Source organism: Zophobas morio, unplaced genomic scaffold (assembly GCF_036711695.1).
Source record: "Zophobas morio isolate AGI-343-1 ecotype UQ-CSIRO unplaced genomic scaffold, CSIRO_AGI_Zmor_V1 ptg000024l, whole genome shotgun sequence".
Taxonomy (NCBI): domain Eukaryota; kingdom Metazoa; phylum Arthropoda; class Insecta; order Coleoptera; family Tenebrionidae; genus Zophobas; species Zophobas morio.
In genome coordinates, this window is record NW_026972129.1 from 5,480,013 (window position 1) to 5,624,191 (window position 144,179).

The following is a 144,179-nucleotide window of genomic DNA, read 5'->3' on the forward strand; positions in this document are numbered from 1 at the left end:
CACAGCAAAAATATATTTTTTTCTCAATTAAAACATAATTTGTTCTATCTCTTTGGTGGTGTTTATATTCGACGTATCGAGTATTGTTTCCTACATTTTTGTAATAGATATTTATTTTATTAGGAGTTTAAGTGATACTTTTTGTGTCGAGTATGGACGATTAAACGCCGAGCGATAGCGAGGCGAATTAAGTCCATACGAGTCACATAAAGTCACTTAAACTCCGAATGAAATACAATATTTTATTTTCAAACGATTAATTTTCTTTTGAAATGATTATTTCCTATCTTCTTGCTTCATTAAGGAATTGCCTTGATTTCACTTACCATGGTTACTATGGTTGACAACCACTATGATTTTCACATATTTATACTCCGGCGGAGTATAAATGTTTTATTTATACGCCGGCGGAGTATAAGTAGTACTTATACGCCGCTCAAACATGGTGTCATGGAAATGACACTTAAACCCCGGTAAGAGCGTCATATAAGTGTCAGTTATATGACGTTTGAAAATAAAATATTTTATGACAATTCAAAAAAGTTGTCATTTAGTTTTTTTAATGAAGAAACATTGGTTGCATACTTTCGAAGCATTGGTGTGTGTTTTTTAAACCTGAACATAGCCGCATAGCCCATATTACTTTCATATGCTCAGAGTTAAAAAAAATATATATATCCCGGTATATATTAAAACAAATTTCAAAGTATTTAGTGCGTATGGGGATGTTAGCAAGCTCTTAATCTTTTTGTATGTAACTACCTAGGAGTACTGGGAGACAACTTACTCCGATCCTTTTGCTGGTTAGGTAGACACAATTCGACCTTGCCGAAATCTTCTAAGTGCTTAGGGCATCAACAGGTGTTAATCCGGTCCTGAATAAGGAGAATACGAGAAGTGCAATAACAATTACTTATTTGCGTTACTGAATTTGAGGCTAGTAAATTTGTTCCATTTCGTTTTTACTTTAATTTCAAAATAGAAATTGAACTAAAACTAATTAGTTTTGAAAGAGAAAAAGATGTTACTTTGTAGTTTCAGTTCATAAACAGAGGGCAAATGTATTTGTGGTTTTATAAAAGTCGAGGATCTGGGATTCTATGCTCTTTAAATATTAACCAGGATTCTTCAGAGAATTTGTTTTGTGATGTTTTAGAGAGCACGGTATTGCTAATCCAAAACTGACTTGCCACCAATTTATAGCCGTTTGAAAGAAATAGCATTAACTCTCCTATTAGAAAATTTAAGTAAAAGCAGATCCTAGAGTTGTAGTTAAAATGAAGTGACAAATTTAGCTCCTATTGGTAGAGATTTGACATTTTGCAACATAATTCTAAACATGAGAGACACCGACGCATTAGTTTACGTTTCAGGTTACATTTTAAGAAACAATCTATAGTATAGGTTATTAACGACATTTAAGTGCCTATTTTTTGGAGTTTTATTAACTCCTTTGTTTTCTTATTGTAGACCACGTATATGACGCGCGCCGGAATAGGATGTCGAGTTCGACATCGAGACCGACACCGACACCGGTCTGAACTAAGTCTGAACATAGGCATGTAACGCCACGCTATATTTTTATTCAATATTATTATAATAATTAGATAATTCTATATGATAAATAAATAAAAAAAGTATATTTTATAATAAACAACAATTAACAATACATGGATATTTACTTTAACTACCGGAATCATCATCATCATTAATCATTATTTTGTCAAAAAATACAAATGCAACATATTTTTGGTTTTTATTATTTTTTAAGAGAAAATTAATGACTTCGCCGCGTATACGTGAATTGCAGATGTACTAGACAAGTATTTGGAATTAGAAATATTACCAAAGAAGTTGCGCAGTTTTTAAAGTTACCAATTGCAGAAAATTACACTGGATACTGTTTCCGGCGTTCATCAGCCACTCTGCTAGTTAAAGCGGGGAGTGATTTATTAACCTTCAAACGGCACTGAGATTGGCAGTCAAACAGTGTTGCAGAGGGATACGTTGACGATTCACTTCAAAATAAAATTAAAATCGCCAAGATAATTGTTCTCTAATAGCTGAATATTTACCCGGATATTTTCCGGCTATCTATTCACTAACAATACTATCCATTTCTAATGCTAAAATTTATTTAGGCTAGGATCACACATTCGGTTTTCGCCGGATGCGACGAAACCGGACGACTTGGATCATCTATTGCGTTTTTGGCGGATGGCATGAAACTAGAGCGGTTTGGCGGGAATAGGTTAGGGTAGATGCATCAGATTATGCCTGAGATTTAGAATCGCACAGTCACTGGTACACGACTTTTCATTTTCCCGTACGTATAAATTTATTTTTTAGAACAATCGTCAACGCAAACTTCCGGCCTTAATGTTGGCAGAGCAAGGTATGCACGTTTATGGATTACTTCGCGATGTCCGACCTCTGGTTATTACAAAATAAATGCGTCCGCCGCAACGACAAAAACGCAATGTGTGATCGTTTACATTTAATCAGACATGTTGTCTCAGTTCTCTTTCCTTCCGGCGATCCGGCCAAACTGAGGGGCTAAATCCTACTACGTTTCGCTGCGTATGTGTGAACGTCCAGAATGAGATATCTTCGTCCGACAAAACAATTCCAGTTTTGCTGCATCCGGCGAAAACGAAGTATGTGATGATTCAAACAGAAGTTAAAAATCTCTAATTAGGAAGCCACATAAAAATTATTAAAAAATGAGAGTTTTTTAGTTGAAAAATTATTTAACTTTTTTTGTTAATTTTACTTTTTTTTTTTAATTTGGTTGTATATAATATTTTTATTTTTGTTTGTTTTGTTTTATAACATTTAAATTTGATGACATCATTAAATAGAACTGTACCTTTGGTTGTGTAATATGCAGTGGCGGCTCGTCAGATGAGGCAAGTGAGGCGGCGCCTCACAGCATATATCTTAAGAACAGATTGACTTAATTTATAATTAAAAAAGAGCTTTCAATGCATTTTTAGTTACAAAAATATGTTGAAATGGCAAATCTGTACATGATTTTTTATTTTTTACGCTTCCTGCTGACATTTTCCGTTGAATATCGTACGATTTATGCCCTATTTCTTTAACTGAAGCGGCCAGAACGTCGGTTCACTTGAACCAGCGAAGCCCAATCACAGACACGGATTTCCATGGCTCAGCTCCTATATTCCTATACATGCGTTCGCTCGGAACTGAGGCGATACCTTCGGTGCTTCTCGGCCAATTTCGGCGTACTCATTAAACCATTTTTCCATTTATTTTACAGAACGGTAGGGTTGCGGGGTGCGTTGGTAATTAGCATGAACGTGAATAAAAACCCACGTGTTGGTGTTTTGTGTTATTGTCTCTTTCATAGGTACAGATGAGTGAAAAATGAATCCCGAGTACGATATTGTCATGTTGCTTCTTGAAACGCCGTTTTCACGGCGAACCGAGCTAGAACGTCGGCGAATTTTGCTAAATATCGGGCAGTCAAAACCGTTAATTCATTTAACTTCCATTGATAAGCGACAGAATCGTCAGTTCTCCAAGTCTTTTAAATCAACTTGGTACCTATGAAACATATAAATGGCTCTGCCGTAATATTTACACAACATCCCGGGATATGACGATTTAAAGAATTTCATCCGAAGTGCAAAGTTACATGAAAGTTCCAAAGTACACATTAAAAATTTCATGGGCTTAAAACGTTTAGAAAAGAACACAACAACTATTCCCGAATCCCTCCAAGAAAGTGCTACTTTCAACAAAATTTTGACTTGTAAAAACATTGTTGATTCAATGTGTTATGGGTGTTATTATTATTATTAGGACCTACCACTGACCCGGGAATGACCGGTATTCAGGCAAGACTTCTATCATTACTAACTAGTAAGACCAAGTAATATTACTATTATTGTCAAATTTCTATCATCGCCTCACCACATCAGACAGTCACGAGCCGCCACTGGTAATATGTTCACGCGTTCATGTAGTATAAATATTTGAACTCTATTTTCGTATTTATTTCGCTGTTTTATAATGTTGTGCGAGAATTTGTACTTATTGCTTTTACTTACAGTTTTTTCAGTTCTGTTTTTATTGAATTTTGTATCGACCTAATTGCCCTATCCGATTTTTCTTTCCTAATTTTTATGTAGGGTAGCTATGACGAATACCCAGGAAGGATGCTTCCTCAACCGTCTAATCTTTTAAATGAAAGAGGTTTTACTGGATTTCATTCCACCAAGTATTCAGTTCTCAGCTATGAATGGATTGCTCAAAGTAACACCAGATGATAAATCTATTCCCTAGTCACTGGATCTTTTGAAATAATTATTTGTAATGAAGCAAACGATTGTTTCACAATTAGGACTGATAAGTACACTGATTCCTTTTTTTCTATTTTAGATATTTAGAGCACTGCTGAAACTAGCCTACTTTGTATTTAAATTCAAATAAGAAAGAGCGCCCCGCCGACGATGGTGAAGAAGTGTAAGCTGGGAGGTGGAGATATCGTTTGGAAGAGCAAATCTCGTCAAAGGAACCGGAAAACCGTGAATGCTGAGAGCAGAGGACCAGCTGTAAGCAGTGGCTCGTCCAGAACGATTCCTGGAGGAACCCCGTGAACTTCCTGGATGATTTCATGTCCAAATCTTTCGACCCCCGCCGAGGTTCCCGCATGGTGTACTTCTTCTTGAAACGATTCAACGTTGTGCGCTCCTTGATGCCGCCGCAGTGTGAAAAGGACAGTGTGTCCAATCTAATGCGACTTTTTTCAGATGAAGTTTAGATGGGATAGGGCGCGTTCCCTAAAGGAGAGAGAACGTTCAAGAAGGCTCACGAGTTCTTGTCCCACCTGGAGTCCCGAAAGGTTCGCCACAGAACCCGGGCGAAGCGTGCCCCAATATCCCCGGAGTATGAACGTTGTGTTACTCGAGATCCCAAATTTTCTGCCCCCACAGTTTCGCATCTGGTGACGTTCTTCAGGAGGGTTTGTTGGAGAGGCAAACACGTCCACCCACCGCCATCAAGCCCTCAAATTTTCCATTTATTAATTGGGAATCGAGGAGTTGTAGTAGCACCCTCTCGTCCTTTAAAGGACAACGTATTTTGTGCTGAACGGAAAATGAATGAATCTAAACGCTAATTGTACATTTTGGTCAGAATCAATCCGTAGAATGTGTGGGAGATACAAATTGTATTGATTTTGCTTCACTTTCCATTACATTGTTGGTTGCCTACGTAAAAATTTAATTTTATTTCGTGTAATTTACTCCAACTCTTGCAATAGTAAACGTGATTAACCCAAACATCCCGCCAAAATTTGACATGTGAACAAAATTTTAAAAACCACAGAAAAATTCAAAAATTTGACCTTGAACTGTAATTGTCAGCAAAAGTCGAACCCTATATACGTAGTATTTTTTATTATGACAGAATGCGTTCAAATGTGAAGTGGTGAATCCCTAGGTTGGAAAAAGCGTCTCCAAATAAAACATAAAATATGGAAGACACAAAAATCGTTTATTTCTCCATCCCGACAAAAAAAAAAAGCTGGAACCAAGTGTATGTTGCGCAGGTTGAAGATCCCTTAATTCTCAGCCATAAAAAACTGCCTAATTTTTAAAATCAAAACAATTGTTCCAAATCTATGCCAATACAGGGTTAGTCACGAGAGAATTACTTCTGAAAATTATTTTTACGCAACCCAAAATACGAATACCATGTACCATTTGATACTAACTGAATTTAAAATGAAATGCTTAATCCATGATTGCTTTGAGTTTGGCAATCTCATTTTGGCAATTGTGGAAAATGAGGTTACGCGAGTGTCTATGGTGGTACCGCAGCCAGTCGGAAATCTCCTCCGGCGCCGCTAATAAATTTGTCAGTGTGTCTCTTGATCTTTTGCAACCGATTAATCACGAGAAAATTATTTCTAAAAATTCCTTTTAAGGCATTTTATTCAAAGGTTACAACACAAACTCAAACAAGTAAGTAAATAATTTAACTACTAATCTGTTGAAAATGTTGGGCGTTTTGGGGGGATGCTACGGCTTTTTTGTAAATGGATGGCCGAAGAAGTCCAGAGGTTGCAGATTTGCACTTCGAAGAGGCTCTAGGTGACGTAGAGATGGCGAATTAACACATACACATTAGCGGCGAACAACATTGGAAGAGCACTTACGGCTTCAGTATGGCCCAGATTGATCTGACTGTATGTCGTCGATCCAATGGGGCTCTAGAGGCGAGTCAACGATGAAAAAAAAATGTTAAAAATTAATTAACGTCAAAGTGACACTGTCAAAGTCAAAGCAATCATGGATTAGGCATTTCATTTTAAATTTAGATAATATCAAGTGGTACAGGATATTAGTATTTTGGGTTGCGTAAAAATAATTTTCAGAAGTAATTCTCTCGTGACTAACCCGGTATTTGAATATTACAAAAAAAAAGAAAAGAAAGAGAAATCTGAATTAAGGTAACTGCATCACTGAGGGCCTACCTCCATCTTCGCAAATAAGACAACCGTGTAGACTTCCAGTCTTCTAGTCCTCTAATCTGGTACCTAAATTCTATATTATAGTATTATAGTAAAGTACTACGAAAGATAATTGCAAACGCCGTCAATTACTTTATGAGGGGTCTTTAGTACTTTGGACCGCAACCTGCAATAACACCATTACGAACCCTTCGCAACAGAGGTACGACTTCAGCCGGGGCCGGACTTCAAATTTTGGAGCGTTGATACAGGGCATTACACGAATGAGTACGAGCCTGCAGTTATTAAAAATGCACCCTAAAATACAAATTCAAAACTTATTTGGATGCCTCTTTTAAATTTCAAATAGCGCTAAACATAGTTATCCGGGCGTTAGAAATGTGTCACTGGTTGTCAGCATTTGAAATGTATTCAAATAACGATAAAACGGACCTGATTCTTATTTATGGGGAATGTACGAACAACAGCTAGAATGTATGCGGAACATTATCCGTAGAAAAGAGCACCTACTAACAAAATCTTTAAAAAACTGGAAATGTCGTTACGGGAGAGTTGGCCACCAATTAAAAAACGAAGGCGGAGTACAGCTACCGGCCCCGAAAATGAGATTGCTGTCTTAGGAATGGTGGAAAATGACTCTCACGTGAGTCGAAAAACAGTGGCCGCTGCAGTAAGTGTTAGTGTAGCCTCTATCAACAGGATTTTGAAAGTCAATAAATTCATCCCTACCATCTGACCGTAGTGCAAGAATCATGCAAGATTAAAGCCGGCAGATTAACAAAAGTCAAAATTGCCCACTATGTTTATTTTTGAAAAAAGAATTTATAAAACTTAAAAAAATATCCATGTAAGCTTGGATGGTGTATTTTGGGTTGCATTTCCAATTTAGTTGGGCTCGCACTCATTCGTGTAATACCCTGAATGAATCATGGTAGAGTTAATTTTTATTGGAATTTTTCTAGGAAATATGTATTTGCAAAGATTTAAAAAGTTCTAAGAACCACACTTGCATGTGTCCTTAAATTTTAAGATTAAATTCCTTGAAAGCGGTCCGTTTAACAATCTACCTGTTCACGTATTGAAACAAATACGGTCCTAGAAAGGTAAGGGTGGCGATAATTTTGATTGACAGTTTTATGCTGGGTCCACTTTCCGAAGTGGTCGGAAATTTTACAGCTGCGATTCCCGTAATTGAAGTCATTTGCAAATATCTTTCGTCGTGCTTGCAATAGTGGGAAATACAAGTGGGAGATTTTTAAAGCCCACCATAGAATTACCATAAAAGTATGAACTTCTATTTATGAATAAACACCTGCACAGGAGCGTGCTGAAGATGAGCTAAGCGAAACGCTGGCCCTACTTTCAATACCGCTTCGCTTGACTCATCCTCATCTCGCTCTTCTACATGAGTAGTAGAGTAATAAACATGATTTGTCAGAAGTTCATACTTTTATGGTAGTCTTACGGCGGCTTTAAAAGTTAGGTTTGGCACTTTTGCTTGTTAGAGTTAGAATATTCTGAATTTTGGCGATAGCAAATAGAAGCAGAGCATTATAATCACAAGGAAGAAAACAAACAAAATTAAATTATGCCACACTTTATCAAAAATCTTAAGCAACAAACAATTTACATGAGAGGTGTTAAAACAGGTGTTATTTCAAGTGATTCATTATATCAAATCGCATTCACAGATTACCTCGTGGATCGAACCCCGACATCACATACCAACAAAAAAAAAAAAAAGTAATAATAAACGTATTTCCAAATACGATAAGATCAAAATTAGTTATAATTTGATAAACAAAAGAATGAATGAGTATGAATCCTAAATTAGTGAATTTAGCACGTGGTTTATGAACAATTTTATGATTGTTAAAATGTGTTAGAACCAGGAACAGTTAAAAATCTTTACTCAAACTGCGAATTTACAACCAATAAACCACGTGTTAACGATATCGCAAAAAATTTACACATTTTCAATTAGAAAAACAATAACTAATTACGCTTGCGGGAAAACTGTCGCTACGATTACTTTTCATTTAAAGAAAGCGTATTTTTGAAACTACAAAATCAAACTACACTTTAGGTCGCAATCACAAAGTCAAACTTCCACTAATGTTCAAAACAGTTTCCCCAAGAAAGAACAAGCCATCATTATGAACGTCGTTGCAGACTTAAAACTAAGAGATTACTTGCTAGCATTAGGTCACATTGTGGACCCCAAAAATATTATTTTTGCGTCACGAATATCTAACGGGAGAATTTGTGTCTATCTGGCAACTGTGGAGTTAGTAGACAAAATCGTTTCAGAACACGCAACTATCACTGTTAATAATGTGAATATAGATATCCGTCGTTTAATTACTCCCGCCAAAAGAATCATAATCTCCAACGTGTACCCATCAATTCCACACGAAGTAATTGAAAATGTTATTCAAACCATGGGTTTTAAAATCGTGTCCCCAATAAATTTCCTTAGGACGGGTATCCCCGACGCAGAATTTCGACATGTTTTAAGCTTCCGACGTCAAGTGTATATCCTACCTGATCCAGCCCTAGAATTAACATCCTCGGTAGTCGTAAAATATGATGAAACCGATTATAGAATTTTTTTGGATTTTGATGACCTTACTTGTTTTCTATGTAAACAATCTGGTCATACAGCAAGTCAGTGCAAGAACATACCAAGCCCTATTTCAGAAGAAGACCAACCAAGCCAGAATTCTTCCTTGGAGGGAATTTTAGACCCTAAGGTACAGTCCAAAAAACGACCAACTGACTCTGAAACTTCTGACCCCTCAACGTCCATAACAGCGCAGATCCATACAGACGAATTACAAGCAACAAAATTTAAAAGACCTGAAGAGCGAGCAAAAAGAAAGAAAGCGTCCCAAGAAAAAAGATCAGACTCCTTGCAACGCTATGACTCAACGGATAGTATACTTCCTAGTACTGTTTCCGAAAGACTGGAATGTGTAAAATCCCTGTTCGACAATGATAATAACCACTATGTGCTCAATTTCATTCAATTCTGCGACTTTATGACCAATGTCTCTGGAAATTCTGACCCACTATCAGTTTCAAAGGATTATACGGATGACATTAGGGGCCTTCTTAATATGCTATATGACCTATACCCCACCCTTGACAATCGAAGTATGAAAAATCGTTTTACTCGGATCCAGAAAAGGCTTAAAAATCAACTGGGCCTTTCTGCAGAGTCATTTAAAACGGACGACGATTCTGATTCGTCGTCCCAACAAAGTTTATTTTAAAATTCATCCTGCAATGGAACCTCAATGGGCTATATGCCCGACTACCGTATCTGCAAGTTTTAACTACTCAAACTCGACCTTCTATTATTTGCCTCCAGGAAACTAATCTAAAAGATAATAAGCGCTACGACATGAACAATTATGCCACTTATCATAAAAACAGAACAACGTCTATTATAGCTAGCGGAGGAGTCGCCACATACGTTGAAACCAGCTTCCCGTCCTACGAAATCCAGCTGACTACAGAAATAGAAGCAGTGGCGGTGGTGGTACACATGAAACAAAAATTTACAATATGCAATGTCTACATTCCTTCTTCGAAGTTACTTACTAGTCAAGAACTCTGCGATCTCTATCAACAACTCCCTCAGCCGTGTCTCATAGTTGGGGATTTTAATGCGCACAATACCTTGTGGGGGTCCAGCAGTACTACTCGAAGTGGAACTGAAGTTGAAAAATTCATTGACTTATGTAACTTATGTCTCCTTAATAACGGACAGCCTACAAGAGTGAACTTGGCATCTGGCAGTATGTCAGCCATCGACTTAAGTTTATGTGACCCTCAGTTACTTGCCTTTTTCACATGGTCACCTTTTCCCGACCTGCATGACAGTGATCATTTCCCTATTCGTATAGATAACGACTTAGAGCAGCAAATGTCACACACCTCCTCTGCCAGATCGATGTGGAATCTACCACAAGCAGATTGGAGTAAGTACATGGATGATACAACTAATGCACTGGATTCGTTTCAGCCAAGTAGTGATATCAACACTACTATCCACCAGTTCAATGCGATTTTGCTTGATGCGGTCTCTAAATCTATAGGGAAGATTACATCCAGTGGGCCCCATAAACAGGTAGCTTGGTGGAACCCTGAATGTAAAGAGGCGATAAAAAAAAGTAAGAGAGCATACAATCAACGGAAAAGACGCCCAACAGTTGAACATTTAGTCGAGTTTAAGAAATATAGAGCTAAGGCGAGATATTGTATGAAGCAGAGCAAAAAATCATCTTGGAATACCTTCGTATCTACGCTAACTCCTAGGACGCCGCCAAAAACTTTGTGGAATAAGATCAATAGACTTAAAGGAATCGCCTCGTACCAAACACCGCAAGCGTTATTACACCACAATACGCTCACCAGAGATGAACAAGAACTGGTCGAACTATTCGCCGAAAAATTTGAAATGTCTTCTCAAGATTCAAATTACGACCCGAGATTTTGCCAACTGAAAAAACAAATTGAATCGCAGCCACTCTTACTAGACGATCTAGAAACTCATCCTATTAACGCTCCGCTCTCACTCCTAGAACTAGATGAAGCATTAGCTACCACTCGAAATTCCTCTCCAGGCCCTGATGATATCCCTATCGTCTTCCTCAAATATCTTTCTCCACTTGGAAAGCAAATTATCTTGAAAATCTTCAATCAAGTCTGGCAAACTCGCCAGTTTCCGCACATCTGGTCTCAAGCGATTATATTACCTTTCGTAAAACCGCAAAAGCCCAAAAGTGATGTCAACTCCTACCGGCCCATATCATTGACTAGTAGCACTTGTAAATTGCTTGAAAAAATTGTGAATCGTCGCCTCCGTTGGTATCTCGAAAAAGAGGGACTCCTACATCCATGCCAGAGCGGTTTTCGACAATACCGATTCACAATGGACAGCATCGCTCATCTAGAGTCTGAAATATCCACAGAATTCACAAACAAGCAGAAAGTGTTGGCAATTTTCTTCGACATCGAGAAAGCGTACGACATGACCTGGAGGGATAACATCCTTAGAAGCCTGGTCAACCTTGGATTTACGGGCAATATTGCTCACTATGTCAATAACTTCCTTCAAGACCGCAGTTTCACTGTTCGCAATAACAACACCGTCTCTTCTGTCAAGATGCTTCAAAATGGAATACCACAAGGCTCTGTTATCAGTGTCACGCTTTTCCTGTTAACCATCAATAATATCTTTCAAAAAATTTCTCCACCAATTAAAGCCCACCTCTTCGCCGATGATCTAGTGATATTCACTAAAGGGAAAGACCTAGCGTCGATGCGTAACCTTCTGCAGAGCTCCCTACAAGATCTAGAAGACTGGTCAGCAACGACAGGCCTCAGATTTTCCACCACTAAATCCAAGTGTATGTTGTTCACTAAACGACAAGTTCAAGAAAAACCAACTCTAAAACTGGGAAATGTCAACTTAGAGTATCTAGAAGAAAATAAATTTTTGACCAACATTTGACTTGGAAGCCACACCTTAATTTTCTCAAACGAACCTGTTCCAAACTGCTTGACCTCTTAAAGATCTTAGCCCATCACAGCTGGGGAGCTGACACTTCTCCAAGTTTACAAAATGATAATAAGATCAAGGATCGACTATGGTGCAGTTGTGTACTCCACCTGCAAAAAATCGTACCTTGGCCCTATTTGTACGATTCAGAACACTGCTCTTAGACTTGCGTTCGGCGCATTTCGAACGTCACCGGTTTCTAGCTTACATTGCTTAGCAAATGAATTCCCTCTCATTGATCGTTTCCATTATCTTCGCCTCAGTTATGTGGTCCACATCGCTAGAAACCCGAACAATCCTCTTAGACGACCAATCTTGGAATCACCAATTGACCCAGCCCTTCAAAATCCTTTCAACAAAAGACTACGTAGTGATCTTCAACAGCTCGACCTACCCAGCTTTCCTCAGACACTTTCTCAAACCTTTACTTCGAATCCTCCATGGGTCAATTCTCCACTGCCAGTCAATATCTCTATGTCTATCTACAAAACAGACACCACACCACCTTCCGTCATTCAGGCAGAGTATCGAGCTTTAACATCACAATTCCCGGACCACACACATCTCTTCACGGACGCATCTAAATCATCACAGGGAGTCGGCGCTGCGGTGAAGACCCCAACCGACGTCCTCCAATTTTCACTTCCAACTTACAGCAGCGTGTTGACTGGGGAATTATACAATATCCTGGAAGCCCTTAACCACATCGTCAACCTCCCAGGATTCCACTTCGTGCTCTTCACGGACTCCATGAGCGCACTGCAAGCCTTCAAGGCGTTGTTTCCAGTCAATCCACTCGTAGTTCGTATCCAAGAACAGTTTCAACAACTTCGACTTCAGAGCAAAGAAATTCTCTTCTGCTATATACCATCTCATATGGGCATAACAGGCAATGAAATGGCAGACACCCTAGCTAAGGAAGCGATACTTTCAGTCAATTCGAAACCTCTTATAGCTGTCCCATCTACGGATATTAAGAGTCTCTTTCGAACTCGCATTGTAGCATCCTGGCAACGCAAATGGGACACGCATCCCTCCCATCTACGCAAAATCCAGCCCAACGTCACAACACGGTTGCCTCTACCTAGTACTCGCCAGGGCCAAGTCTTAATCTCCCGACTCCGGCTTGGGCATTCCAGATTGGCTCATGCTTATCTGTTCTCACTCGATAAGGTCCCACCTCAGTGTACGAAGTGCAAGTCAGTACCAGCAGTGGAACATATTCTACTCCACTGTACCACATTTCAACAGAACCGCATCCGCTGGTCACTGCTACCATCACTTACCGAAGTTCTTGGTGATCTCCCAGCTGTAGAAAAGCTTTTGCAGTTCCTCACAGCAGCCGGCCTTCTGCAGTTAATCTAAGGATTGCACATTGTATTATACATCTTTTATTGTACCGCCTTGTCACTAATAACCCTTCGTGGTTGATGTGACAATAAACATTTACATAAAAAAAAAAAAAATTATCTAAAATTCTAAAACCAAAATCAGTCTACTTTCCTTGCATTGCCACCAACACCTCACCAACTAACTACCAACACATTCCGCTACCAAAACTGAACACATGGTTGCCAAGTTTGTTGTTGTTTAACGATTTTCTTTATTTATTTTTCAAATTCAAATTATTTAAATGCAATTTGCCACCGCTGATTTTTTTTCAGCGGGAAATTTTAATACAAAGTGCGCCACCATAATGCTATTTAAATTTTATAAAATAACGTACTCCAGCACTTGTGGTTTATGAATCCGTGTTCAGTTTTTACCACAGATATCCAGATTAAAAAAAATCAAAATTATATAACACTTTATATTTTAACTTTGAAATTGCAAAATCGAATGCTGCACAATCTTACAACTATTTTAAGGTTGTTGTAAGTATGGTAAATTGTTAATTAAAATTTGCCCATTTATGACTCCCCGCAAAAATTACGCCGGTCATATACGTGATATACCTAATTTTGATGTTCTTCATATGTTCAGTGAGTTATTTTTGCCACCCTCGGAATGTTAATGAAATAATCACACATCCAGTCTGGAAAATTAAACAAACAATGCTAATATGATCAAATTTGTGGCTTCGACTTCGTAAATTACAAAGATTTTCTTTTATCATTCATTGTACCATAGCCACTTTGAGCAAATTCAATAATTTTTAAATAGTTGTTTTTACGTTTTTTATGCTTTTACCTATACTTTAATTTACATAAAAATATATGTTTAGTAAAGTTTTGTTGGTAGCTACACATGACAATCGAGATGTTTTAGATAACACATAATATCGATTATTTCTTCCACGCAGTTACAGAACACACCTTTTATCATATTCAAACTTATTGTACACTGTAATCTAGGTGGGTATGTTTGGATCAATGCACACACCGAATTAATTTACTAAATACTTTTTGCACTTGTGACTCAATGCGTAACAAGACTTGTTTAAATTGGATACGTTATAATTCCTCTACACAGTTTCAACAGTGATATTGCAATAATTGGGGTCACCAACTTACTTTCTGTTCAGATAACACAGAACAAGTTATTTCATAGTGGATCAAGATGTTTTTTGAGTTGTACTGGCAATATTTTGTTACTGGGTTAGTTTTATATGGCGTAGCGCGAATAATTTACGCCTATATTGGAAAAAAAGGAACCGTTTCTTATGGTAAACAAAAGAAGGATGATGAGTTCAAAACTCCCGATCAAAGTAAGTATTTTTTTAAATTATTTGCATTTTAATTTATTTTTTTCAAAAAAAAAACACCTGAACATAAGTGAAGCATGTATGCAATAATATGTTTTCCGCATTAGTTTATCTGAAAAAATATAAAAAAAAAATCATTCTAAAATCTTGACACCATTTTAAGTATGTTATCACGTCACGAGTTTTAACCTTTATAAAAAATAACATTTAGCAATTAAGCTGACAACAAAAAAAACCTTCCCAAATTTTTGGTTTGGTTAAAAATTTGTGAGTACGATTAATTTTTCTTTTATAGAAATATTGAAGCATTTAAATATTTTGTTACTTGAGTTGGAAACATTTATACACGTTTTAAAAATACGTCAAAACGGACAAGAAGTACAAAACTAATAACTAATAACTTAATTTTATGTGTTTAAACTCTTTTACTTATAGTTTTATACTAAACTAATAATATTCTCGACTGGTAAATTATTAGCATTTTGTTTTATTCCAAATTACTTTAAAAAGTAGGCTGGCAGTAAAGATGATTTTCTATGCTTGGATGCATGATACGTGAACATTAGAAAATCCACAAAAATATAAAATTAGATTCCACATTCCAGCTTGGAAATATTTTTTTTTCGAAAAAGGCCTTAATTTTCAGTCCAGCGTCACATATTTTTTATCTTGTATAATACCTGCCACAGTTTTGTGTAATGTTACTAACTGTATATTATGTTAGATGCAATCAAGCATAGGTCCTAGTTTTGCTGTTTCATACTACTGTTGTGTTATTATTACTAATAATAGAAAAAAATTAGTTATTATTCAATATAGACAAAAATAGATTTAAACACTAGAATGAAAATGCAAACGACACCGTTATAATATTTTATGTACAAACAAATAAAGTTTCTTTTTTTACTAGTAGCGTAGAAATCCACCATTATCATGCTTGTCTGTGAGTAGTGAATTCGTTTTTTTCTACCAAAGTCAATAATGATAATTAAATTTGACCAAGGTTAATAATGGAAGTGAAGTTATTATGGACCAAGGTCTATAATAAAAATTGAGGTTATCTAATGCCTTAGCAAACGAAAATTGGTCATTATTACCAGATTTTTTAAATTATTTTCACGAGAAATGTAAAAGTGCTAACTGCCATAACAGCATCTCGGCAGGGGTACATAGTTCACTGTTTAACATATTTCCTAAATAAAATAACATCAATTAATTGACAATTCGAAATTAAAAACCTCATTAGTTCATTCAAACCAACTTTTCAAACGTCCAAAAATAATGACGGAAAACATCAAAACCTAGTTAGGTGATGTCAATGTTGTTATGTTACTTTTAATAAATTGAAATTTTTTTAAATCTGTGTTTTGTAGTGCGCTACTAGTGAAAAAAATAGTATGTACGCTATGGTAGTGAAGAGCATTATAGACCTGACGTTTATAAGTATATATATATATATATAAGTATACAACTTATAACCCTCGACCCTTCGCGTCTCGGGCTCTAATCTGAGTTCGGTATATAATGATTGTCTTGGCGTATGATATACTATTATTAACTTATTGATTTTGATTCACTACTTAAATTGAAATTTTCAGATTAGAAAAATCGTTCTTTCTCGTGTATTTATACACTGTTAATAATCATCATAAATTTGTAAGGTGAGCCTAGTTACAAAGTATGCATGAAATTCTACACATTTTTTTGTTAATGTAAATAAATTTTTGTTTTTAGACCGCTGCATGTATCTACTTGACTGATTAACTAATTGTGTAAGAGTAAGTCAAAAAGTAAAACCAACATAGTATAAATGTAGATACATTTACCCTAAAACCTCTATTGCAGGGGTGGTATCCACAAGTAGTTTATTGGGATACAAGTCAAAATAGATGATCGGACGATTTTCCAAAAATAATTTTCTAACATTCTTAAATAAATATTTTTTAAAAAACTTGAACCTAGTATTTTTAGATTTTATTAAATACTAACAACCCGGCCCGGCTTCGCACGGGTGGTATTAAGCATCTATGTATGTCCTGATCATTTGTCTGACGTAATGAAGTTGTATATATGTATTATTTAACTTATTTCAATATTACCTGAAACTATATATTACAAACACTGTTTATTCAATCCTATCTACTGAAATAAGTCAATTAATTTCTAAATCTTTCATCTCTCAGAAAGCATGGTTTTTTCTGACTGACTCGACAATTCTTACCATAATTCGGCCAATTTATACAAAACCTTGATAAATTATACACCTAAGCCATCGTCGTGAATCACTGTATCTATTGGTGAAAACCGCATGCAAATCCGTGAAGTAAAATCGAAATCATTTCTACTACATGCGAAAAATACATTTTTGACTAGTACATATTATCTCTTTGCGCTTCTGTGTTACAACAATTTTATTATTGTTTGTTTTTTTTATGTCACCAGCAGATTTGTTACCAGCTTTACAGTTTTGTTTTCTTTACTTGACAAAATACTTGGTTCACTCGAGTAGGATTATACCTGTTTTGTGTCTTGTACAACCCGTACATATTTTAGTTAATTTTCCTTCTTGATAAATTGTACATACTGTTATGATGTTATTGTAGTTGCTGAAGTTGCAAATGAAGTATCCGATGAATCAGACGAAGACATTACACCTGCCCTTCCTAGTAACTTACCACATATTCCGTTAAACTACAAGAAATTTCCTGCTGACGAAACACTACGTAGAGCTAAGGAATTTTATGAACTCATGAATCAACGTCGCACTGTTCGCAGTTTTAGTTCCGAAGCTGTTCCCATGGACGTGATTAAAAATATCATTAAAACAGCTGGAACTGCTCCAAGCGGTGCACATACGGAACCATGGACTTATGCTGTTGTTACTTCACTTGAAATGAAACAAAAAATTAGAGAAATAATCGAGGAAGAAGAAGAAATTAACTATAAAAAAAGAATGGGAAAAGTGTGGACAACAGATCTTAAACCATTTAAAACAAACTGGGTCAAAGAATATTTGACAGAAGCTCCATGTTTAATTTTGGTTTTTAAACAAATGTATAGCTTCAGAGCAGATCAAAAGAAAAAACTTCATTACTACAACGAGCAAAGTGTTTCAATTGCGACTGGTATCTTACTAACGGCCGTCCATGTAAGTATTACCAAAATTAGTTCATTATCTGTATATTTAATTTATTTATCACAGTATGCAGGTTTGGTTTCGTTGACATCAACTCCACTTAACTGTGGTCCAGCAATTCGTACTCTCTTGGGCAGACCTTCTTCTGAAAAGCTGACTTTATTACTTCCTGTGGGTTACCCTTCAAAAGACTGTCTAGTTCCAGATCTAGAAAGAAAACCACTTGAAGAAATAATGGTAGAATTTTAAACCTAACTTGTTTTTATCGTACACTGAGTTATATTAGTGTTAAAATTAAATTTTCATTAATAGTGCAATATGGATAATTATGTTGTATTTAACCACGACTTCTACATGTACAGTGCTAACAAGGTGACGTGCTCAATTTATAAAACCAAAGCTGACTAAAGATATATAATAACAGCCTTCTTTGACTAATTAAATAATGATTGTTCAAATTAAAAAATATCCTCGTATGCCGTAATTGTGATTTATAAAAATTTAAGCACTTTCCGAATAAGCAACTACTTTTTCTAATAATCAATACTCAAACCAGTTTTTTTACGGGAACCATAACAAAAAATATGCATCGGTTTTTATTATGTGCCCTCAAACGGACTCATTTAAGTCGGACTTAATCCAAAAAATAGTTATTTTTCGGACTAGTACCTAAAACACAGTTTTTGCAGACTAATCGTTGCTGTTTTTGGGAGCTTAACTAAAAAATATTTGTAACACATATTAAACATACGTAAAAGACTTTCTCTAGACTTGGCTACGCACCGTTCGTAAACAGCAACGATTCGTCCACAAAAACTGTATTTTAGGTACTTGTAACAAATGTTTTTTTTTGGCCTCGTTTCAGAAGTACTTGAAATTGTTTTCTATTAGGCTATGGTGAGCTCATGTTAGTTAGTCAGTGGCGGATGCGACCATTTGGAAAGCCGGGCGCCGGTAATCGTGGTGCCCGAATCTCATTTTGTCGTTTTAAATTAAGTAAAATTAGTAAAAAAACGTCATTCAGCGATCCAAATTTTCCCCACTGGGGTTAGTAGGTACCATCTGTCGCTGTAGGTATATAGTAGAGGGGTTTTGTTGGGTTGAAAAATGCCATATCCTCAAGGGTTCATGTTACACCAATTTCAACTTGGTACACTTCGTACATCCACTATACCAAATGTATATAGCAGCCAAAATTTTTTTGCAAATATTTTTGTAAGTTTAAAAAATTACATGTACTCGTATATGTATATTTGGCCTGTTATTAAATAGAGGTATAAAAATAGGAGAAAAAAAAAGTAATATGCTATAATTTTAATATTTCCAATATTGCAACCCAGTTGAAAGGCTATAAGACTTTAAAAAACTCATTTTTTTTCGAAGTATATAATCATACACTCTCTGTTAGCTTGTAGTAATTTTTAAATACATTCTGTTATTATTGTTTCTGCAATTCTTCACTGATGATGATACTGTGTAGTTGTGTACATTATTTGTTTTTTATACATTTATGTAAATGGGTATATTACGTTTCTTAGGAAATTGTAAAAAATATTTGGTAACTCGAATCGCTTTCAATTTGGACATGAGAGCCTGAAATGTCGGGCAAGTGTGTCTTATGTAAGTGTATGTATGTAAGTTTTTATAGGATATTTAAAGTCCTGCATATTAATTTCGCATATAATTACTAATTACAACTATGTACAATCTTAGTACTGTTTCATTTATAGAATAGGAGATTCACGTAAACCGAACAAAAAATTAACACCTACATATTTAGTGTATGCAGATAGATCTGTAGGGTTACGGATTCTGAGAGTCCGGAGGATCACCATGTAAGAGGTTCTTGACAACTTTTACTGAGCAAGGTGAGAGATGTGTTAACGTACCTAAATAGTTTTCTGCAAAATCTAAACAAGTGTGACTGTTTTTGTTAAAAATTAGATTCATTTTTTAAGGCGGTTGCAAAAACAATAATAAAGTTTAGACATAACAAAAAGAAATATGAACGAAGTTCTTTTCCAGACCTAAACATACCCAGACGAATAGGCAACCGTATTAGTTCTTTCTGCAATCTGGAGCTAATCTTCGTATCGTTATTCTTCCTGTTTTTGTGTACATATGTTGTAAGATCATCTATACATATTGTTACGAAATAACACTAGACGCCGTCCCGGTACGACGCCTATGGCTTTTCTAGTATGTATGGCGCGATGACTCATCATGGGTGACAGCGGAGCTTGAATAAAGAAAAGCCTGGAAGTCGGGGGAGTTGTCTCGATGGTGGACTCCACAACAACCTCGAAAGCCACGTTCCGGGTCTTTCCAGAAGCCTACGGCTGGTTAAATAGAGACCACTGACGGGTGTAGTCTAGTCCAGTCAATGAGAGAATTATTTTAGAGTCTAAGTTGAGTCGCAATACATAATCGTGGTATTGTCAGCCGTATAAATTTGTATTACCGAAAAATAAATTGTTCAGTTTTAACAAATAGACGTCGAAGCAAACACAAATGAAATGGTAGAAATTAAAGATTAAATGAAGGATATGAGATAAAATTTTGAAATTATGAAAAATATTGTCTAACGAAATATAGTTTCAATCGACAAAAAAGTAAAAGAAGTCGAGAAATCAGTGCAGGAACATATAGAAGATAGAATAGAAAACAAAATGAAGAAAAAAAAAAGATAATAAAAAATGCAGCATCCACTGGTTCATGTAATGTGACGTCGGGTCCCAGAACAATTCAACTAGACACTTTGGTTAGCGTATAAGAAACACTTTGAAGCAGCAGTGACAGCAATTTCTTGGGAAGAAGAACTGAAGGCTTACCGCCTTGGTGATAGCTCTGCGAGGTGCAGCGCTAGAGATATCTACTTCAAACCTTGTCTGATAAAGATATAAGCAAATATATTGCATTAAGCAATTTGGGGATGAATATCTAAAACAAGGACACACAGAAAGTTGGAAAATCTCTACAAGAATTTGCAACAGATGTCAAAAGGATGGTACGTTTAGCATACGCGTACGCACCACCGATTCAAGAGAGGTTTGCAACAGAAACTTTTATCAACGATATTCGGGACGTTGAAGTTAAGAAGATGTTACAAGTATATATTTAGGTGCCAGACACAGTAGCGGCTCGTGGTCTTTTTGTTAGGTGAGGCAACATTTTCGTTTCAAAATCGGCAGGTATTAATTAACATGTTGGCAATTACTTTTGTTAAAAGACAGATTGTTTATTCGTTTTTATGACAACAATACAAATCACTCTGAGTCAGTAACATATCTCTATATGGGTACACTTCTCGAAGAAAAAACATTAAATTGCTTGACACAAACCAACGAGAAGGTGTAAAGACTACAGAATTTGCTTTATTAACATTAAATATTAATTCATATGATCTAGGGCTGATTTAATCATCATTTAATTTAATCAATTCATTAATAAATTTCTGCTTAAATCTGGATGAGAGGTTCTAAATCTTTGACATACAATTGTTCGTCGTAAGAAAACCGTGCTTAAATATTTAAACTTTATAAGAAACTCTGGAGATTATAGATTCTTATGTTGCTATCAGCATTGTAAAACTCACATTTTCATTGTCCAGACTGTTTTCAATTTCAAGTTAACTTAAAAGTTTTAATACATAACCTTGGCAATGCACATGCAGTCAATACCTTTCCTCGCGTCTAATTAATGCACAACTAACTCAATGCATTCAGCATACCTGTTCAGCATTGTGCAGTTTCACCGTGAGATTAAAAAATTCGATCTGATTGGCTTAAGGACGGTAGGCGTTGCGTTGGTGCCTCCGCTGGCGCTTTGATAAAGCACTGATGACTATTGTCTTTCTCAAAAACATATTAGCACCACTGACTAATCATACTGAAGATATCCGTCTATCTGAGGCATGCCTCCGTCTGAAGCTGGCCTACACGGCGATGATCAGCGCTTATTCCTGTCGAAAGCGCGTACTTCAAAATATGTTACCAATACGCGTTTTAATGAATCACAGTGTTCCATAAAAGTTATTTGCTATATCTGTAAAATATATTTGAAGTTAACAGATATTAAAACAAAAACTAATGGTCAATTTTTCCAGGGGAGGCACTGCCTCCCCTGCCTCCCCTGACGAGCCGCCACTGGCCAGACATCAGCTGATGCTCTGATACGCGGTTTAGAAGTTGAAGCTGCTTTCAGTACCACAGCAACATGCGACAAAATCAGCGTAGCAGAACCAGAGAATGAAGAAACCAACAAAATAGAAAAGTTATCGGAAAAAAATGTTAGGGAAACGGCCTGTTTCGAAAACGGGTAAATGATGTGTCTCCAGGGATATCTCAAACGTAACTATCGTGCTCGATCACCAGTTCCAAGAAAAAGCACACAACAGAGATCTCACCGAGATATCAAAAGACCCAGTACCCTGGGAAATATGTTCCCTTGTGAGAATAAAGCCGCCAACGAAGTGAAAATAAGAAATTTAATCAGAAGTAGTAGTTCAACTACTTATACCGAGAAAATTAATGGAACTCCGGTAGTAATCACCACCGGTATTGGTGCTGAAATATCGATTGTACCTATAGGGTACGTGAGAGCTGAAGATACAGAAACTATACCCGAAACGATCAGACTGGAAATTGTAGCTGTATAGTCGTGTCGTGCCCAAATAGTTTTGACCGCGGCCGAGCTTTTGGACACTAACAAAATTATTTATTTGGGTGTAGGCCCATTTCCTTGGAAATGGAAGAGCTAAACTGCATGTAGGGGAAGAAGTAATAATTAAACATTTCTAACAGTTTGAGACATATATTAAACGAAAGAATTATAAGCATATCAAAATAATAATCGAGTAAATGTGTAAATAATGAACGGAAAAATAAAACATGAAAATAAATTTACACACATAACACGAAAAAAACAACATGCAAAACTATCTTCTAAAGCGCTACGCAATTGTATTCCACTAATAAAACTCTTACTAAAATCTATGAACATAACCCACGATTTTAATTAAATTTAATCCTAGAAAAATCAGCATGCAAAACTTAAAATTAATTCGGTAAACCCCTAAATAAGAGCGATACCTTCTAAACAATATTAATATTACGAGCGTGATAAACAAACTTAGAAAACTACTAACTATGAAATCGAGTATTTACTTAATTATTTGATAAACTGCGTTTGGGCATTTATCTGTTAATTAAATCATTAAAATAGCTAAAATAATAATAAAACCAATAATTCAGTGGATTCGGAGAAATCTCCACTGATATAATAAGAACAACTAAAATTAACGAATTAAAATTATGCACTTAAATCTACGACAACTTATGAATATAAACATGTAAAAAGAGAGATAAATGAGTTTTTACATTCATTGATTAGCTAAATACGCCGAGCGCAACACTCACGATATAAATTGACGGTTACAGGATAGTTAAATACATGCAAAAATGAACAGTCATAGTCTATAAGTGCAGCTAAATATTGGGAAATTAGTACCATAAATGCGCTAAAATACAGTGAGACGATTAGATTAAAATAAAATGCGAGGTTTCTAAATACTATGGCTAAATAATCAGAGAACGAAATCATATTGAAACGGTAAAAATTCAACATAAAATAATCGACTGCAAGAAAATTAAATTAAAAAGGTTTCAATTCGGGAACTTCCCAAAGACGCACATAAAATATTCATGTCGCAAGCAAAAGAGTTAAATCGGCAAATTAAGGAAACATTAGAATAATTATCATAAAAACGAACGGTAATTTATCGAAAAATCGTCCCCAACAATCAAGAACCAACGCAAAGTCAAAGGTGCCACCTGCAAACGGGAACATGTGGTAGCACTAAAGATTACTTTCTGTGCCGGCGCTAACTGTTCACACCCAACGTAACGACGAAAACGCATAAATTAAACGCTACACATGTACGATTCGAACTCGAGAACACATGACGAAAAAATGGAAAGCAAGATAAATCAAGAATGACTAAAAGGTAGACTTACAAAGCCGCAGCATTGAGAATTTTTCTGTCTTCCTCTCGGGCTCAGCAAATTCTTCTAAGTTCGGATTTCTTCAAAATTCAGCAAAAAATAGTAAAAATGTCGACACAGGTTTCGGCAGCGTCTTCGACAGCAACTCAGAACTTCAACTCAAACTGAATCTCTGTCCTGCTGGAAATTCACCCTTATATACTTATATCCTTCGTTTTGGACAGGAATAGACCCGTGCTTTTGTGTGGTACTATTTCTATGGTCATGAAAATGTGAAGATGCGTCGACCAATCGGTAAGTCCGCTTCCTTATATGGTAAAAATATGGGAAGCTGGTGAAATCCCAGTTCCGGGGATGAAGTGGGGATCATTCTAGCGAGGGCTAAGATGAGTGTGCGTGCACAGATGCACTGCTGGGTTGATGACGTAATAAGTTTGAAGCGACGGCGTTCTTTGATGTTTTTTTTATGCGTCTGCGTTTCGTTTGCAGGTGTTTTAGTTTGGATCACGGTTGTAGAATAGATAGGTTTGTACACTAATGGCTTGGGATGGCGACGCTTCTTTTCGATCCCTATATCCATGGAAAGGACACATACAGCTAGCGCCTCTACCTTGTCGAGCGGAAATCGTTCTAGTTATTTTGGGGATTTTCGTTAACATTGCTTTATGAACAATACAATAGTATATTATTAACTAAGGTTGTGAAGACAGACATTCTAGACCGAGCGCAAATTAGAACCTGAGACGCGCAGCGTCGAGGGCTCTAAAGCGCGAGGTCTAGAATTGGCTTCACAAACGTGGTTAATATACTATTTTTTCCACTAGTAGCCCATTTGAGGTTTGCGAATTTTCAAAATGTTTTTTCTGAAGTGCATCAATAAAAACGTGTACTCACGTCATTTTAGTAAGCTTTGGAATTTTATTATTTTTTGACAATCCAGAAATGGTCCAGAACTTTTGTTTTAATTTCCTCCATATTTCCCGTTTTTAATAAATTTTTGTGTGAAAAATGTTGTAAAGTGAACCATCATGTACCCCTCCTCATTCCGTCGTACTTACGCGACCGCGACAAATTTGGCTGAAAAAGGTATGGACCTTTTATCGTTAAAGCGACACGGGGAATGGAAATCCTCCAGCATAGCAGAAGGATACAACGACGGCTCGATCTTCAATAAAAAAAAAATCGCCGAAATCGTCCAAAGCTCATCTACGGCAAATCAAGTCAAACCAAATCGGAACCATGATTCAGTTTCAGTCCCGTAAACTTCATTTTCACTCCCATCAACTTCATCAACTTAGTTTCACCAATTTATCCTCAATTTATAATCAATTCAGGGTTTGGAAATCATTCCAGGGCATAATTTAAAAGCAAATTTTCCAAAATGATCGTTTTCAGGTTATGTCTCAGTTTTTCTGACAGTTGTGGACAGTTGTCACATTAGGTGGCCAACTTCACGTTTACATTATTGACCAAGGTTCACAATTTTCCAAATTACAGACCTCTAGACAAGTCGACAATTAGCCATTGTAATGCTACTAGTGGAAAAAATTTGTAAATGACATTTGATCGGAGTCGATAAGTACGATTTCTTTTATTAATTACATCCACGATTACATCGGTTATAGACAGATGCCTATAGAGTTCTGTCCCTCAAGGCCAACTAAATTCATACTGCTTAAACGCTGTATAAGGCCTCGTCACTCGCGCTTTTTAAAGTTCCTATCAAACGTACCGAAAGTGGAGCAACCTTGTGGGATTTTAAACAACTTTGATATGCCACCAAACACCAAGTGTCACTGTCACTGTGATGTGACCAAGTGTCACTGCCAGAAGTGGTTGATGTCAGTGTTAAATAGAAACTCAAAACAAGCAAGAAATAATACCATAATAAGAATAAACCATTTATTAAAGCTTCAATAGTTTCCTGCTTTGGGGTTTGTTGTCTATTATTTTTCTTTTTAAAGAATCTGTTTTTTCTAGACATATATTCGACAAGACCGGTTTTGCTACTGTTAGTATAATGATCACGCTGAGGTCTTGTTGGTGTTCAACGCAAGGTAGTAATGGATTTTTTAGTAATTTTGGTTGTAAGAGCTTAATCAGGTGGTCACATGTTTTGTTAAAACTTAAGTGTGGTAAAATTTCTTGGATGACATCGGCTATTTGCTTTACAAGTCCCACAAATAGTTCACTTGGGTGTATTAAGCCACCATGGTCTTGAAGGGTTATTAATTTTAGCAGAGGTCCAGGTATTGTACTTGATACTAATGGTGCAATACAATTATCACATCGAATTTTTTGTTGCAGCTTAAGAATTACATATCCAGCTAAGAAAGCTATGGATGCAGAGTAGAGGTTACTTTCAGGTACTTGATTCCGTTTTAAACTATCAATTTTGTAACGTAAATCTGCAGGCAGAAGTAGTTCTTCAAGTTGGTCCTCTGCTGTTTGATTTCTCTGATGAGACAGTTGATTCAAAGATACATACTTGCGGTGTTAGCAAATAAAGATGATTTTAAAATGCCACTTCGTAGAATTTGCCGTAAAGCATATTCTGCAGCACGAGCATCAGTGGTGTCATTTGAGCCTCCTTTTAGGCGAATATGGGAAAATGTTGCTTCAACTGCGTCCGAGCTAAATGATCTAGTTAATACATAATAAAATCCAGATTGTTTAAGAAGAAACTGAATGCACAAAAATGTGCTTTTTGCTGTGAAACACAAAGCATGTGCCGTTTCGTCGCTTAAGCCTGAATAACCAGTCCTGCTTGAAGTAGACTAAATATCCTTGACTTAATGTTGGAAAGTCACATTCAACCAGTGAAGGCGTTCGTCCGAAACGTTCACATATGGTGCAACAGTGCTATCGAGGGCATGAATGTAGTGCCTGCGAGTTGAAACATTGTGCACTTGAAAGAAATGATACATGTTTTCCATGTATAAGATAGTCCCATCAGCATCAATAAAATTATCATATCCATCTTCTTTTAATAATTTAAGCGCTGAAGTAACTGGCGGTGAAAAAACCTGTACAGCTCGCAACACATTCATCTTCTCCAGATTGGTTGGAAATAGGTGTTTTTTGGTAAGGTACCTGACAGGTTTCACAGGCCATTCCTTTTGTAGGCCATATAAGGATTTCAAATAGGACGAAGAAATGATGCCAGCTGAGGAGTTCATATTATGGTGCAAAAAAAGGTTTCTTGCATTTTTCATCGCATGACAAAAATCAAAAGAAAGAAATAAAGGCATTGGTGGAAGAAATGGATGCTCAATGTAATATCTGAGTGTTCCTCCACATAAATTTCTGAACAGTCCTACATTAGAGGGATGATTGTCCGTAACAATGCGTAAAACTAGAAATCCACAGTCTGTCAGAAGTTTGAGAACTTGCAAAGTTAATGAATGGAAATCTGCAGCTTGTAATGTGGAATGAAAAAAATACCCAGCTGGAATAACAAATCGTGCTGATAAGCCATTAATTACAAAACATGCCATTTTGTTTGCAATTTTTGGTTAACTACCGATAGAATTTGAATTACTATCCAGTCCATAAATGTGGTTTTCTGCTCTACTATAAATCATCTTCTCTTTTATTGACATGTCGTCAATAATCAAGGAACACAATCTTTGTGCAGGGTGTTTTAAATTTTGTAGTTCTGCATACAAGCGTTCTTTTATTAAATTGTTTGTTCCATTCAAAATGCCAAGAGAACCTTAACAATAACAATATAAATACAGAACGAGAACAAACGACCAAGAAACCCAAAACACACAAAAGTAGCAAAAGATTGATTCGATATGACAATTGTTACAGCGTGGAACCGGTGATAGTAATTATCACAAATAATTATAATGATCTTGACGAACATGATTCTTGTTTTCATTTCAAATACAGTATCGTAATTTGAGAATAGATGACACCACTTTCGGGATTCCATGGCTTGCTATCCTGGAACCCAATTTTCAGTGGAGTGACGAGGCCTTATACAGCGCTAAGCGATATGAATCTAGTTGGCCTTGGTGTCCCTAAAACGTCAAAAACCAGGCGACGCGATCGGCAATTGGCGTCGCTGACCAGGGATATGCAAATGCATGCTAGTGTATCAACCTATCTATTCTACAACCGTGGTTTGGATACAATTTCAGATGAAAGTAATTGTGATTGGCGATGTTTATGGCGTATTATTCTGTACAAGCTGTTTGCAACATCTGGCAAGCGCAATGTTATTTGCAATTTGCGAATACGCGAATTTTGTTTCTGCATTCGGGGAGTGGGGGTTGAGTTTTTTATCTATTTGAATGGTACTATATGCCGATTAGGACATGCGTGTTAATTAACTAAGATTTGCAAGTTTTCGAATTATGTTTTGGGGATTTGTTATTCGTCTTTTTAGTTACAATTTTCTCATGAACGAATTTAGTGACAGCTCGTCACAGTCGGCACTGGTCATGGGCGAACCATATCGGTAGAAATCTACATTTTTTGTCAGCTGAGAATAAGACACCGGGTTCTTGTGGTCAGCGTGGAAGATTACTTCATTTGGGAATGGATTTGATTAGTCGCCAGGTCGCCATGGAATGACAGTTGACCCAGTGAAGGAACTCCTACGCCTTGGAAATGAAGAGTTCAAGTTGAAGCAGCGTTATATTGAAGTGAAGCCTGTAAGATTGATCACTTGTCAGAACTACAAACACTGTAACGAGGTTGATCAGTGCAAAAAACGGTTCAGCCGCAGGAAGAAAGCAGTCGTAGAAGATGATGAATGGACAGATCGGTTTAGAAAAGACCAGAAGGAGCACGTGAATATTGGGCCGTTCCTCAGATGGAAAGAAGATGGAAAGGAACGGTCTGGCTGGTTGGAAATATCACACGAGTCACCTTCTTTCAAGGCGTTATGGGCTCAATGGAGTGTGTTCAGTGTTAGCTACAACTTCGAGAAAACGATGAGTTGAACAAAAGTCTCAAAGTAAAATAAACAATTCAAAAGGTGAAAAAGGTAGCCCAGATACCCCAACGTTTCTCAAGCTTCTTCATTTGTAACCTGTTTTTCTTTCCAGGACTTCGAAGAAAATACTAGCGATATAAAAATATTTATTTAATATACAACTTATGCTATTATTATTATTATTATTATTATTAATAATAGTATAGTGAATAATAATAATACAGCTTATACAACCATAAGCAGCTGAAGCATAGAATCTAGGTATAAACGGTGGACGGCGGTTGTGGGGCGGAACGCCGTGATACAGCCAAGTGACGCTAAGTTGAGTCAGTAATCCTCCAGTTAATGCCTGGAGGCAGAACGGAATATCCCCCGGTTAATGCCTGGAGACGGAGCGGAATATCCCCCGGTTATTGCCTGGGGGATGTTCGGTCGGAATGGGAATCCTCCGTTTGATGCCTGGAGGCGGAGTGGAATATCCCCCGGCTGACGCCTCGGGGATGTCGGGAAGTCTTCCGTTTAATGCCAAGGTGCACTCTACTATTCTGCGGAAATCGTACCGAATTTGTAGCCAGCCTTATCGTTACGTCACGCGACGTCAGTGGCCAGCTGTTGGAAGAGGGGCGACCGAACTTGTGCGTCGGATGCACGGGATCACCCTTTGTTCGGCGGTGGATGGGAACACATCGTTAAAGATTGCGTCGGGGAAATGTTTTTTTAAGTCCCTTAAAATGGTCATTCACTTCATTTGATAGAAATGTTTGTTCCGTTAAGAATTTTTTCAATTTTGGAACAGACGGTAATCTGATGGAGGTAGGTCAAGCGAATAGGGTTGATGGGAAAGAATTTAAAACTTTATAAATCTACCAATTTTTGATTGACAATATGACTTCAATGCACAAAACACTTTTTTTGCCTTTCCAGGACGTTTTTCACCTTCAACTTTGTTAAGTGGGTTCCACAGTACTCCCCAGTAACAATTTTTACCTATTAGAGAAAATCTACCAGAATTATTTCCTTTGCACTTAAAAAACTGACGCTATGACCTTTTCGGTGGACGGTAAGGTCTTCGCCTTTTTGGAGTTGGTTTACCTCGTGTTGTTTACTGGTTTGACCACTGTTTTATTACTGGGTGTAGGGATCAATCCAAGTTTCAACTATGTGCCACCACTACTTTTTATCTTGCTTACCTATTGGTTCTGTCGCCGGGGCTGATGGCTAGATTTATGCTCAGCTGATGGGTCCCAGGTTTCTACCCGCCTTCCGTTCCTACTACCCCCGAAACCAACTGGAATGGACTTCCAGGTTGACAAAAACCCCATATAAAATTCAAGTTCGCTATTAAGTTAATTAAGGTATATGATGAATAAAAAATAGATATATATGTACTTAAATGATATTATATAGTTGATGATGCGGAAGTGTGCTTGTAGTGGTGTAAACCTACCGAAAACTTCTAAACTACCTAATAAATGAAAATAGGGACCCAAGAGGCGAACGAACGAACCCAAGAATGGAAAAAACTGGCGAGAAAATGGGCGCAAGAATGGAAAAAATGGACGCAAGAGTGAAGGCAAACAAGAATGAAATAGAAGAAATCAAAGAAGAAATGAAGGACGTAAAAACAAATTTGGAAAATATTGTAGGTGGAAATATGGTTTCAATGGAGCATGAGTTAAAGAGTGAGTTAGAAGTATCAGTGTAATGTATAGAAGATCGAGTGGAAAACAAAATGGAAGATCGAATGGATAGTAAAATGAAGGAATTTGAAAAAATTATATAAAATGCAGCAAACATCTGGTTCATATAATATGGTATCGACCTCCAAAACAATTAAACCACCCACCTATGATGGTCAGATGCCTTGGTCATCATACAAGAAGCAATTCGAAGCAGCAGCGAAGGCAAATCTCTGGGAAGGAGAGCAAAAAGCGACAGCCTCGGTAATAGCTGTGCGAGTTGCAGCGCTGGAGATAAGTACCCCAACTCTGTCCGAAGAATATAGAAACAAATACGGTGCCTTAACTGCTGCTCTTAGAACTTCGATTTGGAGATGAACATCTGAAACAAGTTTTTGCAGCCTAAGTACAAACAAGAACACAGAAAACTGGGGAATCTCTACAAGAATTTGAACCAGATGTTAACAGACCACCAACTTTTCAAGAGAGGCTGGCGACAGAAACCTTTGTAAATGACAATCGCGACGTTGAAGTTAAGAAGATCCTACAAGTATCAAGGTATCACGCATCATCTGATGCCCTGATTCGTATGCTGGAAGTGGAGGCGGCGTACAATTCATAAAGAATGTCCTACAAAGTGAGAGTGGTAGAATTGGAGCCGGAAGAAAACGATAAGGCCAGGCACATCTCAAAGGCGATTGTCGTGCTCGATCACGAAACATACAACAGAGATTTCCTCACCAAAATCTACAAGAAAACTAAAAACAGCCAGTACTTTGGGGGATGTTCTGGCTGGTGATAATAACGCCCACAGGAAAGTGAAGATAGGAAGTTTGACTAGAGGCAGTAGTCCAGTTATATCGGGGAAGATTAACGGAACTCCCGCAGCCATTACGATCGATACTGGCGCTGAGGTATCAATTATACGTAGAGGACTTGTGAGAGCTGAACATATAGAATCTATACCCGAAACGATCAGCTTGAAAACTGTGACTCGAGAATCGACGCCGATCATGGGTGAAACATTGGTCAGCTGAGAATAAGTCATCGGGCTGTCGTGGCTACCATGGAAAATGACTTCATTCTGGGAATAGATTTGATTAGCTGCCATGGTTTGACCCAATGAAAGGAATCCTACGTCGTGGAAATGAAGAATTCGTGCTGAATCAGCGTTGTATTGAAGTGAAGCCTATACGAGCCCTAACAACTAAATGTTCGGACAAACTAACCGGAGCGTTCAAAAACCACTCTTTTATGAATTAATTTTTATTATCAAATCACATAAAAATTGGAAGCTAAGATTTCAAAGAATAGTTTTTAATAAAAAAGTTGAATGTTTTACTTTACATAGAATTTTAATTCAAATATGACTGTGGATTTTTCAGAAAAAGTGAATACACTTTGGCAACTAATTATTCGGACAAATAAATAAAAAAATTAATTTTCACAAAGTAGGCGGTGTGAATTGTTTGATTGTTAATAAATATCATTCTCCTCTTCCTGCTTTACCTAACTGTGTTGTAAGATCCATAGAAATATATATATATTCTTTAACAAAATGGTTCGTGGACGTCCACTTGAAAAATCATTACGTGCACTTATTGTAAAGAAGTATTGCCAAGGTAAAAAAATTCGGGAAATTAGTGAAGAACTGAATTTAGCAAAGTCCACTGTAGCGGATATAATCTCACATTATCGCGAAACTGGTGGACTAGACGTTAAAGGAAAAAGTTCAGGAAGACCGAAATTAGTTTCAGAAAGAAGTCAAAGGCTCCTTGTAAAACTTTGTAAAAAAAATCGAAGAAACACATTGCGGGACATAACAGCACAATGGACGGATGAAATAGGGCATAAGCTGACACGAGAATGTTGTAGGAAATGTATTCACAAGTCAGGATTAAGTTTTTATAAGGTAATTTTTAAGTTTTTGTTTTACATTTGTTCCACCGTGCCGTTACAGGCCAAAGAAAAACCTTTAATAACGGCAAATCAAAAGAAAAATAGGTACAACTGGGCAAAGTCTAAGCTGGCATGGACCATGGAAGATTGGTCAAAGGTCATTTTTAGTGACGAGTCAAAATTTGATGTGTGCGTGGGAGATTTGCGGAAAAGAGTGATAAGATCAAAAAGTGAAGCATTCAATAAAGACTGTTTAAAACGAACTGTAAAGTTTCCTAAAGGAATAATGGTGTGGGGATGCATGTCAGCTAAAGGGTTGGGGAATTATGAATTGGTGGAAACGACTATTAACGCCATGAAATACCAACAAATTTTAGAAAACAGTTTGTTGCCCTCTGTTGAAAAACTGTATCCGGACAACGATTATATTTTTCAACAGGACGGTGCATCATGTCATACCGCAAAAAGTACTAAGAAATGGTTTGGGGATCATGATATAAAAGTCCTTTCATGGCCTGCGAACAGCCCTGACTTAAATGTCGTTGAGACACTTTGGCACGACATAAAATCCGTTTTGCGCAACAACCCCCAACGAACACTCTTAGGTTTAAAAGCAAAAATTGACGAAGTTTGGGCAAGTTTTACTCCTGAATACTGCAGAAGTCTTGTAAGTACTATGCCTGCAAGGATACGCGCAGTAATCAAAGCAAAAGGAGATGTTACACCATACTAAGTAAAAAAAAATACTCATGTCCGAATATTTAGTTGCCAAGTTTATTCGTTCATATCAGCTTCTTGTTGTGTTATAATTTTGTTAAGTTAATAATATTACAATTTTTGTTGAGAATATTGCATTAAAGATACCTACTTACATATTACTCTAGTTTTGTTTTTGTAAAATACATTTTTTTTCATTAAATTACATCTTTTTGTATAAAAGAATACTTGTCCGAACATTTAGTTGTTAGGGCTCGTAATATTAATCGTTTGTCAGAACTGCAAACATTGCGACGAGGTTGATCGGCGCAAAACAAAATCGTAGAAGATGATGAATGGACTACATGTCGGTTTAGAAGACCAGGAGAAACACGTAGATATTGAGCTCCTCCTGAGATGGAAAGAAGATGGGAAGGAACGGCCTGGCTGGTTGGAAATATCACACGACTCACCTTCTTTTAAGGTGTTATGAGCTCATTGGAACTCTCTGCGTGTCGAGAACGGATTGCATAAGCCAGCTTGGAAAAATCCGGATGGGAGGCATGTCACAATGCAGTTGGTGGTTCCGGCCTTCAGAATTAAGGAAGCACTTCTAGAAATGCACAACGGTGGTTCTGGTGATCATTTTGGAAACATCATGACGTTTCTAAAGTTACGGAGTGATTTTACCGGGGTGAGACGGGGAAGGTCTATATACTGTCGCGGCGAAGATCAACGATGGCGTTTACATGATTCGACAAGGACCGAAGACGAAAATTTAGATTGTACACTCAGACCGCCTCATGAAGTACAACAGTAACACCGTTGACGTTTCTGATCAGGTCGATCAGAATTAAAAAGGGGGCAGTGATGCGAAATAAACCCATTCGTGGGCCTGCTAGGAAGCCTATAAATAATAAAGGCCTGGAAGCGAAAGTCGCTATGCACACTCCAGAACAAGCTCGATCACGAAATATCTAGAAAAGAGCGCGTGGCTGGTTAAATACGGACCACCGCCGACAACGGCCAGGCTAGTCCATTCAATGAGAGAATTTGAGTATAATCAAATCCATTCCAGTCAAGTCAGAGTTATTCTGTACATAATCGTTGCATAGTTAGACGCGTAGTTTTGTATTACTGTGAAATAAATTGTTGAGTTTTACCCACGCCGGTTTAAAATACACGTAAATCGTAACATAATAAACTTCATAACTAGCGTAAAAACTGAAATGACCTGGATAAAAAAAAAATTAAATCCATTCAAACTGTCGTATTTTTGACAAAGATAAACTACGGGTACTGGATTTCGTTTACCAAATTTTATTAATTCTGATCATAATTGCTGAAATCACCAGAATACTTTTCTTGCGCCGTCGGGTTTTTTCGCAGCATAATTTTGATGAATTCAGAAGTATCACTTTATGCTTCGAATCTAGAACGCCAGGCAGGGAAGCACTATCAATGTACACCAAATGATTTTATCAAAAATATTGTGCAATTTGATAATTTTAATTTCGAAATGTTGCCACAGATTTTGATCTTAAACTTGGGACTGTAGCGACACAATAACACATGGGTAAGCAGAGTAAAGATAAGTTGTCTTGTGGTGTAGTGGTCAGCATACCTGCCCGGAATGCATGGAGACGTGGGTTCGAATCCCACCGAGGCACAACATTTTTCTCTGCTTACCTAAAGGACCATGACGATGGATTTTCTAATCAAAATGGTAGATATCAATAAAAAACATTAGTAATGTTATGTTTCATTTAATCTATACATTCATATACATCAAAATTACAAAGGTGGATTTAAATAGATCAATTCATGAGCTACCTACAAAAAAATTTCAAAAACTTCGTGATATGCTGTCATCGATTAAATTTTGTTCTTTCATGTGTTGATCTACTTAAAATTCTTCGTAAATGTAGAAGTATAATAAGCAACAACGATTTATTTTATCGATTTTTTTTGGCTCTACTTGTAAGGCATTTTCTAGTTCCCCAGTTGCAAATCATAACAATGGAAAAAAAATTGATTTGATAGGGAACTTTGTAGGCATTCTGGTATGTTTAGAAAAATATAATAAAAAATAGAACAGGAGTCACTATAAATACATGTCCACATCACACAAATTATTTACATTTTGTCTAGAACTTAATAAAAAATAATTCTACATAACTTTTATTTTAAGTATCTAATCACTTCAAAGTTATGTAAATTACATTAATACGTCAACAATATTCAGAAATATTAACATAAAATCGTACTTAAGTTATTTTATAAAAAAAGGACTAGAGGCAAGCTACAATTTTGATGATTTGCTTAAAATTTTATGAAAAATTTAAGTAAAACTCATAGTTTCAATCGAATATTTAAATGAAATCAAAATCTTAGTATTTCAATTGATTTATACGAGATTATTTTTAAAATAAATACTGACCAAAATTTTTTACTACGTGTTAATTACGATAACAATAGAAATTAAATAAATACAGGTAACTTAAAGCTACATTGCGTAATATTATTCTATATTTTTTGAGTTAGTCACGGCTAACTTTTTGATTTTTCACCATGGTACATTTTACTTTAGTATACAAAATTTAATGGCGTTTTATGGCATTCAAGATTGTCGAGAACAGGCAGTACAAGAACAAAAAAAGAATGTAATGTGTAAAATTTTGTAGCACTTAATGTTGTTTTTGATGAACTGGATAAATTTAACGAAGATCTTTCCTATTCAGTAAATGAACACAAAAATTTACAAACTCTACGTATAATAGGTATGTATGCATATGTACAGTAACTAAACTTCCGGTAAAAAAGTTTAATTATTAAAAGAGTAATTGTATTTTATAACTTACTTAAAACTAATTTTTAAATACTTTGGTTTTACACTTTTAAGCTACCGACAAGTGTGCTGAAAGTTATACCCAGTTGCATTTTGGTATTTGACGTACTTTTATATCCTTTTCCATACTGACCTCATTTGGAAAACTGCAAATACAGCTACGCTAAGAAGTAAATTTGCTGGAGTCAGGGAAGGCGAATCTGACGTTTCAGGAGCTGAAAAAAAAATCAACAAAATCATGTTATTATAATTTGTAGATGTCTTGACGTTACAGTGCAGTGGATTTGAACAATATAAAAAATAAACTTAGTACACATAACTAATTAAAATTTGTAACTTCCAAGCGTTTATCATGGAAAAGGAATTTTGCTTGTCAAATTATAGAAAAAAAAGTTTTGTTTTTCTCCTTCTGTCACAATAATTTAAATATGAGCTATTATTCGTTAATAAGTAATAGCAAATTTGTAGTGTTCTTTAAAAGTTAAATTCAGAAAATCTGCACGGCACACGAGTAAAGCAAGGAATTTCAATTAAAATTTAAAAATGACTTTAACTGTGGCAACACATTTTGACATGCATTTTTATCTATAGTACTTTCGAAGATCATGTGTTTAAGTATTCAATAAAAATCGACACAGATGACAGAGAGACGGAAACGGGAAACCCCTTATACTCTTGGGACCATGAATCGTCGAGGAAACATGGAAGTAGTCAATCGGTCAATGGACTCAATTACAATACTTCCTTCGCCTACGTTCGGGAAGCAAAAAAAGAAACGAGTGAGAAATGCTTGCATGTATCTAACAACCAAAATTTTCATTCTCACAACCAATAATACGCTCGAGTATTTTCATGAAAATACGTACATAATATTTGATATTTACACAGAGTGGTAGGGAGTCGGTCCCATTTGTTGCTTGGACATTGTGCGATGAATTTGTTTGTACGTAGACCAAAACAGTTTGATTGATTATACCTATAGGGTCAATTTATTTCGAATCAATATATATGCATATATTTTTTGTCGTTTATATTAACTTGGTTTGGACTGAAGTTGTTCCAACTAGATAATAAAATCAAAGGCATTCAAAAAACACGAAAATATGTAGAAAGACAAGATTCCAAAATAAATTCCAGAGCTCGTGCCCATTTCTTTGAGAATTTAACGTCTCCGCAAAACCTCTAGACCAAAATGTGTTCCTTATCGGTTATTTTTTAACAGAATGCGTGATGAAGCCATAAAAAAATATACGGAAAATCAAATTTTTCACAATCACAGTTTTACACACAAAAACAAACATTTTTGGGTTATGTTACTTATGTTATTATGAGGCAATACCACACGAGGTACAAGTACAGCCAAAAAAGGACCAAAGTTAGGATAGCTAATGTTTTTCTTGTTTTGAATTTTTTACATCATACGATTCGCACAAAAGATTTTAGTTCAAGTTTTGCTTTAGAAAATTTTTACATGATATTCCAAAGCTTGTAACTACCATTGAAGTAGTCCAGTACATCACCAAACAGGGTAAGTACCTTTTAATGTCACATACTTGTCACATTTTTACATGTTGTCTATATATCTAATACTAGTAGTACCTAGTATTAGATATGTCAGTAAAATGTATATAGTAAACTTAGTTGGCTTGTACCTAGAAAAACAACGTCCGTAACGGACAATGACAATGAGGACAATTGTCCGCTATTGTCCGTTAATTGGGCTGTAAAGTTTTACTAGGTACGAGTCAACTTTGTTTACTATAGAGCAGTTTTTCATCAATAAATGAAAGACACAATAATTATTATCTATGCATCCACAATTTGCTAAAATTATTATGAAATAGAAATAAACGACGACTTACTGTTTTGAAATATTCGATGTTTTAAAAACAAAGGCATATAATCATCAAAGCACTAGTGAGAACGCTCTCATCTTTCGTAAAACTTTTCGTATTATCAACGAAAATAGTAGTCATAAGCACGCTTAAAAAAATAATGCCGATCTTTCGTTCATTGCATACATTTGCCTTGTAGAATTATCTTTTGCTTGTGTATTTTTTTATTTGGTCACATGATTTTTATGTTATAACTTACAATTGTCGACAACAATTATAACATGTGAACGGTTACCTGATGACGAAGATTCTTTAATAAAGCCACTTTGACTTTCACTTTCTTGGTGTTCTGCCGGAACATCGGGTTGTGTAGGTAAAGTAGGTGTAGGTGTGACTTGTCTTTCTGTGTAGAAAATAAACACAATCACATAAAAACTAAAATAAAAATACATTTAACCACATATACACTAACAAAAAAAATATAGGAGTATTAATTACTTATTGCTATAAATTATTCTTAGTTTATTGAGAGCAGTTTATTCCACATACGCTAAAATTCAAGCAGTGAAGTACAACATGTAATGGATGAAAAATAAATTGTAAAATTTAGATAGCATTTTCACATTTAAACATTAGAACGTTTCGAAGTATTGTGCAATATAAAAGTTGACGTCGAGAACTTTATAAAAAAAACGACATAGCACACTCTACATTACGAGAAATGAAAATTTTTAATGCAATTTTTCAAAATAATGTTCTAATGCAACTGCCTCGTATTAAAATTGTGTCTCTTTGAAAAACTGTAACCCATTTAGCTACAAAGTTTGAAAATTAAATCTCTCAATTTTTTCAGCATGCACGTTTTAAATCAATGTTGTATTGGACATAGAAATGCGATTCCTACAATGCTTATTATTTTTATTATTTTTTTATTTATTCAAATTCTTTAACAACATGCGATTTGAAGTTAACTGAAAACTATGAGAGGTCTGCAAAGAATAGAACAGTAAATTTCAATGTTTCTAGAAAATAAAAAATAAACAACATTAAGAATTTTTGAACCTACATTAGTGAACTCTACGGTTCGGTCTTGAAGGATTTTTTAGGTCTACTCAAATTAAAACCACAATACAGAATACGATCTGCTACACCTTATTTAACTGTATTCATTTACAATTTAATTTGAATTTTAGGCGTATGTAGTAAAACCACAATTTTTTTATATTACCGTCTTAAAGTTGTTAATAAAGAAACTGATTTGATAGAGAAACAAGAAAGATGTAAGTGGATGACGTATTATTTTGCTCAATTTTGTATGTACATACACAAGCAATAAATCGAAGATGGTACAACGAATTTATTAAAAAAATAAATAATAAAAATATATACCTTTTCCATGCTTATGACCTTTTTTGTGCGTTTTGTGATGCCCACGTTTAACTGTGCAAAAAAAGTTAGCTTTATTTAATAAGCAGTGTAAAAACAACAAACAAGCAACGAAGAACACTCAAAATAAAAATTACAAAAAAAAAAAGTAAATTATTGGTACTAGAAAATTGCTTTATTTGAAATAGGATCCTGCTACATAGTGTCTTGCAGCATCTGTAGATTTTGATTAAACCATTGGATAAGTACAGGCTTCAAACAACTGCGGTAGATGGAATTATTCGTATTGACAGCATGATATTTATGACGACTGTTCAGTTGAAACAGTTATGAAGTTGACGTTGCTTTTTTTATAGAAGAAAACGGAGCGAAAAACGCATGTGTTTTATTAATCCATACTATTGTGTATAATTGACATTTCCATGTTGTCAGGGTGTTAAATTGCAAATTTACATAGTAACGAGTTAAATTCATAAATCTGATTGGTTGTTTATTTTTGGCAACCTTAAAATTTGGACTATTTTGATACAGATTTGGGCCTTGACTTTATACAAATTTTAGTACAGTGTACCAACGAAAATAGTGGTTTTATGGCTTTGACTTTTCCAACTCCCTCATTTGTGAACAAAAAGCATCTTAAAGTTGTATAGCTAAAGATAAGCCAGTACTATTTAGGTGAAGCGTGCCAGCCAAATACAACAAAGAGTAACTATTTAAATTTGGAATTCTATAATTCTGACATAAATTAACATCAAATTAGCTGTATTTCGATGACAAGGGTGGTGAAGGAGTTAACATCGTAAAACTACTAGTCTCTACTAGTCTTGTTGGTGCACTATAACATACGCGGTAATAAGAGACTCATTCTAGACTGGTGTCGCCATTTAGTGTCAATTATTGTAACTATAATGCTAACCCTAATCTCAACTCTACACACAATGATACAGACTTATTTTATTAATAATTGATTTACTTAATTAATTTATTTACGATTCACCTACATATTTTCGAATAATTTTTAAAAAACACTTAGTATATTAAAATTATTATCATAAAGCTTTTTTATTTTAATGCAGAAATTTACAACTAATTATAGCCTCAAAAACTGTACTCAGACTACTGAATCTAGAATTGCAACATATCCAAAAATTGGAACTTCTAATACTGTACCAGTATATCACATGGATGCCGCCAAATTAATAGATCGAAAAAGCTTTTAAACATCCATGTCTTCTGTATTCTGCAGCTCTTTATGAAAACGCAAACTTAATTTTGCACTTTGTAAGTTGCAAAAACAAACGGTTGTCGATCTAAACTAGTAATAATTCCCTTTGCAAAAAAAAACAGATTTTCAAAAATTTATATTTACAAAAATATTAAAAACAATTTGAGTGTTCTTTCGCATCAAACAAAAGCCTTTTTTCACATGCACCACTGGTTAATTTAAAAAAATTACCTTCAGCAGACGTTCTGAAATATTCTGACCACCCCTTTCGATTTTCAGATCTAACTTTGAATTCGTAGTCCCCAGGATCAAGTCCCTTGTTAAACGTGTACCGAACTCCATAGATATCATCCTCAATTGGCTTCACCTCTATTTTGTCCTCTGGATGGACCTTCACCCATTCGCTTTCCTAGAACGTCGAGACTAAGCATTAAAATGAAACGCAATTATTCTTATTTACCCCTTGTCTTCTATATACCAACTCATGCGATGAAAGATTTGATTTAGATTGCACTTCCCATGTTAACACAGGTTTACCGTCGGTTTGAGACACGACAAATCGATATATAGCTGGAGTCGACACTAAACTAATACTCTTTTCGGAAGTTCCGAGAGAATTTGTTGCTGAACAAACGTAAACACCAAAATCTGAATCTTGAATATTTTTCAATATTAAATTATGCTGGATTCCTTTCGTTTTTAACTGAATACGTTCGGTATTCACAATATTTATACCATCTTTTTTCCAAACCACTTGAGCTCGTGGTTCTGAATGAACTTGACACTCTAATTCAGTTTCAGAGTTATTTTCAGAACTTACTATCATTTTTTCGATAGTTAGCGATGGCTTAACTATAATATGACATCTTTTATGGAATGTTTATCACAAACTTTATACTTACATTCTACTTTAATATTTATGAAGCTAAAAGCTGGTTCTCCAATTTTATTGTCCGCTAGACACTTGTACGTACCAGCATTATGATGTTTAACATTTGGAATTTCTAAAACGTCACCCTGAATATCAAATCTCGAAGAGCCTTTATGCCAGGAAATAACTGGCTTCGGAAAACCACTTGCTCTACAAGTTAGAATCAATATGTCCCCATTTTTTAACTGGAATATGAAAAATTATTTTCCCAAAATACACTAAAATTAAATATATACGTACAATTGTAACATTGTCCTTAGCTACTAGAAGCTCAATTTGGGGAGGTACGTTCAATATAACTTTGTGTCGAATTTTTGGACTATTTTGCTTCGTATCCATTGCGTTACATTCGTATTCGCCTGTGTCTTGTGCATGTAAATTTGAAATTTCAAGTGATCCATTTGTTAATAGTTTCATATTTGGTGTAGCAGCCATTTTAATTCCCGCTTGGAAAAGAACAATATCCTTACTTTTTGAGTTCTTCTTCCTCCAAATCTGCACATAATCTGAAAATTGTTAATGGGTTAATTAGTACTTTAAGATTTTCTCATTCTTAAAATCTCTAAATGCTATAAAATGTGCAACCTTTTTTGTGGAAGTCTTTCTGTCATGTACTGCACATTTGAGGACAATACAAACTGATTAGTTGGATAAAAAAAAGAACATAAAATGGCATACCGAAATTTAAAATTGGGACAAAATAACTGGTGATGTCCGAGGTACTTTTTTTATAAAAAAAGATTTATACCTAGTAATTTTGCATAAATTCGTTTAACCTTGGGAATTTTATCATCGTCAAGCGAGAAAAAAATCAAATCAAATCGGAACTGTCGGCCGTATTCGAATTTTCAATATTTTTTATTAATAAATCATTCATTTATTATGAAGTTTATGCCTATTAGAACTTGACTGAGTAGTTAATGTAAAGACTACCTACATAAATTGCAAACAGAAATTTGAAAAGCAGTAGACGGTGTTAGATTAATTGCTTTAAAGAAGATAAGACAAGAGTTATAAAAAATTTAAGATACAAACACAAGAAGAAAGAGATAAATATTTCCCTGAGATTTCAATAAGGTGACGACAAAGTAAATAACAATTGATAAAAATATCTAATCTAATGAAACTAATATTTCCACCTGACGCGAATTCTCTGAGCCATTGAATCCTGCCATACAGCGAAACTGACAAAGTTATTGGTTAGCGAGTTAGGTTCTACTATGCTAGTGAATAAAGAACATGAAACATTTGTTAGATTTTTTACAGGAAATACGAAAGAACATAATGCTGAACATTTTACTGGGCTTTGCAGAAAATGTATTTCCTAAAATTAGGCATCAACCTACTACATTTATGTGATAAAGACAAATGTTCCACGCAAGTTGTGGTTAAAAACAGCTTTAGAAGGTACGGTTTCAGAATTTCTACTTTCTGAAACACCCAAAAACATTATCGTTAATTAAACACTACTTAAGTGTTTATTTGCATTAATTTTAACTGCCGTAGATCGAATATTGGCAATCTAAAACATCATGGTGTAAATTAGTCTAGCAAACATATATCATAAAACGAATCTTTCTTATTCGGAGTCATAGAAATGAAAACACTCCAAAAACGTAAAACTTAATGAGTATTAACCTGTTTCGACAACAATGCTGACACCAACATGCCGAACTAAAATTACGACTTAACAATGATCGACTACACAACTACAAACCGTTCAGAATGTTTTTAGACAGAAGTGATCTATGATTTTTTTCTTCACGTTGGATAAACTCATTCATTGACAAAACGGTTTGTCTGTCAGTGCGTGAGACTGACGTTCACTTGAAGCTGATTTGCCACATTTGTTGTTATTTACAAATCATATTATCAAGTTGCAACATTTCTGATTTCTCATTAAAATTTAAAATACCGAAAATTATTTTGTTACAACAAAAAATTTCAATAAAAAAGTGCTATCTGCAAATGAAAAAAGATACTTATAAAGTTTTTAAATATTTGTTAATTAAAAAATTTGTGTAGGTCAGGCGCACAACTGCAGAGAAAATTATCGTCACTAAATTATGTATTTGGAAAAGAGCTGCAACGACTAATTTGGCAATATAACGAAAAAAAAATTACTTTCCAACAGTCACACTTTTGACTGATTCACGAAAACATTTAGAATTTAATGGGGAAGGAACAACCTTGTACAAAATTCTTTCGAGTTTTGTATTATAAACCCAGAGGCTTATTACCACAAGATGTAATATTATCAATATGTTACGTAAAACTTAGTTGTGGATCAAATATGATCCACAGATCTCTTAGAAAATTGTAACTTTTTTAGTGTTATTATATGACAGATGACAGAATAATCAAAACGACACGTATTTAGCCCTCTGCTTAAGTCATAACATATTTGCAATAATTTAGTGGTGAGCAATTATTTTTTCTCCATTTGTCAACGTCCAGTTTTGTAAGGAGATCATGATTTGGAATTTTAGACAATCGAAAATCTTTGAAACATCCGTGTAAACGCAGCCTACTTGTCTGTGTTTATCTATCACTTCACATATTACGATTAATTGCAAGCTTGGTTAGAGTGCATTTACCATTTACGAATCCATGCTGATTTGCATCAATCATGCAACAACTAATGTATAAAAAATATATCGAACATATTTGTTTTTTCAAAAATTAAAACAACGTACATTAAAAAATACAGATAAATAAACGGTTTATTTTTTAAATAATTTTGCAACGATGAACAATTCTGTCCTATGTGTATTCGCCCTAATAAAGACCAACTTTTCTCTAAATTACCTGGATTCATATCTGCATCAATCTGAAAAAATCCGTAAGGAGTACTGTCCAACACGTCCCGCTTCTTTGAAAAATTATACAATTAATTTGATTTTGCAACATTTTATTTGTGATAACCTCTATATATAAAAACGAATATAGACAAAAGCAAGTGTAAGAAATAAAAAAAAAATTAGTCGCCAGTTATTTATTTCGACAGAGTTTCCTTCGCCCCTGAAGTACCGGTGAACAAATACGGATTCTTCGAAAGTTTATAAAATTAAATTTTACGATTTTTTTATGATAACTCCGTGTTAAGAAAATCCGAACAGAAGCCAGACAGGCAGGCTGATGGAAACGGGAGACCTTTTTCGTACTCTAGAGATCTTGAAACTTCGAGAAAACATGTGAGCAGCCATTTGTCGAGTAGATCCAATTACAATACTTCCTTAGCTTTTGCTTGGGAAGTAAAGAGAAAGGTCGGAGTCGGAATCGAATGCGCGACAGTTTTCGCATTCCGGCTCTCGAGGTTGGCACTTCTATTCCTTATGCCATGACATCGACGCGCATACCGGCGTTGTGATAATATAGTCTGAATTTTTTGCCAAAATTTTTATGCCTCGAGTAACAACTTAATGCGGATACATAAAACACAAAGACAGGAGTAGATCCGTTATTTTATAAAATTTAAATGACATTTCCTAAAAAGAAATATCAGCAAATTGTGGAAACAGTAGTTTCGGAGATTATTTGTCTAATAAAAATCGACACATACGACAGATCGACGGAAAGGGGCCACGAAACATCGAGAAAATATTAAAGTACCCGTTCGCCAGAATTAATAAACAGGAATGTGTTATTTTATACAGTTAAAATAGCATTTACTAAGCAAACTTTTGAGTTCACGTCATCAAATTGTTGGTGCGGATGATCACAAAAATTTTGTCAGACAGATTTTTCACACTCGGTGGTGAAACGACGAAACCAGCCATGCGCCAGATGGACCCTCTTACAATGTTTCTTTAGCTTATACCCGGGAAGTAAAAACTGAACTTCTCAAAACCAAATGTTATGATTTTTCTAAGAAGCTGCATTTAGACAGAATCTCTCGCCGTGAAATACTAACTGGCGAGAAAAATTCTGCCTAAAACTTTAGACCCGGCATTTTAAGCGGGTCTATTCGACGAATGGCTACTTTCATGTCTTTTCAACGTTTCATCAGTCAGGTTAGTGGCGTATCGAAAAATATCTACATGCACCCCCCCAATAATATTGCAAACGTTTTGCTCCTGTGTTTTCAGGAGACAATATCAATCAAATTTTATTTTCTTTTAACACAAAAATGCAGACTTTTTATCTGCCGCTGAGGCTTATTCTGATCAATCAGCATTTGTATGTGCTTAATAGTCGAATCCTTTTGATGTATAAACATAAAAAGTCGAAATTAAGCATGTATTAATTATATACAGCGTGATCAATAAGTACTATTTCAGTTGGTATGAACAAATTTTGTTTGAAAATTCACTGTTGCCATACGTAGCGGAAATTTGACCAAAAAGCGGCGTTGCGACGAATTTGTCGGACATTAATAATAACAATAATTAATTAAATTTAAAAATTTTTACTTTACTGAAAAATTATTGGTTGTGTAGTAAGGCAGCCCCGATTTAAAATCTGCAATATCATTAAGAAACTTTGCTGGACTTTTTCTAAATTGTCTTTGCGAACTGAAAGTAAAATGCCAACGAAATTTTGTCAAATCGTGCCAACCAACAATATGAAGGTGTCACCCCAAAATTTTCCATTGTAAATGTTTGATGACGTCACTTGCAAGTTTGTAAAACAATTGTGTACAAAAATATGTCATGTGAAGGAAATACCATGTAAACAGTTTCATACTTTGTTACACAAGCAGTAATTTTTAAATTTATTTGTTGATCCACCTAAACAACAAACAGTTTTCATCTTGGGAAGTTCATATTACTCATGTGTTTATAGCAATTTTTTATTACATAAAAATAAACTTACGTATGTCCATAATGCAAAAGTCATAAAACTAACACTTTGTTATATAAAACCAGGCAAAAACCATATTCCGAAACTGCGGTTTCTGAAATTGTTATGCAAAAACGTGTACAAAAAGTTAGAAATTATTCTTCAAATTTAAAGTTTTATTTGTCATCCAAGAAGAATGCTTTTATATTCGCGGTTCATTGTTTGTGTAATTTTTATAATGAGTAAAAGGAAGACTGAAACTCACATCATTAAGCTCCTGTACAAATAAACCGCGAGAGTATCACTACCACCAGAGAGTACAAGACCTAACAATACTTGCGTACAATTGAGTTTCCTAGTAGCCAAAATTAAATTAAAAGGAAAAGAACTGCACAATCAAATTTTTCTCGATGTTGTACTTGCTTCATGATAATTATAAGTATCCAAAGATGGTTAAAATGCGGTTCCTGTCACCTTTAAGTAAGCGATAATTGCCACTAAAAGGGTTATTATTTAAAAAAAAAAATCTAACAGTCCGTTAGCAGAGTTCGTGCAAGTCGTCTGACACAACTACTGAGGGTAATACACATATGTTTTTTTATTTCAGTTAAAGATGTGGCGGGTAAATGGAAACTGTGAGTACAGTGGACATCAAAAAATTTTATATCATCTAAAAATTTTGTTAGTCAGTTTTGATATCTACCGATAAAATAAATACATAAAGTGAAATTTTACAGTTTGTCCTAACATCGAACTCCTCTACTCTAAAAGATATGTTGATTTAAAATTAGGTTATTGGTCATTGGTCACGGCAACATCGCAAAAGTCGCAAATTAAACAAATAGGTTTCGAGATACATGCGTCATTTGTGTTTTTCTCATTGTATTACACACGTAATCTCCGAAACTACTGGACCAATAGTTTTGCTATAGATTTTTTTTTGAGGTATAGTTATGAAATTGGATTCGTTTAACATTATGTTCAATACATCAACTAAAAGTGTTATAGCAATTACGAACATTAACAAAACTGGAATTGTCTATTTTTTTTCAAAAAGATGATTGATGGCAAAAAAAACTTTATTAAAAGTAATATATTATTTTATAAGTGAAAGTAAAATTTTTTGTGGTGAGTCTGTAGGTTTGACGGCCGACCGAACGGAGACGAGACACAAACAACAGTCACTTTTCTCCGAATATAAATAGTATATTTTACTATTTTTTCTTCAAACGTCTGCAATTAAACTATAGAAGTACTGTTACTATGGTTTCATCGTCAACAACAAAATTTCAAAAAACAGTTTGCGGGTAAATAAGGACTTTTGCTGCCGCAACAGGCGTCAGAAAAAGTAAAACCAGAGCAACAGTATCCAAAATATTCCAAAGCACACTCAAGTTAATCACTTTAAAAGAAACATACGTAGCATTCGAAGTAAAATTGTTTACAAGCAACTTCGTAGACTGCTCCCGATTTTGGGGGCCCAAGATTATCTGTGGCTGCTGCAGCGGCTTTTGCAACTTCTGTCGCAAATATTTCTCTTTTCATGAGAAATAATAAATAAATTAAGCGATATTTACCCGGAAACTGTTTTTTGAAATTTTGTTGACAATGAAACCACAGTAACAGTATCCAGATATAACTTTAATCATTCATTAAAAAAAAACTGAACATTCCATTTTTACTTCCCGAGCGTAAGCAAAGGAAGTATTGTAATCGAGTCCGTCGGCCGACTCTGTACTTTTACGTTTTCTCGATCTTTCATGACCCCTAGAAGACGAAGAAATAGGTCTCCCATTTCCGTCTGTCTGTCCGTCTGTCCGTCCGTCTGTCCGTCCGTCTGTCCGTCTGTCCGTCTGCCCCCGGATTTTTATTAGACAGATAATCTCCGAAAGTACTCGACCGATTGTTGTGAAATTTTGTACTTATATTAAGAATATCATGTAGATAGTAAAACGCTAACCAAAATTTGTCTAATCATCCCCACCACTAATGCGATGACGTCACTTCAAAATTGTACATAGTAAATGGGTTTTCAATTGTATAAAATAACATAGTCCTACACATGTAGTTTACAACTCTGAATCGACTTTTCACCCGAAACGTCCAGATTTTTGGAAAAAAAATCAAAATTATAAAACAACATTTTGAAATTTAATTTTTAATCTGCTAACCCGAATGTTTTGAAATGTTGCAGATGTTTTAAGGCTATAAAGAGCATCATAAATCTTTAGTTAAAAAATATTTGCTTATCCCCTCCAAAAACTTGATGACGTCAGCTCAAAAGTTTGTGGAATAAATCATATCTAAAATGTACAAAATATGATGAGTCTGTACTTGTGATCTATCACTCCATTCATATTTTTTGGATTTGCATATACAGGGTGACTCAAAAAAATTAATGAATGCGTAAATATATTTTATTGATTTAATCAGGAACTACAAAACCGAATGCTCTGAAATCTTGCAGATGTTTTAAGGTCATAAAGAGCATAATAAATGTTTAGTCAAAATATATTTGCTTATCCCCTCCAAAAACTTGATGACGTCAGCTCGAAAGTTTGCCGAATAAATCATATCTAAAATGTACAAAATATGATGAGCCTGTACTTGTCATTTATCACTCCATTCATATTTTTTGGATTTGCATATACATAGTGACTCAAAAAAATTAATGAATGAGTAAATATATTTTATTGATTTACTCAGGAACTACAAAACGGAATGCTCTGACATCTTGCACATGTTTTAAGGTTATAAAGAGCATAATAAATGTTTAGTCAAAATATATTTGCTTATCCCCTCCAAAAACTTGATGACGTCAGCTCGAAAATTTGCCGAATAAATCATATCTAAAATGTACAAAATATGATCAGTCTGTACTTGTGATCTATCACTCCATTCATATTTTTTGGATTTGCATATACAGGGTGATTCAAGAAAATAAATGAAAGCGTAAATTTATTTTACTGATTTACTCAGGAACTACAAAACCGAATGCTTCGAAATCTTGAAGATATTTTAAAATTATCATAAGCATGGTAAATTTTTGATCAAAACGTATTTGGTCGTCCCCCCTAAAAAATTTATGACGTCACCATAAAATTTTGCTGAATAAATCCTATCTAAAATGTACAAAATATGGTGAGTCTCTTCTTGTGATTTATCATTCCATTCAAATTTTTTCGATTTGCATATACAGGGTGACTCAAAAAAATTAATGAATGCGTAAATTTATTTTATTGATTTAATCAGGAACTACAAAACCGAATGCTTTGAAATCTTGCAGATGTTTTAAGGTTATAAAGAGCATAATAAATTTTTAGTCAAAATATACTTGGTTATCTTCTACAAAAAACTGATGACGTCAGCTCAAAAGTTTGCCGAATAAATCGTATCTAAAATGTACAAAATATGATGAGTCTGTACTTGTGATTTATCATTCCATTCATATTTTTGGATTTGCATATGCAGGGTGACTCAAAAAAATTAATGAAGGCGTGAATTTATTTTATCGATTTAATCAGGAATTACAAAACCGAATGCTTTGAAATCTTGGGAATATTTTAAAGTTATTATAAGCATGGTAAACTTTTGTTCAAAATGTATTTGTTCATCCCTCCTAAAAAAATTGATGACGTCACCCTTAAATTTTGCTGAATAAATCCTATCTAAAATGCAAAAAATATGATGAGTTTGTACTTGTGATTTATCATTCCATTCATATTTTTTAGATTTTCTTAAGAGGTGGTTCAAAAAAATTAATGAAGTCAATTTATTTTATTGATTAAATTAAAGGCAACACTTATTATTAGTATTACACCCCAACCAACCCAATTAGGTAGACACAAAATTTGTTAAAGGAAAAACTCGGTTGAAACATAAGGGTAGCACGCTTATTTACATCGACTTTAACATTACAGACCTGCATTTGTTTTATGCGTTCACTTGGTTCCGCGAATGTGAAATAGACATGTTTATAATCAACCAATTGTGAATTTCACCGTCAAGAATTAAAATAAAACCCAATGTTTTATATAATAAGCGGAAGTCGAAGCAATAAAACCGATGGTCGTTTTGTTTACAGTTTCTCTGTTTGACTCTCACGTATGCTGTTACGGCTGTCATCTTAAATTAAGAATGTTTATACATACACGATTTTCAGTTGCCTCTGATACGTATACGTGAGTAAATTGTTTCGTTATTTTATTGATTATTACAAATCAATATTCAAAACGACCCAATTCATTTTCCCGAAAATTTGAGAATATAATAATTTTATTCTTAGTATTACACTACATCTATCCCAACTGATATACGTGTCCTTGCAAAAATGTTGATGACGTCATCGCAATTTTTTTTTAAATTCCCACTACAAAAATGTAATGAGAAAAAAAACACAATAGGCATGCAGTCGTCAAGTTTCCGACAGCGAGGGAAGTACTGTCTAAACTCTATAGACCAATTTTTTTAAATTACTTCTATAATTTAATTGCAGACGTTTGAAGAATAAATAGTATTTTTTATTCGGAAAAAAGTGCCTTTTTGTGGCTTGTCTGTATTTACCGGCCTCCGTTCGGTTGGCCGTCAAACCTACAGACCACAAAATGTTTTACTTTTGCTCGTTATAAAATAATATGCTATTATCTCCAGTCACGCGTATGCTTATTTTAAAGTGATTAACTTCAATGTGCTTTGGAATACTTTGGATACTGTTGCTATGGTTTTACTTTTTCTGACGCCTGTAGCGGCATCGAAAGTCTTCGTCCATTGTTGTTAAGGAGCGGCTGAAATGTCAAACTTTAAGTTCATTTGTTGAGTTACAAAATGTCATCTTTTTTTTTGACGTTTGAAGAAAAAAGTGTTTTGAACTGAAGCTTTACTAGGACTTTAGTATTGATTTTAATTTTTACACTGGCTTACAGAAGGTATATAAAAATCATGAATATGTAAACCGATTTAGATGTCTTTACTAAATCTTCTCAAAAGTTAACTGAAAAATTGGTCTAAAGAGTTTAGACAGTACTTCCCTCGCTGTCGGAAACTTGACGACTGCATGCCTATTGTGTTTTTTTTCTCATTACATTTTTGTAGTGGGAATTTAAAAAAAAATTGCGATGACGTCATCAACATTTTTGCAAGGACACGTATATCAGTTGGGATAGATGTAGTGTAATACTAAGAATAAAATTATTATATTCTCAAATTTTCGGGAAAATGAATTGGGTCGTTTGAATATTGATTTGTAATAATCAATAAAATAACGAAACAAATTACTCACGTATACCTACGTATCAGAGGCAACTGAAAATCGTGTATGTATAAACATTGTTAATTTAAGATGACAGGCGTAACAGCATACGTGAGAGCCAAACACAGAAACTGTAAACAAAACGACCGTCGGTTTTATTGCTTCGACTTCCGCTTATTATATAAAACATTGGGTTTTATTTTAATTCTTGACGGTGAAATTCACAATTGGTTGATTATAAACATGTCTATTTCCGGAATGGGACTATTTGGCGCGGCCGACTTGGCGCGGCCAACTTGGCGCGGCCGACTTGGCGCGAGCCATTTTGGCGCAAAGCCAACTTGGCGCAGGGACACTTTGGCGCAAGCCATCTTGGCGCGAGCCATCTTGGCGCGAGCCATCTTGGCGCGAGTACGTCGGTATATAATATAAAAAATATTTATTGCTCGTACTTTGGTTGGCACCCTGTTATTTATGCTAAGTGTAGGCAACCAAATACACATTTTCATTCACACAAATTCTAATAACTAAATGATCCACGGAGCAAGAAGTTCCACGTTTAGGAGTATGTTTATAATGGGGTGCAGGGCGCGAAGCGCCCGTGTGTCCATTAAAAAGTCGACATTATCCCTCCCCGCGTTGGAGACTATAAAAATTAGGTTATGCTAACAACGGGTGCAATTTTTGTATATTTATATCTATTTTTCTTGGTGCAAGTTCATTCGCGCCAAGGTGGCTCGCGCCAAGATGGCTTGCGCCAAAGTGTCCCTGCGCCAAAGTGTCCCTGCGCCAAAATGTCTCGCGCCAAGTCGGCCGCGCCAAGTTGGCCGCGCCAAGTCGGCCGCGCCGAATTGTCCTAGACCGGTCTATTTCACATTCGCGGAATCAAGTGAACGCATAAAACAAATGCAGGTCTGTAATGTTAAAGTCGATGTAAATAAGCGTGCTACCCTTATGTTTCAACCGAGTTTTTCCTTTAACAAATTTTGTGTCTACCAAATTGGGTTGGTTGGGGTGTAATACTAATAATAAGTGTTGCCTTTAATTTAATCAATAAAATAAATTGACTTCATTAATTTTTTTGAACCACCTCTTAAGAAAATCTAAAAAATATGAATGGAATGATAAATCACAAATACAAACTCATCATATTTTTTGCATTTTAGATAGGATTTATTCAGCAAAATTTAAGGGTGACGTCATCAATTTTTTTAGGAGGGATGAACAAATACATTTTGAACAAAAGTTTACCATGCTTATAATAACTTTAAAATATTCCCAAGATTTCAAAGCATTCGGTTTTGTAATTCCTGATTAAATCGATAAAATAAATTCACGCCTTCATTAATTTTTTTGAGTCACCCTGCATATGCAAATCCAAAAATATGAATGGAATGATAAATCACAAGTACAGACTCATCATATTTTGTACATTTTAGATACGATTTATTCGGAAAACTTTTGAGCTGACGTCATCAGTTTTTTGTAGAAGATAACCAAATATATTTTGACTAAAAATTTATTATGCTCTTTATAACCTTAAAACATCTGCAAGATTTCAAAGCATTCGGTTTTGTAGTTCCTGATTAAATCAATAAAATAAATTTACGCATTCATTAATTTTTTTGAGTCACTCTGTATATGCAAATCCAAAAAATATGAATGGAGTGATAAATGACAAGTACAGGCTCATCATATTTTGTACATTTTAGATATGATTTATTCGGCAAACTTTCGAGCTGACGTCATCAAGTTTTTGGAGGGGATAAGCAAATATATTTTGACTAAACATTTATTATGCTCTTTATGACCTTAAAACATCTGCAAGATTTCAGAGCATTCGGTTTTGTAGTTCCTGATTAAATCAATAAAATATATTTACGCATTCATTAATTTTTTTGAGTCACCCTGTATATGCAAATCCAAAAAATATTAATGGAGTGATAGTTCACAAGTACAGACTCATCATATTTTGTACATTTTAGATATGATTTATTCCACAAACTTTTGAGCTGACGTCATCAAGTTTTTGGAGGGGATAAGCAAATATTTTTTGACTAAAGATTTATGATGCTCTTTATAGCCTTAAAACATCTGCAACATTTCAAAGCATTCTGGTTAGCAGATTAAAAATTAAATTTCAAAATGTTGTTTTATAATTTTGATTTTTTTTCCAAAAATCTGGACGTTTCGGGTGAAAAGTCGATTCAGAGTTGTAAACTACATGTGTAGGACTATGTTATTTTATACAATTGAAAACCCATTTACTATGTACAATTTTGAAGTGACGTCATCGCTTTAGTGGTGGGGATGATTCGACAAATTTTGGTTAGCGTTTTACCATCTACATGATATTCTTAATATAAGTACAAAATTTCACAACAATCGGTCGAGTACTTTCGGAGATTATCTGTCTAATAAAAATCCGTGACAACAGACGGACAAACGGACAGACGGACGGACAGACGGACAGACGGACGGACAGACGGACAGACAGACGGAAATGGGAGACCTATTTCTTCGTCTTCTAGGGGTCATGAAAGATCGAGAAAACGTAAAAGTAGAGAGTCGGCCGACGGACTCGATTACAATACTTCCTTTGCTTACGCTCGGGAAGTAGAAATTGACCCATTTAATTTCCCTGAAATTAACTAATAGAACACAGCAACCTCATTTCATAATGACCTTGCACTGCATATATTGAAATATTTACCCTCAGGAAAATTTAATAAATGAACATTGAAGAGTACGTTCTGATATGCATGCAGAAATGATTGTGCTTTAGGGGTGTAAAAGTTCTGTTTTAATAATTTTAAACATTTTTTCAGTATAGTTTTATCGATTCTTATTTCAACTAGCGGAGATGTTGTAAATGCATAATATCAACGTCGTTGAAGTAAACGGAATTAACTCAACAATAGAGCGTGAGCTTTGTACTCGTACGTGAAAAGTCTGGGTTTCGATCCCCGACAGACAGACGACAAACAAAATGAAATCGGGAGACCTCCATTTCCGTATTCCACTAACTGAAGAGTGTCAAAAATACATCAATTTAACATTCATTTAAAAAAAATACGTTTATTACGACGCTTCCACGTTACGCTCTAGAAATAGAAGCATAACTAATCTAACTTGCATACCTTCATAAATTTTTTAACTCTGACCTACAAAAATTTGTTTCTGCAGCAATGGCAATGAAACTGCATAAGGGGAGAAATAATTATGCAATCACTGTAATACTTTTACACTCATTTTACTAATGAAAATTCTAGCATAAGATACATAAATAATGTAAAATTCAGTATCTGAATTACCTATGGTAACGAGTACATCTGTAAGGACCAAAATTCGGAAATAGACTTCCAGCTTAAAAATACTGTAGACTTCCCTTATCTTACGCCAATGTCTAATCATTAATCAATAATCGGTTAATCACACATCCTTAATCTACAAAAGTGCATAAAAATACTTACTGCTCCCAGTAATTTCGCAAGGTAACACAACTTTTTCACCAATATCTCTAATAAATTCTTCTTCACGTGTATTTATTTGTAACGGAAGGTCAGACATTTTCTTTTCTTCCACAGTATCATCTGTGTCTTCATAATTTCCCCCATAGTTATCGTTGTCATTTTGCATATCATAATCGCTGTCCAGCTCAAAATCATTTGATTTCGAAGGACTGCAGTGAACTGAAAAAGAGCGTACATTACTAGCAAACAACATTTAATTGAACAAATCAAATGTTAATTGTTATTTACAAGTAAATATTGTCATGTAAATAGGTAAACAGATATATAATTAAATCACTAAATCAGTTTTGGAAGTAAAATGCGTTCATCACAAAACTGTTTATCTATGTTATACTGTTTATTCTCTAAATACAATTTCTTTAGTTATTTGATTAAGGGAAATAAGTTATTTCAAAAGGAAACTAAAATCGGGATTACTTAGGAACAATTAATACTCATATTATGAATTTCTCAGTAATAAAAATGTTGTTGACTGTTGACAAATATAAGCATATTTTTAATAATATGTAACACAACGAAATATATTATTAGTGTGTTACCAGAATTGCGCAAAGGGTAGATATAGCCTTTTTGAAAGGTTTGCAGATGTCGTATTTTCTTAATAGGTACGTTATTTAATGAGCATACGGTTTTGTATTTATGGTTTGTTTTATTTATAAATGCCACCAAAAATACTGTCAACTATTTTGTATCTTTTACTTTTCAAGCAAAAGCTAGCGAAACATACTAAAACGATCCATGTGACGAATGGTTTATTTCATACTTACTGTCTCGACGTTCATACCTGTTAGAATAAAAAACTGCTGTATGTCACACTAGCAGACAGCCTATCGTAAAATTCGAAGTATAGGTTAGGTACTTAGGATTACTGCATAAATGATAAAGTACAAACCAAACTTTGAACGATTTTTACTTCCCGAGCGTAAGCAAAGGAAGTATTGTAATCGAGTCCGTCGGCCGACTCTCTACTTTTACGTTTTCTCGATCTTTCATGACCCCTAGAAGACGAAGAAATAGGTCTCCCATTTCCGTCTGTCTGTCCGTCTGTCCGTCCGTCTGTCCGTCTGTCCGTCCGTCTGTCCGTTTGTCCGTCTGTTGTCACGGATTTTTATTAGACAGATAATCTCCGAAAGTACTCGACCGATTGTTGTGAAATTTTGTACTTATATTAAGAATATCATGTAGATGGTAAAACGCTAACCAAAATTTGTCTAATCATCCCCACCACTAATGCGATGACGTCACTTCAAAATTGTACATACTAAATGGGTTTTCAATTGTATAAAATAACATAGTCCTACACATGTAGTTTACAACTCTCAATCGACATTTCACCCGAAACGTCCAGATTTTTGGAAAAAAAAATCAAAATTATAAAACAACATTTTGAAATTTAATTTTTAATCTGCTAACCAGAATGCTTTGAAATGTTGCAGATCTTTTAAGGTTATAAAGAGCATCATAAATCTTTAGTCAAAAAATATTTGCTTATCCCCTCCAAAAACTTGATGACGTCAGCTCAAAAGTTTGTGGAATAATTCATATCTAAAATGTACAAAATATGATGAGTCTGTACTTGTGATCTATCACTCCATTCATATTTTTTGGATTTGCATATACAGGGTGACTCAAAAAAATTAATGAATGCGTAAATTTATTTTACTGATTTACTCAGAAACTACAAAACCGAATGCTTTGAAATCTTGCAGATGTTTTAAGGTTATAAAGAGCATAATAAATGTTTAGTCAAAATATATTTGCTTATCCCCTCCAAAAAATTGATGACGTCAGCTCGAAAGTTTGCCGAATAAATCCTATCTAAACTGTAAAAATATGATGAGTCTGTACTTGTAATTTATCACTCCATTCATATTTTTTGGATTTGCATATACAGGGTGACTCAAAAAAATTAATGAATGCGTAAATATATTTTATTGATTTAATCAGGAACTACAAAACCGAATGCTCTGAAATCTTGCAGATGTTTTAAGGTCATAAAGAGCATAATAAATGTTTACTCAAAATATATTTGCTTATCCCCTCCAAAAACTTGATGACGTCAGCTCGAAAGTTTGCCGAATAAATCATATCTAAAATGTACAAAATATGATGAGTCTGTACTTGTCATTTATCACTCCATTCATATTTTTTGGATTTGCATATACAGAGTGACTCAAAAAAATTAATGAATGCGTAAATATATTTTATTGATTTAATCAGGAACTACAAAACCGAATGCTTCGAAATCTTGAAGATATTTTAAAATTATCATAAGCATGGTAAATTTTTGATCAAAATGTATTTGGTCGTCCCCCCTAAAAAATTTATGACGTCACCACAAAATTTTGCTGAATAAATCCTATCTAAAATGTACAAAATATGGTGAGTCTCTTCTTGTGATTTATCATTCCATTCAAATTTTTTCGATTTGCATATACAGGGTGATTCAAGAAAATAAATGAAAGCGTAAATTTATTTTACTGATTTACTCAGGAACTACAAAACCGAATGCTTCGAAATCTTGAAGATATTTTAAAATTATCATAAGCATGGTAAATTTTTGATCAAAATGTATTTGGTCGTCCCCCCTAAAAAATTTATGACGTCACCACAAAATTTTGCTGAATAAATCCTATCTAAAATGTACAAAATATGGTGAGTCTCTTCTTGTGATTTATCATTCCATTCAAATTTTTTCGATTTGCATATACAGGGTGACTCAAAAAAATTAATGAATGCGTAAATTTATTTTATTGATTTAATCAGGAACTACAAAACCGAATGCTTTGAAATCTTGCAGATGTTTTAAGGTTATAAAGAGCATAATAAATTTTTAGTCAAAATATATTTGGTTATCTTCTACAAAAAACTGATGACGTCAGCTCAAAGGTTTGCCGAATAAATCGTATCTAAAATGTACAAAATATGATGAGTCTGTACTTGTGATTTATCATTCCATTCATATTTTTGGATTTGCATATGCAGGGTGACTCAAAAAAATTAATGAAGGCGTGAATTTATTTTATCGATTTAATCAGGAATTACAAAACCGAATGCTTTGAAATCTTGGGAATATTTTAAAGTTATTATAAGCATGGTAAACTTTTGTTCAAAATGTATTTGTTCATCCCTCCTAAAAAAATTGATGACGTCACCCTTAAATTTTGCTAAATAAATCCTATCTAAAATGCAAAAAATATGATGCGTTTGTACTTGTGATTTATCATTCCATTCATATTTTTTAGATTTTCTTAAGAGGTGGTTCAAAAAAATTAATGAAGTCAATTTATTTTATTGATTAAATTAAAGGCAACACTTATTATTAGTATTACACCCCAACCAACCCAATTTGGTAGACACAAAATTTGTTAAAGGAAAAACTCGGTTGAAACATAAGGGTAGCACGCTTATTTACATCGACTTTAACATTATAGACCTGCATTTGTTTTATGCGCTCACTTGGTTCCGCGAATGTGAAATAGACATGTTTATAATTAACCAATTGTGAATTTCACCGTCAAGAATTAAAATAAAACCCAATGTTTTATATAATAAGCGGAAGTCGAAGCAATAAAACCGATGGTCGTTTTGTTTACAGTTTCTCTGTTTGACTCTCACGTATGCTGTTACGCTTGTCATCTTAAATTAAGAATGTTTATACATAAACGATTTTCAGTTGCCTTTCATATTACTAGACAGCGGATTTTTGTCGGGCTACGTCACGTGTAATCGGTACTAATTCCATAAATATAATTAACGATTTATTAATCAAACGGCTAAGTAAATGAGAACGGGAATTAACAGCAGAGTGCAACGAAACAGTGTTATTCTAATCTCAAATAAACGAAGTGCAGTCCGCAACCGCAATGAATTCGCATCCCGCACGAGCCGTACCGAGTTTGGCCTTGCCTAGCCCGACAGAAATCCGCTCTCTAGATATTGCACACCGACGCCGTATACGTGAGTAAATTGTTTCGTTATTTTATTGATTATAAGAAATCAATATTCAAAACGACCCAATTCATTTTCCCGAAAATTTGGGAATAGAATAATTTTATTCTTAGTATTACACTACATCTATCCCAACTGATATAAGTGTCCTTGCAAAAATGTTGATGACGTCATCACAATTTTTTTTTTAATTCCTACTACAAAAATGCAATGAGAAAAAAAAACACAATAGGCATGCAGTCGTCAAGTTTCCGACAGCGAGGGAAGTACTGTCTAAACTCTTTAGACCAATTTTTTTATTAGATAATCTCCGAAACTACTGGACCGATTGTTGTTTGTATATATGTTACGCCCGACAATCTGTATAATTAGGTATTCTATACAATAGGCAATGTATAGAATGCCTAAAATGTTAAGGTAATGTATGAAATATTCATTTTATACTTTGCCTAGGTATTCTATACAATGCCGAATGTGCAGTGTGTGTGTAAAAAACGACACAATTGTTCTTCATGTAAGAATAAATAATTATTTTTTACTTACTCCATTCTGAGAAGCCAGTAAATCTATTTCTAATTTTTATAGAACTATTTGGTTTCCTAAGTTTTTAATACTTGGTAGGTAGCTACCTGATTATTTCTGAGAAAAATTTTATTATTTTAGTTTACCTAGAAGAATTTTGAGTTTAACGTGATTTAATTGTGATTTTACTATAGTTACACAAAGGTACAAAGTGCCTTTTTTATAGAATAATTTATATATATTGTAAAAAGTTTGTTATTACGTGTAAAAAGTATTCATGTCTTTAATGTTTAATATTATTTCTTTGTGTAGGATCTAGTAACCGAAGAATAAAGAAATATATTTTAGTGCAGTAATTCTTAATTCTACTGCAAAAAAATACCTACTTTTTTAATAAAAATTGTTTTATTTTTACACATTGCCGATGGTCCACCAGGTACTCTATACAATCCTTAGGAGTTGTATACATTACCTAGGCAAAGTATGTAATGGACAATCGTATGCGTAATATTTCATACATTGCCTAGACGCCCCCGGTATTCTACACATTGCCTACGTTTTGTATGGAGTACCTGAATCATACAAATTGCCGGTAACATATATACTAAAAATATCATGTAGATGTAAAACGTTAACCAAAAGTTTGGATAATCATCCCCACCAACAGTTTGACAATGGTCGCTCATTATACTCTCTCATTTTTTATTGATCAAATTAATAACGAGTCACCCCATTTTCTCGAATATGTGAGAATACGCACGTCTTTATAATAATAAAATAATGATAAAATAAGAATTGTAATACTAATATTCAGAACATTTTGTTCGATTGAGGCGTATTAATAATTTTAGTTCTGTGTTTTGAGGTTATAAACATAAATACTTCAAGTTACGCATGTTACTGAGAGGCCATTTTTCCCGTGGATTATCTGCTGTACATATTTTACGTTGTCCGTACGTGCGGCGTCCGGCCAGAGGCGAATTTATAAGAATGCTTATTGTGATGCTAGAGCATCAGGCCCCCGAAGCTCCATCTGGCCTAAACGTAAAGAAAAAGAAAATTTGTCTTTAATTTGATTAATACAAAAATACAATTTCGTCTTCGCCTGAGCGTTTGTTGACACATGACCTCAAGATGTTGCAAAATGCAACATTAGGCACTTCCCGCCGGTCCAGTAGTTTATGATTTGTAGTCTACACAATGAGCTCCCGCCGCCGGACGGCTATGTTTTGTATTCAGTATCAGTTCCTCATTCAGTAATTTCCAAAGTGTATGGTACCTTCCGCATTTATCAGCGAATCTTATAGTTTGTTAGAAATTAAATAATCCATTTGCATAATTAATTTTGTGTGGAACTATTGGAATCAACAATGGTTACGGTATTCAGATAATTAGACGAGTATCTCGGTTTTGTTTAAAATTAACACCACAACTTATTCATTACTCATTAGGTATTACGAGCGAAAAGTCAAAAGTTTTTTTTACACCTCAGACTTTTCTTTTTTTCATCGTATGTATAATAAGGTCCTGAAAACATGTAAATTAAATTTTCGAATCAACTCCAATTCATAACAGGAAAAATTGGACTCCAAATAAATAACAGCATTAGGTCCCTAAAATTCTAGATCTGCGCCAGGGCGTCCCTTTGGATTTTACGCCCCCACGGCGCGGGAGCTGCGGGGGTGTTATTTATGCCACAAAACAAACATCGCAAAATCTAATTTCATAATTTTTCAAAGAAGTGGTATTTGTAGGACTTGTACCTCCGGCGCGAGAGAAGTTCTGTCTAAAGAATTTTAGACCAAATCCTTTTTTATTGATGCGTATTGTTAAGCAAATCGAGACAACTATCCGGTCTCTTTTGGTCTTCATTAAAATATTTTTTGGAGATTTCCTGACACACATAAAATATATGGACTACGAAAATCGCCACCCGCTTATGTGGTAATACCTACGTTCTTCCATGCAACAAAAACCATCAGCGCTCGACAAAAACGTACACTTACATAAGGTAGTTGCTCACATGTATTCATAAAAAAAAGCAATAATAAATATAAGAAAACCCAATTTATTCCCCAAAGGGGTCATTTATTAACAACAAAATAAATATGTTGATCACTGTAGCATCGTGCGTTGGCACGATAAAAACATAAAATATAGGATGGAATTACAGAGAGTTTTTGCAAACTTAACACTCGACAAATGGTTTCACTTCAACAATAATAATAAATCACAAATATGCAGATGCCACTCACTTATAAAAATTGCTCAAAATGCTGTCCTTCTCTGTTAATGCATGGTTGAATTCGCCGGACCATTGAAGTCTACCTCCACTCAGTCATAGCCGGATTTTGACGAATTGTTTCAGCCACACCATTCAGATGTGCAGTTGGTTCTTCCACTGAATTAACGGCGCTCCTGTGCACTAACTCATTCATGAAAAAAACCCTTGCTTTCAAAATGCACGTTTAACCACTGGGTAACATAAGCTTTGAAGGTAGCATTGTTCGTGAAGGGTCCGACACACAATAAAGATGGAAATATCCACACAAAATGCCAATTGACCAATGCTGATTTTGGGCTCTTCATCAACGACATCAAAAATTTCGTGTTCCAGCTCCAGTACCCGATCTGGGCAGTGATAGCCATGATTGTGATGGGGAGTCTGAAATTTCCTGAAATCACTGTACAGACGTTTCGCCTCCTAGGCGTTATCCAGAGCCGCACAGTACACAAGTACCATATCCGTGTATTCTACATTGGTATAAATCATTATACCACCTTTTGTACTGGGAAAACTACTCGAACACGGTGAGAATTCAATGCCAACTGCACGTTTGTAATCAAATCACAAAACCTCTCTGTGTCAACGAAAGTTAATTTGTTTTAATACACTGACTGGCTCGTTAAAACGAAGGGGTGAAAAGGCCAAAAAAATGAAACAGGCACCCTGCACAGTCTACACTTTGACCAGAGTCTTGTGCAGAGTCTGCATCAGGCGTCCATTGACTTCCACTAATTTAAGGGCTTAACTAAAGACCCTTGTAAACTCGCCGCAGTCGAGATGACTGGGAGGGGGTTTGTCGAGATGGACCATAATGAAAATTTTACTGCCACCTGTATTACTCAAGACAGAAGTCGGGGTAAATAGACAAGTTACAACGGTGGATGGTTAAGCCCTCATAAAAATTAGTGGAAGTCAATAGATGCCTCAGGCAGACTCCGCACAAGAGTTCTGGTCAAAGTATAAGGCCTTGTCCGGCAAGTGGGAGACGTTGGGTGCGATTCCCACTGCGGCTGTATTTTTTTTTCGCTTGTTTGGGGTCCGCAGCATCCCCGTTCGAACAGCACAGCGACCGTAAGAGTGGTCGGAGCAATGCCAGCACCTATCACCTCCTTCGCACTCCAGCACTACGAGAGCATTGTAACGGCACAATAACCAAGTTGGTATTGTTGGTATTGGTAAGCGAGGAAAAATAGCAGCCCGCATAGACTAGTGGTAAGGTAACCGCCCGGCAAGTGCGAGACGTTGGGTTCGGTTCCCATCGCGGCTGTAGATTTTTTCTTCGCTTACCAACCAAGTAAACATCACGCAAACACGCCAAAAAAAAATTGGTCTAAAGAGTTTAGACAGTACTTCCCTCGCTGTCGGAAATGTGACGACTGCATGCCTATTATGTTTTTTTTCGCAGTGGATTTCAAAGAATTCGGTTTTGTAGTTCCTGATTAAATCAATAAAATATATTTACGCATTCATTAATTTTTTTGAGTCACTCTGTATATGCAAATCCAAAAAATATGAATGGAGTGATAAATGACAAGTACAGGCTCATCATATTTTGTACATTTTAGATATGATTTATTCGGCAAACTTTCGAGCTGACGTCATCAAGTTTTTGGAGGGGATAAGCAAATATATTTTGACTAAACATTTATTATGCTCTTTATAACCTTAAAACATCTGCAAGATGTCAGAGCATTCCGTTTTGTAGTTCCTGATTAAATCAATAAAATATATTTGCGCATTCATTAATTTTTTTGAGTCACTCTGTATATGCAAATCCAAAAAATATGAATGGAGTGATAAATGACAAGTACAGGCTCATCATATTTTGTACATTTTAGATATGATTTATTCGGCAAACTTTCGAGCTGACGTCATCAAGTTTTTGGAGGGCATAAGCAAATATATTTTGACTAAACATTTATTATGCTCTTTATGACCTTAAAACATCTGCAAGATTTCAGAGCATTCGGTTTTGTAGTTCCTGATTAAATCAATAAAATATATTTACGCATTCATTAATTTTTTTGAGTCACCCTGTATATGCAAATCCAAAAAATATGAATGGAGTGATAGATCACAAGTACAGACTCATCATATTTTGTACATTTTAGATATGATTTATTCCACAAACTTTTGAGCTGACGTCATCAAGTTTTTGGAGGGGATAAGCAAATATTTTTTGACTAAAGATTTATGATGCTCTTTATAGCCTTAAAACATCTGCAACATTTCAAAGCATTCTGGTTAGCAGATTAAAAATTAAATTTCAAAATGTTGTTTTATAATTTTGGTTTTTTTTCCAAAAATCTGGACGTTTCGGGTGAAAAGTCGATTCAGAGTTGTAAACTACATGTGTAGGACTATGTTATTTTATACAATTGAAAACCCATTTACTATGTACAATTTTGAAGTGACGTCATCGCTTTAGTGGTGGGGATGATTAGACAAATTTTGGTTAGCGTTTTACCATCTACATGATATTCTTAATATAAGTACAAAATTTCACAACAATCGGTCGAGTACTTTCGGAGATTATCTGTCTAATAAAAATCCGGGACAACAGACGGACAGACGGACAGACGGACAGACGGACAGACGGACAGACGGACAGACGGACGGACAGACGGACAGACGGACGGACAGACAGACGGAAATGGGAGACCTATTTCTTCGTCTTCTAGGGGTCATGAAAGATCGAGAAAACGTAAAAGTAGAGAGTCGGCCGACGGACTCGATTACAATACTTCCTTTGCTTACGCTCGGGAAGTAAAAATGCAAAAAATAGATAATTCTAAAGATAATATTGGCATTTTTGGCGAAGCTGCAGAAGCAATCACGAATTTAGTACCTGTAGAGTGATTCACGAAGAAGGTTTATGTGTATAATTTACAACGGTTTCGTGAAAAAATTGTCGAGTAAGTTGGAAAAAATCATGCCATTTAAAAGCTTGACTGCCATGGGTTGCGTAAACCGTTAGAATATCGGTGGTTGCATATTTTTTACAGTTTTACAGTGTTGTCTGTGGTGCTTTGATATTAGATCGATCTCTTAAAAATGTGTTTTGAAAATAGATTTTATTAATTACGTACTTTTGTTTGAATGAATTTTAGAAGTAAATTGATCTATTCCAGTTAAGTTTGAATAAACAGTGTTTGTAATATATATTTGTCGGATAATATTGAAATAAGTTAATATACATACAGGGTGTCTCAGAAATAAGTACATTAATTTTAACCAGTAACAGAACTCGTCAAACGGAACAATTTTTTTATCTAGCATTTTTTCGAAAATTCAAGTCGAATTTCGAATTTTCCCACCCATATATTCACGAGCTGTCTATGTTCACCTTAAATAATAACTTAAATAATAACAACACTACAACAATGAGGAAGGTATCCTAGCAACGGTTTTGACACTGACAATCATTTTTACGTCAAGTGTATGTTATTAAACGTTGTCCCTTGAGAGTTTGTTTGGCACAGATTTCTAATTTATAGACGAAATGTGTTGAAATGACTTTGTTTTCAAATTTGGAATGCACCGATATCATTTTAACGTACGGTGAAGCTCGGGGAAACGGCGCTCGCGCCCAAAGAATTTCTTCAGAGAGCCTCCCAAATCGTCGTCTGCCAAATGTGCGCACTTTTAAGAACGTTGCAGCATCTTAGAGAGTACGGATCTTTTAAACTTGCTCCTCAGGATCGGGGTAAGTTACGTAGTAATAGAATTGCTAATATCGAAGAGGCTGTTTTGAAGAGTCTAGTGTGATGTTTCGGAGAGTAGTATTTGGAGTATACTCAGAGAACAACTGTACCCTTTTCAAGACCAGAAAGTTCAGTTATTGAAACCAGCAGACTTACCACGTAGGCAAAACTTTTGTGAGTGGGTTAATAGAAAAATAAACGAACAAGCAAATTTTGTATCTCTCTTGTATATCATCAACTGATGAAGCCGGTTACACGAGGAAAGGTGTAATCAACACCCACATTTGGGCCGATGAAATTCCGGACGCCATTAGGGTGCAGCATTTTCAATTTCTCTCTAAATGTTTGTCATGTTGACAAGGTTAGGAAAATACGTATCCTAGTAACTGTTTTTGACCATAAATTATTAATTATAATTATTAGTGTCCATGGGTGACTGAGGAGTCATGGGCGGGTAACCTTAATTGGGATAAAAGTTTAACAATTTTTAACTTGATAATTAAAAAGTTCTTGACAAAACTCTATTAAAAAAAGTTGTTGAGTTCGATGAGCTCTATAACTGATTAAAATTAATGTACTTATTTCTGAGACACCCTGTATATAACTTCATTATACTAGACAAATGACTCGGACGTAGATACTTGACGCTAGTTTTCTATAAAACAAAGACGCACTTTGTACTGAATACACGAAAAACTGTTTTACTTTTTTTATTGTATGAAACATCAAAAATTGTTTTTAAATTGTATTTCTGGTTGCGTCTTACATTTTTTAGGCGCGGGGCTTCTTGTGAATAACGTTATATATATACAGACAAACATCCTTTACACAGGCAGCAAGAGATTAAACCTGATCAGCAACTAATTTACACAGCAGTAACCTATTACCTAACACCTAAGTAAATGCTACACCTTTAACCATCAAGTTGGTTATTCGTTGTATTGGTATGGCTGGTTGCATATCTGTACCGGCTACTCTGTGAGAAAGTGTTATATTGACTTCTCGTACTAAAAGATTCACTGAATAATGCTAACCACAGATTATTCTGATCCGACACAAACCAATTTTGAGCGAACATGACTCTTATTGAGCAATAACCTCAACCGTCGGGCCAGATGACACACTGTCCGCTAAAAGCCCACATAATTAATGTTCAGGACTTCAGAACCCACCAATAAAAGCCACAGGAACGACAGTAGAGTCGAAGGCGTAAGTTGCGGATCAAGTAGATTTGCAATAGTACCCTACAATTTGATTTGGCAAAATTGTAAAGCTTTAGCCATACATTTAAATGTCAAGTGAAAATGGAATCGGAACCTAACTTATTACCACATTTGATTGTGGCTAAACCCACGTCTATTAAATAGCTTATAATCAGTTATGCAAAGCCGAAGTGATGGGGAATCAATCAGACAAATATTAAATACGACGGCGAGACGTCAGGCGATAAATTTGGCTGGCCGACTGTGCAGTCCCAAACTCAGTTGATTCAGTTCAGGGTTTATGTAAGACCATCACGAAAATTGTGATGTTGAACAGTAATTTTTAATTTTTAAATCAATTTTAACATCTAGGAGAACTCGTATAACTGAGGAAAACCCCGAAAAAGTAAAACCTAATTGTTATTAGGATATTAGGAATTCCCGAGTTGTAGACGAAAACGTGGTCATGCCTGCAATAAGTATATATTATCGGTTTTTTCGGAATTCGAAAACACTGTTAGCAAAAGTTGAAAATAATTTGAGTGTTAGAATTAATTTGTAATCATTTTAGCGCAACCATTACTATCTACACGTTATTTAATATTGACAAAAAATTTAAGACGGAGTCATTTAAGGAAAGTAAAATGTGAAGTGCTATTCGGACTTATCCAGGCGTGAACAGATAAAATAGTCACCCTGTACAAATCTCCTAAAAATTTTGACGTAATCTATGTTTCTCTAATTTGTCTGCAACTTTGATTATATTTAAATTATAAAAATACCTTAATAATGGAAGCAATTATTAATTAGAGTATTAATTTCATGTAAGTACGGCGTGAAATGACTGAATCTGTTGACAATCCTGCTGGATTTTTACTTGAAATTGTTATCATGATGTTTTCTCAAGATCCCTTTATAGTGATTAGGTTAGGGTATATCATGACCTTGAAGAGACATGTTGATGACGTAGAAAGTACCCCCTATGCGGTTAATTTTAAATCTAGTTACTACGGTAAAAATAGTTACGTAAAAATTCCATCTCGTAGTTTTCTCAAAAAATTGGTCTAAAGAGTTTAGACAGTACTTCCCTCGCTGTCGGAAACTTGACGACTGCATGCCTATTATGTTTTTTTTTCTCATTACATTTTTGTAGTGGGAATTTAAAAAAAAATTGTGATGACGTCATCAACATTTTTGCAAGGACACGTATATCAGTTGGGATAGATGTAGTGTAATACTAAGAATAAAATTATTGTGTTCCCAAATTTTCGGGAAAATGAATTGGGTCGTTTTGAATATTGATTTCTTATAATCAATAAAATAACGAAACAATTTACTCACGTATACAGCGCCGGTGTGTAATATCTAGAGAGCGGATTTCTGTCGGGCTAGGCAAGGCCAAACTCGGTACGGCTCGCACGGGATGCGAATTCATTGCCGTTGCGGACTGCACTTCGTTTATTTGAGATTAGAATAACGTTGTTTCGTTGCACTCTGCTGTTAATTCCCGTTCTCATTTACTTAGCCGTTTGATTAATAAATCGTTATTTATATTTATGGAATCCAGCACGTCCCCCCCTATAATCGTGACGTAGCCCGACAGAAATCCGCTGTCTAGTAATATGAGGGGCAACTGAAAATCGTTTATGTATAAACATTCTTAATTTAAGATGACAAGCGTAACAGCATACGTGAGAGTCAAACAGAGAAACTGTAAACAAAACGACCATCGGTTTTATTGCTTCGACTTCCGCTTATTATATAAAACATTGCGTTTTATTTTAATTCTTGACGGTGAAATTCACAATTGGTTGATTATAAACATGTCTATTTCGCATTCGCGGAACCAAGTGACCGCATAAAACAAATGCAGGTCTGTAATGTTAAAGTCGATGTAAATAAGCGTGCTACCCTTATGTTTCAACCGAGTTTTTCCTTTAACAAATTTTGTGTCTACCAAATTGGGTTGGTTGGGGTGTAATACTAATAATAAGTGTTGCCTTTAATTTAATCAATAAAATAAATTGACTTCATTAATTTTTTTGAACCACCTCTTAAGAAAATCTAAAAAATATGAATGGAATGATAAATCACAAGTACAAACTCATCATATTTTTTGCATTTTAGATAGGATTTATTCAGCAAAATTTAAGGGTGACGTCATCAATTTTTTTAGGAGGGATGAACAAATACATTTTGAACAAAAGTTTACCATGCTTATAATAACTTTAAAATATTCCCAAGATTTCAAAGCATTCGGTTTTGTAATTCCTGATTAAATCGATAAAATAAATTCATGCATTCCATTAATTTTTTTGAGTCACCCTGCATATGCGAATCCAAAAATTTGAATGGAATGTTAAATCACAAGTACAGACTCATCATATTTTGTACATTTTAGATACGATTTATTCGGCAAACTTTTGAGCTGACGTCATCAGTTTTTTGTAGAAGATAACCAAATATATTTTGACTAAAAATTTATTATGCTCTTTATAACCTTACAACATCTGCAAGATTTCAAAGCATTCGGTTTTGTAGTTCCTGATTAAATCAATAAAATAAATTTACGCATTCATTAATTTTTTTGAGTCACCCTGTATATGCAAATCGAAAAAATTTGAATGGAATGATAAATCACAAGAAGAGACTCACCATATTTTGTACATTTTAGATAGGATTTATTCAGCAAAATTTTGTGGTGACATCATAAATTTTTTAGGGGGGACGATCAAATACGTTTTGATCAAAAATTTACCATGCTTATGATAATTTTAAAATATCTTCAAGATTTCGAAGCATTCGGTTTTGTAGTTCCTGAGTAAATCAGTAAAATAAATTTACGCTTTCATTTATTTTCTTGAATCACCCTGTATATGCAAATCCAAAAAATATGAATGGAGTGATAGATCACAAGTACAGACTGATCATATTTTGTACATTTTAGATATGATTTATTCGGCAAATTTTCGAGCTGACGGCATCAAGTTTTTGGAGGGGATAAGCAAATATATTTTGACTAAACATTTATTATGCTCTTTATAACCTTAAAGCATCTGCAAGATGTCAGAGCATTCCGTTTTGTAGTTCCTGATTAAATCAATAAAATATATTTACGCATTCATTAATTTTTTTGAGTCACTCTGTATATGCAAATCCAAAAAATATGAATGGAGTGATAAATGACAAGTACAGGCTCATCATATTTTGTACATTTTAGATATGATTTATTCGGCAAACTTTCGAGCTGACGTCATCAAGTTTTTGGAGGGGATAAGCAAATATATTTTGACTAAACATTTATTATGCTCTTTATGACCTTAAAACATCTGCAAGATTTCAGAGCATTCGGTTTTGTAGTTCCTGATTAAATCAATAAAATATATTTACGCATTCATTAATTTTTTTGAGTCACCCTGTATATGCAAATCCAAAAAATATGAATGGAGTGATAGATCACAAGTACAGACTCATCATATTTTGTACATTTTAGATATGATTTATTCCACAAACTTTTGAGCTGACGTCATCAAGTTTTTGGAGGGGATAAGCAAATATTTTTTGACTAAAGATTCATGATGCTCTTTATAGCCTTAAAACATCTGCAATATTTCAAAGCATTCTGGTTAGCAGATTAAAAATTAAATTTCAAAATATTGTTTTATAATTTTGATTTTTTTTCCAAAAATCTGGACGTTTCGGGTGAAAAGTCGATTCAGAATTGTAAACTACATGTGTAGGACTATGTTATTTTATACAATTGAAAACCCATTTACTATGTACAATTTTGAAATGACCTCATCGCATTAGTGGTGGGGATGATTAGACAAATTTTGGTTAGCGTTTTACCATCTACATGATATTCTTAATATAAGTACAAAATTTCACAACAATCGGTCGAGTACTTTCGGAGATTATCTGTCTAATAAAAATCCGGGACGGCAGACGGACAGACGGACGGACAGACGGACGGACAGACGGACAGACGGACAGACGGACAGACGGACAGACGGACAGACAGACGGAAATGGGAGACCTATTTCTTCGTCTTCTAGGGATCATGAAAGATCGAGAAAACGTAAAAGTAGAGAGTCGGCCGACGGACTCGATTACAATACTTCCTTTGCTTACGCTCGGGAAGTAAAAATGTATAAAAATCATATCTGTTGTCAGTTATCAGGTTATCACGTTTCAACAAATCCGATAGTGGGCGTTCAGCTGTTTGGAATAATATTATGCATTGCATAGTGACCATGCGATGATTGAGCAAATCAAAATTGAATTAGGAGTGCAAAATTTAAAGTCATAACGATGAATGAGCACCACGACATATAAATAAATGCATATTAAAAAATAAATGTACCAGACCTTTCTTAAACTCTGAACATACACCACCCTTTGTTCAATTAAAAAAAAAAACACACCACACATCGATGCTTTGGAAGTAAGCAGCCAATGTTATATACAAAATATAGACCTGATTTATTTTGTAGAACAAGAAATTCTAAAATACATAGTAAAGTTGTAAGTTGTAATGAATTTAATGAAGGCATTGCGTCTTCTGCATAGTATAAGACAATCAACTTCTTTTCTTCAGTTAAAACATAATTTGTTACATTTATTTAGTGGTGTTTACACACAGAGAGTATTGTTTACATGTTTATAAAAATTTTTACGACAATAATTCAAACAAGTTGACATTTAGGTTTTTTAATGAAGGAGGCTTGACGTAACATTGGTTGCATACTACCAATGCATTGGTGTGTGTTTTTTTTTTTTTATTAAGAAATTAAGCCCATACTTACTTTCATGTGTTTAGAGTTAAAAAAATGTCCCGGTATAATTTTTATTTAATATTGTGTTACTTAAATTTTAGTTTTAATTTTTTCCAAGTAAACCTTACATGTTGGCCAAATGAAGTTTACATGGGTAAAAAAAAACAATTGTTAAAAACAATTTTTTAACAATTAATTGCAGGTCTGTGTGATCTCCGAAACTACTGTTTTTTTTTTTTAATGTGGTCAGATTGAATCCAACATGTGCACCAGAACACCAAGAGTTTGGGTATTTTCTTTACTGGTCTTACGACACTGGTCAAAACTCTTATATTTCAAAGTTGGAAATAAAGGAAAAAATCGATATCTATGGGTTAAAATCATTGCCCTAGATAGAACAGCACATGCGGTGTCGAAACGCTTACACGGGAATGAAAGCGTACTAAATAGTTGTAAATGTCACTGGTCACAAAAAAAATAATAATAATAATAATCAATAATCTACTTTTTATAATAGATTTATTTTTCAAAATAGATTGTTGAAATTTTGTAAACGCCATTGTTTTTGGCGACGCAAATTTATATTTTTTTAAATTGCAAGGTTATATTTCGATAGATCATGAAATTATGGTAACAGTAATATAAATTATGTAAATGATGATTTATCTAGGTGCCATAATATTGTCATAGAAACAGATATTCAGATACAATTCCACTACTACTGTTAAGAAAATTTGGACCACTTCAATATTTTTTACTACCTGTCGACAATGGTCCCATTTTTTAATTCCGACAAACATTTTATGATGAAATTCGACCCGCAATGAAACCCCTACTCCATGGCCAGCTTAAGTTCATGTTTAATGTTTTTACTTTTTGTAGCGATACATAAAAGATTTGACGCGACCCTTGCGTGATTTACAAAATTTTAAACATAAAACTAGGAAGAATACGGTACCGCGTCAATTCGTCGTGCACAATTCGTCGCGCGACAATTGATCGCAAACAACTGATCGCAGCGTCAATTGGTCGCAGCGACAACTGGTCGCAACGACAACTGGTCGCAGTCACAATTGATCGCAACACAATTCGTCGCAAGTACAACTGGTCGCATGCGACAATTGATCGCAGGCGAAAAATGATAGCGTTTATAGAGAAATAAGTAATTGTTATGAATGAGGAAAATAAATTAATGTGCTATATTCTCAAAAATTTCATTATTTCTAAAAAAAGTGTCACAATAAATACATACGAGTTCCATAAAAACGGTAACTATTAGGCTCATTTCCGACTAAACCAAAGTGCAAAAAAGTGAAAATATTGTAAAATATTTTTTTAATGCTGACACATCTCGTCGGTATGCTACTGTAATGTTCATTTGGATTATTCGTCTTATTGATTAGACGCTCAAGTAAGTGATTCAAGCTTTTCTTCTCACAAGTTTAAAGTTTGTCAATTAAACGAGTGAAAAAAATAGCTTTCAAAACGTGTTAGACGTCATTTTTCTTTAATAAAAAATGGTTTTAAAATTATTACAACTGTCAAATTAAAAAGTTATAGATAAATCGTGAAAAAACTCTCGTTACAGTTTTAAGTGAAAAAGTATTATTTTCATTACGTTTGATACTTTAAAAAATTAAATATATATATTTTTTAATAAATTTGCTGCAAAGAAATTTGAATTTATATATTAAGAATTAATCTTGGAGTTTATTGCATTCTTTGCCATGATAAAACCAAAGATGTTTTTTCATTCAGAACTTTTTTGAACGCTCACACTGTTAATAAGGCGCTTATAGATACGACAGAATGAATAATTTATCTCGTTCCCTTTGCTAAGTACCTACATACCAATCTCCACTTTTACGCCATTTCTGTAAACAAGATCGTAAAAAGATTAGTTTTGACCATGGAGCAAAGGAATATACTGGAGGAAGTGCCAGACTTAAAGTGATGGTTTCGAGCCAAACCGGTAAAGTGTCATAAACAGTACCCCTCATTACCCAGATAAGACTGCCGATGACAGTGACGTACAGTTTTTTTTTTTTTTGATGCGGCTCATGGAATAAAATTTGTTGAATAAAACAACGCACATAACAGATTTATATTCTCTATTAATTAATATTATTTAAAATATTTAAATCAATCAATACATCACGAGTAACAAGTAATACAAACAGTGAATACCGTTAAAAAGTACAAACAACCAGGATGACGACGCCACTGAGTAGTGGTTATTCGCAATGGCGTGACTAATTTTTAGCTTGGGAAATTTGAAAAGTTTTCACTCGGAAGGCCGACTATTCACTCAGAATTATTTGCCTAATCTGCCGGATGTAGGTGGGCTTCTCCAGCCCATGTTGTAAATTTTTGTAGGATACAAAGTGCGGAGAAGAATAAAATCAGGTAGCAGCCCGTAGTAGGGTCATTCATGGAAAACTGCGAACCAATTATTTCTTCCTTTTTTTTAGATCTGAGAGCTGTTTTACACGACACAGAAATATCTATCGTAAAAGGAATTTTTAGAAATAATTTTCTCGTCATTAATCAACTTCTTAGCGGCGCCAGCGGAGATCTTCAACTGACTGCGGTACCACCATGGGGTACCGCGTCAATTCGTCGTGCACAATTCGTCGCGCGACAATTGATCGCAAACAACTGATCGCAGCGTCAATTGGTCGCAGCGACAACTGGTCGCAACGACAACTGGTCGCAGTCACAATTGATCGCAACACAATTCGTCGCAAGTACAACTGGTCGCATGCGACAATTGATCGCAGGCGAAAAATAATAGCGTTTATAGAGAAATAAGTAATTGTTATGAATGAGGAAAATAAATTAATGTGCTATATTTTCAAAAATTTCATTATTTCTAAAAAAAAGTGCCAAAATAAATACATACGAGTTCCATAAAAACGGTAACTATTAGGCTCATTTCCGACTAAACCAAAGTGCAAAAAAGTGAAAATATTGTAAAATATTTTTTTTAATGCTGACACATCTCGTCGGTATGCTACTGTAATGTTCATTTGGATTATTCGTCTTATTGATTAGACGCTCAAGTAAGTGATTCAAGCTTTTCTTCTCACAAGTTTAAAGTTTGTCAATTAAACGAGTGAAAAAAATAGCTTTCAAAACGTGTTGGACGTCATTTTTCTTTAATAAAAAATGGTTTTAAAATTATTACAACTGTCAAATTAAAAAGTTATAGATAAATCGTGAAAAAACTCTCGTTACAGTTTTAAGTGAAAAAGTATTATTTTCATTACGTTTGTTAGTTTAAAAAATTAAATATATACCTATATTTTTTAATAAATTTGCTGCGTAAAAGGAATTTTTAGAAATAATTTTCTCGTCATTAATCGGTTGCAAAAGATCAAGAGGCACTCGAAGCAAGCCCTGACAAACTTATTAGCGGCGCCAGCGGAGATCTCCAATTGGCTGCGGTACCACCATGGACACTCGCGTAACCTCCTTTTCCAGAATTGTCAAAATGACATTGCCAAACTCAAAGCAATCATGAATTAAGCATTTCATTTTAAATTCTGTTAGTATCAAGTGGTACATGGTATTCGTATTTTGGGTTGCGTAAAAATAATTTTCAGAAATAATTTTCTCGTGATTAACCCTGTATATGTATTTTTTACACCCACATATGGTACAACTGAATTTTTCTTCAGTACAATACTAGTCACATAATAATTAAAAAATAAGTTTTTAGTTGCATAAGTACCTACATTTCTTAGATTTCCCGGTAACACAAAATTATTCTTGACGCTCTCACAAAAGTTTTTGCAATATATATTTACAATACACGTAAACCTTTCTCAAACCCTGTAAAAGATCCGTTGCAATTTACAAGGTATTAAAATAAGTATTATATATCCGTCCAGTGGAATTTATATTCGCTGCATATGGATACTCTAGATGTACTATTATTATTCTGTATCAAAATGTGTTAAAATTTAAAGGTTGTTAAAAATATGATTTTTTAAATAACTGTAATCTAGTTAAGAACAATAAACACTTGTTTTTATGTTGAGTACTTATTATAATGAAGCTAGTTCCTATAATATAATAGGTAAAATAAGAAACGAGATAAATAGAAACAATCTCTTAAAAAAAAATAACCAAAATGACAATTTATTAATAAAAAATCTTATGTAACAAGGTGTTTACGCTCGTATTTTTTAATTTTTAAAGTGCAACTACAAACTTCGTCACTTATCTATATTCAAATTGTTTTTAATTCGATATTTACACCTTACCTGGTTGCTAAATTTATTGCAACTTAAAATTCAGAATACAAAATATTTAGTTTTAATAAAAGAAAATACTTCCCGATGAATTTTACCTTGCGATCAATTGACGCTGCGATAAATTTACGTACGATCTATTGTCGCTGCGATCAATTTACGTGCAATCAATTGTCGCTGCGATCAATTGTCGCCGCGATCAATTGTCGCGTGCGACCAATTGTGCTGCGACGAGTTGCTTGCGATCAATTGTCGCGCGATCAATTGTTTGCGACCAGTTGTCGTAGAATCCCACCATGGACACTCGCGTAACCTCCTTTTCCAGAATTGTCAAAATGGCATTGCCAAACTCAAAGAAATCATGAATCAAGCATTTCATTTTAAATTCAGTTAGTATCAAGTGGTACATGGTATTCGTATTTTGGGTTGCGTAAAAATAATTTTCAGAAATAATTTTCTCGTGACTAACCCTGTATATGTATTTTTTACACCCACATATGGTACAACTGAATTTTTCTTCAGTACAATACTAGTCACATAATAATAATTAAAAAATAAGTTTTTAGTTGCATAAGTACCTACATTTCTTAGATTTCCCGGTAACACAAAATTATTCTTGACGCTCTAACAAAAGTTTTTGCAATATATATTTACAATACACGTAAACCTTTCTCAAACCCTGTAAAAGATCCGTTGCAATTTACATGGGATTAAAATAAGTATTATATCCGTCCAGTGGAATTTACATTCGCTGCATATGGATACTCTAGATGTACTACTTATTAGTTCATAAATTTTATTGTTTGGTGATATGTATAAAGACAAGAATAGACAACAGAGGCAATTCTGTATCAAAATGTGTTAAAATTTAAAGGTTGTTAAAAATATGATTTTTTAAATAACTGTAATCTAGTTAAGAACAATAAACACTTCTTTTTATGTTGAGTACTTATTATAATGAAGCTAGTTCCTATAATATAATAGGTAAAATAAGCAACGAGATAAATAGAAACAATCTCTTAAAAAAATAATAACCAAAATGACAATTTATTAATAAAAAATCTTATGTAACAAGGTGTTTACGCTCGTATTTTTTAATTTTTAAAGTGCATCTACAAACTTCGTCACTTATCTATATTCAAATTGTTTTTAATTCGATATTTACACCTTACCTGGTTGCTAAATTTATTGCAACTTCGAATTCAGAATACAAAATATTTAGTTTTAATAAAAGAAAATACTTCCCGATGAATTTTACCTTGCGATCAATTGACGCTGCCATAAATGTACGTACGATCTATTGTCGCTGCGATCAATTTACGTGCGATCAATTGTCGCTGCGATCAATTGTCGCCGCCATCAATTGTCGCGTGCGACCAATTGTGCTGCGACGAGTTGATTGCGATCAATTGTCGCGCGATCAATTGTTTGCGACCAGTTGTCGTAGAATCGAAGAATACAAACATTCAGTTTGAAAGACGACAGTCCAATCATACGTAATAATAATAACTGTTTTTGATATAGATCTTACTGTTTACATAATAAAATGCTGGGTGTTTATTTCACAATTAACTTTTTTTTATACTTCTAAATTTTATTTTAGTTTATCGACTGAAAATGAAGTGAAGTGTTTTATATAATTATAATCTTAATTTAATGTTCCATCAAAATCAGTTGAAAAATATATTTTGCAATTTGCGTCGCGACGCCAACGCCAACGCCATATATGCGTCATATTTGCACTGTACTAAATTGAGCTTCTCCCTTCAAGCTAAAAACAATAACGTGCGCAAAGTTTTAATATCTTTATTCGTTTTCAAGACACAAAGCTGTTGAGTTTTATCGGGGATACACGTTCAGCTTGGTCAATTCAAAAGTATCCCCAAAGCTAAAATTTCAGTTTTAAATTAAATATAATCACTATGACCTATGACTAACTCCGTTTCGTATCAGTTTTGTCCCAACACAAACTGTCTGTCGCTAAACACCCCTAACAACTTATTTAAGAGTTAATTCCTAAACTGACATTGAACAACATCATGAGTCTTTTGACAAATTACTTTTTTTCTTATTAAGAATGATGGGATCTAGTGGAAAAAGTGTAGCTACATATTCTATCAATAATTACACCTTGCAAGACCACAATCTAATTTAAAGGTGTGGTCAATCAATCACAGCACGCGCCCAACCGGACGTGGCCAAATTACGGGATTCTAACCCTTTCACTAGCGGAAGTGGCGGTGTCAACGCACAGAACAACTCAAAACAAAATTGTTTTATGACAGTAGTAGGTCATCTAACAATGGTAAATTTTCCTGTTTTTATTTTGAGGACACATATCAGAGTTAAAAAGTAAAAGCTGACATAAACTTGGAGAAAAGAATTGTTACAGATTTTATGAGCGATTGAGTCGTTTAATTTATGTTTATATTTTCGAAACCGTTTATTGAACTAACCTAGAAATGTGTGCTCTGTTGTTAAGTGGTATAAAATCATTTATTGATTAAATCTTTCTATACCAACGTGAATGCAAGTTAAGTGGTACAAGCGTTTCCACGCCCAGAAAACAAAACGCGAACTGGTAAATTTTGTAGTTATTTTAAAATTGAATGTGAATTTTCTGAAAAAAAGTACCAGCTAACAAAGTTATTATAAGATTGACATCAGTGCTCACCTTAATTCCCTCAAACGCGATAAAATTGATACATGAATTTATAAATGAGCACACCCCCAACATTTACAAGGATGTTATTAATATTTTACGCCAATCTTGCTTCAACATAAAATTAGCACGCACACATCGGATTAAACTAAAAAGCCATCCAGTTATCGTTAATGTTTCCGTTTGTCTGGATACTAAAAATCCTTGGTTGCTTCCAGCAAAAGTGGGTCAACTTGGCACTACAAATAACAATATACATCAAGAGAAATGTCTCAAAATCACCCAATTTCATGGTATCAGGAACAGTCTGGAAAATGTCAAAAACCGACATTTATCATTAAACTTGAGAAAGAATATTGTGGCAACCTTTAACATCGACTTTATTTTTACCGTGGTTGTTTTTCTTGTAGCAGGTGATGTTTATGCCCCATATTTCACTGCTATAAAAGCAAAGATCGTTACAAACAGAACTTGTTCACTAATGATGTTGAATATGCTTGAGCATAAGATTGAAAACAAACAGAATTTTAATTAAAACACTCCCTTACGCAAATAACCGCAACATAGCCTATCATCTGCTAGCAATTAAGGGAGTTAAGCTGGTTAATGTAATTAAAGAAATAATTATAAATTTATGAGCTTCGTTAGATTTTTTCAATGGCAGAGTCTGGAGAGAAGAAGCGCGTTATTCATTAATATACATATAATAATGTAATAAATAAATTTTATTTTGAAGTAGAAATAAGTTATTACGTCACACAAGAATCAATTTTGCATTAAACAGTGGTCAGCAGGAAATACGCAACACCTACAACCGACAACCTGCAACAGTAATAATTGTTCATACAAGATATTTTATTTCGCTTATTTTAAAATATTATCTTAGCAAGAAATATTTGCGTTCTTGTATGCAAATAATGTCGACTGATCATTGCGATTTGTTTAATGCTTACTTATTCCTTTTATTTAAAATCAAACGGCGGCAAAACGAGCCCAATTTCGGCTTTTTCGTTTGATCACAAACCAATAATTCAAAACAACAACCCATTTAATTAGATAAATATGTATGTATGTATATTGTATCACGAATCGTAACAGCCTATATATTTTGATTCTGTTATATCTTAGCTTCAAATGACGCGTATATCTTTTAAGAAACTGTTACATTGGTAATGGATGTCCGTAGTTGATGGATGTATTATATAACAGCTCTCCAGTTTTTAGTCTAGACATCTATTCATAAAAGTGCGTAACACATGTTAGGAAGTTAAAAAAAGATTTAAACATAAAACTGAATAAAGAACTTGCGAAATAAGACGGCACGCTGTCCCTATAGCCTGGATGCTTTTCTAAAAATACCAGGTTGTGTACATACATTGAATAATGATTTCGTAATCGTAATTTTCCGACAATTTAATGAGAACAGTGTATTATTTGTTTACTAGGATCACAAAAATTTAAGGACTATTTCACATTAAACGCAAAACGCGATCCACAATTTTTAAAACCATTTGTAATAAAGAGGCTTAATATCTCATGCGGTTTCTGCTCTACTGAACTCCAAAGGTAAAACGGGATTTATGCGTAAAAAACTTTCTATTTATTCTACCCAACAATAAATTGGCAACTAGATTTGCGATTTATGTCTATTCTGAACAAAAACACGAGTCCTAAGCAAGTACAGTTAAATTTATTTTCTATATGAAGGGATAATGCAGAAAAAAAATCAAGTTGGATTTTTATCCCCAAAATAAATGTGGATGAAAATTTCAATAACATTTCATAGGATAGAGCTTAAAATACTTTCACTTGTATATCAAAGTTCAATAAGTTCTGATAAAGCGTTCTGGAAATATTAAACTGTATCCATACTCTTTAGCAACCTTGTATGTAAGTATAGATACTAATAATGTTTAAAGTTAGTTACACAGAGAAGTTCTGATCTTAATACGATAATGCCTCTGAAGGGAGTTTAACATCATTAATTGTTTTAAGATCGTTACACATCCTCGTACAGTAGTATCCGTCGTCTGAACACCAGTAAAAACTTAAGTTTTCAACACGTCATACTTATCACTTTCTCTTTTTCATGGCAAGTATAAGAATTTGATCTGGTTAGTGTGTAATAGTTTGACTATTATTAGTAATTGTTTACAATGTCTACTTGTAGCAAATTCAGATCCTCCAAGATGAACTCTTTGTGAAATCTGCAATCGCTGGTTTCACCATTCTTGGGCTAATTTACCTATCTGATTCAAAATATCAAAGAATTGAAGAAGTTCTGTCGTTGCACCATAAGTTATCAATTTAAATTTAAAAACATTTTAAAGAAGAGTTCGTACTGACTGATATTAATGAGACATTTCGAGTACTTTAACTGCCTCGTTCTGATAACACCACTTCCAAAAATTTTTCCAATTTTAATTTATCTTATACAAATTTTGTTAACAATAGTAGAGTAGAGTTCTATAATACTGAAGCCCAAGAAACAGAATGAAATGTCGCAGTAACTAAAACGGATCTTCTTCCAAGTGGTAGATCCAGTTACGTCGAAGTCAGTTACGGTTTCTAGTACTAAACCAGATAAAAATGGAAGTTTAATTACTACATGCAATCATAAGAAGAATGCAGTGAAAATGTCATCCCTGGCTAATGATCAGTTGACTGATATAATCATCTTGTTAAAAAACTACGAAAACTTAAAGTGCGAGTTAAAATAGTTCGGTTAACGAGTGATCATGAGCTGTACAAAAAGTAGTATTTGTCCACCTATAGTGTGGTTCAAAATAAACATTTTTTCCAGATAGTGAGGAATGTGAAATTGTAAGTTTTATTGATAAATAATAGAAAAAAAAACTTATAAGCTTGCTTCAAGGTTTCAAGTGCTACCACAGGTTGATAATGCGATCTACCTAAGATGTTAACTCATCTTATCACTCGCGTATAATGCTGTTGAAGTTAGAAGATGCTTTAGTTGCTGTTGTTTTCATCACCTTGATAATCTATCTCAGGAACCGGCTTACCATAGGTGGTTATCTCTCATACACTTTAGATTTTATATAACCCCCCAGAAAAAAATCCATTGGTGTTAAATCCGGCGAACGAGCAGGCCATTCAGTAGGGCTGCGGCGGCCTATCCACCGACCGTTATATCAGTTATTTAGAAATTCTCGAACTGGTCTAGCATAATGCGAGGGAGCACCGTCGTGTTGAATAACAATCTCATCAAATTCCTCTGGATAATTTTCAACTATTTCCACCATTAAAGCATCAATGCTTATTTCTAGGAAATTTATACAGATTCCGGTGATTAAATTTTCGTTCATAAACATGGGACCAATGATGTGGTCTCCTAGTAGGTATCCCAGCCCAAGCGATACATTTTTGTGGAAATTGAGTATTCTTCTCTCGAATTCAGTGGGAATTTTGATTTGAGTAGTACCTACCTTACATTTTGTTTGTTAACGTTATCACTCAAAAAGAAGGTGGCCTCAGCACTAAAACAAACGTGGTGCAAATATCGTGGGTCCGACTCTACTCTTTGGGTAATGGTTTCATAAAATTCAATTCAATCTGAATCATCTTGTAAGAGTAGAATCTGCTTTTCTTTAAAACTTTCTGAACTGTAGTTTTTGAGAAGCCACATGTTTCAGTAATATTTCGAATAGTTTGTATCGGATTGACTACCATTTCACCAAGAATTTGGATTTGCGTTTCGGGGGCGGGCTTTACGGACACACTGTATGTTACATACTTACATAGCAAAAAATATAACTGAAGCTTATTTCGACAGAACTTACCTTGGCCTTGAAAAAGCTATAGTCCAACAAATCCCGCTTCTTTGAAAAATTATAAAATTTAATTTTACGACTTTTTGTTTTGTGATAACCAAGGTAAAGTAAAAACCAGTGGCGTAAATACCACATCCTGGGCGCAGTGGCTGCGGATGTGTGATTTACGCCAGTGTGCATATTCCACTGAGGCGCGGTCCGCACGAATATTCGAAATGTATTCTTAATTTCGCAGTACATGCTGCACTTCGACTGTATATACTTCGAAAAAATTCTACCATTAGCACGTTCAGATTACAAGCATCAGTGACAGCATTTGTGTTAAAGGAAAATGAAATTTTGTTTCACAGGGTACGGTTTTCCAATTTTAAAGGTATTAGAATATTGTAAAATGTTGCTATACAATTTTGGTTTTTTGGGGTAAAAACTCGACAAGGATTCATGCAGGAGTGTTTTTTTATAAAATAAAAAAAAATGTCTACATATTCTGCAAAACTGTAGGGTGACGTCATCATTTTTTGGGGAAGACATAAACAAATAAATTTAGATTAACGATTTATCATGCCTTTATATATAACCTTAAAACTTTTGCAAGATTTCAGAATATTCGGTTTTGCAATTTCAAAGTTAAATTATAAAATGTTGTTATTCAATTTTGATTATTTTTCCCAAAGATCTGAATGTATAGGGTAAAAACTCAAGACGAATTCATAAACCGCAAGTACAGGAGTATCTTATTTTATAAAATTTAAATAACATTCACTAATATAAGTTTTGGAGGTGAAGTCATCCTTTGTTTGGTGGGGATGATCAGCCAAATTTTGGTCAGAGTGATACACAATATTCTGTTCGGAGTTTCGGAGATTATTTATCTAAAAAAAAATTGACACAGACGACAGACAGAAACGGGAGACATATGTTTTCGTACTCTAGGTATTATGAAATGTCGAAAAAATATAAAAGCAACCAATAGTCCGATGGATTCGATTACAATATTTCCTTAGCTTACGCCGGGGAGGTAAAAATTGCAATTAAAATATTTAAAAAGATTTTATGCTACAGTTGATAAAAAAAAATTGGAAGACTGTATTTTAGTTATAACCAAAATTTCCGTAAATACTTATGAGAATGGACTTCCTTTACGATCATTCTAATAAGCATGCGTATACATTTTCTGATGCTTTTTTTCTAGTTTATATCACTGAAACAAATTTAGAACTGACTGTTGACTTCATGTATTTTACTGATTACACGGGTGACAAAGTGTTTTCTATCTGAGAATATAGGGATTACTGAAAGTGGATTGACTCTGTAGTTCTATTCTATTCACATTCATTAGTAGGAGGAAACTGCTGCTATTGTTCTGATGATTATGAAGTTAAGATGATTTTATAAATTGTAATGAAAAGGCGAAGGATTTTAGGCTTGCCTTTGATTTAATTAAATTCAGAAAGCTACAACACCGTCTTAGACTAATTTTTAATGTTACAAATGCCGATAAAGAAGTACAGCATAACAAACGTGAATAGGCACGAAACCGAAAGCCGAGTATTAAGTTATTACATAATTCGATAATACATAGTACACTCAGCCAAAAAATCTCCAGTTGGGAATCCATAACCACAAGTGACACATTTCGTGTTTTATGCTTTATTGAGAAAAAGTAAACTTTAACTATAACAAATCTTGGTTTTAAATCTCTTACTAAATATTAAAAGGAAAATGTACATCCATTCTAAGTCAAATTTGCTCCTAATATTTATATGACAATTGATCGCAAACTACTTGTCACAAAACAACTCATCGCACGCGTTAACTAATAATCACAACGTAAATCGATCGCAACGAACAGTCATTTGTAAATTTGTCGTTACGTCAGGTGACTACAGGTACAATTTATCCTACATATTTTTTATTTAAATTAAGACCCGGTTTATACAGAAGCTCCATTAAATATTTGATTGCGATTAAATTTATAACACAGCGTTAAGTACCACGTGACCGATTTATTTTTTAAGTCGATCTCAGTTAAAATATTGTTTAAACTGTTCCTAAAAGTAGGACTTACAAAATAATATAAAATTTTTGCTGTATATTAAATACAGAACTGAAAATAATATACGTCTATGTTGTGAAACATGATCCTAAGACAATCATTAATTTAATAATTTTATAGCTGCGTGCTACAGCTGAAACGTTCCATTACATCTTTATGTATTTTTTTGCTTGAGCGGTAACAGTCTAACAATATTTGCCAAGGCTTATTCACTTTTCCACTCATTTTAAAAAATTTGCTCATTTCAAACACCTAATGAACTTTCATACGTCAAGATAAAAAAAATCATTAGTAACCGAAAACTGTTGTGTTCACCTTCAACTGCGTTGTTGGTTTTGGGCACGGTGTATAATAAGTTAGGTGTTACGACGAAGCGTATTCACCGTGCATCGACTTGACGCCGGTTTAGTCACGATGAGCAGTCGAGAGAGACAGACAGCGGCGGCCTGTAACCAACTTAGATCTGTTTAGCAGCGTTTGGCGGGTTGTTTCCCTCTCTAGGTGTGACAGATTTTGCTAGGTTTTCTCTGCGATTTCTTACTTGTTTTTTGATTTATCAATAAAAATGGGTAGAAAATGTGCCTAATTGTTCTAGCGGATACAATGGTAATCCCGAAAAAGTGTCGGTGTTTCGGGTACCTAAAGACAGATTACTGGAATGGCACTTTTATTGCAGTAGTGAACTGCTGCTTTTGAACAACACTTTGCACTAAAAAATACTTGTCGTCGCGATAGTAATACTTAGTAGGCATTTTATGTTGAATTTTATTTTTACTTAAAACAATTACTCCCTTTTTATCGGTTATGTGTTATGTTTTAACATTCAAGAAACAGAATTTATGTTTACTTTCAGAGGGTTTTTGAATGCGATATGTATTTTTTCTTTATTCCACATAAACTATATTTTTTGCAGAGATTTTTCGGCACAATTCGACAAGCAGGTTGTGCCAATGGAGATCCCTGATCTATAACTCTTTGCAGCTATACCGAATGTTATCGGTTTATAAATTATTAAAACCTCCGAAATTTGGTAATTGCACACAGATGCAGGAAAATAGTAATGCAAATCATTCGTTATCATTTAATGACTCCAAAACTATTTTTGAAACAAATACCAGAATGCGGGAAAAATCATGTTGAGAAAATAAAAAAGAAAATTGAATATATTTTAGATACAGATTCACCGATTAACGAAATAGACGAACAACTATTTGAAGATGTCACTGCAACTAAAATTGTTGACAACATCATTTATTATACAATACTTCAAAATGTAATATTTGCCGTGAACAGTTATATAACAAAGAAGATCCATGTTCTAGTACATCTGAATTTACTAGTACAAAATCCAGGGGGTGGTTAAACCATCCAGATTTGTTAATGTTTAATACACTGCGTTTCAAATAAAATGCACCACCTAGAAGGAGTAGGCGTAGAATGTTGAACTTTGGTGGAGAAGACTGTTGCATATAGACAAACATTTGATTAAAATTTCAAAGAAAAACTACAATTTGTTTAGATAATATACCGGGTGTTATTCGATTTTTATTAATTTTTTGATTATGTTTTAAAGACACTTGAGTAAGATTCTTGTGCAATTTTACTTGACATTTGTCATTATTGTGCTTTCAAAAATGCTACGAGTTCGCACACGAGGTAATTTTCAACAGATAACACCTATTGAAAGAGGGCGAATTATGGGGATTCATGAGGCTGGTTTACCATTTCGGGAAATCACCAGAAGACTAGGTCCAACGTATTCTACGATATTAAGAACAAGTCGAGAATGGAACAACGAAGAGCTACAAATGCGTCGCAGGGATACCGACCGTTTCAGAGTCACCCTAGAACGCGAAGATCATTTGCTAAGAAGAAGTGTTATTCAATACCCTTGGTAACCATAACGATCAGTCGGGATGGACTGGATGACAGCAATTGGGCACAGAATCCGAGGAGTACCATCTACCGCCAAATTCGTTCCTTTGGCTTGAGATCTTATCGTCCAAACTGCAAACTTCCCTTACCACAAGAACACAAAACTACCAGGCTTCACTGGTACCAAGACAGGCAGCAATGGCTGTAATAGTGGAATGTCATAATGTTTAGGAACGAGTCCAGGTCTTGTTTGTGGCACTCTGATGGACGCATACGTGTTCGAAGGCCTCGAGGCCAAAGGTAAAATCTGGAATCTGTACAGAGACGTCATATCGCTCTAACACCTGGAGTAATGATATGGGACGGTATACACATCTGTTGAAGTACCCCCTTAGTGTTCATTCCAGGCACGCTAAATGCCCGGCGTTACATCGTTAACGTGTTAAATCAATTTCTTTTTCCTTACCTCTAGAACCGTCGAAGAACATCTTTTGAACAAGATAATGCGTGGCCTCATGTGGCCATATTAACTTAAAGAGTGATTGACGAAAATAACGTCAACTTCTTACCCTGGCCTGCCCGATCACCAGATTTATCAACAATCGAAAATGTTTAGGATTTAATGCATAGAAGGCTGCGCAATTTACCACATCCTCCAAAGACTTTGGAAGAATGCTTACAACAAATTCAAAATGCCTGGAATGAGATACCCCAGCAGGCAATAGATCATCTCATTTTAAGCACGCCTAGAAGAATACAGTCTTGTATTCGTGCACGTGGAATTTTAACACATTATTAACATTTCTTGTGTTAGATATTTTATTTTTTCTTTGAAATTGTAATTAAATGTTTGTCTACGCGCAATAGTCTTCTCCACCAAATTTCAACATTCTACGCCTACTCCTTCTAGGTGGTGCATTTTATTTGAAACGCAGTGTATGTTCCGATGGGTGGAAAGGATACTTATGAAATATATCGATTTTGTGGATGTATTCGATGCAACAATTGAAGAGCTATTCGCAACAAAAATTTTTATTACTATTTACTTTCTTTTTTCTTGTGAAGAGCATAGAATGGAAATATTTTCAAAGGCAATATATTTTTACACAATTATGCGAATTAAACAATTTTATAAACAGGAACAAGAGAAAACAACCAAGGCATGTGCAGAAAAAAGAAAAGAGTCTCGATTACAGACTACGTAATAATGGTAAATTTTTATTTCTCAAACAGTAAAGCAGATAATGGTTAATGGATATTTTTTAGTTGTCTTGTGAAACGAACAGAAGTGAGTGAAACTAATATAATATGTGAATGCGAAAAGAACTATCTTTAACAACGAGTTCACATTCATCTTTTTAAATAAATTATTATTTTAAAAAAGTTTAAAGTTTTTATTTTAATACAACGGATAATTAATTTTGATGATTTTTGGACCTAAATGGCTTTAATTCCGACAAATACTTCTCCCGTCTCTTTCCCGTCAGTGCGATTAAATGATGGCCGCCCTCTTCTGTTTCTCTCACTCCAAATCTGTGACTAGTTGGGGACACGTTTCACGCGCTCGTCGGAACACCTAACTTATTATACACCGTGGTTTTGGGTAAATCTATAAACTACTATATAAAAATTTGTAGACACAAACTGATTATGGATAGATAAATAGCTTTACAGAAAAAACATTTAGAACTAGATGTTTTTTTCTAAATGTCGCGTTCTTGTACATGAATATGCTACATACTTTAGTAGTTAGTACTTTTAAACTGCTGTCTGTTTATACCTTTGAGGTTAGAAGAAGTGAGTAATACATAAAAAAATAATAATCTTTTCAAAGGGAGCCCAGAATATGGGAAATTCGGTACCTAATTTATCAAAGAGCGAACTCTTATATGTATACGGGTAAGGCGGCGAACCGCCAGCGAAATGATGCGCCTGAACCTCGCGTCGGAACGTTTAATCTGCAGTTGGCTAATTACACGATACAAAAAAGGTTCGTTTTTTCTTCAAATTCCAGCATATTCAACGACGTACATAATCCACGTTCGATATAAAACAAAGATGATCGCATTACAATCTATTTTATGAAGAAAGATATTGGGAGAACAATAATTGTTAACGTACATACTTAAGGTAGTTACTTAAACTGAACTTAAAACCCTTAGTAAGTGTAGTCTAACGCCAGCCTATGAACCATTTGAGGGTTACCCTGACACGTCCGGTCTGTTTTTCTTACTTTTGAAATTCACCACTGATTTTCTTATAAAAGTTAGTTCTCGCACGCTCTGAATTGTCGTAAGTGATTAATATTTCCTAAGCAATTACGACCAATGTGTTGCAACCGAATTTTGTTGAAATAAGTCTTCGTCGAGACCAATTCAAGGTGTGATCAGTTGTTCGCGATGCAATTACGTATAATTTAATTTTGCAGTTTGTTTATTTAAAACAGAAAATACCACCCAGATTTCATAGTTATCACGACTAAAAATCGATTCGCATTTGAAACAATGTTCTAGAAAAAAAATCTCTCCACCACTAGCACCTTGTAGTTCTGATATATATGTGTAACTTGATTGTGTCTAAAAGTCTGATTTAGTTTGAAAATGTCTCTAGAATTACCTGTTTGACGACAGGCAGTTCAAAAAAAAAGCAAAAGTGGGGACATAATCAGAAAAGTTCATCTACTTTTTTTACGTCCCATCACTAGTCGGCGCTAATCCATGAATTGGATTTTTTGAAGGATGCGAAGAGTCAATAGTACAGCTTTGTTTATATGAATAGCTTTTGGTTCGTATCATGCATAATATCTAAAATTACCGTTGCCGATTAAAATAGCTGTGGCGTAACTTCTTCCTAGTACACATGGTTAGAGTTACGTGATTTAAATATTAAAAACCGATCATTACTAAGTAGAAAAAATGGTACTGAAGTAGTAAGCTATGTCAACGCTCTGTATGCACTAATTAAAAGGAAATTGCTTGATTTTTCCATGCGATAAATAAACGACGACAAGCAGAATTCGAATTAAAATTCATTTTACTTCATTCCTTGATGAAGAGCAGTAGTCAAAAACTGGCTCTCGAGTTGTTACTCTCGACATCGTCGATATAACAGTAATCAGAGTAGTTTCACTTAGTTTTGCTATTTAGAGTTATTAAACACCCGTAAATTATTCGTTTTATAATGTTCAAGCTAGTCAATAATAATTTAACAATTTTGTATTTCCTAATAGAAAAAAAAACTTCTTGTAAACACCTTACAATAATAGTAAAGATTCTTTCTTTTTGATGTTTTGAAATAATAATGAAGATAATTAAAGTTACCTATTGACCAAAAACAAGTGTTTCGTCATTGGTTTTTGAAACTTAATAAAATTGGTATGCTTACCATCAAATTAACTATAAAATTCAGAAAGACGAATGTTCATTACTTCTATGTCCCAAATCGGAAAATACTCATAAATTAAGACATTCTCTTACAATTTAACTTGCTATGATGAACCGTAGGAATTATTCTTACTATTAAAGCGCAAACTATGTTACAAGCAGATTTTTTTATGGAACATTTATTAAATGTTTACGAAGACGACCGTAACTTTTTAATACATACACAGTTTTTTCTTCCGTCACTAAATTAATATTAGAACCTTTCCCAGATTTGGTTGTGTAGATTCTAAGAATAATTGTACAAACTGCTTTTACAAATTGATTTTTTTGTCAGATAACCCACAAATGAATAATTAAAAAGCAACATTAACTTAATAAAATATAACTTTTCATTCTCTAGGAGCTATGGGAAACCGAGTAAACATTAAATTAGCCATTTACCAAATGGAACATATTTCGATATTTCTGTAAATTAAGCTTAGATAACAAAAAAATATCTACTGGACGTAACTGAAATACAATATTAATCGTAACCTTGAATGATAACCCTTCACTGCATTAAAAAGAGTATTTTCATGATCATATTAATTGACTTCACTGACCGTACAGTTCAAAAGTCAGTTATGTTTGTTCATGTTTACGGATTTAACTCTGTGTGAAATATTTATACCTACTTTTGGTTGGTGGATACACTTTTATACTCTTCATAATTTTTTAAAATTATACATATACATATACAGGGTTATTCAGCTAAGATGACCTATTTGTATTTTTAAAATAGGCAACCCAAAATACCGATTCCACCTGAGTCTGGATTACAAAAAATGTTTCAAAATTAAATTGTATCAAAGTTTGCTAAATGTATAGAAACGTTAATGTTGACGTTGGTCAGTATCAGAAAAACGCCTATGCATTCAATAACGAGAAAACCGACATGATCCTTAGTTATGGACACGTTATGGAGAATGGCACAAAAAAGCTAGGCGGACAACACAAGTGTATGCCCGAAGATACCCTGACCGTGTGGCCTCAACACCCAAAATTTTCAGGAGGCTAGAAAATTCGTTGCGTAAGAAAGTGGCCTGCTAACAAGAGGAAACGGAACCAGACTGCAACTAGCTTGGAAAATGAAGTATAACTTCTTGCACAAGTTAATGAGAATCCTCATATGGGAGTTATGGGACAAATTGCTATTGCTAGACAAATAAATAAATTTCATCCTAACCGCTCTAACGATCTGCACCTGGAGCATGCACCTCAACCCACAAACCAACTACAAAGATTGGATTTTTATAACTTTATAAGAAACCAAATGCAAATTAATCCCAATTTTACTGAGTGTGTTTTGTTCAGGCGCGGATCCAGGGGGGGGGCAATGGGTGCAATTGCCCCCCCCCTGACACACGATCGAGGTACTTTATTTTGACCAATTTCAAAATTTTGAAATTGGTCGCATTTCATTTTGTAAATATAGTACCTACAACCTCTATAATCCGAATTCAGGATTACCCGAACATCCAGTAATCCGAACAGAGGCTATTTGAAGTCGATGCTTCTTTAATCCGAACAAAAACTCTGCAATCCGAACTGAACTTGGAAACACGCACCTACTTGCAAAAATGACGCAAGATGTTGTATGGAATATTGTGAAATTTTAAAAAATTACCATATTTCAATGCACTGAATTAATTAACTAATTCTGGAAAAAATGTTGAAGTTATAGAAGAAATGAGGCCCGAAATCTACAAGAAAAGGTATTTAGGTAGTTAAATTTCGAAAATTGTCGAAAATGGGTCGAAATTTGCATGAGGAACATTTCATTTTTGAAAAAGTTTCCTAAAAATTCTGAAAAAATTCGGGGATATAGGTATGTATATCCCGACGTGATTCCAAAAATATAGCATGTTAATGGCAACCGAGCAATATTTTCTAAAATTCGATGTGAAATTCGAATTTTTCGAAATTTTTAAAAATTGCTATAAGTATTTCAACTGTACGAATCTGGAAAAATGGTTTAAGTTATCGAAGGAATGACGCCAGAAGTGACTTCTGAGGCCCAAAATTTACAAGAAAATTATTTAGTGAAATTTCGAAAATCGTCGAGAATACATAATGGAAAATTTCATTTTTGAAAAATTCGTCTAAAAATTCTGAAAAAATTCAGGGTATAGATCCCGGCGTGTTGATTCCAAAAAGATAGCGTGTTTATGGTCACGGAGTAATATTTTTTTAGAATGTATCTATTAACCATTGTTGCTTAAGAATTCTTTAATTTTGTTTAATAAAATTAAGGTTTATTTCTTGAAGTTTGCTTTCAACTGTGTATGAAGTTGTTATTCAATTTCCTTTCAGATTTTTGGGAAAATCGCTGATCCGAACAAATCGTTAATCCGAACAGACCTTTTTCCCAATTAATTAGGATTATCGAGGTTCTACTATACACTATACGTGTAACGAAAACAATCAAATGTCACCCATGTTATGTGAAAAACAGTAGACTAGTTAAAATTTTATAATTTTTTTGTTTAGAACGAATTTCTGGGAGATAGGTAAAATCTCACAAAAATTGCCCCCCCCCCCTAAACGAAATCCTGTATCCGCGCCTGGTTTTGTTCAGTGATGAAGCCAAAGTCAGCAACTTATTACAGTTGCATGACAGTCTTAAATTTATTGAATGTGTTTCGTTCGCCTACCAGGCAATAAAAAACACAATTTGCCCACAAAAATCTCTTTTAGAGTCGGCAAACATGTCGGTTTTCTCGTTATTATCGTAAGAATGCAACTTTGATACAATTCAGTTTTGAAACATTTTTTGTAATCCAGACTCAAGTGGAATCGGTATTATGGGTTGCTTATTTTAAAAACACAAATAGGTCATCTTAGCTGAATAACCCAGTATATATATATATATATATATATATATATAGAATATTTCTGAACTCTAAAATAATAATGATCAGTATAAGACACATGCAGTTACATAAACCTGATTTCAAAATTTCGTTTTAAAAATTCAAAACATTCATGTCATCTGTTAATAATCTGGAGATCTTTCTGTAGGAGCTAGAAAAGAATGGAGCAATGTCGATTTTGTTTCGAAATTCTGAAGCAACTAAATATTTACTTATACTAATGTAAAACCTTTGATTTATTATTAGCCAATATTGACTTGTGTAACTTAATGCAACTTATGTTTAGTTCCATTCAGTTGATGTTAAATGAAATTTGCTCATAAAAAAAAACACGCAAATCTGCCGGAAAACACAAATTGTCTGTAAAATAAGAATCGTAAGTATGTTTTAAAACAATACTAAAATGTTTATATTTTTTGTAAATAAATTTCATGTGAAAAATAGATCAAGAAATCCATTCCGCGCAGCATTTTTACGATTTCCTGTATTTCTAATCACTTTCCGATTTAACAGAATAATAAAAAGGCGGTGATTATGCTATTAAACATTAAAAATCGAAGGTCTGCCATTTAAATCAATGAGTACCCAATAAAAAAAAATATGTCACAAAACTGGAACAGCAAAAAAACGAACCTATAATATCATTTTCGAAAAATTAATTTGAAATAATATTTGTACGAGGTACACAATTCGCGTAATTTTTAAACTAATAATTTTAATTACTGTTACCTGTAATATCAGTGTTCGTGTATTATTATGATACTTTCAGACATAATATTAAATAATCGGTTCATGGTATTCAATACAATTTTAGAATTGATAATATTGCGTGCAAAATAAAATAAGCTCTCCAAAGAGGGGTCACACAATGGAGTTGAAAAGTTTTTACTAGTCATAGTTTTGACATGTCAAGCTTACAGTGCGTCACTATGAAGACGATCAGCATCATGTGATTACTCATCCATACGTTCTAAATTTCTAAGGTGGTGGTTCCAAAATTACAATGGGGGATAAAGAGGGGCTGACACTGTACAGTATAAAACACGGCACAAGATAATTGCGTTAAATTACTTTCGATCAGTTGCATCAAGCCAGGACCATATTTATTTTGTGTTATACGTTATTGTATTGTAAAGAAAATTGTTTAGTTGACATGCAGATGTGCACCAAGTTACAATTTGGGTCAATTCAGCATGAAATGAGATATTCGAATAGTGAATGTTGAAATATTTAAGAAGTCGTACTATGAACATATTATGAAATAGTTCACAAAAATTGTAACAATAGCTTCATTTTATTGAAGTCACACTACTGCATTACTTAATTTTGTCCAGATAAAATTTGGCTGACTGCCAGTTGGTCAACAACCTCACGGTTTAGTTATGTTTATGTTAATTTATTCAACATGCCAACTGACTGTCTTAACTATTATAAAACTTTATATTTAGAATGTGGGTTATGGAATATGGTATGCATGTCTGTCACAATTTAGTGTACACCGTCTGTAATTATCTGTACTCTGTCATCATGGTTACCACCACGATACTCGCTAGCAACAGAATAAAAATGATGCAATTTTTTTCTAGAAAGAACAAAAATCTGTTAATTTAAAATAAAGTTTTCAATTAAGCAAATAAAAAAAATGTTTCCGATCTCTATAGATTTTTGTTTAATTAACTACGGGGAATAATAGTCAACAATGTAGCTAATGTGTAATATAAAATTACCAGCGCAGCGCCTTCATTCACGATAATCATATATTACGTTGACCTCGAAATAAAGTAATATGTGGACCAACATCCAAGTCAGCCAACAACCAGACAATAATGGTTTCCAGTTCGACAGTGAATTCATCGAGATATCCACGTTATACTCCAAATTGAAAAATTTGTTTGCCAACTCGTATAAAACCTTAATTGATACAAATCTCCAGTTTTCATTTGATTCACACCCACATTACTGGGCGACTCCGTTTAGAAGACTAGACCTCGACCTTAATTTGAAAAGTGCTGCTTCTTCTATGTAATGAAGTCTTCCCATTTTTTTCTGATATAATCCACTCCATTTAAATTCATCCACGAAATGAAATCGTTGTTTGTTGTTGGGGCGGGGTTGAGCATAGATCGTTTGGGCGTAAAAATAATTTTCATCGCTTTTAATCAATAAAGCTCTTAAGCCAGTATCAGAAGATCAAAGGCTATAATTATCTGGACAGCCCAAGGGCAATGAACACCCCCTTGGAGTTCTATCAACAAAATTTATCGTTTACATCAATACACACATCTTAAGGTCTATCACGAATTCTTCCTTCTCCCCTTGTTTACTTCACGTGTTTTTTATGCGACGATCCCTTTGCTGCGTTCAAGAAATGGTATACCCTGGAAATATTTTTATTATTTGTGTAACAAGACACTTTTTCTAGTCAGACTTTACGGCTCTTTTGTTGAGAAAAATACCTTCGTTAGTATTGATCGTCACCCTTCTTTTGCGTCGTGTTTGCTAACTTGCTATATGCATTAGCGACGTGACACAATTTTCATGCTTTAAAGAATCTTGCAAATGGATTCTGTTTATTAACACAGTACTAACAACACATACAATACATCATAAAGCAGTAATGTCGGATACTGTTACTCATTCTATTCCACTCACATTAACTTCCTAATTAAGTTCTTTTGCGTAATACTTCATGCTTAGACGACCCAAATAATCTTCGATTAAAAACACTCATCTTCCAAGTGTATAAAATGACGACTTACTCAGTTGTTTCTTCCCACAAAAGAGTGATTTAGTTAACAAAGTAGGTACCATATTAATTTGTAAATGAATAACGAATGCATCAATAAAGGCAAGTTTAATATAGAAAACGTCTAGTCGATTGAATAACTTCCACGAGTAAACGAAATCTCTCTATTCCCCTGTGCATACAATTTTTTAACAATTATTGTTAAATTAGAATTACTAAAAGCATACTGTCATAACGGCGTTTATACTTTGGGTATTTCGCATTCCAGTATTTACAAAAATAAATGAAAAGTAGGTTTCTGACTTCCTTGAATTTCGTTTAAAAATTTTTGTTACAATGTGACATCATACAAAAAATCCCAATCAGTTACTACTTTAAACCATTAACAAAGTGATTAATGAAATCTAAGCATCCTCCATGTTAGGAGTGTTTCTTTAGAAACAAGATATTACAAATATAAAACGCACTTTAGGAACAGACATTAGAAAACACACTTTTATCCTTTTATCTACGAAGCGGCATCTTTCTTGCTCACTGTTGTAATTTTGGAAATCGTTAAGAAATACAACTCCCCCTACGATAATGTTTTCAGTTTTCTTAAAACTACGTTCAAAAACGGACATTGGGTATTTAATTAAACAACTGCATAAAGCTACTGAAGATGTAGGAGTAAGACATATCAAAAATTTTTTTTTTACTTCTTACGTAGTCCATTACGGTGTTTTTTCAATTTGGCGATTTCTGTAAATAGCAATTGACAAATACATAAAAATATTTATGTGGATATTATACCTACTTGCACAGACTTAATTCAATTAAATTTACATGATTGTGCCGTCATAAAATAAAATGTACTTCATATCATGAGATTAAACATAATAATCAATTCAGTATTGACAATTAAAAAAAATCGTAAAGTCATCATTGATAAGCAGAAGCGTTATCCTATGCTAAAAACCGCAATTTGTCAGTACTGGGAAATTCCAGACCCATTTTTTCAATACGTGTTACTTTTGTAAACAACAGACTATACCTGCACAAGGTAAAACATATTTTTCATAAGAGTTCGATGAAGTACATATGTTCAACAAGCATAACATGAAATTGTGGGATGAAATACATGTTTACTACCTCTGTTTATTGGCAAAAGATTGTGCAGTTCCGGTATTATTACAACGTAGTCTTCTAGATTTTCTTCTATATAAATATAAATAAACTCAAGGCTGAATATGTTATGTATTGGCATTTTTGTATTTCTCCACAATGAGTCAGTAGTGACATATGCACTCGACCACCGGTCACGATCAGCTGCTTCGACAGTTGACATAAATTTGGCAGGCACGACAATAAAGGGCGTAGCCAATTTAACCCTCACTATCCCTAAAATAAATAGCCCTAAGAACAAATGCCACGAAATGATTCAGTTCGCTCATCAAGTCATCACAAAACTACATTTCAACGTTGTCATTTTTAAAAGTTATGCATTCTATATATATTTTTTAACTGTTTTTACAAATGTATCCAACTGATGCGTTTTTATTGCATTACATCTTCTGATCCAATTCACAACTATATTTGTAAAGTTTATTTATGTTATGGCAATGTACACATGGTGGGTCAGTTTACTCCCGGAAAAATAGTATAAAATTTTATTACACCGCACCGGAAGGAAATTACGTTACATTCCTTCAAATTATTCGACTTAAACATAACGAAGATGTTAATTGCTTGTTTCAAATAGTCTTTTCAATTCAGTGCATATATTATGTGATAGGCATATTTCGTAGTACAAAATTAGGAATGCCAGAACGAAAGCGAACAGATCTTGGCCTCTTATGTCTCGTAATTATTTATAGCTTATTCGCCGGAAGCGTCTGCTTCAGGGTGTAGTTCAAAACACAAAGAAAAAAACGCCACATATTGTTCCTTGTTCCTGTTCCGATAGGAATTTCCCCTTTGCCGCACAGTAAACTTTACACTTCTGGACAAAGAAACGTTTTTAAACAAAAACAGATGTTAATTTTGTATAATTCCACTGCAATAATTTCATAACTTCGTTTGAAGATATTTTTTACAATGTATGCAAATTTGGGTTAATTATAGCAGACATTTCTTTTAGCCGAAAAAAATAAATTAAAATTTTTTCATAAATGACTTCAAACACTGATTGTGTTAAGAATTTTAAGTCGTTATACAATAAAGCACTTCTGTTAGAATTTACAGTGTTTTTTTTTTTGTGAAATGAAAGCATCCAATTTTCAGGTACTTAAAAAAAAGTAATTTCCAGGTAAATTTTTTAGTATCGCATCAGAGCATCATTACAATTTTTGTACATGTAAACTTCATCAAGCACCAATACTAATTAAAAACGATGTGGTTTCTTTTAAAAAGCCGTTAATAAAGTCATATTGTCGTTGTGTTATTTACGGGTATGTCTAAAAATCCATATACCTATGTGTTTGTAGGTACGGTAATCTAACTAGCTAACTCCAGGAACATCTAGCATTGTTTCAATTGGAGGGTTGTTTTTATCTTTTATCACTACCCTGTCTGTATAAACAACGGTAATTTCACCTCGCATTACCATCCATATGTTCGGGGAAATATTTAGGTAAATTGGGATATTCAATGTAGCATGGCCCAATGCATAAGGCCCAATTAATGTATTATTTATATACGCAGTTGGACTATCTGCGACTAACAGTAAAGGCAGTTGAAAATTCACCCTTTCTCATACGACAAACAAATAAAGCAAGTTTGGAAGGATTGATCAACTCGATGACATGAACTTCGTTTGTCTGTCTATAGAAATCGGCTTACAAACCTTCTCTCTACTGAGTGGATTATCAAAACATTGCGATGAAAGATGACTCATTTATTATCTTGTGTTGATTTATTCTCAGGTAACAAAGTAAAGTAAAACAATTTCTGAAATGGCTGATTTATTTATTAGTACACGTAATTCGTATTTAAAAAGAAATGAAATAATACGTTGCCTTCTCCTTTGTACGGGGACAGAAACACTATGTGAACTACTACTCAACATGTATTTTTCTAAGTGAAAAACAGAATGAATCTTAGTTACGCTATCCAGAATTTCGTAGTTGTTATCTCGTGAACTCAGGCCCAATTTATCCAAGTTATCTTTTATATGCGGTCGTCAACCCCTCTCTATAAAAGCATAGCTGAGGCGGAACTTTTAAGGGTGTCGAACATTCCAACCCTTAGACCACTCTAGGATGATTTATTTGTTTTTAGACGCTTACACATATGGATGATGCGTTAACAAATTTTACGGCCCAAAAGATTTCACACTAATGGAATTTTTGGAGTTTTTTATGGAAAGATATTAGGTAACCCGACGATGCAATACCAAACAACTGTATAAACATTACACAATGGGTCTATCTAACGTCTCGGTGTACATATAATTAACTCAATGAAATTCTTTCGCTTCATTTTTCAAATAAATTATGATTAGTGACATGCGTTTCTTCACTTTTAGATAATAATTTACAAGAGAAGCGGTGACGGTAGTTGATATTAAAATTTACATAGAAAAGAGTAAATATTTACGTTTATTATGTCTCGGCTAGTCAACACCATTATTAAATACACATCATTTTGTACTAGACATTAGTTAATCATTTGTTTTCCCCTAAGTTCTTGGTTGAATGAACTGTGCAACATGTATGTTGCATTATTTTATAGTTTTATTCATGAAGTCAAATGCGCAACATACAAAAAATGTGTATTACTAATATTTTAAAATATTTATGCATAGAATATTTAGTAGCAATACGTAGAATATACTAACTCAAAATATTTTCACAGAATTACATAATAACAAAAACACAACATTAAAGCATAAAAAAATAAGCAGATTTGTTTAGATTTCAACACTATCGCAATTAACTGCGCGCTAAATTCTTCATAACTCGAATTTTTACTTCCTGACCGTAACTGGAAAAGCATTGTACAAGTGTCCATTTGGGAATGGGTAATTTCATGTTTTCTCGACGTTTCATAGCTCTTCATAGAGTCAGTCATCTGTTGCCGATTTTATTATACACACTTCCAACAATTGTAATGGTTGTGAGATTTTAAATGTACGTGTAGATACTAAAACTATAACCAAAATGGATCTATCGACCCCGCCAAAAATTTCATGACGTTATTTCAAAATTTTGCTAGGCAAATGCTACTTAAAATACATATACAAAATGTTATAGGTCTATATCAATGGATCCAGAGGATCGATAAGCTTACTTCTAAAAATTTCACTCAAAAGCACTTTTTCTCTATGTGAAGCATTTTAGACGACTGCCACTCGTACCTAGTAAACACAAATTTTCTTTTACTTGAATTTGCATCTCCAGTGATCACCAAATAGTGAAAAAATTGAAGTTTGTTGGAAATTAAAAAATTGCACGATCCTCTTAGCTGCAAAAAACAATTGACTGGAAAATGTAGTGATATAAATATAATAAATACAAACGTTTTCAAGATCTGCATATTCAAAAAAATTGTGTGTGTCATATTTATTTTCATTTCAACAGGTACCGAACAACAGTGGTGAGAACTGCGATCAATTTTTTAAAAAATATCGAGCAAAATATAGCCTCTTTTCAAAATAACTCACGGGGTGTAGTAGTTGTTCGTTGGACTTTTCGATAAATAAATATAAATATTAATTACTAAAGAAATAACGTTTTGAATCTGCAATACGTTTATCCTTGCCCTCTTGAGGACGCCATTGACAAAAACAAGTGATTTGGTAAATAACAAAAGACTCATGATAATTTAATTAAAACATCAGTTGTGACTGTAAGTGTTTGCGGTAAACTTGCGTCAAATGTAAGCGCAAATATAACACGACTTATCTGCAAAACTAAATACAGCTTCTATACACAACATCCTGTCTTCCGTGTGCGCGTCTGAATACTTTAATTGAAAAGCCTCAGGCTTCACTATTATAGTTTATTTTTATCTGACGCGAATGTTTGAGCAATGGTTATGCAATCTCTACAGTTCTATCATTTTCTAACACTCCTGATTGAACGTTATAAGTTCATGAACTCTGCAAACTACACTTCCATTTTTACTTTAATTGTATACATATTCTATCTTCAATGAATGAAGCCATTGTTAACTGTTTGGTCAACAAAGTTGGATAAATGCTTAATAGCACGTTCTTGATTTGTCAAAGGTCCCATTACTTTTAAATTCCCATTGTATGCAAGCGAAGTACCGCACTATTATAATCATCAAATTGTTCGAATTTTTCTACGAGAGTCTACTTCTTTGGAGTAATGATGACTTTAGACTATAATTATTGAATTATTTATAAATTGTTCATCGACAGGTGTTCTGTGAGAAAGAAACATTTGTTGCTATTATACTCACTTTATGTGAAAAACGCCAATGAGATCGATTAGTACTCGTATTAAAATAGGCAAAGAAATCTAAATAACGCTTGGTAACATTTCAGATACAGTTTTTGACCAGCGCTTGTAGAATCTATGTAACCATAAATGGTTTTGTATAAAAAAAATGTGAGCACCCAAATTCTGAATTTTCTATTTATTGGAAGGCACCAATAAACTGCATAGGATCATGGTAATGATAATAATTTACAGGCCACGTCTCCTCTTCGATCACTTGCCTGAAAGAAACAAAGGTTGTATAAATTAAATGTGTATGAACACATTTTAGGTTATAATGGCCCTTTGAATCGTAAAGCCTTTGATTATAAAATTAAAGAGGGTACAATGATGATCGCAAACATTACTTGACCCCAAGGAAAGCTATATCTTCCGTTCTTCTAAGATTTCCGGTACCAAAGCGTGCTCAACTAAACGGGAAACATTATATCCCTGCCCTCTCATTCTATAGCTTTGTCACATATTTATTTGACCGACGAATTGGCTATTTTTGTAGAACTGGTTGCGCATGCTCAAAACCGTCTTATAAAAAACTCACTTGACATACACCTTGTAAAACTTTTACGACTTAAGCGGCTTAAGCCAAACCACCCTTATAATGGACCCGAACCGCAAGGATTACTACTGTCTATTGTTGCCATAATAGAGCTGGAATGTTTTACTAGGTATATGTGAACTGAGTTAAGTTATACAACAGCCAGTTTGACTTATTATAAGAGTGCTTTGGTTTAAGCCGCTGAAGTCATAAAAGTTTTACAAGGTGTATGTGAGTTTTGTATAAAAGGATAGGATATATAGCTTTCCTTGGGGTCAAATCCTCACTGTGTCTTGTTGGGATTTATCATTCTACCTCCTCTAATTCAATGTCTTTGATCCTTTCGGACCAGCAATCCAAAGACATTTTTGGAAACAGAAAGTCACTTTTGTAAACAGAAAGTCAATGTTCACTATATGGGCGTCCTGACTATAACGAGCGATTAAAATAAACTTTAGTTACTTGTTGATCATCTTTTGTCAGTAAAACGTATGATTTCATTTACATTGACACGATTGTCAAAAAATCTGGTCAAACCAAGTGAAGTGATATAAGCCTGAATAAAAATTAATTTCGTTTATTAATGTCTTTATTTAATTAATAAATTTATCATCGGCTTTTAAACATTTCCCTACCCGCTTGAACGAAACACGGAAATCCAAATGACAGATGTAACTGTGACTACGAATTTACCACCACATATGGTGGTTCTGTAGGACCTGCGTTCCCGGAAAAAAAGAGGATCAACTTAGAAACTGGAGGGTTCTTTTATCGCTCGTTATAACGATAACCGAAAATTGTCTTTAAATTTCCCAGCAGATCCTGACCTGTTCACACCTCTATATTATTTTCTGCACACATACACCTACAATATATCAATACGTATGAGTATGTACCTTACTTTTTTGGGGTCCCCAATTTTTTTCAGTAAATTTCAATTAAAAAATTCAAAGTGGTGGCAATGATAAAATGACACTTATTGTATGACACCATTTCATAAAACTAAGGTTAACGTAATAGTACCACTAATGAAGCGATGTGTCAGTAAAATTGCGTTTCATTGTTATGACACGATTAATTAATTACCCAATACACTTAAAACTTCAGTGAATCATCGAAATATAAAAGCAAGCGTAATATTTATTTTTAAAAGATTGCATCCCTTTCAATGCATTAACGGTGACGATTGTTGCATTGTAAATCGTTTATTAAGCCATTTTATTATTTGTATGTTCTAACTTTTAATTATACGAGTTTACCTTAAAAAGTGAATATTAATCTGTATGTGACTACGTGACAAGTTTGCAGTTAATGAAAATAATGAAATTAATCATTCCATGACTAATAACAATATTCAAATACTGGCATATTATTACTCATCTTTATAACAGTACGTTTTTCAAGTTCAAAAGTTTCCATGAAAATATGAACTTATATCCTAATTAATGTGCCAAAGAATGTAAGGATATAAAAAAGATTATCGGTACTTATTAAAAAAAAATGTGTATTTTTAGAATACATATCTCAACGTCAAATGATGTTTTTCTCTTAAAAATGTGCAGTAAGTAGCCGAACGTTGTGCTATCGCCAACAGATTGTTTGCCAAAAAACCGGCTTTGCATCCTTGTAATAACAAATGAAAATATAATTACAATGTTTCAATGTCTACATCCTACTACCTACTCCAAACTTCAAAAATGTTTAAATACAGTTTAAATTTATATGTAATTTTCATTGGTACATGGAGCTCTATGAAGAGAAACCAGAAAACCGAGATCCTGATCAAAATTTGTGATTCGTCCTTTGAATAATTCTACGTGTGTAGTTTTTTACTCAAATGTGCGACTACTTTTTCTTTCATTTATTAACACCTAGTAAACTTTACAATAGTCAATACATAACTCCACAACAACTTTCTATAATTGTTGCATACAATTTGTACAACGAAATAATTTTATTTCTTTTCTTTCAGTTTATTTTTTAAGGATATAAGCTACTTAAAAGTTATGTTATAAAAAGAAAGTCATCTCAAAAATAGCCAAGCTTACACATCCATAAACAAGTTGTTTATATTACATATATTCCAGAACGCATTAATTTAAGTACGGAATTAAAAGTTCCAAAATACGATTTGACAAAACTCTAGGCACGTTAAATAGTATTTTTATATTATTGCATTCTAAAAAAAAGTTCGGAAGTGAGGTGCTAATCGTTCAACAATGTGCTATCGTCTATTATTTAGTTCATGTTTTAGGAAATGCTATAATAACTAAATGCTTAATATCAAATTCTGAAGTTGTGACATGGAACACATAAGTTTGTGATAAGAACCCCAAGAGTAAAAAAAATACTCAGATTTAACAGATGCTGCGTCCCGCGAATTACACTGCAGCAACAAATTTCAAAATGTTTCTTTTAAGTGGTCGCCATTTAACGTCACACATTTTGCTGCATATGTTTTTTTTGCATTTTCAAGGCTGTGTAAAATTGAATCCAGTTCTGATATTTTTGTAACTTGCACGAATTTATTATACTTAACGTTTGGAAAATTTTTGGTAACATGGAATGTGAAGTTTTAAGAAATGCAATAAAAAATCGTTTGAAGCTTTCCTGTAGTTTTGTTAAAACCTAAATTATTTCCTCTACTAACACCTATAGACAGAAGAAAAAAACACAAATTGTGAAAAAACCTTACACGCTGAAATTTTGAAGAACTTTTCCTTTTCAAAAAATGTATTAAAATCTCTGCATTGATTCCAGACAATCTGAACAAGGCAAACTTGTGTAATCACTAAGAAGGATCATCGGATCATCCAGATAATATTCCTGTGTTGCGTATACTACAAATTGTATATAAAAATGATTCATACATCGTAAAACTGTTAGCTTGGATTTACAGCAACATGGAGGCCACTTCCAACATTTTTTGTGACTTATTTAGATTTTCATTGTACAAATAAAACTGTACGTAAGAACATCTGCTAATTTAAAAAGCTATGTTGATACTAAAAATAGCTAGAGAAAACATTTTCCCACTGTTTTAGCAATCCTTTGAGCGGGTGCTACTTTTATCTAGTTTTAAGAATACTGGCGCAGTTGATTCTCAATGAAGCCCCCCAAATTGGTAATGGCGGCCAAGGAAGCATAGTAATCGAGTACATCGGACGAATGGCCACTTTTATGGTTTCTCTACGTTTCACGACTCCTACGTGATATGTGTCCTTGCAAAAATGTTGACGTCATCACAAAATTTTGTAAACTAAAAACTCATTTGAAACAACGCGTAGCATACTCCTTTACATTTACTTTAACATTACATACATATGTTTGTTTCAACTTATAGGGGTTCTAAACAAAAATAAAATGCGCAAAATTAAATTTTATAATTTTTCGAAAATGCTGAATATGGTACTTTAGGGGCTAGGGAAGTTCAGTCGAAACAACTTTCGAACAATTTTTTTTTGCACTGGTAAAGCTCTGTGACTATTTTTCTTTTGTGCTAGGACTAGTATTATTTTTTATGTACATATAAACATAAATAAACACTTGAACTTCAGATTGCTATTACCTGGTGCTGAGAGGAGATTTTATCCCTTTGGTTATGTGCTTTAAATATATTTTACATTGTCCGTACTTGATTATTGGTACAGAGGTACAAAACGAAAATCGCAAAATCAAATTTTACAATTTTTTTGAAGAAGCTGGATGTCGGGTTATTTCCTTCAAGGGCGAGGAAAGTTCTATCGAAATAACCTTAGACCAATTTTTTAACTTGTCCTCCACAATTTTATATACTAGGTTTCCTGCGTATGTAACCTACGCGTATGTTACATCAGGATATGTTAACTCTTCCTTATTCAGAGTTAAAGAATGACGTTTTTTACATTTATTATGTTAAACTTTATATATAAAATTTAGAAAATATGTTATATTTATCTATATATATTCGATTTTTTTGTGTCTTCTAGACTATTTGCCCTTTGTTGACAACTGCTTTCTTGCTCTAAATTTACAATACAATTTTTGTGTAAGTTAAATCTGAGTTAAAAATGATGGAAAAACCCAAACTGAATCGCAAGAGTAAAAAAATATTTGAAATTTCCAAAAGATAATTAGGAAACTAGTAATAAACGAATTGAATGTTCAAAGTGAACAGTATTTTCGTTTTCCTCCTTTGTGGAATGCTAAAATTGCAGACTATTACATTGAAACACATTCGTAGCTATTTATATACAGTCACTGTGAGAAAACTTGCATCCGATGCAGTAAAAAAACTATATTTAACTGTTCCATCAAGCACCACCATGTAAGTATTGCGTAACTTCATTATGTGGAAAAAATAATTATGAAGGTATGTAAACAAGTCAGACGTTAAATTAAAACAATGTTAATCCACTGCACTTTATGTAAAGTGATCATTTTCACCATTTATGTAAAACCAAAACGTTTCGTGATGAATAACAATAACCACAATGAATTTTTTTACTCATAAATTGATGAACTTTTGTCTGAATACAGGAAATTTGCAGCCTGTTGTAAATACAATACAATACAATAATGTGACCTTCGAACGTAAAAAGTAGTGACACTTAAAGTTTACTGAATGCAAATTGACAAAAAATGGTCCAAGTAAAAGTATTAGCAACAAAAAAATATCGAAGCAAACAGGGCAAAAATTGAACAACATGAAAAAAACATTAACAAAAGACTTTACGCTAATTATTAACTGAAATCTGGAACTGTAACTATTTGGTAAATCTACTAGTTTAATACCTGAGAGTAAATAACAATTTAAGTTTGTCTAGGAATACCATGCCCAGAATTTGCAGTTTTCAATAAAGTGAATCGAACGAACGGTTCAATTTGTGGTTATTCTCGAGTTGAATGTCCTCTTTTGTAATAAGCGGTCATTCACTAAAAACGATGAAATCACATGTTTAAAGAAGCGTCGAAATGTCTAACGTTACAACACCTGCATAACATTGCAGATGAATGAAACTCTACATATTTATATAACCGCAGCTTTAACAACCTACGCGATACTCACTGTGAATAATAAATGCGTATTCGCGAATAAAAAATTCTGCAATAAATTTTCTTGTCATTAAAGAAATCAGGATCAGCAAGCATGCCACATAATTTTCAGTTCTCGGGCAACGCTCTTTTAGACTACATATTATTAGATACGTAGATATATAGGTACTACTGTTTTATTTTTTAGAAATCAATTCATAATAATTTATTTACTACACCAACATGAATAAAATTTATGCATGTATAGTATCCAACGCAACAGTTCTTTTGAACAACTTTGCAATTCATCAAATATTTATTAATATCAAACCATCGTAACCTTTTCTAAAATATTTGTACCACAATTGTTGTACCATGGACTTGTCAGTATTAGCACTGTTTAAGTATATGTTTTATTAATATACTTAAACAATGGCAATAGTAACATACATGTTACCTCTTGTTTTTGGACAAGATGAGAAAATCAGTTTCTCCCGTATCAATGAAAAGCAATGGGAATAAGGTGTTCATGTTGCTGTCATTGTCCAATTTTTTTTTTTATAAAATCGTAATATGTAGACTTGTTAGTACATACATGTCAAACCTCAAAAAAATCTTCCGTTTTTTTAACAAAATGAGCCACTTTTTGAGCTTTGTTTTGTTTTAAGTAAATAACTTATACAACAACAGCATGACGGTTCCATTCTTTGTTTTACAATTGAGTCTGAAAGGTTAATCTATTTTAGATGGATCTGGATATTCATCTCTTTACAGTTTAAAAACAACAAACGTACTGCAAACAAATGCATTTCGGTTGTTATAAAAGCACGAAAGCTCTAAAATCTGATTTCTATCTTTCATGTGTTTGTTATAGATGTTCATCGATTCAATAATATTACATCTCATGGATTTTAATAGAAATTATTTTTTTTACAATTTTTTCGTAGCAGCACCGTTGTGATTTGATTCTGCAGGGATCTTTATTTTTTGTCGACACATTAAAATAACTGTCAAAACTGTATGCTGTTTTTTCATATTTCGAGATGTTCATTAAAAAAGAAGCATAATGCAATTTTGTAACCAACGCCGACGCGTCTGCTAGCTCATCCTGGCGGAGATGGTTGTTCTGGGCAATTGCCTGTATTTATTACTCGTGTCCATAGCTGACCCTCCTTGCATCTAAATAGCATGAGGTATGTTTTAATAATCGTTTGATAATCTTTAAACATTACACAGATTCATAAAACTTGCAATAATAACCTGAGTATTATCTCTTTTTGACAATAGCAACTTCTGTTAATTGTTGATGCACATCCATTTTTGTAAAATATTTCAGGGTGGAAGATAACTTTATAATATTTTCGTAGATAATATATATCTGTTTTTAAGTGGTGAGAATTATTTATATCCATGACGTTACAAAGTCTTCCACCGTCATAGAGTATTTTAAACTTCAGTCGTTTTGTATTGCCTCGACTGACACAAATAACGCGATGCTCGATGTAAAAACTAAAAATTACTAAATGCAAGGTACGATTCATTAAAATAAATTTCTATTTTTGTATACAGCGTACACGAAGAAAATTAATTATAATTATTCTTCTTGTTTGTACAGTATCAAGTATGCATTGTAAACAACTCTTCACTCGACAATATAAATGGATAGTTTTATTGGCCTACTTTATCATTCAACGATTTTGGTAAGTCCTCGATGGCTTACAATAATTTAAGTCGTTTGTTATAGTGGAAATAAAAAATGTTAGAGACATTGACGGGATGTGAGAGAAAGTATATGTGGACGAAGTACAGGATATTTACCGATAACTTCTGAGAAGAAAAAGGAATAAAAATCTGAAGAATTATTATTACATGGGAGACAGTCGTGACACTGATCAATTTTATTCCTAAAGAAAGTTTTTAGAATACCCACCCACATTGTTTCAAGAAAAGCTGTACGAACGTTGATTTTCTAAATATATATTACATCGTATGATGTAATGTATCCGCCTGAAGAGTTTACTACCGCAAATTGTATACATAAATAAAAAATTTCTTTCTGAAAATACATCGACAGTTGTATACCTACATGTATTTCTCGCACCAGGGGTAACAAAAAAATGTGAAAAAAAATTCGGTGTTGTAGTCTTTTGAAAGGACACTCACCAAGCAAATTTAGTGGAAAATTTCAAATATTTTGATTTATCTATTATCTCTACAGTCCTAGAAAACTATATGAAAATACATACCTCACTTTATATTAGAATCTACAAAATTTTGACTGTGGTCTGTAAATTTATTTTTACTTTATGCAAAATTTACCCAGGGAAGTCATTAAATCAACTTCCCATATTGCTTTTTTCGAGTTTGCATTTAAAACGCACCCGTGGATATACATAGCACGACATCAAAGATACAACCATCAACTCCAAAATTATTACGTTCTTCGATCCATCGCTTCCGAAACTCATCTGCAATGATACATACTCAGTCTATTAATTTTAGGATAACTTTTTAATAGCAATCGTAAATTACCTAAATAATAAATTTTTTAATCTCAAGATCTTTTGCCTACATATTACTTATTTCACCCCATTTAAACTGCCTATGTCAAAAATAAATATTGTGACACAACATGTGAATCAAATGTTATTTGCAAAAATAAACTACCCGATAGACCTGCTTTCTAACGATTCATAATATCGGTCGTCATTGAACACTAGATTGTAGCTTTATCTCTACACACTTAAAGAAAAGAAAAATCTACCTACACGTTATACAGAAGAATACTCGGAGGAATATTTGTATTTGCGAAACAAATCAATCATTACCAGTTTTCTGCTGCTCAATTAAGGATATTTAAAGTTGTGTTTCCGTAGAAAAAGAAAAATTTAACAAAAGTTATTAAATTAAAATTCAACGGAATAGGTATCAACGTTTACTAAAATAACTATCGATGAAATCAGTATCGACACAGTCAAAGATAGTGAAGACCGTTACATTTCACCGTGCCACAGATGACATACACTGCAGAGTTCATGGATACCACTGATCTATATATCAAACTCCTCCCTTAATTAATTACCAGCTATAAGGGGTCTGCTGAAAGTAACATTTCCGTTTTAATTATACTAATATTATTTTATTGAGTAGCTGTCCCACTTAAAAAATGGACACGCAAATCAGTTAATGGAACATTATTCATTTTATGCCACACAGAATGTGCCAATTTACTTCTGTTGCCAACCCTCTCACATAAATTACATAAAATTTATTAATGATAAAATTTGTAGCAGGATTATAAGCGGAAAAACTTCCTGAGAACGTGTTGTTGAGTGCGTTTCCAACAAAACATGCAAACGTTAGTAGATTTACAATTAACAAGAAGCACGTGATGATATTTATTTGCTAGTCAGATCTTTTGTTTGACGGCACATAAAAATTAAACATTAGAATTAGCTTAGGGTACAAAACACTTTTATTAAAATCAGTATTGATTTTATTAAACGTTACAAACGCGAGTTGATCAAAAATTTGAACTTGAACTATTGATTGAAACAGTTCAAGTTAAAATTTTTGTTTTTAACAAGTCCACTTCAGTGATTTTGTCAATTGGCAAACAACTGCGAAATGCTAGAAGTGTGTGGAACACGTGAATTTTTTGAAAAAAGGTCACTATACATATTTAAAGTTCATACTTAATATCGAACATAGTACTCACTTACAGCTCATTAAGTTGACCATAACCTTTAAATTCGTTGTACAACATTTTCATAAGTAACGTAAGTTAGAGACGTAAGATTTATCGGAAAAAGTTCTACAAAAATAACCCCAACGTTAAGCTATTATTATCTCGTAATTAATACCATAAGTAATTTTTTTATCTTCAAATATGCCGCAATTAGTCCTAGCGTCAACGTTTCGCTGAAAAATCTGGATATTTTTTGTTATTCCCCAAATTTCATTACACATTTTTTCTCTCACTTTGACCTAAATGTCGTCTATTAAAGATCAAATTCCCGGCACAAAATATATATCCCTCACAAAAATTTCGAATCAATCCTCAGCTAAATAAAGAGCGTACGGAGGCGTCTTGAAAAGTGGGACACGCCATATGAAACAGATGTGGGAAGGGTTGAATCACTTAACGCTTCATTTAACTATCTACTGGAGGCATGAAAGTAAAAGGACTGAATAGAATTAGGATAACCCATTTATTTAGTACTAGGTCATGTCTATGAATTTATTCACCAAGGATATCCTTAATGTATTATATTTTCGCAAAGTGCAATTCTTGGATTATATTGGAGCACTACAAAGTGACAATACCTTAAAACAGTTCGATAAAGCTACTTGCAACCGCTAGAAAGCTGAACATTCATTTAGTAAGACGAATGTTAATCTCTTGAATAGTCAATTGGGTAAGTAGTCACTCTGCAGTGATTTTTTCCTCTCATTTGAAACTTCCCTTCCTTTCCTGGAATTTAGGCGAAATGAACATTTGTTGTTTTCTGAATATATATTGCAGACAATCAAACACTCTAGCTTGAAAATAAAACAAATTTACCGTTTTCCTTTAGCTTTATCTTCAACTTCTCTATTGATTTTCTCACAGAAAGTGGAAAACCGGCAGCAAACTGTTGCGCCACTTTCAACTCTCATTTATTCAAAGGAAATAATTAAAAACTGCAAATTAGCAAGAAATATTGACGCCGCCACGGTTGAATCATTAATTAATCCTTGACGCAGCGTAAAGTACTGTCGTCGACCAACCACTTCATGAAAGAACGGGTTTAGACGAAACCCATGGATTCCCGTTGGAATGCAGTGCAGCAGTTCCACGTTATTATCACGTCCGCCTCGCAGTTTGAGGTTGAATACCGCATTGCAGCCTCCAACATTCATGTTCTATGCTGGACCGGGCTTAAAATACAGAAAAATGATGACCTTATAACCCTACGTATTCTAAATGTGGAAACTTCACCGGTCAACCAGTGTACTTTTATAAAACTCGAATCGCGGTGGACCAAATACATCTTCGTATTCCAATGGAAAAAATAACGTAAATTGTAAAAGAATTATTGGCTTAGAGTGACTAAGAACTAAGACAGCCTGAGTAAAACAGGAGAACGGGGCGCAAGAAAGCAAAAAATGCAAAGGTTAATCTCCCAAAAATTCCCAGTCGAACATAGTGCAGGCATAAATCCGCTTCATTTTTTTTTTTTTTTTTGATATGTGAATCTGGTTATTGCTCACACACTCAAACGTTCGTATCAGCGTATTAATGTTTAAATGGACTACAATGTGACGTTTGATGTTTGTAATGTTTACTACAGTATTTACTAGATAACTAACTACATCATTTATTGGCATCGTCTGGGTAGTTTTCATTAGGTAGACTGATAGAGAACACCCACGATTAAAATACATTTTAAGTTACACCAAATTTTTGCCGAAAAGATCTTAATTTCCGAAACGCCTACAATATTTTTGACAAGTTGCAAATTTTGTATTGAAATAAAAAAAGCCATCACTGGAAACCACAACCACGACATTCGAATTACCGAAATTTTGCCTGCGACTTTAGAAATTACCAAACTTGCAGACTGTAAACCCAACCACGTGTCAATCGAACTACAAACACAATGAATTTTTGTTAACTTGAACGCAGTATAGATTTACAAAATGACGGATCTATTTTTAAAAAAGTACTATTACTGAAGGTAACATGTAACAAACAGACCGGTCGTTTTCATAATAAAAACCGCTTGTAAAATCTTAAAATATTCAAGTATAATTATGTTTACTTAATTACGTAAAGTTTATTACTTCATTTGCTTCAAATATTTGTCTTAGTTAAACTATTGTGTACTTTCCAACTTTTGAAAATTATTAATTCTCATATTATCTGATATGGAGATGCGGCCTTGCTATCAAGGACCAACTTGTGAAAAATATTGACTGTAAATTACAAACTATCTAAATGTCAGTTTAATTATTTAACAAGAAAACAGACGGGTAAATTTTATCAGCAATGTGTTAAATGTTTTGCGGCTGCATTGATTTCAATGCATAATGTTTTTTTTTTCGTCTTTCTACATCCGTAAGTACAGAACAATTATTAAATATGTCGTTAAGAGTCTTACGAAAGTTTACACAATGAACAATGTATATACCTATCTACGCGACCGTCCACTTCAGAAGCCAAGTGGTGAAAAAGTGTCTTATTTCAAAAGCTTCATTATACGCTTCATTGCTTGTTAAAGTATTTCAACATTCTTGTAGACTTAAATAAAACAACAAACAGTAAGAACCTGAGCGCTATTGATCTATAAAACGTTTATCTTTGTAACCTAAATTACAGGCAAATATCACACATTGTATTTACTCAGATATAAATTGTAATGTGGTGCAGTCTTCAATAACATTGTTTTGTCGATTTCGCCTCATAAATGCAGACCAAATAAATGTCGCAAAAATCTAAAACATTGTTACATGACTATTGCAATTGGCCTTGATTTGTATAAAGACTGTAAAGTATGCCTACAATTAACCTAAAATTTAACCCATAACAATTATCAACGCGGAAATGTCATTTATACAGAACAGTATGAACTAATAAAACACATGCGTTTTTCTTCTGTCAAATAAGTAACGCCAACTTGATGACTTTTTCAATTGAACACCCGTTACCTCCTACATCCGTAAGTTCACCTTACTCAAAAAACAATCTTCTACAAAAACTAACCTACTTGCATTTTCCCATATGTATTCTTTCTTCCAAATCCCAAAACGTTTATTTTAAAAACATAGTGATTATGTGAACATATGTAAAAGATTTATGTGGTACAATGTGATGACTTTAATTTCGTAAAATAAACGCAAAGCTATAAAGATAAAATTTTAACTGTTAGTTAACTTTAACGTACGAAGATATACTATAATAACGATGTTACTTATTAATTCAAAAAAGTACTTTTTTTCAATAATGTTAAACCATAGAAAGTGCAAAATGTCGTCAAGCTGACGTTGGACGAATAAGCTGTCTTCCGCAACGTTTATACCACCCACAACGCCGAATGACGAGGACTTGTAACAGTTGCCATAACAATGTTTTAAAAAAAAATTCCGCATCCATTTCGAACACACTTCAGTGGTACAACATTTAAAAACGTATTTTTGTCTACATTTAGACTGTTATCGTATTGTATAAACAAACAATAAGTTATACAAATCATAGTAAGTACCTATTATATGTTGAAAAGAAACTGAATACTGATTTACTGGAACTATAAAATTTACAGACAAGTAGAAAAAAACCAAATGCTGAGTGTGTTCCACATTAATAATCAGTTTTGATACTAGATCAAAGGATATGGGTAATTTAACAATGTACATACATAGTTGAAATAGTAGTTTCTAATTTTTACATATAGTTTTACAAACATGTGCATTATTTCACTGCCACTAAGATTTTTTCAACATAAAAAATCTAAATTCTTAAAAAGAAATGATATCCAAGTTCCATTAGACCGATCCATAATCATAACACATAATGTAAAACAAACCAAAGAATGTAAAATGTTTCCTATGAAAAAGTGTGTATTACAAACCGTAAGTGTCTAAAAACACCGGTCGATCGATTTCAACGACTATATACACTCACTCAACACACCCAAAATGACGTCACTTTACTGCCTTAATTCAAAAAGTCAAGAAAATACGACTCGGTGGACCTCTCCTAACGCCACTCATAATTCATTAAACATAGGGGCTCCAAATTGTAATTTATTTGGATGATTTCAATTTCGAGGAATGCTGAAAGCTCACCAATTAACGTGTTTACGCGACGACGAAAATACTAAATATTCACAAGGGATAAATTGTCTATCAAATTAATAAATAGACGCTGAATGATTTTACAGCGGAATGACAATTTATCATTAGGGAAGGGGATCGGCACGAGACAAGCGTTTCGTCGGTGTCAGTAGAAGCATAACGAAAAAGGATATGACTCAATCAATAAAATCTATTGTAGCCTAAATCGAATGAAATAGCGCAGAAAGTCAATATAACGAACGACAACGCACTACCATAACCAGTGCCCCAAGAGTCGCCATTCTTCTAATGGCATTACACATCGGCTGATTATATTATCCTGCATAAATTTTTTTAGTAATGATGTCTGCTGCGAATAATAAAAGGAGCTTATATATACAATGTCATCTATTAGATACTATGTTAGAAGTTTTTTTTAAGATGCGATATAAATGCATGGTGTGAAAAGTGTTATTACAGCCGCCAGTGGTCTAAAAAAAACCAAACCCTTTGTTGTCATGCATTTTAATGAATCCCTCAGTCATTGTGGGCTAACTACAGCACAATTACTATCTAATTTATTTTAATTTTATTCTATATACATGCTATTTAAATATCTAAAAATTCTCCTTCCTATTAGAATTAAGACATACATTTTTTTTGTGACAAAATTAGAACGGATACACAACCCGAAAGAAAATTTTGAGAACGTTGTTTTCAGTTAATTTGAAACAGTAAAAAGTGTCTTTTTTTAACTGACAACAATTCACTATAATCAAATGTCCACCAAATTAACAAACGTTAAGAAACAACACCAACTGCAGCAACTATAAGGAGTGATAGTGACCAAATTTATAAATTACACGATGATTGTTAAATTCCAGGATTATTTACTTCCCAAGGACAAGATGAGAAAAGCCATTTTGAGAATATCTCATTCCATGTTTTCTCGATATTTTGCAGCTTGCAGAATGTGAAAATATCGATCTCTGGTTTCCATCTGTCTACTGGCCATTACATTAAACAGATGAGATTTCAGACACTATGAAGCTGATTATGTACTTTCAAATTTTAAATATATTGTGATAGTGGCGTATGAATGGTAAAACAATAACGAACATTTGTCTGCACGTCCTCTCATCTTTCATCTCAAAATTTGGTTTTCGTGCTACGATTTCCTCAAAAACTGTAGAATATAATTTCAGAATTAAAATTTACTTACATAATGTGTTTCTTTGAAATTTGGTATCACGTATGACCTGTATGAAAACTCCAGTTAAGCAAATATACCTCTGTAACAGGTAACGATATTATAGTTATTTAAAATGTTTGTTAAAATAGCACCCAACATTTATTTAGTAATTATAAAGCATTACCAAAACTGTATTTCATTTATTATTTCATATTTACGCATATTAATCTACGGGATTTACACTTCCCCTTTAAATTGCTATGTTTACGTACTGTAAAGCTAGACATTAACAATCAACACTTAAGGTGATTAAAGCTACTAGAAGAGTAAAGTGCTATAATTATTAATTATGCATGCCATTTTATTTACGAACCCTCTTCAAAAAACAACATGACGTAATCTTAAAAACAATTATGAAGTTTTTATTAAAAAATATGTTTTATATCGTAGTAACACAGTAATACTCTTCAAGTTATTAGTTGTTTGCAGAGAATTCCCTAAAAAATGAGTGTATACGAACCAATCTGTTTTTAAATTTCTCAGGGAAATCTTCAAGAAATTATGATTACCGTTAACACTATAATAGATTTCATTCTTCGCAAAATTTTTGACGTCATCTCAAAATTGTGGTGTGTCCCTATTTCAGTTAGCAGAACTGCAGTGTTTTCAAAATGAAAATATGAGATAGATTTACGCAACACTCAATGTTATAATAAATTAATAATGTATGTATTCCAACACTGTGGTTAGTCCTTGATCAAGAACTTTTATAAAATTCCATATTCCATATTTAGAAACTTTTGAATAATTTATAAAATTAAAATTAAGCTACCGAACAATTTTCGCTCCAAGTTATTAGTAAAAATAAAGAAGTCATATTTAAAATCAGCGCTTTCAGGAACAGTTGAAGATATAAACGTAGACATAAATAAACAGAAGCTCATTTAAACTTCTACTCGTAATAAAAATGACTTTCAGGTAAAACTTTTTACGTCAAACGTAACGTTAATATTGGTAGATATTAGCAAATAACTGCGAGAGCATACTTCGATTATTTTAATATAAGTGTATAAGACATTTTTATTGTAGCATGCACATTATTAATTTACAATAATTACCAACACCTAGTAACTCCTTTTTTACAAATTGATGAGCCACATTAACATAAATTATTGCAACCTTCACACCTGCATGCTTACGTTCCTACAAAATTATGAAATAATTTAACGTAAAAACAAATTTCTGGAAGACATGCGGTACATGCATTCGATATCTGCATGAAAAAAAGTTATAAAATTCCGAGCTAGAATGTGGGAATGCGGCTTGTAAATATAAACGAAACCACAAAGTGACATCAATCTTTCTTCTTCACGCAATCCAAAAGTGAAATGTAACGTAAACATAACCTAGAAAAATCATCTTTTATTGCATGCACTTACGCAAACCATTTTTACTGTTTGTTTTTTTTTTTCGTTGTGATCACCAGTTTAGCCACACAAAATCAAAAACACTTAAAATAAAAACCGCACCTGCACACAAATACATATTTCATGTAGATAGAAATACATTTCGTAATGGGTAATTGCCCACGTAAAACATCAATTTAGTTAGTTATCAGACATACAAATTATTTTGCAAAAAGCTTCACTATCTTTCCCATTTTAGCAACACATTTATTTTATTTAAACATTTTTGCCATCAAAGGCATAGTCACTTTAAACAAATGATATAAATGTTATCAACCCATTATAAAAACGCCCAGTTAATATAATTAAAAAAATTAATTAGTATCTATATAATGAATATATGTAACGCGAAGCACGTTAACAGTTTCGCTAGACATTAGTTAAAAAATAGGCTACTAAAATTATGATGTCAAAATTTAGATTTGATGCAACAGATGTTAAGTATAGATTCAAGACTTAAAATATGGAAGTGAACACGGGTCGAATTACCATGTCAATTGTTTGGTAAAATGTATATATTCGTAAAGTAAAATCATGTACGCTACTGTGGTAAGTATAATTAAATTAATTGCGGTATTTCGTGAGTTTATACTTCAGTTTATTGACTATAATTTTGCAGTGTAAAATTTAAATTTCACTTTTATATTTTCATTTTAAATTCTCATCTTCTGAAGAAACGAATCTTTTTAAAAGGTACATCGAAACAGGTAGAAAAGCATGCTCCACATTCTTACCGGTATATAGAAATATAAAAATAAATGCTGAAATTTTGATTTCCATTTTTTCCTCGAGAATCACAAAACAGTAGACGGAACTATACGAAACCAAGAGTTATTACACAACCTTGGATTAAGACACCGTCCGTATTTTCTTTTTATTTTTTATTTCATTCCACAACACTCAACCACATACAAACTCGCCCGAAGTCCACAACATTCGCGGGACAAAAGCTGAATGTATTTTTAAAAGATACGCTTGCGCGTACGGAGCACGTAGCAAGTCGAGAAGGAACCTTCGGCTGCTCCGAATGCGAAAACAATTCTCCCACTTTTGCTCAAGAAAGGCCTGAGCTTCGCGTTTCTTGCGTTTTTATTTATGCAAACTTGTTATCGCTTCATACCCCTTAAGATTACTCATACTACGTGTGGAACAACCTGGTTCATGCCAAGTCTGTGCACGTAGTGCATAATGAAGCATAAACTCGATTGCAGTCTAAATTTAACAATGATCCGGTTTCGTTTCATATGGTCACATACAGGCGCCTAACAATAATATATAGTTCAGTTGAGAATTCGCCAGTCAGCAAAAGAAAGTCGTTCTCCATTTAATTATCTTAATCGTGGCTCTGACTTTCAGAATCTGATGAACCAATTAATCAAAGAGGGCACGTAAAATTCGTTCGGAAAACTGGCTTCGAACTCTTTGATTTTGTGCTCTCTGCATTTACGCAAAGCTCTCGCCTTTGACACAATCACGACCATATTATATTTCTCAAACGAACACTAATAGTAACATTATATATACATATACAGGGTGTTAACAAAAGATATACATTTAGTGGGCTACGAAATTAATTTTTTAATATCCCACCTAATTATACTTTTTGCTAAATTAATTAATCTATGAATTGGTTATTGTTTAACTTTGAATCAAATTTTAACATTTATTTCTTTAAACGACAAAATATGTTGAAAAATGTGGACTCTAGAAGAAGATAAATTTAATATCGAAAGCTATTTTCGGTCTAGCCAAGAGATTGATGGAGAATGACGATACTCTACTTCTGCCGCCAAAAAATTGTATTTTTGAAAGCTGTCAATTTTTTTATCAAGTCGGTTCCACGGCCCTCTAGTTGTAAATAATTTATTAACACCCTGTATTTTACTACATATGATTCATAAATTCTTAGCTTACCATTGTACAAAGGACAATTTGAGAATTAGGTAAAATATTTTTACTTTCCGAGGATCAGCTAAAGAAATAATGTAACAGTGTTCATCCGACGACTTACTTTCATGTTTTCTCGACATATCATGGCCCCTGGAATACAAAAACGAAGGGCTCGCATTTCCATCTGTCTGTCAATAATCTGTGTCGATTTTTGTTAGACGGAGAATCTCCGAGACAACCGAACCAAAGATTGTCAACATTTGATGAGGCTCCTCAAACATTTTAGTAACCGTCATTTAAATTTTGTAAAACAATATACTCCTATATATGTGGTTTATGAATACGTCTTGACTTTTTGCCCTAAGCATCCAGATTTCTGCAAAAAAAAAAAACAAATTTTATCGTCATATTTTATACCAGTATAAGAGCACTGACGTGTGCTAAACTGGGTGACAATTCCGTAAAAATATTGAGTTACAAACGCAAAGGTCGTTAACTCGATTGACTCATAGTTCACAATTTTTTTATTGACCAAATTAGGAAAGATTCACCCCATTTTCTAGAAAATTTGATATTATAGTAGTGTTGCGCCCGCGTATATTTAATAATAATAACACTAATAATAGTATATAGAAACTAAATTTAAATTCACTTTTGGAACATATTCCGGACATTAAACCGAATGATAGACATTCACTTCCACGCCAATGTTATTGTAAAAAATTTCTAGCAATTGTCGAAATAATGAACTCCTACGTTAACACAATAGTATATTAAAATACTAGTGTTACAATGAATCTCATTGTAATACGAGTAGTTTGTGGCACAAGTGGCGAAGTCATGAATGCCCACAATGAGCGAGTATTACAATGAGACATTGCAATACGTGTGTTTTATACTATGTTTTCTATTTCGTCCTTTTAAATTCAAATAAATAAAAGTTAGTAAACAATTAGTTATGGCACTTTCTTTCAGTTAGCAACACTAGGTCTGTCTAGGTTAGTGACATTCAATCACAGATATGGCAATTCAAACACCTTGTGGAAGTGAGGAGAAATGTGACAGCACTGAGCGGGATTTTGAATCCAAGTCTCATCGTTTGCCGACCGGCCTCTTATCAGCTGCACCCCCAAGACTGTGATAATCTCTCTTCACTTCTCACGTATTATTATGCCACCACAACTTCAATTAAATTTTGGGATGGAACCTTGCCACCAACCACACCATATCAAAAGTTACTACTTTCCGTTATACCAAATTGTCATTGTATTATCGAAATAGAAAAAAAAATCTGTCAACACTGTTTTAAATCTGGCATATGCCAAGAACCAAAAGGATGTATTAAAGGATCCTTTAGTTGCAAAGAGCAATTAATCATATCAGATTCCATCATCTGTGAACAAGCTAGGAAAGGAAAGAAAACAGAAACATATGTATAAAAAGCATCATCTGAAATCATCAATTGAAAGATTTTCATTTCCAAGACTGAATGGAGGAAGGGGATACCAGAACTTAGAAAATTTATACAATAACCAAATATTTCCTGAGACCCGTAGAAAGAAACGAACTGTTTCGCGCCATAACAAAGCCAGACTTGAACCACACATCCTTAAATCTATCCAATCCCGAAGAACATAATAAATGGACTAAAACAAAAAGAACTGCATGGAAAATTCTTCAAAGAGCTAGACCAAACTCACATCAACAAACAAATGTCATTGATTTGGCTCAAAAAATCAAGTTTATATGCCGAAACAGAAGGATTTCTGTTTGTATTCAAGACCAAGTATTTAATACAAAGAATTACAGAAAATATATAATCAAAGATCCAAATCTAAGAAACGATTGTTGTCGACTTTTGTAAAGAAAAACCCGAAACGATTCAGCACATAACTTCATCCTGTAGCATCCTGGCACAAATAAGACACAACAACTAGTGTACCCTCGAGCTTATCCGTCATTTTTTGATCACCCTGTATAAACATAAACAAGTGGCGCAGGGGCTCCGGGATTGTTATTTACGCCACTGTATAGCATGAAATGATTTCGGAGGCGCTCACGGTTGGAATCAATACATGATCGTTTTCCGGCTTGGAACCGTGTAAATTGAGTTTTTGGGCTCAAGTCATTTAAATTATTTACCATATTTGTCAATCAGTTTAATAAGTTCTAAGTTAAATGGTAAAATTCTGTTGTATAATTTACTTTTTTTTAAATCTACATCATACAGTTGAAAATAGTGGTAGGTTAATAAATTATGAGTAAAGACGCATACTGATTTGCACGTTGACATAACATTTAGAATACTAACCGATGGTTATGCAAATAAACAGAAATAAAAATTGGTCGAAAGTTGTTTCCCACGCGCCTGCAATACAATGATAATTTTTTTGAGTCACCCTATATATATATACGTAAATCCAAAAAATATTAATGGAATGATAAATCACAAGTACATCATAGTTTGTACAATTTAGATAGGATATATTCAGCAAAATTTTGGGGTGACGTCATCAATTTTTTAGGGGAATGAGCAAATACATTTTGATTAAAAATTTACCATGTTTATAACAACTTTAAAACATCTTCGAGATCTCAAAGTATTCGACTTTGTAGTTCTTGAGTAAATTAATTTTTTAATCACCCTGTATATGCAAATCCAAAAAATATGGATGGAATTATGAATCACAAGTACAGACTCATCATATTTTGTACATTTTAGATAGGATTTATTCAGCAAAATTCTAGGGTGGCGTCATCAATTTTTTTAGAGGGGATGAGCAAATACCTTTTGATCAAAAATTTACCTTACCTAAGATAACTTTAAAATATCTCCAACATTTCAAAGCATTCGGTTTTGTAGTTCCTGATTAAATCAATAAAATAAATCCACGCGTTCATTTTTTTTTTTTGAGTCACCCGGTGTATGGGAATCCAAACAATATGAATGGAATGATGAATCACAAGTACAGACTCATCATATTTTGTACATTTTAGATAGGATTTATTCAGCAAAATTTTGGGGTGACGTAATCAATTTTTTGGAGGCGATAAGTAAATATATTTTGATTAAAAATTTATCATGCTTATCATAACTGTAAACCATCTGCAAGTTTTCAGAGTATTCGGTTTTGCAAATTCCAAATTAAATTGCAAAATGTTGTTTCATTTTTTTTTTTTTCAAAAATCTGTACATCTACAATCTACATGTGTAGGAATGTTCAATCAGAATGAACTTATAAATAATAAACTCACAAAGGTGGAAACAGTACGTTTTGGCTCACAGAACGGACAAATCAAAAAAATAACAGCAGAAGAAGTGCAAAGAGTAGTGAAAAGACTGTAAATATGTATAAAACTTATTAGAGTCGTACCTACTTGGAAAACTTTTTAAGCATGTGTCTAAATTAATAGTGTAGTAGAGTCAAAAAAAGGAGGTGAATGATGAAAAACAATGGAGTTTGCCTCAGTAGATCTTATAGTAATAATAATAGTAACAATATCTAGAGTATTATAAGCGGTGGGCCCCATCACCAACCGAATGTTCATAATCTGCCACTGCCTTTGCTTCTGCTGAGCCAGGATGCATACCGTTAGCACGAAGACAATGAGTTCTTACGTACCATGTAACAAAGTTGTGTTTCTGGTGCTTTGGTTGATTTTGCCCTTTCGAAGCTATTAGTATCAAGAAGACCCAAATAAAAGACTTGCACATAATGTGGAGACTCACTTGATCTACATCGACTTGCCTAATTCATATGGTTGTCCATATATTCTTTATTCGAAAAGACGAAAAGTAGTGGAAAACTACAAGATAAGTTAGAAGTACAATATAAAGCTATGTATAAAACTATCTCAAATCACACCATGTTTCCAAAAAGTTCTGGTGACTTAAAGAAGAAGTTGAGGCAACGCGTTGTAGCAAATTTGGCACATAATAGAATACGTAATTTGCATGTTTAAGTACATATGTATATTGTTTGTTATGTTCGACTGAAAACCGGCTGAAATTTTCCAGTAAAAATAACACATATATTCCAGTTTAAGACAGACTGTGTCTAAATAAAAATTAGTATATATTTAAAACATTACACGCAGACTAAATCGAGTAAAATTAATAAACTATGTGGATCAAAATAACATTATGTTTGTATCATTTTCAAGAGACCAAAATAAATGCGTGCACCAAAGAAAAAATAATCTTTGTCTTTAAAAACAGAAAATACTTGGAAATATGGCTTACAGTTCACATTGCCAGAGAGATAACTTTTGTTTTATCTAAAAGTACATGTTTAATATACCCGTATTTTGCACGCGTTTTATGTTCCATTGGTTCAATCAAGTGTGTTTGCAAATTATAAAGAACATGTCGTGACACATACTGCTGGAACGCATTTAGCAGTGGCGGCTCGTGACTTTTTTGAAATGGGGGGACACAATTTGATTGATGAGTTAAATATGAAGATATAAAACAGGTTGTTGTTACCAATTAATAGACGAAATTGTATGACGGAAATAAATACAAAAATACATTCAATAAAAGTAAAAAAGGATTTGTCCACATACCTTTTTGCCTTAGGTCAAAAATTTTACATTGATGGCATCTAAAAGTTCATTTTGGACAGTTTCAGACGTTCCTTTAAAAACCGTTGCTTCTTTCAAATGATCTGATAAAGCAGAGTCCAATTCAGCCGTAAAATCAATCAGACCTCGAAATATACCTGGATTTTGTGGTTCCCTACTTTCGTCATGTCCACGTAAAGCAAGTTCAAACACTCCACAAAATTTTATGCACATTATCAAACGGCGTAATATGTATATGGCAAATTTTGTCGACCCTTGCGTTATGTGCCCGAATATTATTAATATAGGCGGTGTTTAGTTGTTTTCGAATGTCCGTATTACCGAGAAGGTTATCCAAGAATATTTATCGTATCTGTTTTACGTCTATCTCGCCCAACATGAAAATTAAAACCCGTGATTGAGTTACTCCTGCTGAGCACTGTCAGAACGGGACCGGACTCCCATTGACTGAAATGGCTAGGACGTGTGATTTCTATGGCAACGGTGTAAACAAAACGTTTAAATCAGCCATGATTCCGGTCTCTATGCCCAGCTTTTATCAGCAATAACATATCATATATCCAAGACACACATCTTTAGATGCAAGTGGATGTAAGTTTTGATACATTTTATACAAGTGGAGCGAGATAAAAAAATTAGTTTTGACAATTATGACACATTATGTGTTTATAGAGGTTGTAATTTTGGGAGGGCACGTGCCCTTGTGCCCCCCGGCACCAGCCGCCCCTGGTATTTAGAAACACAACTCATACTAGAATGTTGTATGTTGTTTATTATAATTATTATATTATTAATATTATGTGTATTAAGATTTGGGGAGTACTTGATACATCTGACCCTGGCGCCTTAAATTATTATTATTTATTACCATGCTATGTGAGAACATATCGGAAAACAGTGTGTATGGTGTTGAGAGTGTCACTTAATTGTATTGAATTAAAATAAAACATAGTTTATTCTTATTTAAATCTTATTCCAATTGAATGTAACTTCCCTCAACCTCAGTGGTCAAAGTTCAAAAGTATTATAGTATAAAATATTTATATAGAATTAAACATTTTTATACACGGAATAAAAAAAATATATAAGTACGCTTTGTGTTGTTTAGCAAGAAATTACATCCACCTGTGTTTATCCGAAGCGTTTTTTTTACAACGACTAACAAAAAGATAAATTTCCAGAAAATTGCTTATTTATTTTTTTATAATTTAGATTACGATCATTTCATTGATATAATTGACCCGTCGCGTCGGAATAATCAATAAAACGAATGATCGATCGAATTTACATCCGTAATAAATGTCGGCATGTGTGCATAACGCCGACTCTAAACTAAATTCAAACGTGACGGTCCACTGCCATTCCTTAATCATTCATAAACAAATTTATACTGCAACATGTAATAAAAAGTCGGTTTGGAATACAAGTTCTTTATTTATTTATTTCTATATTTTACTATTTCCTGTTTTCTCATTCGGTTTTATTAGTGCCAACATTAAAAAACTTTAAATAACTTTATGCCTTTGCAATCGCTTCGATTAAAAAGATACTAAGTCGTATCAAGAATAAAATAACCGCAGTGGTTCAGGTTATGGGGTCATTTCGAGGAAGAACCTCAAATAACGCATACTTACTTATGATTCATTCTATAGGTCGTTGCGAAATGAAAGAAATTCCACCGCATGTTTAATGTAATAGCTTAAGATAGATGTAACAGTTTGTTTTCTTTAGAATAATAGGCTGCGGCTGGATTTTTATGATAAACATAGAAAGGGATATTACCTTACATTGTGAGCGATTCTTGATTCTTGATTTACGTCCGAATTTAATTATTCAAGAGAAAACCAGTTTCAGATTCTCTTCTTTGTTCTTATTTTCTATCTCTGTCTTCAAATTTACGTAATTGAGCTATCCTAAGGAAAATAAATTTTTTACATTCAAATTTTACGATGCATCTGAGAAACTGCTTGTTTCAAATTTTGCTTTAGTCTTTATGGAATACCAACCAAACCACTTTGTTTATTCTGTGTTTTGAGGTGCCGCCCTGCGCTGTAAGTTACTAACTATGAAACTACAAAATTTTAATGGACGTCACCAATTTTGTTAGAAGGTATAATCAGACAAACTTTGATTAGCGATTTATCATATTATTTTATAAAATTTATATTTGTTTTACGTTGAACAATTTTGAGATAACGACGACGTGGTGAAATTGCAGGTGGGTATAATCAGATCACTTTTGATTAGCGTTTTACCATCTATACGATATTCTTAAAATACACCTAAAATATATCTGTCTAATAAAATTGCTATCAGACGACGTACTATAGACCTCTAACGATTAGTGGATTGGAAAGAGACGCGCTTTTTGGTACTCTTTTATCTTTTTTAAACAAGAAGATCTAACAACAAACATGTACCAGTAGGTACAGATATGTATGAACTGATTTACTTTAATTAAAATTATGTTGTTTTTAAGATTTATATGTACATGTACGTATTTAAAATATGTATCTATAAATGTAAAATAATATATTATTAAAAAAAAAGACTTTCTTGCATAGTACAGAAGCACAAACAATATTGCATGTCAGGGTAGGCTTTTCATTAAGTATGAATTTATTAAATTTTTAAAATTATGTCAACTTTTTAGTAGATAGAAACGTATAAAGCATTTTAGTTAAAATGTATGTTAGTTAATATACAATTTCAAAAACTGGGGTAGGTACTTTGGAGATAAATTGTTTTATGTGCAAGTGCCATTTTCGTAGGATACCTTGCAAACGTAATCTTAAAGGCAGAGTTGATTTATTACACTGGGTACACAAATGACAATAATTACTTATAACTTGTTTTTGTAATTTTTTTTAATGAGGTGAGGAGATAAATTTTAAGTGTTTTATCATCTCCAGGACAATGTCACAACCATTAAATGGTCAAAGGAATCGGTAAAGCAGTTGCGGAAATTATTAGTGTAATAAAGCAACAGCACATTAAAGTGCCGAAATAAACAAAAACGGAAAACAAGTAAATTAGATAATTAGATATTCATCAAAATTTTTTAGAATTTTTAAAAACGCCGTCAAATTGTTTCATGAATTACGAAACATTCATAGTTTTAATATAGTATATATTCATTGTCTTAAAGAATTATTCATTTTATTATCTGTATCTTCTTTTCTACTATATACGGATTATTATAACAAGTGAGTTTGAACATCCAATTTTACAGTTTAATTAAGCAAAGAAATTGTAGGGAGACTTTAACAGTGATTCCGGAAATACAAAACACCTGCCAAGGATATATAAAAAAATTGGTCTAAAGAGTTTAGACAGTACTTCCCTCGCTGTCGGAAACTTGACGACTGCATGCCTATTGTGTTTTTTCTCATTACATTTTTGTAGTGGGAATTTAAAAAAAAATTGCGATGACGTCATCAACATTTTTGCAAGGACACGTATATCAGTTTGGGATAGATGTAGTGTAATACTAAGAATAAAATTATTATATTCTCAAATTTTCGGGAAAATGAATTGGGTCGTTTTGAATATTGATTTGTAATAATCAATAAAATAACGAAACAATTTACTCACGTATACGTATCCCAGGCAGCTGAAAATCGTGTATGTATGAACATTCTTAATTTAAGATGACAGGCGTAACAGCATACTTGAGAGTCAAACAGAGAAACTGTAAACAAAACGACCATCGGTTTTATTGCTTCGACTTCCGCTTATTATATAAAACATTGGGTTTTATTTTAATTCTTGACGGTGAAATTCACAATTGGTTGATTATAAACATGTATATTTCACATTCGCGGAACCAAGTGAACGCATAAAACAAATGCAGGTCTGTAATGTTAAAGTCGATGTAAATAAGCATGCTACCCTTATGTTTCAACCGAGTTTTTCCTTTAACAAATTTTTTGTCTACCAAATTGGGTTGGTTGGGGTGTAATACTAATAATAAGTGTTGCCTTTAATTTAATCAATAAAATAAATTGACTTCATTAATTTTTTTGAACCACCTCTTAAGAAAATCTAAAAAATATGAATGGAATGATAAATCACAAGTACAAACTCATCATATTTTTTGCATTTTAGATAGGATTTATTCAGCAAAATTTAAGGGTGACGTCATCAATTTTTTTAGGAGGGATGAACAAATACATTTTGAACAAAAGTTTACCATGCTTATAATAACTTTAGAATATTCCCAAGATTTCAAAGCATTCGGTTTTGTAATTCCTGATTAAATCGATAAAATAAATTCACGCCTTCATTAATTTTTTTGAGTCACCCTGCATATGCAAATCCAAAAATATGAATGGAGTGATAAATGACAAGTACAGGCTCATCATATTTTGTACATTTTAGATATGATTTATTCGGCAAATTTTCGAGCTGACGTCATCAAGTTTTTGGAGGGGATAAGCAAATATATTTTGACTAAACATTTATTATGCTCTTTATGACCTTAAAACATCTGCAAGATTTTAGAGCATTCGGTTTTGTAGTTCCTGATTAAATCAATAAAATATATTTACGCATTCATTAATTTTTTTGAGTCACCCTGTATATATGCAAATCCAAAAAATATGAATGGAGTGATAGATCACAAGTACAGACTCATCATATTTTGTACATTTTAGATATGATTTATTCCACAAACTTTTGAGCTGACGTCATCAAGTTTTTGGAGGGGATAAGCAAATATTTTTTGACTAAAGATTTATGATGCTCTTTATAGCCTTAAAACATCTGCAACATTTCAAAGCATTCTGGTTAGCAGATTAAAAATTAAATTTCAAAATGTTGTTTTATAATTTTGATTTTTTTTCCAAAAATTTGGACGTTTCGGGTGAAAAGTCGATTCAGAGTTGTAACCTACATGTGTAGGACTATGTTATTTTATACAATTGAAAACCCATTTACTATGTACAATTTTGAAGTGACGTCATCGCTTTAGTGGTGGGGATGATTAGACAAATTTTGGTTAGCGTTTTACCATCTACATGATATTCTTAATATAAGTACAAAATTTCACAACAATCGGTCGAGTACTTTCGGAGATTATCTGTCTAATAAAAATCCGGGACAACAGACGGACAGACGGACAGACGGACGGACAGACGGACAGACGGACGGACAGACGGACAGACGGACAGACGGACGGACAGACGGACAGACGGACAGACAGACGGAAATGGGAGACCTATTTCTTCGTCTTCTAGGGGTCATGAAAGATCGAGAAAACGTAAAAGTAGAGAGTCGGCCGACGGACTCGATTACAATACTTCCTTTGCTTACGCTCGGGAAGTAAAAAGTAGTTTTGTCCACAACATATTTTATGGATTATCTCAGAAATGGTTTACTTATTTATTTTGTGTAAAATTTTGAGAACAGAATAACGTAATTATTTTTCAAATTAAAAAAATATGAAAGCAGCCAGTCGCCCAGAGGGCTCAATTACAATACTTTCTTAGACTACGCTCAGGAAGTAAAAATATCATTATTATGAATCATATGATTTAAACTGAAAAATTCAAGATACACTAAACAAAACATATTGTTGTTTGTGAAGGGTACAATGTTATTCATTTCTAAGCACGAGCTACTTCAAAGAAAGCGCCTCGACCACCTGTCGGAAACTGGAAAGTGTACATACGTACTCGTATAATGCTCCTGTCTCATAAAGAACAATCGCTTGGGTATACGGAAATGCAATTTAGAAGGAATTTAGGGGTTCTACAGTCAGGTAGACTTCTACACGGAACTTATACCAAAGCCGCAAAGCTAAAAGCTACAAACAAATGTGAAATTGTCCTTTGCACACAGCTGGTGCTTTTGTTATTGGCTCTGTTATTCGAATAAATATCAAGCGCGACAAATTAACTCAACAGACCTTTAAAAAATTTGTGCGTAGAGATAACGGCATAAAAATTATCAAAGTTATTTCGCCAGAACTTCCCTCGTCCCTAAAGTACGAAGTAAGAAAAATTATAAAATTAATCGTGCGAATAATTTTTTTTATGAGGACACTTTCATAAGTGAAAACAAAAATATGTATGTAACGTTAAAGAAAATGTAAAGAAACGTGAGCCGTTCCTGATTTAATCAATAAAATAAATGGGCTCATTTATTAATTTTTGTGAGTCAGCCTGTATAAGCACTTTTAATGCAATGATAAAGCATAAAAATAGGTTCACCATATTCTGCTTATTTTCTTCTTAGATTTATTAGACAAAATTTTCAGATGCTATCATCAAATCTTTGAGAGGGGATAAACGAATAAATTTTGCTTAACGATTTACCATGGTTACGATAACCTTAAAATGTAAAATTTCAGAGCATCCGGTTTTGCAATCTGAAAGTTAAGTTGCAAAATGTTGTTGTACAGTTCTGAATTTTTTTCAAAAATCTGGATGTTTGTTCAGGGTGAAAATTCGACACGGATTCACACCACAAGTGCACAAGTACCTTATTTTCTAAAATATAAAAAAGATGACGTGCCTAATAAAAATGGATTCAGACGACAGACAGACGGAAACGGGAGACCACTTTTTTCTTACTCTAGAGGTCATGAAACGTTGAGAACATATGAAAGTGGCAAGTCGCCCGATGGTCTCCATTACTATACTTCCTTGACTGATGCTCAGGAAGTAAAAATACATGCAGCATTATATACAGTAATCTAGGATTTTTTTTCTAATGAAGTATCTCATCGATATTTGTGTTACGACGAAAATATGACGTCCTACACTTTCCAACCTATTAAAACCGGTTAAATAAATAAATGCGCGAACAATTGTTCATTTTCCAACTTTTAACTTCCCGAGCGTAAGCAAAAGAAGTATTGTAATCGAGTCCGTCGGCCGACTCTACTTTTACGTTTTCTCGAATTTTCATGATCCCTAGAGGACGAAGAAATAGGTCTCCCGTTTCCGTCTGTCTGTCCCTCGTAAAATAATATAGGCCTACACATGTAATTTATGACTCCGAATTGAGTTTTTACCTGAAACGTCCAGATTTTTGAAAAAAAAATCAAAATTATGAAACAACATTTTGCAATTTAATTTTGCATGTGCAAAACCGAATGCATTGAAATCTTGCAGATGGTTTATAGTTATGATAAGCATGATAAATTTGTAATCAAAATATATTTACTTATCCCCTCCAAAAAACTGATGACAGCAGCTCAAACGTTTGCCGAATAAATCCTATCCAAAATGTACAAAATATGATCAGTTTGTACTTGTGATTTATCATTCTATTCATATTTTTTGGATTTGCAGATACAGGGTGACTCAAAAAAATTAATGAATGCGTGAATTTATTTTATTGATTTAAGTAGGAACTACAAAACCGAATGCTTTGAAATCTTGGAGATGTTTTAAAGTTATCATAGGCATGGTCAATTTTTAGTCAAAATGTATTTGCTCATCCCCCTTTAAGTAAATGATGACGTCACCTCAAAATTTTGCTGAATAAATCCTATCTTAAATGTGCAAAATATGATGAGTCTGTAGTTGCGATTTATCATTCCAGTCATATTTTTTGAATTTGCAGACACAGGGTGACTCAAAAAAATTAATGAATGCGTGCATTTATTTTATTGATTTAATCAGGAACTGCAAAACCGATTGCTTTGAAATCTTGGAGACGTATTTGTCTTAAATTACTAGTACTATACAGGATGTTCCTTTTATCTGTTTACGTCTGACAATTTTTGCATAGGCAACATATTATATACCTCAGAGACGACTTCGTCCAATTTATTTTTTTTTTAATAAGCAGTCATAGCAATCACAAAAAAAATGACAAAGATGTCAATGCCAAATAATGACAAAATTGAAAAAATTAATACTCATTTTATTTTAAAATACCCCGCTACAAAAACGTAATACGAAAAAAAAATAATAGGCATGCAGTCGTCACGTTTTCGACAGCGAGGAAAGTACTGTCTAAATTCTTGATATCCCACTTCTGATAAATTGATATAACAATTTCCCGCTTTTTGAGAAATTGCTATAAAAATACAAAAATCACCAACTCTAACTTTTCTTGTGTCCAGTTATCTCCTCATGAGATAATTAGAGCTTTTCGAAATAACACTAATTGCTCTGAATTATGTTCTCTTTATTTCACTATAACGTAGGTACATTAACTTGCTCCAATGAGCACTTCTGCAAACTAGTCACCTCTCATGACTCTTAATTCTCGAAGTACTCACTTTTACATTAACTTGCTCTATTGAGCACTTCTGCAAACTAGTCACCTCTCATGACTCTTAATTCTTGAAGTACTCACTTTTACATTAACTTGCTCTATTGAGCACTTCTGCAAACTAGTCACCTCTCATCACTCTTAATTCTCGAAGTACTCACTTTTACATTAACTTGCTCCACTGAGCACTTCTGCACACTAGTCACCTCTCATGACTCTTTACTCTCGAAGTACTAACTTTTACATTAACTTGCTCTATTGAGCACTTCTGCAAACTAGTCACCTCTCATGACTCTTAATTCTCCCTCTCAATCATACAAAGTCCCAATAATATTCAAAATATTCATTCGACAGTTGATCCTACAACCAATCTCATTTAAACTAAATCGTAAACGATATTGTTAAATCCGTTGTAGAACCGTCGTTTCCCAATTCGCTCTGGTCATAATTATGTACTAATTGTAGAAAAGTTCGTTTGTAATGATTTCATTGCTTTCAACGGTTTTAACGAACTCTTCCAGAAATATCCTAATGAAAAATATTATAACATTACTTTCAACGGTTTTAACGAACTCTTCCAAAAATATCCTAATCAAAAATATTATAACATTCTTTAGAGCAATTTTTAAAAGTTGGTAAGTTGTAGATTGCCGACTGATTGTGAATAAAATTTCAAACAACTTATCAATACGTGAGTACGAACGTTGTTAAAATTAGTTAGGTATACTGACCCAAATTCATTTTCGTGTTCCGTATTTCACAGAACTACCGAACTAACCTACTAATAAAAATACAAGCACATTATACAGTATTTTTTAATATGATTCTGGTGCTGATGTCAAGTTTTCTTTTAGCTTACGATGACAAAACTGTTTATTTTGTTAGCGTTATAATATATCCATAACTTGGTAAAGAAAGAGATTGAGGTTTCTTTAAAAACCAGACCGCGCTATATTGTTGTGCCTGTTTTATTGGTTTTACGAACACCGGCACCTAAGCAACGCAAAATCACTAAATGGGAGTACAAAAAGTGTATTGTCAATTGAACTAGAACACCCGACATTTCGCTCGCTCGCCGAAATAATCCTAGTCCAGTAGGTATTAAAGGAATCCTATTTTAATGGTCGGTCCTAGGGTCGGACTTTTACAACGTCCACTGGTCAAATCGATGAACACAGTCCATAGAGACACACAAACACAATAGTCGTACTGATGTATGGCTGTTTTCATTTCTCGCTATGTGTCTGTACAGATGGGTTTATGCCTCTGACGTCTTTTAGCGTTAGCCGCCAGCGGGGTGAGGGTAGTTTTTAGCTCATGTCCATTCATGAAGCTTTGCGCCGACATTCAAAATAACACAATCGAACAACACTGAAAATAAAACTCTGAAATGCATATAGGTATTAGAAATGTCAACAAACAAGTTAGGTAAATGCAGTTTGATAGTCTACTTACAAAATAAATGAAATTTGGTACAAGTTACTTGTACGTCGAACAATGTAGTCGAGAGTATCTGTTGTCAACATGAGGTCATTTTTTACTAATGCTTGTGTTTTAATAATAGATATATAAATAAGTTGATTTTTAACAATATTAAAAGTTTGCACCAAAAATTTCCCGCTATAACGTTTCAGTTTACAGTTTACATCCTTCAATTTAAATTGATGGCTGTGGTCTGCTGTATTGGTTCCGAATTTTTATTAGTTTATGATATCATTTTACATGCCTAGAAAATCTGTGTCGTTCTATGAATTTTTATAGACTTGTTGAATACCCAAATTAACACAATTGATCGATGACGAATTCGTTGTAAAAGCTATGCCGCAAAGAAACCTTTGCTTTAACATTTTTAGACTTCACGTACTACCACGTACGAGAGAAGTATGTGTATTCGTGAATTTTGATTTGAAATAATTTACATATAAACAATAGGAAATTTGTCATCGGTTAGAAGTGTCAAAAGTCCTATTAAAGTAATCTAATATTAACAGTTATTTATAAGTGTTGTCTAATGAATAAGCCACGTTAGTGTACAGTACAGTTTTTGTACCTGATAATAAAGTTGAACTTCTTACAGTGTTGTGATTTGATAAATTATATTGTTCCGAAAATTTTGGCAGGGTAATTGGTTTGATGTTATGTTCTGCAAAAATAAACAAAAGTTTTAGGTCATTGAATTAATACATTATGACCCATACTGACCCGAAAATGAGCGGCATTTAGACAATGTTTCAATCATTACCGGTAGCAAAACTAAGAAGTGATGACACTGATGACCAAATAAAATGATGTCGAGACACTAGAATTACGACATATGCATAGTGATGAATGATGATGATGAGTCGTAATCTCGCCGTGTTTTCACGCGCCTCGCGTAACTACTGCTAATTATTTTTATATCACGTGATAACTGATTACTCTGAAGTAGTCTGCTTGGTGCTAACATATTCTGATCAATATGACTAGATCATTCATTACCTTGTGAATAGTATGCTATGTTCTTCACAAAAAAGTCTTCTGAATGTTAGCATTTATTGGTTCGTTTATGCAGACATTTAACAAATCACCTACTTCATGTTACACCTACATCTCATATAACAAAAAGCTAAATTGAATTTCCATGAACGACTGTCGGTATTTGGAAATTTTGTTCCGATACGTTTATGTTACACTATATAATGTTAGGGTCCATGACAAAATCTTTTTTGGTGTATTTTTTGTCACTATATATCGGGTCTGTTCCCATATTGTCTACATGTATTTTAATTGGTTTCAGTGCAATTTGTAGTTGATGTTGTCGAGCAAAGGTTATGGAATGTAAGTGTAAAGGGTTCGCGTTTCCGGGGTCGAATCACTTAACACGTACGGGTTCTTTTGTCGTTTTTAAACAAACTCACATTTAAATACTCAAGATGATTTTTATTCACAAGTCACGGTTCTCGATTTCTACCGCATTACAGTTCTATTATTAATATTGTTCTGTTCTGTTCTTACAATGAGTTTGGGGATATATATATAACGGTTGCTATCAGTACAAATATTAGGGTCTAGTGTACTGGATCATCACATGATGTCCAAGGGTTGAAATCATCACATGATGTTCAAAAGTTTCCCGTAATTACTAGTTAGTTTAACAAAAGATAAATGCTAATGTGTATAGAACTACTATTAGAAATAATGTTGATGCAGTGTACATAACATTCCCTCCCCCCTTAGAGAAAGGTAACAAGCTCAATTAAAATGCGCTCGAAGATTTGCACCAAGTTGCATAAAATCACTTTGATTAACACGCGCACTAGCACTAGCACTTGTTGATGACGGTTGTGGAACAACCATCATTGGTGTTGATGCAGTTGTAGTTGTAGCAGTTGCAGCTACTGGGGTTGGAGATGTTGCTGGAGCAGTCATCGGCTGATTTAAGACGTTTAAACATACGTCTCGACCTGCATTATTTTTGCGCATACACATTATGTATTTACAAAGAAAACTTCGTTTCTGATAACATTTTACAAAGATGTAGCAACAAATTATTACACAAATTAAGTACGTTATGATTTGTGTGAACCAAGAATGATGAATGAGGTGCGGAGATATTTGAGAACTAATAATTTCCTTATGTACAACATCTAAACGATGAGACAAAGAGTTGATTACATCGAGATTAACATTTTCAGTGTGAAATTCCTTAATAGGGTATCTGTCAATAGCATTTTTAATTCGTTGGGAAGTACAACATGTATCATTTAATAAACTTAAACTAGGTGAAAATGATTCACATTCGGAAATAAATGATTTTGATGGTACAAGGGTTACCGATTTACTATACGCTTTACATGAATTATTATCTAATGAGAAAATTCCAATGCCTAATAACTTTATGTTTAGATTTCGTATATCATCATTACATACTATATTCAAAGTTTGTTCTTCTGATAACACAAATAACCATTTATTTAAATGCTGTAGCTTATACCAAGTGTTAATATTACCTCTAATGAGATGGATAATACAAGATTTTGGAATGGTTCTAGTGTTTAACATTAACTGAGTTTCGCACATGGGATGATTATGAGTTTGATAAAGAATGTTATTTTGTTTACAAATCCTAACATTACCGGTGATGATTTTGCAAAATTCTAGATCCGACATTACCAAATATTGTAACCTGTTATTCGACATCGCAATATATTTATTTTGCGGTTGGATAAAAACATAGGTTGTGTTACTGTCGTGGTCTTTGTCGTGTGGTACTGGCAAAGGGATTAAATGGTATATAGTAAAGGTGATATCCATAACTAATGGAACTGAAATAATATAGATTAATTCCGAATGGGAGTAAAATAGTTTTAATTCTGTAAGTTTTAGAAGATCGTGAGCATTTCCAGATATCAAGGGTAAAGGATATTTCGTTAGATCATCCTGAAGGGTGAGAATATATTTTTTCCCTGTTTCGGTGATAGGTAATGGTCCCACAATGTCAAGAGCTATGCGCTCGAAAGGTAACGTTGACGTAGTTGTGATTTCCATTGGATGCCTACGAACTTTGCGTTCTGTCTTATTTCGTTGACATAAATCACATTGTTTAACATATCGTTTAATGTCATTTTTCATGTTTTTCCATTTATACTTGTATTTAATTTTATTTAATGTACGTTGATAACCGGGATGTCCTGCGGACGGATTATCATGATACTCTTTAAGAATAACAGGAATCTGGTCAAGAGGTGGATCAACGATTTTATTGTGACAAATTTTTAGGACTGATTCGCGTTCTTCACTATTAAGATGACTCGTGTCAATAGCCTTGTTCAAAATCTCATTACGACTGATGTCAATATTAATTGCTTTATCGTTTCTTGGACAATCTATTAAGAATACATTATCTTGATCAAACTTTTCCAATGTGAGATCTAATTTGTTTGTTTGGACTGGTCTATCGTTCGTATTTAGAATGGTACTTAATGCTTTGTTATTCGCATTGACTGTTGTTATACTGTGAGATAGGTAAACACCATCTACGATTTCTACATTGGGTGTTATTCCTTCTTTGATTTCTGGATTTAGGACATTGAACTCGATAAGAGTTTCAGTACGTGGTTGGATAATGTATGATTGCGAATTTTCACATTCTGGATTTTGAGATATTTCTTGTGTTTCAGAACTTTTTATGTCGTTGGTTCGGAATTGTAATGGGATTCGTACATTGCGAAAAATCAAGGTATTAGATCCGTAATCGACAATAGCTTTTGCATTACATAGGAAATCATTGCCTAGAAGTCCGTCAAGGGGTATATTGGTTTCATGAGCAAGCACGTGAAATTTGTGTTCGTATTGTAAACGATCGAAATGTAAATTAAGAAAACTGTAACCAACACTCTGAACTGGATTTTTGTTTTTATTAATACCATTTAATTTAAGAGTTTCATCGGTATAAAAAGGAGTTTCTCCATCAAGTGCGTTCGATTTGACTAAACTGATATTAGCTCCGCCGTCTAGCAACAGCTTTAGTGTACGTTTCCGCGATTCATCTGCAGGAATTTCGATAAACGCAGTTGTTTCGTTAATGTTTAAAATTGTTGCGTTGATGTTTTTTATTAGAGAAGGTGGTGCATTTCGGTTTGCTTGATTTCCGATTTGGCCAGAATTCGATTGAAAAGAATTTGGGGACGAAGAAGATTGTTGTGACGAGATGTTCGATTTTTTACTGTTATTGTAAGCACGTTTTCTGCATTCGTGGATTAAATGACCTTTCTTTTTACAGTAATTGCAAAATTTATTGGAGTTAGGGTTATGTGATCCATTTTGCGATGATGACGAAACCTGATTAACGAGCTCGGGTTTAGCCCTGGAATTAGATTTGTCGAAACTAGAAGAGTTATTAGAGTATTTGGAATTACGAAAACAGTTTGATGATGTATGACCGCTCTTATGACAGACGGTACAGAATGGTTTCGATTTAGAAGAATTTTCAGCCATAAACAACAATGTTTGCTCCTCGTGCAAAGCGACTTGATAAGCGTCTGGAAGAGTCGTTACGCCACGGGATCTTAATATTAGACTGATATCGGGTTTAACACCTATCAAAAATGTTTGTAGAGCAATTTGCTCGATTGTCGCAAATCTACCTTTAATTTCGGAATTGTCTTCTGCCATGCTGCGTGCAGCTTGTAAAAGACGAGTGGTGCAAGTTTCTAATCTTTGTATGTAATTAGCGATAGATTCCTTACTGAATTGTTTACATGATTGCAATTCTAACAAAAGATGTCCGTAATGTTTGTGATCGGAATACGAATTGATTAAAAATTCTTTTAATTGTCGCCAAGACGTGAGATTGTGATTATTTACTGCAAGTTCGGCTTTATCTCTTAATTGAGAACAAATATATGCATAGAGAATAGGACGTTGAACTGATGATGCTAAGTCATGTGCATTTTGACAATTTCTGATAAAGCTTTGTAATGATTCCTGATCTCCTGAATAGGGTGAAATAAATTTTAATAAAATTGATAAGGGAACTTCTTCTCTGATAGAAGGTGTTGTTGAAGTAAGATGTGTAGGGTTAAAACGATTGGAGTTGCTTGTATTAGCTTGATGCGGTAACGGAACAGAGTTTGTCGTTAGATTTCGATTTGGAAATAATGAGAACTGATCGACTTGTGATGTCGTAAAAAGGGTTTGCATTGGGACATTTGGTTGTGAGATAGGATTTTCTTGAGACGAGGACGACTGTTGGGAAACGGTAGAGGATTGGTTGTCAGTACTTTGTTGTCCTGTCAATTGTGTCCTTAGTTGTGATAAAGGTAAATTGTCTTCGTTAGTATCTTTCATGGTTAAGGATTTGGAACTTTTGACTCTTGTAAAAATTACTTTACAACCCGAAATTCGGTACGATTTTGTCGAATAATAGAGTTAGAATATTAGGTACTTACAAAATGAGAAAAAGGATCTTCATTCCTTCCTCCGATGTGGATCTCGATGAGAGCGACCTAAATGAACTGATAAAATGAAACCGCGTGTTATTTGCGTATAATTCACTTTCCGGATTAGCTTTTACTTTTAACACTGGTACTACACTATGTTCGCGACGGGTTGGATTTTTGTCGATCCTCCGTGTTGATTTTATTATTTTGCGCAATTTCTTACACAACGATTTTGTGCAGTATCCCACTTCTGACACCAATTTGTAAAGGGTTCGCGTTTCCGGGGTCGAATCACTTAACACGTACGGGTTCTTTTGTCGTTTTTAAACAAACTCACATTTAAATACTCAAGATGATTTTTATTCACAAGTCACGGTTCTCGATTTCTACCGCATTACAGTTCTATTATTAATATTGTTCTGTTCTGTTCTTACAATGAGTTTGGGGATATATATATAACGGTTGCTATCAGTACAAATATTAGGGTCTAGTGTACTGGATCATCACATGATGTCCAAGGGTTGAAATCATCACATGATGTTCAAAAGTTTCCCGTAATTACTAGTTAGTTTAACAAAAGATAAATGCTAATGTGTATAGAACTACTATTAGAAATAATGTTGATGCAGTGTACATAACATAAGTGTAACAGGCGGTAGTATTTTGGAATAGAATCAGTTTTGTTACCTATTCCATGTGAACGCCATTATTATGCTTATGTGGTTTATTAATATATTCTTATTTTTTACCCACAGGATGTAAATTTTTGAAGAGAAAAATCAACATTTTTTTGAAAAAAAATGGTAGGTATAATTTAACTTTGAAACTAGAACGACTGCTATGATATCCTGCAAATGCTTGAGGGATATCGCAAACATAGTAAATTGTCAATCAAAAGTTGTCTGTATAATCCTTTCAAAAACTTCATGACGTCATGTCAAAATTTGGCTTTGTTAAATCTTATCTGAAGTACGCAAGATGTTGTTTGAATTGTTTAAACAATATTGTATTAATTAAAACAAAAACGGTTTACCTCACTTACTTGGAATTCTGGAATTCTACCTATTTAAACTGTAAGTCACTTCTAAAAAGTTGATAATGTCATCACACAATTGTGTTTACAAAAACTCAGATAAAACATGCACACAAGATTACTTAAAGAAAAGGAAGTAGGAAGACAATGAAAATGAAAACAAGAATACGGAAAACAATGAGAACGAAAACTTTATCTAGAACTATAATGAGAACGGAGAATTATATTTAAATCGAGTACGAGATCGAGAGGAAAAAGAGAACGAGAAGAAGGGAAACAACTCGATTTTTCGAGATTTTAGTCTTTAATAGATTTCCTAATTTCCTAATTTATAAGTACACAGAAATTGATATTTTTTCTAGTGCTAGTATTTTCTACCTGTTTGGTGTATGATTGGTGAAACCTTTTCCTTACATTATTATTGTTGTTGTAGTCATGTCTCAGTTGCGAGCCTAGTAACGCATTAAACGCACCACATGGTTAGTGATTATCTAAACGGCTGTCTATTGAAACTGACGATAATTAATTAATAGAGTATTTCTAATGAGAAATAAAATTAGAATGGGAACGAGAATGGGAACTGGACTGACAACGCGGAATACAAAGACAATAAAAATGACAAGAATAAGGAGAAGAACGAGAACTAAAACATGATTTAAAAGTATCTCTAGAATGAGAACTGTCTGAGAGATAAAGAGAACGAGAACAAGAAAAATAAGGTGATTCTTTCAGATTTTAGTCATTAAGTGATTTCCTAACTTTCAAAAAAGAAATACTTTTGTTTTTGTAGCATTAGTATTAATTTTCTGAATTTTTAGTGTCTGATTTATCCGTTAAAAGCTTCTACCTGTTGGGTATTATTATTGTTATTCTTATCAAGTATTATAGTATACATTTCTCAGTTGTAACGTAATAAACACACCACATACTTAATGGTTATATTATTTAAATCTCTCTCAATCTGTATATTTGTTACATTATTATGGTTACAGTATTTGATGCGGGAAAAAACATTTCGTTCTAAAATCATAATACATATGATGAAAAGATCGGCAACTAACATTACACTCCTGTTTGGGCGAAGATTGTCCGCCCTATAAAACAGACACTCCGTGCGCTTGATATTCACCAAGTTGCCTCCAAAATTATAAAATGTACACCTCCTTTGGTCTGTCAAACTTTATGTAGGATTGCTAAAAAGCATGGATACAGCAAAATATTTCCCGAACGGCTTATCAGAACTCATTGAAATTTGGTATACAGGAATAAACATTTAAACTCTATTCTCTGGAATGTTATTGAAATTCCTATCAACATTTGTTTTGAGGGATCAACTTTAATATTTTTGAAAAAGGTATCTTTTTCTGCATTCAGTAATAATATCAAATGATATCAAATCCCCAAAATTACACATGGAAAAGGAAACGCGAGAGCCAAATCAGAATACGTCTTTATTCCTCAAGAAGAAAGAACAGACTGCCCCCTTCACTGCTTCCCTTGCATCTTATCTAATGTTTATATTAACCGACGATAATCAACCCTCAGACGGCTGGAATTTCGGCTGGCGCGACATCATATCGGAGCACCAGCGAGGTCCCGTTGCTAACAGCTCGGCCGTTCTGACGTTGTTTCGTCCTCGAGAAACTGTGATTGGGGGGGCACCAGCATCCTAAGCATCATGAGACACACATACCTGCAAACACACAAATAATTAGTCGTTAGCCTCGTCAGACCGAGAAGCATCTGAATCGTCACTTTGACAGACTCGAAAATGCTTTAATTTGTCCACAGAATGAACACCAGTGTAACGTTTCTGGCTTCTTTGGGATCCCTTCGGATCTTCGATAACGTAGCGATCATGATCTAACACCTTTTTAATCGTATAGGGCCCATCGTACTTAGGTAGTAACTTCTTACTACTCCCTTCGTTTGTGGTGCGAACTTTTCGCACCAGGACCAGTTGTCCAATCCGAAACTTCTTCGGTTCGCAACGTCTGCGATCATAACGTGACTTTTCACGTTCTTGCTGCAGTCGGAGACTTTCCCCAACTGCCTCTCGTGTCTTGGCCAAGTCTTTATTATACTGATCAGTACCAACTTCATTTACAATGAACGCATCGTGCGCGCTCCGTGGTTCGTAACCGTATAACAACTTAAATGGGGTTGTTCCCGTAGCTTTATTAACCGTAGTGTTCAAACCCCAACTTACTTTTGGGACTTCTTTGTCCCAGCTTTCCTCATCAGAGAACGTCGCTGATAGGGAAGCTAAAATCGTACGATTATATCGTTCTACCTGCCCGTTTGCGCGTGGCGTAGCCGTTGCGTTAAGTACCACTTTAACACCGAGTGTTTTACATAACTGCGTGAACTTTTTGCTAGTAAAGCACGTGCCACGATCGGTAATTATCCGCTTTGGAACACCGAAAGCTTCGATGATTTTATTTCGCAAAAAGTTTTCGACATGCACCCCTTTCGTATTAGGCACAGCTTTCATAATTACGAATTTCGTAAACGCATCTACAGCTACTAAGAAATGTGTGTTTTTACGCTTACTCTTAACGAACGGACCTAAATGGTCCAAATGTATAGTATGCATAGGCTCTGGGACTTTTTCTATTGGATGTAAGAAACCAGGTTGTTTTCCCGCAGGAGCTTTATTAAACAGACATCCTAAACAACTTGAAATATACCGCTTTACATATTGTCGCATTGACGGAAACCAGTAATTTTGTTTCATTAAAATAAAAGTCTTATCGACAGAAAAATGCCCTTTTTCGTCGTGACAAAGCATCGTTAGTTGCCGTCGGGCTGTTTTGGGAACGACCCATCGTAATCCGTCCTCGGTTTTCCGAAAAACTCTATTATTTTGTAATTTATACTCCGTATGGATGTTTTTCTCATCACGGTCCGCAGGAGTTCGAGACAGAACTTCATGTAAATACGCAATACGATCGTCTTGCAATTGTGCGGTGAGCACCCAATCGTCTTCAGTTAGGTTTATTGTTAATAAATCTAGTTCGTCAAAACTTATTGGAGCTTCCACCGGATTTCGACCTAGCGCATCAACATGACTCATTCCGCTGCCCGGCCTATAAACTACTGTAAAGTCGTACTCTTGCATCATTAGCCACCACCGTCCAACTCGTGGTAAAATATCCCGTTTTGTGAACGCCGTTCGCAATGCATTGCAATCTGTAACCACCCGAAATTCTTTTCCGAATAAATAAGGACGAAATCGCTTTAGAGCTTGAACAACTGCGAGAGTTTCTAACTCATACGAGTGATACCGCTGTTCCTCCTTAGTTGTCTGCGTACTAAAGTACATAACAGGTTGCCAACGGCCATTTATTTGTTTCTGCATTAAAATACCGCCCAACCCCAACTTGCTAGCGTCTGTGTGAACTTCGGTTTCCGCATTAACGTCATATAGCGCTAAGAGTGGCCGTTCCGTTAATTTGGCCTTTAATATTTCGAAAGCTTTAACTTGTTCATCTTTCCAGACAAAGTCTGTCCCCTTTCGCGTTAATGCAGTCAATGGTTTCGCTATGGTGGCAAAATCACGTATAAATTTTCTAAAATAACTCGCAAGACCGATGAACTGACGGACTTCACGTACTGTTTCGGGTGTTTTAAAACTTTGCACCGCCATTATTTTCTTATTGCCTGGTCGTACCCCGTCTTTCGTTATTTCATGTCCCAAATATTCCAATTGCTTTTGGAAAAAATGGCATTTACTCAATCGCAACGTTAAATGTGATGCACGGAAGCTCTGCAGAACTTTCTCGAGCATTCGCAAGCCGGATTCGTAATCAGTCGCAGGTAACAAAATGTCATCCATATATGCGAGAACATTTTCAAAGCGCAAATTTCCTAAAACTTGATTAACGAGACGTTGAAATACCGCAGGAGCGTTTACTAATCCAAACGGCATACGCAAAAATTCAAAATGTCCATCCGGTGTTATAAAAGCAGTTTTTGGAATCGATTCTTCATTCATGCCTACCTGATAGTACCCAGACATTAAATCTAAACTAGAAAAATATGCAAGCAAGCCGATAAGGCCTGTACGTTACCGGTTCGTCCGTGGTTAATTTAATAGACATGTCGGTTAAATTTGTTTTTCCCAGTTCGTTCAGATTTTGCGCAAAACAATCTCGATATTTGTTCAGTAATTGTAACAGACTTTCTGTTACATTACTCGGGGTCCCTGGATCCACACTGACATCCTGCAATGTAAATGGAGTGCGAGAAATCTGAGTTGCCAAAATGAAATTACTTACAGGATCGCTGTCTTTTACCGGTTCCTCGTAGCATTTTTGTCCACGAACGATTGTTTGTCCCTTCCGGTAATGCAGTTCCTCCGTGCTGAAATTCATGACAGGCAGGACACCCTGGAGGCCGCCAAAAACACACCTGGGGATGACGTGGTTATGTCGCTCGTACTGCCTCGACGTCAGGTCCACGTAGATGGTACCGGTGTATGATGTTTCCACCTCGACATGTCCAACATGTTGCGGCGGGATCACAGTAGCCTCCTTCGCCCATACGGCGACTTTCGTCGGTTCGACCCCTTCAAGAGCCGGTAGATCGTATTTCTTCGACACCCACAATTTGTCGCCATTAATCACCAACAGGACATCTGGATGATTCACAAATGGCTGTCCAATTATGACCGGTATTGTTTGTAGGTCATCGGCAATAATGAAGACAGGGACATCGACCTTCACATCCCCTACTTGAAGTGTAGCACTGGCTTCTCCGATTACCGGTGACACTCCGCCGGCGAACCCTCTTATCATCGCCCGGGACGGTTTATACACAATCTTAGCCTCGTCAGCTGTGCGAGCTTGTACTGTTATCGCCGAACTCCCGGAATCGACATAACCCCGTGTCGAACAACCATTCATTTTACAGTCCACAAAATACACACGTTGGCCACATTTGTCACTTTGCGTGGTCAATACCTCTTTCCCTTTAGTACTCTTTGTACAAGTTTCGGCCGTATGTCCTAAA

At 34.1% G+C, this 144,179-nt stretch overlaps 2 protein-coding genes and 1 long non-coding RNA gene across 6 annotated transcripts; 2 read left to right on the top strand and 1 right to left on the bottom strand.

The window, feature by feature from the left end:
- Positions 1-14,487: 14,487 nt before the first annotated feature.
- Positions 14,488-19,623, top strand: Iyd (Iodotyrosine deiodinase). The gene is made up of 3 exons (XM_064064376.1): positions 14,488-14,778; positions 17,379-17,923; positions 17,978-19,623. Exons 1-3 carry the CDS (start codon positions 14,631-14,633, stop codon positions 18,158-18,160), a joined length of 876 nt encoding a protein of 291 aa, XP_063920446.1. The 5' UTR covers positions 14,488-14,630; the 3' UTR covers positions 18,161-19,623.
- Positions 19,624-25,601: 5,978 nt separating this feature from the next.
- Positions 25,602-27,000, top strand: LOC135135140 (uncharacterized). Its single transcript, XR_010281445.1, has 3 exons — positions 25,602-26,162; positions 26,221-26,279; positions 26,328-27,000. It is a non-coding gene; the product is annotated as an uncharacterized LOC135135140 (long non-coding RNA).
- A 7,885-nt stretch (positions 27,001-34,885) lies between these two features.
- Positions 34,886-117,541, bottom strand: LOC135135448 (neural cell adhesion molecule 2-like). 4 transcript variants are annotated; one of them, XM_064064502.1, is made up of 9 exons: positions 117,245-117,541; positions 54,864-55,082; positions 41,601-41,866; positions 41,332-41,545; positions 40,890-41,281; positions 40,661-40,838; positions 39,208-39,258; positions 38,114-38,221; positions 34,886-36,198 (listed from the first exon to the last, which is right to left on the bottom strand). In XM_064064502.1, exons 1-9 carry the CDS (start codon positions 117,288-117,290, stop codon positions 36,095-36,097), a joined length of 1,578 nt encoding a protein of 525 aa, XP_063920572.1. In that variant the 5' UTR covers positions 117,291-117,541; the 3' UTR covers positions 34,886-36,094. The 4 variants fall into 4 exon arrangements, with proteins under 4 accessions (XP_063920572.1, XP_063920573.1, XP_063920574.1 ...); XM_064064503.1 differs by lacking the exon at positions 39,208-39,258; XM_064064504.1 differs by lacking the exon at positions 38,114-38,221.
- Between the last annotated feature and the right edge of the window lie 26,638 nt (positions 117,542-144,179).

Bases quoted from the DNA above. Each gene is read 5' to 3' on its own strand.
- Iyd (XM_064064376.1), top strand. From the start codon at position 14,631: ATGTTTTTTGAGTTGTACTGGCAATATTTTGTTACTGGGTTAGTTTTA. The intron at 14,779-17,378 runs GTAAGTATTTTT...ATGTTATTGTAG, and splicing joins GTTCAAAACTCCCGATCAAA to TTGCTGAAGTTGCAAATGAA. The intron at 17,924-17,977 runs GTAAGTATTACC...TATTTATCACAG, and splicing joins TCTTACTAACGGCCGTCCAT to TATGCAGGTTTGGTTTCGTT.
- LOC135135448 (XM_064064502.1), bottom strand. From the start codon at position 117,290: ATGGAAATCAAAATTTCAGCATTTATTTTTATATTTCTATATACCG. The intron at 41,867-54,863 runs GTAAGTATTTTT...AACAATTTTCAG, and splicing joins TTGCGAAATTACTGGGAGCA to ATTATGTGCAGATTTGGAGG. The intron at 38,222-39,207 runs GTATATATTTTT...TTTTCTACACAG, and splicing joins AGGTCATAAGCATGGAAAAG to AAAGACAAGTCACACCTACA.